Source organism: Halichoeres trimaculatus, unplaced genomic scaffold (assembly GCF_033239565.1).
Source record: "Halichoeres trimaculatus isolate MK-OKI-2021-1 unplaced genomic scaffold, fHalTri1.1 fHalTri1_scaffold_19, whole genome shotgun sequence".
NCBI classification, from domain to species: Eukaryota; Metazoa; Chordata; class Actinopteri; order Labriformes; family Labridae; genus Halichoeres; species Halichoeres trimaculatus.
This window is the reverse complement of record NW_027437197.1, coordinates 2,070,792-2,192,932: the sequence shown is the minus strand read 5'-3', so window position 1 is coordinate 2,192,932 and position 122,141 is coordinate 2,070,792. Positions and strand designations below refer to the sequence as shown.

Below are 122,141 nucleotides of genomic sequence, written 5' to 3'. Positions count from 1 at the left end.
CTCTGAGAAAATCCCTGACAGCCTCGAACTATCAGGGAAAGTTTACATCCTGCAAACTTTGTATGTTTATAGCCTTTTTTTACTCTCATTATTGCAAAAGTTTGAATCCCTATCATAAGTTCTTTGCTTGTTTGTGTAAGTAAATGTGTGAAACTTGTTAAGCTTCCAACTTCTACTTTAATTTCGGTTTGTTTATATCAAAAGAAGGAATTTTCCATTTGCTAGTTGCTAAGTTTTGCTGTAAGCTTTGTGCTAGCTAACTTATAAAAGCTAGCACAGTAAAAGTAATTTATCTAACATTTCAAATCAAAATAAAAAACCACTCTCCTGTAGTTGGTAGTTCAATTTTTACCAAAGGTCATGGTTAAGCTAACTAACAGCTAGCATAATACCGTCCCCTAACCTGATACAGAATTTAAAACTTAGCTAGCACTAATGTTGAAATTTCATAATTATTTCAGAAAATTAAAACATTTCTTGCATAAAGTCCATTTATTTGAATAAATAAATAAATAAAAGCAGTGTTAGATTTTATCCGAGACTGTATGCTAGTGCAAGCCAGTTTCAGCTAGCTTGAGCTAGCTATCTCAAAAGTGAGATATTTGAAGTAAATTTTGTCAGAAATCTATCCATGTTTTTTTTAAAGCTGGATAACTTTTACTTTTCTTTCTAGGGGTCCAAATGCAGCAGCTTGTGTAGAGCTGGATCCTCCTCTCCCATTCATTCTAATAGGGGGAGCTGAAAGGGTTTCTTTGGGGTTCACCAACTTTGAGGGCTAGTCATTTTAGAACAATTTGAGAAACAACAAATTTACGCAGAGTTTTTGTAAAGCAGGGTCCACTCTGTCATCTGAGTGAATTTCAAGCTGATACCATTTACAGCCAAGGAGGAGATCATTTTTGAAAAAGGCCAAAAAATGTGGCGAGATTTTATTTTGAAAGGCAAATTGCCAGCTTCCTATTTGAGATTGGTCCATGGAGTCTCAATATAATTTGTGCGACTTAATGAGACAAACATTTTGACGTTAGTTTGATCTCTCTACAATATCCCTACTGTCTCCTAAATTTACATGCTAAGCTAGCTAAATCATATCAGTTTTGGTCCATTTATATTTGAAGCCTCACAAAGAAGAGTTCACCGACTTTGAGGGCTTGTCATTCGATAACCATTTGAGAAACAACAAATTCATGCAGAGATTCTGTAAAGCAGGGTCCACTCTGTCATCTGAGCGAATTTTAAGCTGATACCATTAATGGTGAAGGAGTAGATCATTTTTGAAAAAGGCCCAAAATGTGGCAAGTTTTTATTTTGAAAGGTAAATTGCTGCTTTCCTGTTTGAGATTGGTCCATGGTGACTTTATATAATTTTTGCGACTCAATGAGACAAACATTTTGACGTTAGTGTGATTTCTCTACGACATCCCTACTGCCTCCCAAACCTTGCATGCTAAGCTAGCTAAATCATATCAGTTTTTGTCTATTTAGATTTGAAGCCTCACAAAGACGAGGAACACACACACACACACACACATACACACACAGACGAGGAGCAGTAAGATGCTGAATCGTGATTCCTCCTCAGCAGATTATTAAATAAACACCCAACCATCTGGGCAACTAAGCATTATCCACAACACAGTCTCCTATATTTGAGCGCTCTGCTGTTCTATAATTGGTTCAGCCCAGAGAACCTTCCAGAAACAGTCATGAGCTGTAACTTTCCACTCAAAGGGAATAACACCAAAGATTTTACTGAACCTTTCTGCAGAGAGACGTCAGAGCGTGTGCAGCTGAACAGTGAGATAACATAAATCATTTATCGACGTCTTGTGACCAGATGCTGTACAGCCAGGAGCTTATTAATCCTTTATTAATATTTCTTCTGGTGCGGCTCACAGTGGAGGGAGACTCGATGTGTGTGATGAATAAAAGAACCAAATCGCCCACTGCGCTGCTCTCGGACAGGTGGATGTTTCTCTGCTGCTGGTTCCTGGTGTTCTGGGTTGTTTCAGGCTGCCAAACTCGATCCAGCTCCTGCCAGCTTCAGGAGGAGGCAGCGTGATTAGTTTTGACTCTGTCTGCCTGAGTCCCGGTCAGCGGGGAGAGCGTTTGCCCGCTTGTCTCCTGAGCGCAGTTTTTCCTCAGCTGTCTTTTTCTGCAGGAACTACCAGTGGCTTAGTCTGCAGAGGTCAAAGGTCAAGAGTCTGGACTCTGGTGGGTCGGAGAGGAGGGGTGTGTGTAAGTCCTCGCTGTACGTGTCCAGATAGATGAAGTCATTACTGTGAGTGTGTGTCTTTAGCTTATCTGCTGCTTACAGCCACTCAGGAGGTCAAACACACATTAGCCCGCTATCAGCGCCCATCTCTGCCCGCCTGTCAGTCTCTGCATCCCACTCACTCCACCTCAGCGGCTCCACACACACTCAGGTGTGTGTGTGCTTTAACATATTCAGGAAACAGGACGGACCAAGCTGTAAACAGGTTTCTGAAATGTCATGTGTAAAAAAAACGCTGCACGGATTAGTCGACATAATCGATAGCAACGACTTAAGACATTTGTTGATGCAGGAATTGAAGTGTTATTGCGCAGTATTGTTGTTTTTGTCGTCAGTTAATTCAAATATCCGAGGGTAAAAACTCATCTGTTGTTGCACTTCACTACAGGAAGTGGTGAGGGCAGTATCACTCCCTGTGTTTGCGTTTTTCATAGAAACAGAGAAGAAATAGTTCACATGAATTATGGCGATCCAGGATTTCCAAAGTTTGGGAACATTTCATCAAAAAACAAATTGGCAAAAAACGTTAATGTGCTAACGCTTTCCACCAATCAGATCAGTTTGTCTCCGTACAGCAAGTATTTTGTGGTGTTTTTCTTTTGACTTAATCTGGGACAGGTCCCCAGATTATCGACCCTTGCCATCCCACTTTTTGGTTTCTTTCTGTTGGGGTGCCAGACATACCCATCTGACGCCAGAAGGTGGAGCTAGAAACACTGCAGCCTGTTGATTGGTGGATAGAATGGTCACTTCCTGTGTGACAGAGGTGATAAAGAACACATAACCCTGCCATGTTAAAATCTCTAGTCATCTTCCTAAAGAGAACTTTCCATTTATAAATTGGCGTCACGAATAGGATGCTCTCTCAAGCCGCGTTTCCACCAAGCAGTCCGGTTTGGTTCAGTACAGTTTGGTACAATTAAGCCTAATCCCGTTTGCATTTCCACAGCAAGCTGTGCCCTCTCGTAAGCAGGATGCAAAAAGCCACAGCTGTTAAACAATAGTGTGACGCCGTAGCAGCCTGACACAGTTTACCCCGCTAATAAATCCAACGAAGAAGAAAAACGCGACACAGTAAACAAAGAGCAACAATGAAGACCTCTCTGTGATTGTCATGTAGCTCTTTGATACAAAGATCAATCAAGCTTTGTTTCAGAGAAGTCTGTGAGCCGCCAGGAGAAGTACAGCCACTGTCACACAGGAAGTGGTGATTCTTCTGACCAATCAACGGTCTGCAGTGTTGTAGCTCCACCTTCAGAGAGTGGATCGGTTCAGTCAGGCACCCATACGAAAGGGTCCCAAAAAGTGGGACGGCTCGTCTCGGTTATTTGGGGATCTGTCCCAGGATAAGTCAGTGGAAACACCACAAACTGCACGCCGTACTGAGATGAACCGAACCAGTCTGCTTGGTGGAAATGCGGCTTAAATGAGAAATTTCACAAAAAACTCATGTTATCTTTAAATCCTTGAAACTCCCAAACTGGTGTGCGAAGTTTTCTGGATGTCTCGCTTTTATTCCTCATCTTCTCGAAATTCAGAGTCAGAGCTGAAACAACAGTCCGAACAACGTAAACTGTCCTCTCAGCATTTGTTGTTTGGATTATTGCTAACTAATAATTTGAGGCGTAACTTCTGGAGGACAAAATTCAGTACTAATACAGCTCAGCATAATACCGATGCTACGTTCTGCATATTAAGTTTTTATTGACAATAGATTCAAAACCAGATAAGATGCATCAAAAATTATTTTTGCAAATAAAATCTAGAGAATTAAACTTTCATATTGTGTTTCCAGAGCGCTGTTTGCAGAAACCAGCATAAAACCTAAACAAAACATTACGATCCAGGCCACAGTCTTCCTTTTTTTTATTGGCCGCACTTTTTAGTAATTTATTCAGTCAAACTGGACATAAGTATGTATATTTTATTAAAGTTTGGGATATAGGGGTTGTATGGATGTGTAGCAAAAGTTTTATGCAGAAAATGAGACCACAGCATGTTAGGATGTAAAGATATGCTCTGGCAGGTTTGGTTCGGATGGTCATAAATGGTTAAAATGAGCTAAATTCGCAGTAAATTCGACCTCATCCAAAGCCCGGCCTCCATGTTTCGCCACTCAATCCTCAGCTAACGGGTCAGGCTGACCGGATTCCCCCTGGGGGTAAAACGCTTTCTAATGTCAAGCACCTCATTTCCACACTTAGAGTAAGAAAAGCATCTATTTGAGCTCCTTACAGGCAGTAAGTGTGTAAAAGTGTCCTCATAAGGACACCGTCTTCACAGGAGGCCTCAGACACACGCCGTACGTGCTCGCAGCAGCGTCCGCCTCCCCCTGAATGATGGAGGAGCAGGGAGGTGTAATCAGGTAACATTACAGCTTTTTCCCCGACGGTTATCAGGTAAATTATCCCCTTTGTGCAGACGATGAGCGCTGCGTGTTCCTCTTATCACACTGAGTCGAGTATCGAGCAGCCATGTTTCTTCCCTTGTCTCAGTCAGAGCTTCTGCTGTTGGGTTGGCTTTATCACCGGCTCTACTGTAAAGCTGTAAATTATTCAGAGCATGCTCAGAGGGAGTGGGGGAGACATTATCTTTGACAGCAGCCTCCATCCCCTCCTCTTCCATCTCACTGCACATCAGGTCAGACAGTGTTTACCAGAATAAACCGGGTCCTCTCGCGGCTCTCTGCGGCTCTCTGCGGCTCTGTGCCGTCCTGTGGATCGTCACTCACGCTGCTGTTTACTCTGCTGCTACATTACAGGACTGAAGTGCTGAGTTCACTCTGAAGCCGAGGGTTAGGTAACACTCAGGCTGTGTGTGCAGAGAGACGCTGACACCAGGGAACACGATGTGACCGACGAGGAACCAACGAGAGGCCGGTGTTATCCTAACGGGAGCTGATTTAAATAATCTTTAAGCGCAGTGGAAGCACAGGGAGTCTGAGGACAACAGGTAAATAACTTTGTGAAAACCAAAAACAACAGCACACACAGTCCCCTAACGTGACAGAGCCTCACTCACCTGGTAAACATCAGCTCGTCATGTTTTCATCGTCTGATTCTCTGAATCATTTTTAGCTCAGACGTTTGAGGTCATGAGACTCCATCGGTCACCGCAGAATCTGAAAACAACCATTTAGTTCCCATCAGTGAAGTGTGTCTGCTTTTTATCTTTCCAGGAAGTAGAATAAGTTCACTGTAACAGTCAGATTTCTTCTGCTTCATGTGAAGTTATTATGCTTTTCTCTAAACTTTACCTTAATGTCATGAAGCTATTAAAGAGTTTCTGTGATGTTCAAGCTGAAAAATGTCCCATAATGTGTCTCCAGTCGTCAGCATGCTGCAGGAACTTTCCCCAGGAACTAGGAACTCTTTGAGGAACTACATTTCTGGTGGTGCAGCCTCAGTGTTTTTATGTCCATGATCAGCTGTGATGGACTCAGTTTAGTACCTCCTAATCCAGGGTCTGCAAACTTTACTTTCATAGGAGCCATTTAGCCTCAACTCACCTGGATTAAAGTCATTCAGGAGCCACAAAATCTAAGTTATGTTCATAATAAAAACAATTAAGTGGATGAAATTGTATACATATTTAAAATATAGTGAATATTTATCTAAACAAGGAGTGTTTTGAATTTATTGAATTACACGTTTTATTTTTTTTATCATTTTATAAATTTACCAAGAATAAAATATATTCAAAAATGTAATCTAAAAAAAATTAAATTGAATTGCAAAAATTTGCATAAAAATTTTCAAAAGTTGTTTAGATTTTGAAAAAATTGAACTTTAATTAATTTGCAAAAAAATCATCAAAGATTGAAATAAATATTTTTAAAAAAATGAAATTTCAAAAATTAGCATAAAGATCTAAAAAGTTGCATAAAATAAACCTGCCTTTAGAAATGTTAAAAGTTTGCAAAGATTTTGAAAAAAATTTAATCAATTTGCAAAAATTTCACAAAAAATTGAAATATAAAAAAAAAAAATAAAAACGGAAATTTCAAAAATTTGCATCAAAAATCCAAAAAAATGCATTAAAAAATCCAAAATTTACAAAGATTTTAAAAAATGAAATTCAACAAATTTGGGGAAAAAAATATACATTTAAAAAATTGCAAAAATTTTCAGAATATTGATTTTTTTTTTTTTTTAATCCTGCTGAAAGTCTCTGTTTAACAGGTTTTTACTTTAAAGCTGAGACAACAGTCAATCTCTCGCATTTTGTGCATTAGACTGCAGAGATAGGACAGTGTTTTGGTGGTCTTAGCCTCTTCCAATGCTGGTTTACAGGTCTAAGTAGCTGTGTCTAAACTACTAAAATCAGACTAACCAAATTAACTGCCTCAAATCAAGACATCAGCTTCTCTCTAATCAGAGAATGAACTGGTTTTATAGATCAGTCTGAGAGATGCTCTTTTTTTGACCGTGTCTGGTTGTAGATGAGACTGTTTGGTCTGCATGTGTCATTAAATCTCACCCTCAGGCGTCCAATGAACAGAGAGTGTCCTGAAGGTGTCATCATTTAGAAGATGGAGCTGGAAAAACGATGGTTGATGTTTCAGCTAAAAGGTAAATATTCCTCATTTGATCATTTGATGCCAGATGATGTGATCTCTCTTAGTAAATTTCTAGAACTGTATGTTACTATAACTTAGCTTCTGTGTCCAACCTTCATTTCTCTATGTGAGCTCCAACAGACGGGGAAACTGAGAGCGTTTATCCTGTGTTTGCTGCACCTGGTGCATCCTGAGGCGGCCCATTGTGTAAGAGGAAAAGGAAGAGGAAGCCTGTTACACACACACACACACACACACACACACACACACACACACACACACACACACACAGGCACAAGCTTTTCACACGCATACGCAATCCGTCCCCACTGAGTCAAGGTCTCAGGTCATTGTTTGTGGATCTGCTCTGATGGATCTGGAACAAAGAGCACGACAACAAACACAACAACAACACAACGTGGTGAGCCACAGAGCGAGGACAGGACTTCATGTGTGAGCGGGAACATATATGAGCTTTAAGATGCTTAAATATTTAAAGTAGGAGCAGAAAATCCAGTTTTTGAGGTTAAATTATTCATGTTTGACTTTCTGAACTTGTAGGTCTCCTCTCCTCCCGTTCTGTAGCTCCTTACATCACTGCCCCAGAACGAGTCCAAATATACCTCTGAACTCAGATTTCAGAGATGGTGTGTTTTTAAAGCACAGTTTAGAGTAAAGTTTGGAGATACGGGGTCAGATGTAGTCCAAACGGGGACAGAAGCAGGTCGGTTTGTGCTGCTGGAGCACTCACAGTCACACACCCTACACACACAGTAGGGTGTATAAACTTCTATACCTAGTAAAAATCTAGTGAATAATTTTTTTAAAGGGTGTTTTGAATTCATAAAATTGTACAAGTGATGTCCCAGTTAAATATTTCTTTGAAATTTACAGAAATTAAAATAAAAAAAAAATCCCCACCAATATTTATAATTTAAAATGTAAAATATTTGCAACATTCCCATGAAAAAATGTAATTCAAGCTAATGGCTTAAGTTTATTTTTATTTCTTTTTTTTTTTTTTTTCAAAAATAGAAAAATGATTTTAAGAAAATAAATTCCAAGAATTTACCAAAATCTAAATTTTAAAGTGACTTACTAAATTGCCAAACTTTCAAAAAGAAATTAAATGTAAAAAATTCCACAACTTTCAAAAAATATGAAATTCTAAAAATTTGCTAAAAATGTTTGAAAATAAATTATAAAAAAGCAAACTTTAAAAATTGCAAAAAAAAATATTTGCAGAAATGAATTAAAATAACCCCAAAAAATTTAAAATTTCAAAAAATGTGCAATAATTGAAAAAATAATAAGAATGTAAGATATCGGCTTTAGCTCCTTTTTTTATTACAAAAATAGAAAAATAAGTCAAAAATTATCAAATTCCAAGAATTTGGAAAAGTGTAAATTTTTAAGGTTTTTTTCCAAACTTTTAAGAAAAAAAACTGTAACTGTAAAAAATTCCACATTGTTCAAAAAATATAAAATTCTAAAAAACAAATGACTTAAAAAAATTTTTAAAAAAATTATAAGCAAACTTCCAAAAATTGCAAAAAAAAAGCAAAATTTTATAAAACATGCAAAAGCGTCAAAAATTTGAAAGAATAGTTGAATGCATGCATTGATTACGTTGCTCATCTTTTCTCTCTCTCTTTTTTTTTTTTTTTTTTTTTGCTTGTATCTACCTGAAAAAAAATCTTATTTTAATGACATTTTTTTTTAGTTTCAAGCCATGGCAAAGGAGTCACAGAGCCACAGGTTGCAGACCCTTAATCTAGATGCAGATTTTCTGTATTTTGCAGCCAGACTAATTTAATTAACTGAGCTTACAGTTTACCTCAGACCTGGTCTTGGACTTAAAGTGCCACGTTGAAACTTTTGACTCAGTTTTTGTGTCAGTTACGTCCGTTAAAGCAGCCTTATCATTCAGAATAATTATAGATATGTATTCTTCAGTGTGTGTGTTTGTGTGTGTGTGTGTGTGTGTGTGTGTGTGTGTGTGTGTGTGTGTGTGTGTGTGTGTGTGTGTGTGTGTGTGTGTGTGTGTGTGTGTCAGCCCGTCCTCTGTGTGTCCAGCGGTGACAGCAGAAGCTTTGGTCCTGTCACTGCTCATCGCTGCTTCCCATCCACAGCACTCACAACGTGTCAGTGTTTCCGATCCACGCGGGGGCCAGTGGGGCATCATTACCATCTGGCTATAAGGCTATACGCATGTCAAATATAGGCCAGTGAACACACACACACACACAGGGACGCATGCACACACTCTGACACACTGATCAGCCTCACTGTGCTGTTAGCACTTGGAGAGCAACAGGGGGAAGGAGGCGACGTGGACATGAGGAGAACCGCTGTGACAGTCCGTCCAATTTGACCGCCAGCGCTCTGGTGGCAGTTGGCCTGGTTCCTTCTCATTGCTCTGTGACATTCCCTCAATCAGTGCTGTAACACACACACACACACACATGCTCACACACATGCTCACACACACGCAGGGCGATATCCTCCAGCAGCCCTCATTGTCTCACTAGACGATCCATATGAGTCATTCTTCCCCTAACTACTGCTTCCCGTAAAAATACACTCACACACTCTCACACACACACACGTGCACACACTAATTTGTCCCTTTTCATTCAGCAGCAATAAGGATCAAGTTGTGTGGGCCGCTGGGAGAAAAAAAAGGTCAGCCATTCAGGAAAAGGGGTTTCCCTTTCAGTTTCAGATCTGATTCTGTGTGGACGAGGAGGAAGAGTCCAACGCTGCGACGTTACGTCATCGTCAGAGTTTTCATCAGTCTGGTTAAATATTCAGTTTCATGGTCAGGGGAAAGAAGTCGGACACAATGCTGACATTAATACTGACATTTCTGACTTCTTTTTTGCTCTGTTTTGGTCTCTCCCAGCTCCTGAAGCAGAAATCTGTCTCTGTAGTCATTGTTTGTTTACAAATGTGAAACTCGTGCAGCGTGACAGTTCGATGTCTGGGACTTGGATTACTACCTTGAAAAGAAACCAGCCTGATGGAGAAGGAAAACTTTTGAGTCTCACAGCTTCATAAATCAACACTTCCTTGTTTCACAGCGTCACGTGATCCCAATCAGCCAATCAGCCAATCAGAGGTGAGGATTACCACAATAAACACTGCCGTCAAAATATTCACCAGGGACTTACTTTGTGAAGAATTTAGATCAAGGGTCTTCAACCTGTGGCTCTTTGACTCCTTTACAGTGGCTCCTTGTAGCTTAAAAATAATAAAGAAAGAGAAATTTTTAATTTTCTTACAGAGGGAATTGACATTATATACTAGTTTACTTCCATTTTATTGTCCCCTGAGGGGAAATTTGATTTTTTTAAAAGGAGAGCACACACACTCACATACACCCACCTGCGGGTCACTACACCAGCACCACACTCCAATATTCAATATATGTATTCAAATTTCAAAAAAATTGCAAAAAATTAAATGTTTTCTATTTTTGAAATTTCAAAAAAGTTTGAAATGTAATAAAACTTCAGTTTTAAAAAAATGCAATTTTTTTTTTAATTTCTTATTTTTTAAAAAAAATTCTTGCAAAATTTTAAAATTCCAAAAAAATGCAATTTTTTCATTTTTTAACTAAATTTTTTCAGATAATTGCAATTTTTTTTAAATTTTTCTAGGTTTTTAATTTTTTTTTATTTTGACCTTTCAATTTTTTTTATTAAAAAAAATGTTGACATTTTTTGAATTTGAAAGTTTTTGAAATGTCTGCATATTTATTTAAAGTATTAAGCTGAAACACCAAATGTACAATTGCATTTATTGTAAAAAAAAAAAAAAAAAAAAAAAAATCTTGTCAAGATTATTTTTCCTAATTTTTCTAGGATTTAACTATATATAGAGTTGTATACACTTATTTGTCTTTATTGTGGAGATAAAGCAGTTATTTTGCTCTTGAATGACTTCAATAAAGCTGAGCTGAGGCAAAATGTCTCCTTTGAAAGTAAAGATTGCAGACCCCTGACTCTATAAGTCTTGATTTCTGTCATAAGATTTTTTTTTACTTCTGTTTGTCTTTGATTTCCTGTTTTATTTTGACGTTCCTGCTCCCCGTGTGTCTCCTGTCCCTCCACATTGATTGCCTTCATTGGTTTCACCTGTGTCCTGTCTCACACCTGTGTCTGATTACCTGCTGTGTATTTTCAGTCTCTGTGTTTCCTCTCTTCTCTGAGTTTTCCAGGGTTTTCTGTTGAACATGTTTGGATTTTAAAGGAGGTTCAGGTAAGTTTTGTTTGTTTACTTGTTTTTTGTGTTCACTCTTACTCCTGCTGTCCTGCAAGAGCTGCTGTTGAAAGACAAAGTAGGTTTTGGAGATTTTTTTCTCTACTGATTCGTCCCTCTGCCATAAAATATCCATCTTTGCTTGGATTGTATGTGAAGTTTATCAAAAGTATCTTTAATATCATCTTTAATATCAACTTAAAGAGGGGTAATAATACTTGAGAGGTTTATGAGATGATGGATCTCCTAACTGGTTTATGATAGGTTTGAAAGGCAGGCCTCAAATACCAAAAGCTCCGCCCCTAACAGGCCTTTAAAGGGCTGGCCAATCAGAGTGAAGGGGGCTTGTGGAGCAGGGAGCCTTAAAGAGACAGTGCTTAAAGAAAGTGTTCCAGACAGAGGCTGAAACAAAAGTTTTTGAAACACCAGGGAGGGAAAAATAAGGATGGAAAGAAACTAGAAGGACTCAGAAAAGGAAAGTACCCTCTCTTTAAACACAAATGTTTCGAGCGACAGATCCAGCGTTGACAGGAATCGTCTGACTCCTGAAAACAAACAGGAGCTGCTTCGGTTATGAAACGTTTTTGCAAAACAGATGAATCTCAGGCACTTATCCCCGGTGAGTTTCACCTTGCCCGGCAGTCCTCTGAGAGCTGTTGGTCTCATTAATCTCTTGTTTTCTCTCCCCTCTCTGCTCTCCTCTCTTTTTTCCCTCCTCTCATCCCTCGCTCCTCCTCTCTCCTTTCCAGACAATGATCCAATTAGCTGCTAGCTGCTGTGGCACCAGTTGCCTACAGATGACAGATGCCTGTGTGTGTGTGTGTGATTGTGTAACTGCCTCAGTAATTACCAGCCTGATCCTCCTGCAGCTCAGTAACCTTGTTGTGAGCTCTGACTCTGTGACTCACTCTGCTGCTGTGTTTAAAGCTACTCGGCGACGTGAGACACCTCTTCGTCTTTAATCAGCTGCTCTGCTGCACGAGCCGGGGATGAACTCACACTCTGGGTTCAGACTCCAGCAACCACAGCAGAGTCAGGGTTAGAGTCGCACATGAGAACAGGAGCGGCGACCTGAGCCTGGGCCGTCACACCTGTGGGAATCTGATGATGACGACTCTGCGTGTTCGGTGTGTGTGTGCTCTGTTTGTGCTCGCTGAGATTCGACCATGGGAGCATTGATCAGTTTTAAAAAGCTCTGTTCGCTCCACATTGAAAAGCAAGGCCATCCTCTTCAGCGCTGCTTTGGCTCGTCTGAAAAGCTCGGGGGTGGATTCTGCAGGCTGAGCGAGGACTGAAGGCCAAATCTAACAGAGACAGACTCTTTCAGATCCCTCTCATTCTCTGCTCGGTCATAACGTGCACGCAGGGAGTTAAAGATTCCTTTCCTCCTTTCCTTTCCTTTCCTCCATCCTTTGTCCCTCTCTCCTCTCCATCCCGTTCTTTCATCGAGGTCCTGGGGTCAGAGGGAGCAGCAGCTGCTTCGGGCTCTTTAGGATCCTGAGGGGGTTTGACCTCTGACCTTTCATGTTACAGCACAGCGCCGTCCGTTTAGACTCAATTGAACACGGTGATATGAGCGAAAGCAGAGCAGACAGGATCAATGAGGGAGCATGCCTGGAATTCAGCAGCTTCATGTTGGTTCAGAGAGGAGGAGGAGGAGGAGGAGGAGTCAGGACGAGGGAGGATTTACAGTCCCATAACAATTTCACGTTCAGGGACAAACGCTCCAAATATCAACGGATTTTATTAAATGTTTTATTCAGCCTTTTTATAAAGTCATGTGTCGCACAGAAAGAGCAGCACGGGAAACAGAAGTTGTAGAAAATAAAGAAATCATGTCTCGTTTATGAGAAATGTGGGATCATTTTTCATAATTTTAATAATATTTATAATATTTATAATATTTAGAAATCCACGTAGTGATAGCAACAATTGACTTTTTGTTGAATAATTTTATGAATTTATTTTTAACAAGTTGACTTGTTTTTTTCAAAGCCAAGTTCAAAACAGCATCATCTCTTGAGGTTTGAAGTAGTCGTTTTTCTCTTTAATAATAATGTAAATAAATTATATTCAGGTTTGAGCCGTTGTTTTGAGAAATGTGCCAAAAATTAAAGCAGGAAATTCACATTATTGTTCTTTTTCAACAATTTCTAAACTTAAAAAAATGCTGACACTGAATTGCACACAAAATAAACTGGCCGAAGAGCGTACAGTGTATACTGCATGAAATAATAGACAACCCACAAGCTCCCCAAAAGTGAGGCCAAGACTACTGCACTGCAAAAACTGAAATTTAATCAAGTATTTATTTATTTATTTATTTATTTATTTATTTATTTATTTATTTATTTATTTATATTTATTTTATTTTATTTTATTTTATTTTATTTTATTTTATTTTATTTTATTCTATTTTATTTTATTTTATTTTTGTTTTTGTTTTTTTCAAACTTAAAATTAGCTGCATTCATCCAACAGGTGCAGAAAATATTTTTATCCAGATATTAAAAAAGAAACACTGATGCTGAATGGCTTATAAAGAGATGATCAACTCTGCTTGTATCAAACAAAATAATAGGAGTACAAAAAACAAAACAAGTTAATATTTTTACCCCATTGGCAGATCTTTTTACTCTTTTCAAGAAATTCAAGCACCATTTTTGCCTTTAGTATCTTGAAATACAACATTTTTTCTGGACATGTCAGCTGAATGTGGCTCATTAAATCTTACAAGACAATTTGTACACAAAAATAGGAGATAAAGAGATGTATTTATGACAGTTTTTGAGGTATAATAGTTTTGGCCTCACTCTTGAGGAGCTGGTGGGTCGTGTACGTTTTTCTAGAGTGCAGGTTTTTGGCTGTTTGAGTTTCTTTTTTCACTCGACAGTTAATTTTAAGCATTTCTGGAGTTTATAAATTGTTGTAAAAGAAAAAAATCTAAATTGCGACTTCAGATTTCTGTTTTTTTCCTCAAATAAATAAAAAGTGTCCTCATTCAAGAAACAAAGCAAGTTAATTTTTCTCACCACATTGGCAGATATTTTTCCTTTTCGCAAATTTTCTGTTTAAATTTCTTTTTTTCCTTAAAGAAATGAATAATGTTGTCATACAAGAAACAAAACAAGTTAATTTTTCTTAAACCATTGGCGGGGTTTTTTCTGTTCACAAGAAATTCAAGCATTTTTTTGTCTTTAATACCTTTGAAATACATTTTTTCAGGACTTGTTGTTTCTGAAGTGTAATGGTTTTGGCTTCACTCTTAAGAAGCTAGTGGGTCGTGTATGTTTTTAGACAGTGCAGCTTTTGGGCTGTTCTAGTTCATTTTTTCACTCTACAGTTAAATTTTATGCATTTTTTTTTCATTTCAGAAATTATAGTAAAAGAAAAAAATGTTAATTTTTTTGTTTAAATATTTGCTCTTTTTTTTTTTATCAAAATTTAGACTTTTTATGTGAATGTTGCTGGTATTAAGTCTAATAAGACGATTTTACTGAAAATTTGATGTAAACGCTGTCATCTCTTCAGTGTTGTATGTCTGCAGAGCCAGAAGCTGCAGTTTCAGTCTCGGTTAAAGTGAGACTCTATGATCCAGCTTACAAACTGACAAATTGACGTCAATTTCATCTTCTAAAATCTTTAAATGACAATTTTTTTTGCACTATCCAGGTGTGTGTGGCTCAAATTAAGCCCAAAAAGACATTTTTGTGTGAAATATAAAATATAAACACTTGCTTTGAGTTCAGTTTTTGCCGTGCAGAGCTGAGAGATCCCACTCTCACCCTAAGCGATGGACTATCCGTGATATTCCAGCCTCGGTAGATTTCCCTCCGCTCTCCTAATCCGCTCACATCCCCCCATCTCTGATCTGATCTGAGGTCTGCAATAAAAGATGATTGTTCCCTTCAAAGATTCATCTTATTAGTTTCTGCCGTCCTGAAGCTAAATCTCTTGAATATTTGAGCAGAAAAAAGCGTTTTGTAGAATTACCCTCGCTTTTCTTTCCACCTGTCACGCTCTGGCATCAGATCCATCTCATCGGGCCTCCGGGGGTCCCGACCCCCACACCGGGAACCCCTGCTTTAAGTGTGTAGGTACGCCTCAGGCTGTAGTTTATATTTGGCGACACTGCACACCTTATCAGCGCCGGGGCCTCCATCATTGATTTATTTAGAGTAAATCTCCTCGTGCTGCCTGCAGATGTGGATGTTAAAGCAGTTGCTTGAGAAACATTTCTAAAGCGGAAAAAAGGAGCTCTTTAACATTTCGACGAATCTGAGCAGATAGGGATGAAATCTGTGAATGAGGGTGAAAAGAGAGGAAACACGGAGCAGTCTGGAGTTTCGATGATGAACGTCAGGCCTTTTTCTCCTCCTCCTCTTCACGTCCGTCCAGCTGAAACTGTGGGGGTGTGTGGGTGGTTACCAGGTGTGCATCATGCAAAACACGCGAGAAACACACAAACACGCACAGATGGCCCAAATCTCCAGAGTCGTTCATATGCACATGTGTAAACAGACAGCATGCAGCAGGAACACAGCCGGAGAAATATTAGAAATCTGGAGAGTTTGTCTTAAAGTGGGGAGGCTCAGATCCTTGTATTTCTGCACGAATAAGAGCAGAGATGAGAAAATAGCTTAAAGTGTGGGCGCTAACGTCAGCTGTTATTGGACGCCATCGATGTGGACAGCAACGTGCATGCTGACACGCTGATTTTCCTCCTATTGCATGTAAAAAAAAAAGTTGTAATTAAACAAGGATTAAAAATAAAAATCAATAAATGTAAAAACTGGAATGAACGCCGTCACCACGTCACAGAATCAACAGTTCATCTCAAACGCTGAGCTCTGATTGGCTCGTTCTGCTGGGGTCTCAAGTCTTTAATTAACATATCTGTGTCAGGATGGTGCATGTGTGTGTACGTGTGTGTGTGTGTGTGTGTGTGTGTGTGTGTGTGTGTGTGTGTGTGTGTGTGCTGGCAGAGGAGTGTGAAATTGGCTAATTAACGTGACCTCCCTTTGATCCGGTGAGAATACACATATGACATCTGAATTGGGCTGAGCCGGAGGGATGGGAGGATTCCTGGAAATTTATAAAGTGTGTGTGTGTGTGTGTGTGTGTGAGTGTGTGTGTTTCCATGCTTACTGCAGCTTTGAAAACTTAATTTAACCCTTTCTTGACCCTTAAGCCTCAAAATGCCAAACTCATACATGAAGATCTACTTCTGTCTACATGCGGCTAACGCTAACAGAGATTTATGCCGAGTCACCGTACACACAGACAACATAAAACTTGCATTTATCAAAGTTTTAAGTCATAAAAATGAAGTTTGACTCAGAAAAATCATCAAATAATGTCCAGAGAGCACAGAAAAGGGAAATCCAGGAATAACAGATTAAAGCTCATGATGCATGTGGACGCTAGTGGAACACACATTAGCTACTTCTTCGCTGCTCAGCTTCCCCAAAAATGTCTCTATAAAAAGTGTTGATTTGTTCTGCTGTGTGAACATGTCATTGATAAAATCTGAGCTAGAATTCCTTCATCTTTTGTTCAGAATCAGCTCCTATCACAGGTAACTGGCTCCACCTCCTTCTCATTCATCCCGGCAGCGTCTCAGCCCTTTAACACAGTCGGACGCTGAGCGTCTTCTGACTTCAGCGGGGAAGCGTAGAGTGGGTTGTTCCACTGTGGAAACTGGACGGTCATTGGATAAACGCTGGGCTTTGTCCCGCCCATCGGACGCTCAGCGTCTCTGGGGGTCTATGAGGCAGTGGGCTGGCCTGGACGCTGGGCTTCTGCATGATGATTGGATGATCTGTCTGAGGCTGAATCCCTTTTTGATTGACAGTGAAATGAGCCAGTCAGGGATCTTGAAGTATAACCCTCCACCAGAGCATCTTCTCAGTTCTACATTAACTTGTTCTGGACTGATCCGGAGGTTTTATTGATCTCCAGAGAGTTTACCTTTCTTTAAAACGACGAGCGTTGTGTTTAAAGATTCTCTCTCTTTTCACCAATAAGCAGCTACAGCTACAGCTAAGGAGCTTCTCCCCCTGTCACTCACACTTACAGCCTGCCGTAGTCTCACGTAGCAGCTCCAGCTGCTAACAAGCTGACACGGAGGGTAGAATTTACCTTTAAATAAATAAACAAATTTATGATGTAGGCTGAAAAAAATGAGCTTCCCCTCCTTCACTGACCAGCAGCCGCACATAGCCTGTTGTTCACCTCCTTCCTCCAAAACAAAGTCCCTGTTCAGCATTAGGTGCTCAAAATAAGGGTAGAAAAACAACTAGAGACTGTAAAAGGAGTGGGACACTGCCCTCAGGTGTTTTGGAGGAGTACTGCAGATGCTTTTTTTTTTGTTTTGTTTTGTTTTTTTTTAAATCCTTCAAATCATTATTTTTGTGAGCATTTGTTGCATATGGTGTTTTACAAAATATAAAGTAAAGTAAAGTAATATATTTTCCTGATAATTATCCAGCTACTGATGAAAGTCATCTATAAACTGACTCTAAATTTTATTTACAACAAAAAATGCAGACAAAAAGTTTATTTCTTGACAGGAATGTTCCTTGAGATGAATTATCTTGTTTACAAAAGGATCACAAAGAAAGATACATACAAGACAGGCACATTACAGGACAAAAAAATAAAGGAAAAATAAAAAAATTACAGAATATTATGAGAAAAATATGATACAAAACTGAAAAGAGAAGAAAAAAATTAATAAAACAACAAAAAAGGAAACTTTACAGACATTCTTTATTTAAAAAGAAAATTTGTAAGAAGATGAACCCAAACATTTCAGTCATTGTCCAAGTAAAAAACATTAGCATGCTAATTATATCATCGGTTATGTTAGCATCTGCATTAAAAGTTATGTTAGAAAAGATCTGCAGGAATATTTCTAGCTCTCTTATTTTAATTAATCTTATTAAAGTGAATATTTTTGTTTTCTGCCTTTGAGATTAAAAAAAAAGTCACAACTTTGAATTGCTGGGTTGTTGTTTTCTGCAACACCAAATCTGCTGTCTTTGCCCGGATTGCAGGACAGGATCTGAAATAAATAAAAAGAAACAAAGTTAATCTTAAGATAACTGTACCTAAAGCCCAAAGTAAATCATTTCAGAGTCAGAACGAGTGATGAAATGATTCATCCTCTTTGTTTTGAGTCGATCTTGAAGCGAAGCAGCGCTGGACCAGAGGAAACAACAAATTATCTGCTCAGTAAGCGCATAGCTGCACCAGATGGAGCGAGTTAAACACAAAACAGATGGACAATGAACTGCTTCATCGCCCCAATATGTACAGACCATATTCACTTCTGCGATGTGTTTCTCCCACCCAAGATCTGCCGCTCGACAGCAATAACTCGCAGAGAAAACACTGCTATCAGTGTCATCATCAGCATCTCATTTCTCCCAGCCATAATGTGTTTTTATCTCCTGCTCCGAGTCCACGCAGCCGGCTGTAAAAGGAAGTGATGTGCTTGTTATGTCAGAGAGAAATATGGCGGCAGATCTGTCGCTTCTGTAAACAGAGGGATCAGACGCCGGTGACGGATGGCGTCAGATTCAGATTCAGTGTTTCATTTGACGTCTCCTCATCCTGGACTGGCTGCGTCCCTCCTCCGTCAGCTCCTCACGTCCACAGACGACCGGCCGGGCCTCTTCATCTATTTTAGGACTGCTCGTCTCCACTTTAACCTCCCCTCGTCTTTCCTCTCCGTCCGCAGCTCAGGCCGTCCGTCCTCATCCCGTCTCCTCGTCTCTGTCACGTCACGTCTTCTCTGCAGTCCTTCAACGTCTCCTCCTGCTTTCTCCACCTGCAACTCTGTCACACAGAGGTCTCTGCTCTTTCTGCCTCTTTCTGTCTCTCTCTACACACACACACACACACACACACACACACACACACACACACACACACACACACACACACACACACACACACCCTCCCTCCTCCACTTCATCCTCCCCTCATCTCTCTGTTCCCCTCCATCGCCTCCTGGGTAATGACAGGGGGATAGGTGGAGACCAGAGCATCACTACCACCAGTCTGTGTCACACACACACACACACACACACACACACACACACACACACACACACACACACAGATGGTGGACAGGGGTCCCTGCCGGCCGGCCTGTCGTCTGGTGATGGGGTGTTGTTGTTGTTGAGTGCACTCAGACACACATGATTAGCTAGACAAACACACACACACACACACACACAAACACACACGCGTGTATTCCTTTGTACGCTGCACATATGGGGCTCAGCACCAAAACAAGTCACCTGCTATTCCAGTCACACACACACACACACACTGTGGCTGTGAGTCTGTCAGAGCTCTCCTCTCTGCTGTGTGTAACTCTATCGGCTCATTGATCGTCACATTCTGCAGCAAGAAAATCAAAGTCCTGTTTTCTCGACTGCATCGAACATAAAAATCACACAGTTTTAAAGTCTGACACCAGAAAACTCACTTTTTCCTTTTATTTATTAGGATTGGAAAGTGGTTTGCTGCGTTTTCCCAGCGTCACAGATAAAACCCTTATCAGCGTGTCCGTGGCGTCCACTGATGTGTCACCTTCACGTCAAAAATCGGTGACACGTGTCAGACGTTTCTAACAAGGTGGAAATCTTGAGGTTGGAGCGGCAGAAGTGGCTTTGGTGTCTGATCTTTCATCCTCTGGTTTTTAGAGGCTCAGCAGAAATAACAGGAGAAGAATCCTGATGGTTCTTGATTTTTTTTACCAGAAACATGAAGAAATTTTCTGATGACACCACACAGGAAACACTGATTCAGTTTTACATTCAAGGGCTGTCTGAAAAGTGCTATGCGAGTATTAAATGGGGTGTTACTTGCATCATAGAGTAAAGATCAGGGTCTGCATCCTTTACTTCCAAAGGAGACGTTTATCCTCAGCTCACCTGGATTAAAGTCATTCAGAAGCAACAAAATCTACTTTATCTTGACAATAAAGACAAAAAATGAATAAAGTTCTATTCATATTTAAAATCTAGTGAATAATTAAATATCAAAACAGGCAGTTTTTTAAACGTATGCAATTGTACATGTGATGTCTCAGTTTATATTTTTTTTATAAATCTGCAGAATTACCAAAAAGTTTTGAAGTTACGAGAATTTTAAAAAAGCGAAAAATTTCAAAAAGATCCATCAATTTTCCAATGTCAAATATTTGCGAAGTTTTCGAAACAAACACTTTAAAAAAAAAAAAAAAAAAAAATAATAATAATAATAATAATAATAATAATAATAATAATAATAAAGAAATTGTAAAAAAAAAAAAAAAAAAAAAAAAAAAAAAAGCAAAAAATGCATTTTTGGGGAATCTAAATACTTTGTAAAACTTTGAAAAAATGTTAAAATTTCAAAAATAAAAGAGTCAAATAGTTGCAAAAATTTCAAACAATTTTGAAATTTCAAAAGTTTGCAAAATTTGACAAACAAATACATTTAAACATTGAAAAAAACTTTTTAAAAATAATTTTAAAAAATAGCAAAATTTGTATGCTTTTTGACATCTAAAAAGCCGGCAAAAATTTGAAAAAATAATAAAATTTTATAAATTAAAAAAAAAAAAATTAAATTCTTCAAAATATTTCAAACAATTTTGAAGTATCAAAATTTTGCAAAAATTTGACAAACAAATACATTCTCAAATTTTGCAAAAAACTAAAAAATAATTTAAAAAAACTGAAATTTGCATGCTTTTGGAAATCTAAAAATGTGTAAAAAATATTATTGAAATTCAAAATTTCAATCAATTTTTTTAATTTTGATGAATTTTAGAAGTTTAAAAAAATGAAATTTTTGGAAAATTCTAATATTCATGTTGAATATTGGTGGCAGTCTTAGCATAGGTACCAGCAGGAGGGTAAACGTGAGTGTGTGCGTTTTTTTTTTTACTATTTTTTTTGCCAATTTCCCTTCAGGAGGCAATAAAGTTGAAGTTTTTGAGTATATCATGTCAATACCCGCTGTAAGAAATTAAAAAATATATATTTAAATTTTTTTATAGCTGCAAAGGAGTCAAAGGGCTGCAGGTTGAAGACTCTTGGTGAAGATTAACCACGGCTGAAGAAAACACCAAACATCCCAAAAATCCTGGACTGACTTTAGGAAGTGGGGAAGCTGCAACAAGACAAAAATAATGGTAAGTGCTTCCAGAGTGTGTGTCAGTGTGTGTGTGTGTGTGTGTGTGTGTGTGTGTGAGTGCAGCTCGTATCTCTCCCTCCACAGTACATCAGCAGGAGCTGTCAGATCGGCATCAGGCCTTGCCAGTCAGATTAAGGATGTTACAGCAGCAGCATCCTGGCCGGCAGCCGAGAGGCGGCAGATAGATTTCACAGACTCTCTGTTTATCTCCCCCCTGACTCTGCCTCCGACTCTCCGTCTTCTGTGTCTCTGCAGGACTCTGCCGCTCCGCCGGGGTCCCGGGGTCGAAGGGAGGTGAGGGGAGCTAAGTGGAGGGGTGACGGGACAGGTGGAGCTGCAGTTTCCCCACAGCCGGTCGTGAATCACAGAGCATCATGGTAAAATAAAAAGCTCATCACTCTGAGGGAGGAGGGAGACGCTGAGCAGGTGGAAAGGTAAAATTTAAAGGCACACATCAGCGGTGGAATAAATCATGTTAATACCTCATTAAGAGGAAAAACAGGATTACCCAATCTCTGACTGCCAGACGCTGCCACACACACACACACACACACACACACACACACGCTCGGCTTTTTCTCATTGATAAGTCAGAGAAATGCTCCTCGAATGATGCAAAGAGAAACTTCCATCAGATGAAATGATGCAACCTTAAAGCACGAGCAGAGGTCTGAACATTTCACTCTTTTTTTTTTAAAGCTCCATGACTCGACCAACCATGGGAGTCTGAATTTGACTCATTCTGGAGGTTTGTCTTCTAATATCTTAAAATGAGACATATTCTGGTCTTGTAGCGTAAAATTTAGTCTAATAAAACACTTTTTCCTAAAAATAAGACCTAAAACTTGCTTAGTTTTCACTTTTTGCAGCCTGCTGCTCCGTATAACCTGGGTAACGCCTCCCTCTTCCCCTCCTTGAATATTTCCCTGACACCCTGGAGTAAACAAACACATCCCAGGAGCTGACACAGGTTATTTATTCCACAAACTCCTCCTCGCTCCTCGTCCCCGTCCTGTGAGTTTGTCAGACTTCAAAGTGTAACACGGAGCCGCTGTGATCCTCCAGCTCCTCCGTCAGGGAGCAGCACGTCCACGCCAGCCTGAAAACTGTGCACAGCCACGGCGCAGACGGCTTTACCGAGCGTGACACGACCCTGTGAAGGTCACTCATCCATGTAAATAATATGGCACCGTGAACAAACACACACTGGGAAACACACACTCACACACACACACGCAGGCAGGGCGGGACAGTGATACAGAGACTCGTGAGGGTATCAGAGGATCAGATGTGAACATGAATAAATCCATAAAGTTAAACGTGAAATATGAGATGGTGAGTTCCCCAGGAGGAAAAGCTCACGGTCAAAAACACACGCTGAAATCGCTGGTTGTTAGTCTGAGTGTTTCAGAAACTGCTGATCTACTGGGATTTTAACCCACAACCATCTCTAGGGTTTACAGAGAATGGTCCCAGAAAGAGAAAATATCCAGTGAGCAGCAGGTCTGTGGACAAAATGCCTTGTTGATGCCAGAGGTCAGAGGAGAATGGACAGACTGGTTGGAGCTGATAGAAAGGCAACAGTAACTCAAATAACCACTGGTTACAACCGAGGTCTGCAGAAGAGCATCTCTGAACACACAACACGTCCAACCTTGAGGCAGATGGGCTACAGCAGCAGAAGACCACACCGGGTGACCCTCCTGTCAGCTAAGAACAGGAAACTGAGGCTACAATTCACACAGCAACACCAAAACTGGACAATAGAAGATTGGAGAAACGTTGCCTGGTCTGATGAGTCTGGATTTCTGCTCCACATTCAGATGGTAGGGTCAGAATTTGGCCTCAACAACATGAAAGCATGGATCCATCCTGCCTTGTATCAACGGTTCAGGCTGCTGCTGCTGGTGTGATGGTGTGGGGGAGATTTTCTTGGCTCACTTTGGGCCCCTTAGTACCAACTGAGCATGGTTTAAAGTCCACAGAAAAAAAAAAAGAAAAAAAAAAAGGAAAAAAAAGAAAAAAAGAAAAAAAAGAAAGAAAAAAGAAAAAAGAAAATAGAAAAAATGAGAAAAAAGAAGAAAAAAGAAAAAAAGAAAAAAAAAGAAGAAAAAAAAGAGAAAAAAAAGAAAAAAAAGAAAAAAGAGAAAAAATAAAAAAGAGAAAAAAGGTTGTTTAAAATATATATTTTAGCATAGCTTTGACCACTGACAGCTTGATTAAACAAATATATCCACAGCCCAATGAAGAACAATCAACACCACTACAGCAGAAGTCCCTAACAGATGGACTGCCATCTTTGTAGACCCAGATGCAGATGTTTTTTTGAGTTTTAGTCCAATAACCCTGCCACTCCAGGCTTAATCCCCTCTATATCTGTCTCCTTATGCTGCCATGTTTGCTAAATGGCCTTTATCATTGTCCCACTGCCCCCTGCTGGTCTGGTGGTGTGTTGCAACTCCTTTTATTTTTTTCCTGAGGTCAAGAGCCTGATTTGGGTAGTTTTTGTTTTTGTTTGTTTTTCCGTTGCTAGGCGCTGCCCAAGTAGCTGCTTGTTGCAGCAGCTCTCTTGTCTTTGTCCGTTTCTTGTAATTTTTTTCGTCTCTTTTTTACCATCTTTGTATTTGGAGTGGATCGTTACTTTGTATGGCTCGTTTGTTGGTCATGGACACCAAACTTTTTGTGTCTTCAGTGATATTTTTTCTACTTCTTCTCCTGTGTTTGTCTGGAGATCCTACATGTAACCATGGCTGCACTGTTTACATGTGAACTCAGCTGTTAGCAGCCTGTAGCATGTCAATGCTAACTGGTGCAAGGCCAGATGTTTCCCATAAGCTGGGGAGAAGGAGGTGTTCTTACTTTTGTTTTCTTCGATTGCTGCTGGGACCCCTGAATTTCCCGTAGGAGATAAAGTATTTTCTATTCTACCCAGGTCTTCGTCAGACAACAGTAGGTCAAAGTAACCATTTAGTTCCTGGTGTTGTTTGTTCCTGGTTGAATGACACCTATAGGGAACTCATTAAAGGTTCCTGGTCTCAGGGGCTGAGGTGGGAACTTGGATTGAGTCATCCATCTGGGACAGGGTGATTTTCTCAGTTTGTCTCTGAATGATTTCTCAGACGTTAGATAAAAACTCCTCTTTAGCTAACAGGCTAACATGCTAACGCAGCATCCATGCTAGCCTGGTCCTGGTGTGTTTGTGTGCAGGCTGTGAGAGATGTCCCAGCGCTGTCCATGCTCCTCCACCGACTCCATGAATAATGCAGAGCTCACATCTTCATACCACTTCCTCTCTCCTCCCTCCGCTCCATTTTCTCCTCCTCCTCCTCCTCCACCGCCTCCCCCCTGTGCCGTAGTAAAAATAGAACCGCAGACCTGCAAGCTTTCGCTCTGGTGTTTACACCATCATGACCCTCCTCCCCGCTGCTCTCTGTCTCCGCTGACAGTCGGGTTATTACTCTCATTCATCTCGGCCTGTTCTCTCTATCCTCCACGGGCGGAAACAAGAGGAGAGGTTGTTGGGCCAGACTGGGAGGGAGGAGAGGTCCTCAGGTAGCACATAGACGCTTCATCTCCATATCTTTATTATGTGTCTCGTAAAAATAGCCGAGCTGAGGCCTCTGCCGCTCGCCTCCTCTCGCCTCCCACTCCTCCTCTGCATGCACTCAGGCTGCGCTCAGGGGAGATGAGACGCTGCTCTCCCAGACATTAAATGCAGAAATGAGGATGCACAGACGGAGAAATAAGAAGCCTGCTCCGTTCTTTGGATGCAAAGCAGAGATAAAGTTCATTGTCAGTTCATGAATGTTCTCATCAGGGATGAGGGATGCGGAAAACCAAGTCAGACTCAGGCGTAGAGTCGAGCTGAGACGGTCTGAGCTGCTTTTTGGATCAGGATCCAAGGAGACGAGAGAGGATCTCAAGCAGCTCCTGAAAACCTTCAACTTATTTTTCTCTTGTTGGATGTTTTCTTTGTGTACAGGACAAACTAAAGTCTGAAATCATAAATCTGGAGCTTTCTCACAGCAGCAGCCTAGTTAACACTTTTCTAAAGAGGCAAAGTGGAAAATTACACAATGAGGATCCACTTCATCCGTAAAGGTCTCCACTTCCTCCTTCTCCGGTCTCCTCCGCCTCCTGCTGCACTCTCTAAAGGTCACAGCGGAAACAAGGAGAAGATAGATGGAGCCGACAAAACCCCAGTATTTTAATATCAGCGCATGTCTGATATGAAAAGGTGTTTGAAGACGATCTGCCCACGCACCGTTCCCTCTTCACACACACACACTAACACACACACTCTTCACACAACAGAGGAACAATGAGTGTCAGACTGAGACTTCAGGTGTGTTAGTGCGCGTGGAGTAGAGTAACAGCGCAGGTGTGTGTGGGCTGAGCAAACAGTAAATCTCTGACAGACGCTGTTTGAATGAAGGAGTCACTTCAGAAAGAGAGGAAAAAGGGGGATGCTGAAGACGGAGAGAGGGTAATGGTTATTTATGGGCTGCAGGCCTGAATTTCATGGTTTGGTGGCTTCAAGGTGACAACATGCTCAAAGATGTAGAGTTTGTCAGATATTATGGAGCACGCTGTTCACATGAATGCTGAGTCGATATTTTGCTCATGGAGTCAACCCCACCTCCTTTTTATCCAGCTTACAAAAATATATAATATAATATAATATAATATAATATAATATAATATGATAAAATATAAAATAATATAATATAATATAATATAATATAATATAATATAATATAATATAATATAATATAATATAATAAAATAAAATATAAAATAAAATAAAATAATATAATATAATATAATATAATATGATAAAATATAATATAATAAAATATTATATAATCAAATGATATAAAATGATATAATATAATATAATATAATATAATACAATAAAATAAAGTGAAATAATATAATATGATAAAAAAAAGATATAAAATGATATAATATGATATAAGATATATTATCTAAAAATACAAGATAAAATATTTAGAAATTAATATAAGCAAATGATATAAAATGACATAATATAATATAATATGATATTAAATAAAATAGAATTAAATTAAATTAAATTAAATTAAATTAAATTAAATCAGATAAAATAAATTAAATTAAAATAAAATAAAATAAAATAAAATAATATAATATGCGTCATCAATACTACAATTTAACCTTTGTTTGGGCACAGTTTTAGGACAATTTAACAGGAACCCTCTGCTCTTTAAACGTCCACTTTTCACATTTTCACAGATTGATTTATTGGCCTGACAACAAATTTGAATATCATAACAACACTCAGCTGTGAGGGTTTATGTGTCATAAGTTTATTTAAACATATTTAATGAACATGCCTGTAAGCGCGCTTCAGGGCGGTCAAAACAAGTCATAACAGTTATTCTCACTGCAAGAAACTTTGATAAGTACATTTTATCAACATTAGCAGATTGTTTTCCTCTATAAGAGCCACTTTTGTCTCAACTTTCTGGAAATAAGCAATTTTATATATTTCTTAGGTGAATGTGGCTCATGTTGTGTCCAAGAAGACAATTTTTACTTAAAATTAAACACAAACACTTGCTTAGGTTTAATTTTTTTTGCAGTGCTGTGGAAAAAATTAAGATCAAAAACTTACCATCCTCTTCTGCTCCTTGCACACTTTTTGGTCTTTTTTCTTAAGTTATATTTTTTGTGCATTTTGTCTTTTTTTGGATGTAACGCCTGAAGAGGGCAGGTATGGAAGCCCATTTTGGCCAGTAAAAAAAAAAAAAAGATAATAAAAAAGTTTAAAATTATGAAATAATCAAATTAGAATTATGACATAAAAATTCATAAATATGCAAAAAAAAAAGTCAAAATAATGAGATTAAAGCCATAATAACGTGACTTTTAATTTTTATTTTTTTCCTACAATTTTGACTTTTTTATCTCAATTATTCATTTAACCCTTATTTAACCAGGTTGGTCCCATTGAGATTAAAAACCTCTTTTTCAGGGAGACTTGGCCGAGACATGCAGCAGCAAAACACAAAGTTACAGACAGGAAACACAAAAAAAAAAAAGACAACGCAAGGTCAAGGTTTTTGTGGTTGGCTGTAGCTAGCATAAGGAACCAACACTGCCCCCTATGGACCTGTTAGTTACATGATATAATTACATCCTTTTTATTACAGTTATTAAAATACATCAGCTCCCATTGTTTAAGGTTTACCAGTGACTAACTGTGATTTTCTGGTTAGTTTTAATCTCGTCTCCTGTGATAGAAATGGAAGAATATGAACTTTCATCCCCTCAACACTTAACCCTGAAACTGTTCAGGGGCATATGTGAGAGCCCCGGTTGAAAAAAGACACAAAGAGATTGAGAAACGTGGTCTGCGTGCGTCTGTGGAGAAGATTTGAAGCAGCAAACAATCACTGGGTGCAGAGCCTGGAGCACGTCTTTATTTGAAGGACAACAGAACAAAACGGGGTTTTCTGAGCGAGCAGAGTCTGTGACGCCGTGAAACATGCTGATAGAAGTGCTGTGGAGGAATCAAAGCGCTGCTTTCGGACCCTTTGTGAATATGAAACATATTGCAGACAGACTGTCACACCTTCTCTTCGACCGTCTCCCCCTGGCAGCTTCTTTTCAAATTACCCCCCGGACATCCAGAAGCTTCCAAAGCCTTTCAAAGAGCTTTAGTTTGGCATTTGATTGCCTGCTCCCCCTTTTCTTTAGACGTCTCTGTGTTCCCTCTTTTCTTCCTCTCTTTCATGCAAAACACCTTGGCTGCTGAGAGCGACTGTTGGAGGAGTCTGCAGAGAGTCAGCGGGGAGAGGAGGAGAGAGGAGATGAAACGAGGGAAGAAAGGAGACAAGAAAGGATCCCAGAGACGGGAGAGGAGAGGTGACGCAATATGGGAGAAAAAGAAAGAATGAGAGGAAAGGAAGGGATGAAAGGAGAGAAGAGAGGAGAGGTAGGAAAGGAAACAAGGAGACTCAGACCTCTTATGACTTCTTTTTTTGTTTATGTCCAACTTTCATAGATCTGTGTTCAGATCCAAACAGAATCTGAGTTTCTGTTTCCAGATAAATCTTCAAATGAAAACAGTAAAATCTTTGTTCATTACAACCCGGGATAAGAGCCACCCAAAGGTCTCAGTTTCACTGTAAACAGCAAGTCACAAAGAGGCTCCTCCTTTTTATGAACCCCATGGATTACAACCGAATATAAAAGTCACGCTTGCATTAGTGCTACCAATGTGTTAGATCATAACGGGACGATTTAAACCACCAAACATGACTATTTACAGTGTGTAACTCTAACCCTAACTGTCATATCAACACATGAGATGTGGTCCCAGAACTGCAGCTTCTGGCTCTGCAGGCACACAGCACTGGAGAAGAGACAGCAGGAAATAATGATAAGACACAGCAAAAAGTGAAATCTAAGAAAGTGTTTACATCTTATATTTTAGGAAAGTGTTTTATTACACTTAATCTTAGCCCGTTTACCTGACAAGTCCAGAAAAATGTCTTATTTTAAGATATTTAATGACAAAATGATGTTTGGATGGCTTGTAAAGAGTATCACAATATCAGGAAAAAAATGTTTCTTGTTTTTAGAAATTATTCTTATTTCAAGAAACTTGTTAGGCACATTTTTCTTCCCCCACTTGGATGTCATTTTGATTTTTATGGGGCCCCTAAAAGGATGTGAAAAATGTAAAATCCCGACCTAAAACGAGCTGTTTGGATTTTGGGGATTTGCCGACGTCAGTGATTCCCTTTTTTTGACCAATCAGGAGCAAGTCTGACCTGATTGGTCCACCGGAGCAGATACCCTTGAACCCCCTCCCCGCCCACTCCTCTCCCCGGGAGGAGAATGCCAAAGTTGAAGAGCCATCACTGCTCTGTTTTTGGCTGTAAACAGCCACATAGTTCCATGTACAAGCTTCCCATCTCAGAAGAAGACAGACTAAGTGTCTAGAGTTCATTTATCAAGGAAATGTTCCAGCTACACTCAGTAAAACTGTGCATGTGTGTGCTAGTCACTTCACGGCCGACTGCTTTTCCAACTTTGGACAGTCCAACAGAGGGCTAGCCAATAGACTGGTCCTGAATCCAGGCGCATTACCAACCATCCTCCAACAAACCTGGGACCCTGAAATGTGAGTATTTTAAATGCTGTGTGCTGTGGAGCAGATGGAAGAGCTTTTCCTCAGTGTCCCCCCTGTCTCTGTGTTAGCTTCAGGATGCTAACTTTAGCTGCTGTTAGCCTGTTGTTTTAGCCTGTAATGTTACAGTAAACGAGCTTCTCTGTTTTCTAAACATTGTGCACTCGGAGCTCGTGGCGCCGCTCTCAGTGACGCTGAAGAGCGGGGCGGTATCAGCGGTGGCTCATTTACATATGAAGGCCACGCCCACTAAATCAGAGCGTTCTGAACAGAGGGGCTATGAGAGCCTGGAAACAATGCTGCTGTGCTTGATTTATTGGCTTTTTGGACCAAAACATGTTACAACCATTTCATGAAGACATCAATGATCCAGATTAAACTGCAGGAAAGGAGCAGGGTATGGGACGGGACAAAACATTTAGAGCTCCCCCTACAGGCTGGCTGCAGAGGTCTTATTCTGAAACAGGCTTAATGTTGTTAAAGTTTGTTCTTATCTTGCTGATTAATGTCTGATTATTAACTTTTCAGAGAAGTTTGGTTGAATTTGTTGTTTGATACAAAAACGAGGACTGACTCTGATTGACGGCTCTGTTTTCAATCCAGGACTAGACCAGCAGAGGAGAGGAGGAAGAGTCTCTAAAACTGTGACTTTCTGCTCCACCGACTCCAGAATCCATTAAAATGTAGAACAAGTCCTCCTTAAAGGATCTCTGACGATTTACTGGTGAGTTAAACGTGTGTTTGGGTTAGACGAGGGGTCGGGACGTCAATACTGAAGATCAATAACACACCTCTAAGATCTGATCCCTACCACTGGAGTCTGACACACAGGAAGTCAGGGCCCAGGGGGAGGGGCTAGATTGGCATCACTTTTGAACAATGAGAGTAGGTAGGGTCCACGCAGTCACAAAGGGAAGCAAATAAGGGGCCAAGGAAAGCAAACACAGACAGATGAGAGGAGAGGAGACAAGGTGTGAGGATGAAAGGGGTGAAGGAGCAAAGAGAGGAAGGAAGGGGGTGAGGAAAAAGGAAGCCAGCGTGTTTAAAGAAGAGACGATGAAAGAATGAAAGAGAAGGAGAGATGGACAGGAGGAGGGGGGGGGGGCACAGCAGGAGGTGGGGGAGGTGGAGGAGGTGGGGGGGCCTCCTCATCCCTCTCTCCTCCGACTGAGCCTCCTTCCTCAAGGTCAGTCAAACACACACTCACACACACTTCTACATGTGCACTTGCACACACAGGCAGGCAGGTTGGCAGACATGGTACACACACACACACACACACACACACACACACACACACACACACACACACACACACACACACACACACACACACACACACATTTCGTCGGGCTCAAGTAGAAAAGACGCCTTCTGCCTGCTTTTCTCTCCGACTCTCTGTACCAAGCAGCCAAGTCTCAGTCAACCATCTGGAGATAAAACACACCATTCTTCCCACACAAACACACACACAACACACACACTCACACACACACACACACACACACACTGTGTGTTTATGATAATAGACCAAATGCCTCTATTGATTCTTTCTCTTTCTGTGTCTGCTGTCTCTGTCTTTTTGTGCATGTGTGTCGTTTTTTTTTCCTCCATGAAGATCACACCTCTCCCTCCTCTTCCCAGATCCCCCTCTCATTTCTCTGTTGGTCCCCGGCCCGTTATCCCCTCATTTACGTCTGTTTTTAACCATTAGATGCACTCCTGCACTTAAAGTGTGTTATCTTTTTGGAAGATGGGTTGATTTTGATGCAGAGCACATTTTCAGAGGGATTCAAAATGTCAAACACAGACATGTTGTGGAGCAGTAAACCGTTGGTTAACCACAGAGGAAACGATAAACATGGAGGAAGCGTTAATGAGTCATTTGATTATAAGGTGAAATATCCAGTGAGTGTTTTCTGACAGATTCAGACCCATTGATTGTTTAAAATACACAGTGTCCCTTCATATCTGCTCCATGTTCCCACAAGCGACCTGAGCTGCATGCATCGAGGCGTCAAAGCTTGTTAAGATTTCTCCAGCTCTTTCTAGTCTGACCTGCAAATCAATCAATCAATCTTTATTTGTATAGCGCCAAATCATAACAAACATTATCTCAAGTCACTTTCCAAAAACCTTAACAGATTTAGACCCATTAATGTTCATAAAATCTGGCACAGAATGCTTAGAAAAGCCGTCATTAGTCATCAGAGCTGTCAATCATGATGTCACATCCTCGCTTTTTAAAATCAAATAACTTATTAAAAGTATTTTTTTAGAAAAATGAGCGTGACAAAACCTAACTGTCATGACAAAAAACCTATTCGACGTGTATTTTAATTTCATAGTTTGAGTGGCGCTCCATCTGGACTAATAGCGGGGGCGGGGTTTATGGCCTATAATGCAACTTGTGCCATACATCATTAAAAAAAATGAATAAATTATCAAATATACTCTTTTTTTTGTTCATATCATCCCAGTACTCACCATTACTTACTGTCCTTGTTTATTTTTATGTAAATATGTTAAAATATTAATATTTTTCTTCTATTTTTGTATTTCTTCAAATTTCTAATTTTGTATACTTATTCTATTATTATTCTATTTTTTTATTGTTATTGCATATATTGCACTTTTTATGTGAGCTGCAGTGGCTAAAAATAAAAAAATAAATCTCCTACGTGGAATCAATAAAACAATATTCTATTCTTTTCTATTATATTATATTAATTTTCTATTATATTATATTATATTATATTAAATTATATTATATTATATTTAGTTTATCATATTATATTACATCATATTAAATTTTATATAATATATTATATTATATTATATTATATTATATTATATTATATTATATTATATTATATTATATTGTATAGTATTATATTATATTATATTATTTTATATTACATTATATTATTTTATATTATATTATATTGTAATATAATCAGCAGGGGGTGCTGTAAATCTCTTGGCTTCATCTAATCCAGAATAACAACACTAATGTTATAACTTGACAGAGTTCTTGATTTCTTTCCACGAATCAGAACCTGACATAAAACAGCCTGTAGTTCCAGATACTTCCTGCTGGGGGCGCTGTTGACTGGTGGTGTTATTTCAACAACTGCATTTTGGGGCAGTTTACACGACAACGATTGTTGCCAACTACCGTGTTGAGCTTGTGCTGCTCAATCTGCTGAATCTGCTGACTGTCTTTAAACAAAATTAGCATCTGTTGCTCCACTTTTGTACTTAGTATTCCCCAATACACCAGATGATCGGTTCAACTCTACTTCTAAAAAGCTGGACAAGACAGTTACAGCACCAACTACAGGCCTGGCATGCTTACTACAGTGTTTTCAGTTCCTCTTTGTTTCCATGTATACGCAGATTTTTTTCACTACGTTTCAGCGTTTTCAGAACGACTCTTAAACGTTGTCATGTAAACAGGGCCTTTGCATGTGTTTTATTATTTTTTATATCTGATAAGCACTTGGTGTGATTATTCTTATCTGATGTATCTTTTCCCTGATCCGCTTGAGTACTCTAAAATGCTCCAATTTGGTTCCAGGAAGTAATTCAGAGGTAATGATGTAGGGTAAAGCAATAACGAAAGCTTCAATCTTTTGACTTTTTCTTATTTTACTCTCCTGCTCTTGTTATAAACATCAGTCAATTCCCTCCTGTACAGTTTTATTTACCTGAGACCTCAATATTCAGTCCAGGTCGTTTCTAATATCACACTAAGCTCCCGTCAGTCTGTATTGATCTGTCTGTACGTCTCTGCTTCATGTCCTCTCTGTCTCTTTCAGCTCTGAACCTGCTGCTGTTGATTTCTTTTACATTTCTATAATTAGTTAACTACTGTGCAGTGGACAGTTCCTGTTCAGAGCCATAAACAACCAAACCCAGCCATCTGAAGCCTCTAATGGGATGTGGAGAGGAGGCATCCTCCCCCCTCCTCTAAAATATTCCTCCCCTCCTCTTAGGGTCAAAATTGTCTCCCCCCTCTCAGCCCTTCCACCCGCCTCTCCCACTGTTTTCCTTTTTTTCTTTTTACAACTGGCTGCAAATTCACTGCTGTTCATTACCCAGGCAGGGTCAATTCCCCAAACAATGTGTTTGGTGTCACAATAAAAAGGGTGTTTTTTATGGCGTGTAGCCGTAAAATGCTATTAAACAGATAAAACACAGGCAACGAGCATCAGGAGGATTATAAAAAGAATTGCCTTGATAAACTCCACATATCTGCGTGATGACACACCAGCAGCTCTCCTCTCTCTGTCACCAGGGAGGAGGAGGAGGAGGAGGGGGAGGAAGAGGAGGAGGAGGGGAGGCGCAGGCTGAGGAGCACATGGTCGGAGAGTTTATGCAGCTCTACAGCGCCACCAGCAGGGGAGGTCTCAAACAACAGGCTGTGCTGTGATGGGTTATCGTTCCTGGAAAGAAAACAGGAAAATGTCAAATTATACGTCAAATTAGATTTCTCAATCTTGTGATAAAAAGGAGAAAAGAGAAGTTAAATCACGTTAATTCACAGGATGATGTTTGTCTCCACAGCTGTAAAAGAAACTGAAAAATCAAGACTTACATAACCCATTGATTTTTCAGCCTCAGTGTGAGCTGGTTGTAGGTTTTCTTCCAGCACTGAGTCGGTAGCTGTAATTTTTAATATGTGGTAAAATAAAAAATAAAATATGGCTTTAAAGATGCTTAAATAGTAAGAATAAAATGTCTTCTTTCCTAAATTCTTATGATTTGGTTTAAACTGATCTGTGCCGTGCTCTCGCTGTTGCGTAACCTTTAAAAATATATATGCAAAGTGGGCAGGTAGCTGGAAGTGTGATGGGAAGGGACAGAAGGGACAAGGATGTGTGACAAACAAGTTAAGCCCATAAATGTAAAACAGAAAGCATAAATTATCATTAACTGAGCCTCCAGCACAGGAAACACATGTAAGTTTACAGAATCTGAGGTGACATCTGATCAAATAATGATGTTTTTTTTCTAGATCACCATGATGCATGAGAGGAAAACAGAATTTTATATCTGTTATGCTTTTAAGCTGCAACAAATGAGCCAATTTTCCAAACTCTTCCCATGAGACTATTTATTTTTGTACATTATGTAAGGTGGAATATATTCTGGAGTAACAAGAGCTCTGATTGGTGAGCTTCAAAATGATCATTTGTCTCCCTCTAGAGGGCTCAGGGAGGACTGCTTCACCAAAATGTGCTTTTTTCAATCAAATACTTAGGTTATCAGTTCATGTTGAATAAAGCCTGCCACCGCTCTACTTCACCTCCTACAACATCAACAGCCCACCAACTTTCCATGCACCTGTGGCTAACCTCAAGTTTTACAGCCCTGGGAAGATAACTACATCTACAAAAAGACTAATCTGGAAGAAAAGACAGATTTTAATTCTGTGTGGAATGGATGGGTTCATTTAACTAACAATGTGCCAGATTAAGACACATGCTTGATATGTGGCAAAACATTGGCAAACCACAAAAAATGAGACATTGTCGAGCAATGTTATCATAATATGTTTTCGTAAATTCAAATATTCTTTCAAAAATTTTAAAACTTTTGCAAATTGATTATAATTACAAATTCCATGAACTTTTCAACATTTTTTAAATTCCTGTAAAACTGTAAAAAAAAAAAAAAAAAAAAAAAAAAAAAAATTGCAAATGTTTTTTGAATCTTTTTTTTTTTTTTTTTTAATTTTTTTTACATTTTGGATTATTTTTATTTTATTTTTAATTTTAATTTTTATTTACTCATTTATTTTTATTTTGGAATTTTGTTAATTTTTTGAGTTTTAGAAATTTTATGAATTTTTTGCAACTGCTTCATGATGCAGTGGTTAGTTTTAAAAAAGTTTTTTTATTTTGCCATTTTTTTTTATTTTGGATTTTTTTTAAATGTTATATTTATTTATTTATTTATTTTGGACTTTTGTTAATTTGTTGAGTTTCAGAAATTTTTTGAAATGTTTGCAACTGCCTGATGAGGCAGTGGTTAGTCAGTAGTAGATAGTTGAAAAATAAGTTTGGGGTTATCTTTTGCAAAAACTATAACTTTAACAGTGTTATTTGGCCCACAAACACTGGGTTTGTAGGATCGATAAAACTGGAAAAAAAATTAATATAAAATATGTATTTACTTTCAAGATACATTTTCAGGGTTGAAGATTATTTCTTTTATGTCACAGTTAACTGGGATTTATTAATTATTGCTTGGGTCATATCAGTTTAGTTTAGTTTAGTTTAGTTTAGTTTAGTTTAGTTTAGTTTAGTTTAGTTTAGTTTAGTTTAAAAAGTCGATTTGCCTTTTTCATTTGCTTATAAACCTAAGAAACCCTTTTTATTTTATAAACTAACTGTTAGAGCTCCCAAGAGTAGTTTTTGGATTGATAAAACATGTGGTTTTTGTTTTAGAGTCATTGTTCAGCCGCTAAAAAACCGCTTCCAGTAAAATGTAGTTATTCTGCCAAAAGCTTCACCAGGCGAGGAGCGTCGTTTTGATCCGCCACACTTCGGCTTTTTCCGCCCCACTTCGTTCACACCTCGGGTATTTCCGCCTTGTGTCGCCATCTGCTTTCTCGTCCTTCTCCAATCTCCGTGTTGTTGTTCCCGGTGACGCGGCGGAGGTGTAGCCTGACGCGGGCTCTTACGTGTCGGCCAGAATAAAAGTGGAGCTCCGGAGGCCCGGGAGTGACGAAAGGAGCCTGTATCGGTAAGGACCGCGCGGTGTCCGGGGCTCAGGGAAACGGCGCGAAGCCGTAGAACGTGTCGGTCTGGTCGGGTTCGGCCCGAAGGAAACAAAGAGATCATGGCGCCGCTGTGTGTTTGTAGCAGGATGGAGGGAGGGGAGTCTGCGGCTGGAGGGGAGAAACACTGGAAATGTGAGGCTTTGGGGTGACAGATGAGGAGCTGTTTGCTCATCAGAAAGTGACAGGATCTGACTGATGTGGAGACTCTCGGCTGTTTCTTTACGGAGGGTTGTTCACACAGAATACCGCGTTTTTCCCTCAATGGTTAAAAAGCGCAAACCATGAAATGCTGAGTTGTGTTTCTACACTGTCACAGCTGAATCACATTTTTATATTTCTCCATGTTTTTCATTTTTAACATCTGTTTATGTAACCACAGCTGAATGAAAACCTTGTTGGTGTTTTTTTTATTGGTGTAGATAGGGTCAGCCTGTGCAGGCCGTCGCGTTGAAAATGTGAAATAAGCAGGCCTACAGGTTTAACACACACCTTGTTTTTACATTAATGTAAGTTATAATCGCTCCCTATCTCCCGGGATGTGACCGTAGCCGCGTTGAGGGGGCGTTGCCCGGCCATGTGGCTGTGCTGTCACACACGGAGCATCCGAGTGATTTTTGAAAAGCAGAGGGAGAAATGTGTAAAGCCAATCATGCAGCGGAGAGAAGCTACGCACAGTGTGAGATCACTGAGCTCCGTGAACAACACGGCCCAGATCAGCCCTGTCTGACAGACAGCGCCTGCAGACAGAGAGCAAAACCAAAGCTCCTCTTCCTTTTCCTACAATCATCAAATGTTGAGGAGAGGAGGTGCAGTTTGTTTGGCACCAGGTTAACTCTTCTTGCGCAATGCAACGAGAGACCGAGTTGAAGTAATTACTGTACATTTAACGACAGGAAATAACACGAACTTTTCTCTAAGTTACTGTAAACCTCAATGCATTTCACTTTAACACTTTTCACTCTATAAAACTCATCTGCTCAGGAACTGCTGGAGTTAAAGCACTGCAAAAGTTAACAACATGCAAAGAAAAGTCAGTAGAATATGACGTCACAATCCACAAAGCAGGAAACAAAAGGAGGAGGAAGATCCAAATGCAGATTCAGAGATATTAATTTAACAAAAACTCAAAGTCCAAAGTAAAGAAATCCATAAAACTAAACACTTAAAAAAAAAAAACACTCTAGGAAAACCAGCAGACATGGGACACGTGACAGGATACACACCCGGGATAGTGACAAGATAAATCCAAAACACAGAAACACTAAGAATAAACATAAGAGCCACATACCAGAAGAACCAAACCAAAAACACAAGGAGCAAAAACTAGACCAAATTAGGAAACAGAAAAAAAAACAAATATACAAGAATTATGAAGAAATAATCACAAATAAAACTCAGGAAACACAAAAACACAAGTGAAAAAAGAAACAAACAAACCCAAAACCAAATCATAACAAAAAAATCATTAGGCTATTTATATCTAATATATTTGTATTTTATTGCAATAAATATGAAATATAATAAACACACCACAGAGAGCTGTGTTCGTTATCTCCTTTTCCTTTGTTAGATTTGGAAAAAAGCAATGACTAAATGCAAATGTTGTCAGAAACTAAAGACACTCAACTTCAACACTTTTTCACCATCAGTGACTTTATTCAACTTTTTTTAAACCAGTTTACTGCATGTGTCAGAAAACCAATGTCTAATTTTTTTTTTCTCTCATGTGAAATCCTAGAGTTAGATCAAACAGATTCAGTAACAGGTGTAACTTATTTTTAGAATAGATCTGTTAGGGATTGGTTCCAAATCAGGTGCTTTTATAGGTACCAACCAAATTCTATAGTAGTACAGATTCACATAAAATCAAACGGTACCATGTTTTGGTTCCTAAACACATCCTTGTGGCTGTGAGGGAGTGGAAGGGTAGGCGAATTTCCATGCTGGACTTGAACACAGCATTGCAAGTTTATATATTAGATATGTTAAATTAAAAAACGGTGAGATTTTTAATTAAAAAAAACTATTCATCACCACATACAGACAAAAATGGTACTTAAAATTTGTACCGTTGATACTGGTTGGTACTGATACTGATTTTCAGGTACCAGGCATCGTTTTAAATGTGAACAGTACCCATCCCTAAGACCTGCTCTGTAGATCCAACCCTTGTCACTGATATCCAGTCAAACTGTGTGAGTTGAAATTGTACCAATAACAGATACCAGTAAATCCTCTTTTAAATGTTCATTCCAACTAACATCCCTACCTCGTCTGTAAGCTGTAGGAGCAGAGAGAGGAGGGTGGCTCGCCACAAAGAGTCATGGCTGGAAACTGAACCACAATGAGGGCCACAGCCCCCAAACCACCTAACTGACATCATAATGTGCTTTTTTCATCTAGCTTAAGTGTTAAGCTAACTTAACTATCAGCTTTTTCACTGTTTAATACTGTTTGCCAGTTTGTTTTATGCGTCCCAATCTAACAGCCTGTCTCTGTCTCTCCAGCCTCAGCTTAACAAATGAAGATGGAGTCGGCAGCAGAGGCTCAGCAGGGAGCGGAGACTGCTGTGACTGAGACGGAGAACCAGCAGATCACCTCAGCTCAGATCGCTACCTTAGCACAGGTAACGGTTAAGAAATGACACTGTGAAGGTGTATGTTAACCAGCACGCTGAGGCCTGACCACTCCCTGAATTGCAGGTATCCATGGCGACGGGTCACGCCTCAGCTACAGGTCCCACTGTGACGCTGGTTCAGCTCCCCAACGGACAGACGGTTCAGGTCCATGGAGTCATCCAGGCTGCACAACCCTCGGTTATCCAGTCCCCACAGGTCCAGGCCGTACAGGTAAACACACACACACACACACACACACACACACACACAGAGGTCAAAGTCTTACAGTGTTTATTAAAGTTTTTGTTCCTCTGCTTCAGATCTCCACCATAGCAGAAAGCGAGGACTCACAGGAGTCCGTGGACAGCGTGACCGACTCTCAGAAACGCAGAGAGATTCTGTCACGGCGCCCTTCGTACAGGTGATCTCTTTAAGCCCTGCTAAGACCAACATCCGTGTCTATAAGCCACAAAAAAATCATTTTATGAGGAAGACAAATAGGTTGATGAGTTTAACCTAACTGGTTATTCGGTACCGTGACATCACTCTAACCCTGCCCCCTCTGATTTTATAAGTAAACATTATTTCTTGTGTTTTTCCAACAGGAAAATCCTGAACGACCTCTCGTCCGACGCGCCGGCTGTCCCTCGCATAGAGGAGGAAAAGGCGGAGGAGGATTCGTCTGTCGCAGCGGCCACGCCCTCAATCACCACCGTCACCGTCCCCACGCCGATCTACCAGACCAGCAGCGGACAGTACAGTAAGTGAAGAGGGATCTGTGGAGCCAAAGTACAAAATTAAAACCAAGATATGAGTAAAATAAACTTATTTTCATGGATATTTTATCCTCCTTTGATTTTGTATTTCCTAATCTTCCAGTTTTTTCTGTCTCTCAGTCGCCATCACACAGGGCGGGGCCATCCAACTGGCCAATAACGGCACAGACGGCGTTCAGGGCCTTCAGACTCTGACCATGACCAACGCAGCTGCAGCTCAGCCTGGAGCCACCATCCTCCAGTACGCACAGACCAGTGACGGCCAGCAGATACTGGTTCCCAGTAACCAGGTGGTGGTTCAAGGTGAGACTCAGCTCTGCTCACATCCTGAATGTGAAGTCGTGTTTCCATATTTAACATCAGTAAATGAACCAACGATGATTTAATGATTGTTCAGAAGTGGTTTTTGTCATGAAACAAAGTGTAACACCCACTTCCTGCCGATCAAACCTCTCAGCTGCCTCAGGAGACGTCCAGGCGTATCAGATCAGAGCAGCCCCGACCAGCACCATCGCCCCAGGGGTGGTGATGGCCTCCTCTCCAGCCCTCCCTGTCCAGGGCGCCACTGAAGAGGTCACACGCAAACGGGAAGTCCGCCTCATGAAGAACAGGTGTGGAAAGACACGTTGACATTTCTCGTGTCATCAGTCGCTTTGACACTGATCCAAAAAACTCTGGTTATAGAAATTTTCTATGACTGAAATATCTTTTATTGAACGGCCAGCCAATGGCTCCAGAGGTGAGTCAGAGAGAAACATGGAGAAAAGTGGGAAGTTTTTTCCAATCCAGCTTATAAACAGGGGATGTTTTCCAAACCACGTACTACACCAGCAGTGCCTACTATTTTGGCTGAAATTCAGTGTATAGTATTCAGTATGCCAAAACTTGCAAAATTAAATTACTAAAAATCCCCAGATGTCAAATTTCTCAGTATGCAACGGACCAGTCTACGTGGCATACTGTTTTCCCACAATGCACGGCGCTAATGCTGTTTGTCTAACGCTGGTGGCAGGTTTTGGTGAATTACTGCCATCTACTGGAAATGAGTCGACATTACAACTACAATACAACAACACTAACGTTAGTTGGTCCGTCAGATTGAAGTGAAGTGATGAGAAAGAAACACCCCATACTTAAACCCCATATAAACCACTAATTCACATTTTTAAACCATACATGGATTAAACGGGAGTGGTTTTTCCATCGGCTCTTAAAATAATGACTCGATCACAGTTTTTTTTAAATAAACATAACTTTTGGTGTAAGATTAAAAATCAAATATGATGTTTCTGCTGTGGTGTGATAAGTAAAATAAAATGTCTAGATATATTTATAGTTTGTTTTGTACTTTTATAATAAAGGAAAAAAAATCATAAGCTGTAGCTTCCAAAACCAGAGTAGTTTACTGCAAAACAAACCCAACAGAGCAGTCATACTACATACTACAAGCAAAAGCAGTAGGCAGTATGCAGTGACTACTACACACTACATTCACAAAAATTCAAAAAAATAACTAAAAAAACGTTTTTTTTTACAAAAAGAATTCCAATTTTATTTCATTGTTTTTTAATTATTTTATTTTTTTCAATCAGAGACAAAACTCAATATTAATCAAATTGAATTGTCTCAACAATAGGGAAAACAGCGCAAACAAAAATAAATAAATTAGGAAAGAAATCCCAATTTTGATATTTTCAGACAAAAATTCAAAAATATCATAGAGCATTTTTTTTCTCCCACCCCTTGTGTGTACAATGTGAAAGATGAAGAAGCAGCTTCGATCTTTAAAATGTAGTTTAAAAAAAATCTTTATTGTTTCTTTATTTTCCAGAGAGGCAGCCCGTGAATGTCGCAGGAAGAAGAAGGAGTACGTCAAGTGTCTGGAGAACCGAGTGGCCGTTCTGGAGAACCAAAACAAGACACTAATCGAAGAACTGAAAGCCCTTAAAGACCTTTACTGCCATAAATCGGAGTAGTTCCTGTCTCCAGAGCAGAGCGCCGGGCTAAGTAGCACTTCTAATTCTTCAAATCCTTCGACTGTTTGATTCTGCCTGCCCGTCCTTCCAGTTCACACACGGCAGAATCCCCCCGATCAAGATTCTGCTCACGCTTTCCTCTCTTATGATCATGGTTATTATTATGGTTTAAAAAAAAAAAAAAATCCAGTCAATTCTCTGGAAAGTCAGTCAACAATCTGGTGTTTGGAAAGTGCTACCTGAAAAATCTATGCGACGCATGTTGGTGCCGCATCACGTTCTGTTCACTCGTCTTCCTCTATTTCAACTCTGATGCTTTTCACAGACGCTCATGATTTTCAGCGATTAGGAGGGCAGGGCTGAGCTTTAAAGAAAGATAATTAAGACTTATTACTTTATGACCTGGAGGCACATTTCTTTTTATTTCTGTCAAACGACAGCATTTTAGTGGAAGTGAAAACAAACCCTGGCAAGAGTAGTTTTCAAGGCAAAGCACAGATTTCCTGATTGTTCAGGTGTTGTCATGTTAAAACAGCCAGAGCACATGAGTGTTGCCAAAAAGGTTAAAAAAGAAAATCCAGGTCGTACAGAAACGCAAACTGAATGAGCATTTCTTACACTACGGAGCACACAGCGCCCAAACTGGAGGTCAAGCATCGTCTCATTGTGCCACGCGAAAGTCTCCGGACGTTTCATTTTCTGAGTGTTTTACATGGTCGTGTCTGTTTACTGTTAGAATATGAGACATGAGATCGCAGGGCTGTTTGATAAAATGTAGCAGGTTGGATTCTTTGTGAAATCTTAAAAAAAAAAAAAAAAACACAAGGTGAACTCTAAAGATCCATGAGGACGTGTCGAAACAGAGTGTTTGTGTCGGACTCGATGGAAAGATACCTGTACGTATTTGTGTGTTTATTTTTTATATTATGTACATAGGATCTACAGCATGTGTAGACACCGTTGTTTTCTGTTTGTTTGATAGAAAAAAAAAGTATTCTTATGACTTTTCATATTTGTAAAATACATCCGTGTACAATAGATGACGGTGTAAGTGTGTATTCATGTAATCTACCAGGCCTACAAAACCGTCATGGCAGCTAAGTGTATGAGAAGAGGCCTTTGTTGGAGACGTGATGTTGTGGAGTGCCGTGCTGTTCAGGGTTCGACGGTGTTTGTGTTTAGAGGAGTGAGTCTGTGAGAGCAGCTGGGGTCCAGGAAATCCAAGAGTTTTTATAATTCACAAAAACCTGCTTCAAAATTCTGCTGGTGTTTTATATTAACGTCCTCTTTGTCACTGAATCTAATGAAAGCACAAATTTTCCTCCCACCAGAGCCCTTATGTTTATACCCCTGTATTCCGACTCTTTGATTTTTACTACAGTGTGACATTTTTACTTTTTCATGCTGTTTTCACTGTTGAAATACAAACCTTTTACTTTAAAAAAACAGGTACCTGCATCTGCTGATTGGATGTCCTTAAAAACATGGTTTGTTACACTTTTGTTTTTTAAAAATATCATGTTTTCATGGTAGCTCTGCCATATTTCCCTCCCACGTTTTAAACGTTTTGATATTGTACAGTTTGTATTTGTAATAAAGAGTTTAAAAGAGTGAAAACAGTAGTGGAAATCACACAGCACCTCAAAGACTTTGGATAAAATCATCTCATATTGAACCTGAACTCTTTAATGTAAGCTTTAGTTGATCATCTTTGCACTGTTTGCAGAGGAATCCTAATGCAGTGTGTTTATTATAAGGCGTTAAAAAGGGGTAGTACCAAGTCTGGATAGCACTCTTTTTAAGATACTGGTGCCATTGTGATGAATGTTTACTGGATTCAAATCTTTTCCTCCACTTGTAACCCTCTCATCCAGTGCTGGTGCTGAAAAAAACTTATAATAACCTTTTTTTGTTGATTTGGTATAGTGAGATCAACTTTGTGATGTGTTCTACAATAATCTTACAACGAAACCAAAAGTGTTTTCATTTCTGTGCCACGATAGTTTAAACCCAAAGGGCCTCATTTGTGCATGAAACAGATTGTTATCCATGTGTGTAAAAGTATATATAAATATATATAAATATATCATTTCTAGAACAGTAATAACTTTTTTCTAACTTTTAATGTGATCTGTTTGTATATTGCCACTTTTACAGGCTGTCATCTGAAGATGCCATGTATAGTACAGTACGTTATAGAGAAAAGGACACCAGATGATGTCGTTTGTTTGAACATTTTCACGTCATAAAACTCTACCAGCTCATTACTTTCAAGTGCTGTTACTCAGACATTCATCACTCTTTTGTAAACACTTGCTATGTTGCAATAAAATGCTCTTGAAGACTGTTACACATTTGTTGTTAGCTTTTTTTATTGTGTTGGGGTTATGTTGATTTTTGTGCTTTTCTGTGGTCAGGGGGTCTTTGTGGATCATGTCTCAACATGTCCAAAAAAGAGTATTCTGATAGAAAATAGGCTTTTTATGGATATGAGCATGATTTTTAGTTGTTTCTTAACCAGCTCAAACGTCTCACAGGAGGCTCCAAATGTGTAATGACACATGGCTCATTAAATCAACTATAAAGTTTATACAAGTATCCTTGAATGAGATGGAAAGCTGTGATTGACAGGTAGATCGTGCAATAGAGGACGGCCTTTAGATTTCACTGTCAAAAAAGGGTGTGGATCAGTGACGATACCAAAATAGCAGAGTTGTAAATACAGTTCATCTGTTTAAATCGTCTCCAACAGACAGCTCCATCAACCAATGAGAAGCTTCAAATCGGCTTGTTTTGATGGCTCCGCCAATAGGAGTGAATGGAATTCTTGGGTAGGCGGGGCTACAACAGATCCCTTCCAAGTGGTACCATTTGTGAGCTCCGGCAACAGATGGCGGCGGTGGCTGGGAGGACCTCCAGCACAAATCTGACGGGGTGGAGGCACTGTTCGGGGAGCCCGGACCAGCTTTAAGCGATGTTTGTCTCTTAAAGAACCGGATCGAAACATTGCCAAACTATTCTTTTTGTATTCCAGCCCTCAGTTTGGGATTTTCTCCTTTTTGAACCTTGGGATTTTCCTGGAGGCCGCAGAAGCCTCGGACTAGATTTGCCAGTACACCGACCCGAGTGCTGGGAGATATCTGGGGGACCGTTTGGAAAGTCATCTGAAACGTATTTTATTACAATTTCTCGAATTACAATCTTGGTATTGTTTGTTTTAGAGCTAGATGTGGTATCTGCATTGCCAAAAATTAATTATTGTTGAGCAGAAAATAAATTAAATAGACGAGCTAACTCAGAGCTAGCCAGCTTGCTATGATGCTAGTTAGCTACTTAGCACAGAAACTTTAGCATTGTGAATGAATGAATGAACTGGCAGCCGCTGGCTTTTAACTAAAAACTGCTTATAATTTTGGAAACAACACACCAGGAATAAAGTAGATTTATTTTCAGAGGAGGTTAAGCCTATTTGGCTAACTCTTGCTGGGCTGCTTGCTGAGACACACCAACAAATGGACAGGAATGCGGCTCCAGGGAGGAGGTGGACAGCGGCGATTTAGCATTAGTGTTGTGCTAACACTGACTATAGCCTGGTAATGTTAATGAGGTTAGAGGAAGCTAACTTTAGCTAGCTAGGAATTTTTGCACTACTTGGACTTGGCTGCGACTGTGTGAAGATTACACCCGGTTTGGAATGGGGAACACGGTATCATGCTGCGTCTCCCCCGAGTCGAGCCCCAAGCTACCGTCGAGGCAACCAGCAGAGCGGCTGGAGGAGTTCCAGACCAGCACCGAAGTGAGCGATGACAACACCGTGCCCTACCTGCAGCACATCAGCGACAGGGAGGTCCCCGATGGTAGGTGTAGCCCCACTCAGCTCTGATTGCCTTAACTTGTTTTCCATACTGTGTTTGAGCCTTTTGTTTGTTTATAGGGAGTTCCATCTTGATTCAGTCACTGCCATTGTGAAAATCCTCCCATTGTCTTAAGCACACAAGTGAACTTTCAGGGAAGGATCCGCTTATTCAAAATATAACACACCAGTATATACCCCCTTTAAACATAATTTTATTACATTTTCAGCTTTACAAGACTGACTCTAATATCTGAAGCCGTCCAGCAGCTGATACAGAGCACTGTGCAAGTTTGTGAGTCTTGCAGAACAATGGGTGTGACACAGCTGCTCCTGTTTGGAAATGATTGTTGATGTTTTGTGGCAGGCAGTGATAACTGGGAATAAAAACAAATCGTGGATCAGGAAGCCTGCACCATGTACCCAGAAGCTGTCACGGTTGGATTATGAAAGATAATGAAGGCTTTCAGTAGTATTACCACCAATTGATATTAGTTGTGCAAACACATTTTGTTAAATGGGACATATCATGCTTATTCTTGATTTAATACTTACATGTAATATAATAAATTTGAAAACAAGACCTTACACCCCCTGAATTTTCAAAAAATGAGATATAGTATTTTTTCTGATATCCTAGAACGAGATTTGATGCCTCTGAAAATAGGTCATTGCCAGTTGGCTACGAGATTACGACCGTTGTGACGACACAAGGATTCTTTCTTTTTATTGAAGTAATCTGATAAAGCAGCTCCTCCTCTGTGATGTCAGTTAGTCACACAACCGCCACCGAGGGATACACCCACCAAGAGCCGAGTATCCCCCCTCAGATGCTGGATGCAGGGACTCTGCTCTGCTGAGCAGCTCGGCTTTACATGGTGAATTAGCAGTTAAAACACTGTAGTTTTAGCAGACGTCATAATACTTGTGAGACTGTGATATTTGCATGCTTGTTCTGACATGCACTGTGAACCTGGACCACAATAATGCTGCGGTAATAACATAGTGAGGAACTGACGGTAGAGGCGATCTTTAGACGACACTTTCAGCATGATGGATAAAACAGACAGAGAAAAGTGAAGGAGCAGGATGGAGCCCTGTTAGAGAAATAGTTTATTGGTGAAGTCTGCCTATATTTCCACGTATAAACTCTACATGTTACAGTACCGCTTTGACTCACCACACTGAAGCGTCCTGAGATGATCTGTGTCCAGGTGGATTTTCTTCCTCCTGAGCTCCGAGATCTTCAGAATGGCCTAAAATGAGGATATTGAGAACGCTATTGTGGGGCAATGAAGGAACTAAATGACTTGTACTGAGGGCAGAAATGCTTTACAGGCATCCTAGTCTGGCATAGTGAAAAGGAGAAACAAGCATGATATGTCCCCTTTAAGACTTCTTATAGAGGACCAACAAATGACATTGAATCATCATTAGAGACAACAAAGTGAAATCCAAAACATCTTTCTTTACTGCTACACCAACAGCTTGAGCTTTATCTGACTGCAACATGTGTTTTGACCAGATCCTGTATTTTCAGTAGTATTGCCACCAGAACAACAACAACCCCTCTGTATAGAAACACAAACTGGTTCAGTATTTAATGTAACCGTAGATAAAACAACTCAGTGACAGGTTGTCAGTTGTGTTTATAGCCGTCCCATCCTTCTGCCAGCAGTGTGCCTGGTCAGACTGAGGATGATGATGACATTCTTGGCTCTCTTTAGCCGGGCATCGCTTCATTTTGATCACAGGGGTGTCATGTTACAGAGTCTGACATTAGCATTGAAAACAAACCCCTTATCTCCTTGGCGCCATATTAACCCCGGGATATTAGCAATGAAAATAGGCTCTATATCCATTATTAGTCCTGTAAGGGGAAGACATTAGAGGTTTTATCCCAGCTCGTATGTGCCCTTGAACAAACTGCATCCTGTGATGTGTTACATGGTGAAACTCCCTGAGCATCAGCAGAGAAACAGTGTGAAATAACTTTGCTATCTTGGGATGACCTTCTTCAAAGTTTGTCTTCTCGTGCTGGGAAGCAGACCCCTGATTGGGAAGGCATCTCAGATATTTCTTTGTGATGAAAGTCCAAACTCAGTCTCGTACAAGCAGACACAAGTGTTGCCACTTCTCATTGACTCCCAGACGTGCACAGTCAGCGTTCTTTCTGTGTGTGTGTGTGTGTGTGTGTGTGTGTGTGTGTTGTTAGGTGTGACCAGCTGTTCAGCAGGGGGTCCAGAATCAGTCCAGCAGTCCTCTCCACATTCCTCGTGTCTCCTCTTGCTGTCTTCACTTCACAAATGCAGCCATCGCCTAATCCTCAGTCCTTTATGTAATGTGCTGTCTGCGCGGATTTAGATAAAGAACACATTTCTCTGAGCCGTGCTCGGATGTAAACCAGGGCTGTTTAAATTTCACCTTCAGGCCTTTTCATGTAAATATTACTGAAGCTTAAAGTCTGGTCTATAAATACCTCCACATCCACTTTCCCTGACTGCAAGGAAAGTCTATAAAACAGAGTTCCCGCGGATCCTTGGAGAGTGTTAAAAGTACGGAAGCGTATTGCATTCACTTGAAGAAAAAAGAAAAACAACTCAGGTTTTTCAGAGTAATTTATTCTTCGGTTTGTTTTTGTGGTAATTAATTTTGTTTTTCTGATTATTATTTTTTTTATTGTTTTTTTTTTTTTGTTATAATTATTTCTGTTTTTATGAGTAATTTTCTTTCTGTTTTCAGATCACTTTTTTCCTGTTTTTAGGAGTAATTTTTTTTCCTGAAGTATCGAGCTACTTCGAAATCCTGTGAGAACCTCCAACCTGCAGACAACTCCCATGGAGGGAGGTTCTCGTGGGATTTCCAAGTAGCTCGATACTTCAGGAAAAAAATTACTCCAAACAGGAAAGAAATAATCTGAAAACAAAAAAAAAATTACTCATAAAAACAGAAATAATTATACCAAAAAAAAAAACAATAAAAAAATATTAATCAGAAAAACAAAACTAAAAACCACAAAAAAAATACTCATAAAACAAAAATAATTATAACAAAAAACAAACCAATGAAAAAAATATGCTTCCGTATAAAAGGCATTGAATTCATAATTCTAAAAATAAGGCCTGAATTGGCATTAAAAAGTCTTCAATCCAAATTTCAAAAGTCTTTAAAAATTGAACACATTGGTGAGATTTATGTTAGTTTGAAGTAAAAAAAAAAAATTAAGTAACATTTATCTATTTTTCTAAATAATTTCCTGATTTATTCTTGTGACAACATGGCGTAATCACAATAGCGGGACTAACAAAACGGTGATGTGGTTGCACCAGGAACTTTTAAAGCAGACGCATGTCTTGGTTCTACCTAGGGTGCCTGGAGAGAGAAAAAAAATGAGGAAAAATTGGCAAAAAAATCCAAAAGTGGCTTAGGAAAACTGATTATGGCAGCAAAATTGAGAATTAGATTACAAAAACCATGAAAAAGTTTAAAAATGGTTGTGACAGTGGCCAAAAAAGATGAATGGGGCAAAATAGGCATGAAGTTGTAAAAATGGGGTTAAAAAAAGGTAAAAAGTGATGATTTGGCGTTTTTGTTTGTTGGTTTTGTTTGTTTCAATTGTGGTTCTTTGTCGACTTCTTTTTAAATTTGATTTCTTAAAAAGTCTTAGATTTAACTTGCCTTGAGCTGTAGGAACCCTGTAAAATCACTGATCAGACTTTACGTTTTAGACTTTAGGAAGGCGTTAGTGATACAGAAATTATCACGCCATGATGCTTTCAATCGCAAATTTGTTCCTGCAGAAATCGATATTAAAACGATGTGTCTGCTAATGGTTTCCTGTGGTTTGTGTCTCCTCACAAATGTCGTTAATTGCTTTCATGAACGACTCGTGTCAACTTTTTGTTTCCTCAGAGCTGGCCTTGGAGTCCAACCCGTCAGACCACGCCCGGGGAAGTACCATCTTCCTCAGCAAGTCCCAGACAGACGGTGAGCAATCCTGACACTCAAAACAGTGATTCACAAAACACCACGCGTGTCACCTGATTCACCGCTGAACATCTCTTCTCCTTTTTCAGTTCGAGACAAGAGGAAAAGCAACCACATAAATCATATCAGTCATGTAAGTGGATCATAAATCTGATAAATGAATGTTCAGCTCTTCTGCAAATCCAGAGTGTCAGAAATGCTTTGAGTGTTTTATTCCTGACAGTATGGAAAGCTTTTAAAACAATATGAGAGCTCTGAGCGCTTAAGCTTTGTGTTAAAACAGGAGGATGAAAGTTTCACCGAGTAAAGAAGCTTTTTATGAGGCTTAACAATCACAATCAAGCATTATCACCATCATTTTGTCACTTAAGATTGGGTTGAAGACACTTTTCTGACTAATTTAAGGTCTAATAAGATCATTTTAGACATAAATAAGGTGTAAACACTTGCTTAGATTTCAGACGTTGCACGGTTTGCATCACTTTTTGCTGCTTCAGTCTCTTTGTTGATCGACTTGACTGCTTCTCACGATGCGTATCATCCTCGTTATGCAAGACCCGCAGAAGTTAAAGGAAGGCATCGATAAGGGACTGTTGATCTGGTTCTCAGCGAGAGTCACTTCCTGATCCCCATCCCTCTTTAAAGTTTCTTTTCTGTAAAAACCCTCCAAGTCATAACCTCAGGACACACCCTCCTCCGCTGCACCTGTGGTTTGGTGCCAGTTTTATAGTTTTCCCAATTTTTGACTAAATCTAATCCTGTCTGAAACGTCAGATTGCCTCAGCTTGATGTCTGGAAACAGGTGATATGAAGCTATCGATGCTAAAATCTGCTCTCAGATCATTGATTCTGTGATTTCACCGTCTCCAGGTATCTCCCGGACCACTGTCGAAGAAATACAGCTCCTGCTCCACAATCTTCATCGACGACAACACGGTCAGCCAGCCAAACCTCAAAAGCACAATCAAATGGTGAGAATTATTAACACATAACGCAGAGGCGCCCCTAAAAGTCCGTCATTTCTCTGAGAAAATCCTGTTACGTCACAGGGTGGTAATCCCGAATAATGCTCAATGGATGCGTGACTAAACCAGATGTCCTCCTGATTCAGGACTCTCCTCTGTAATGACATTATTTCAGAGAATCTGGACACATTTCAACAGGATTATGACGGCGTGTTCAGACGGGGATTCCTGCTGAATGCCTCAGTCACAGTGTGTGGTCATAGATAGAAAAACCCACTAATCTGCTGCTGCGAGTGTTTCAAAACTAATCATTGATGTTTGTTTTTCCTCCTCTGTCCTCAGTGTCACGTTAGCCATATACTACCACATCAAAAACAGGTCAGTGCACAAACAGATCTGAATCTGCTCAGGTTAATGTTGCTGACGTTGTGTTGATTAATGTGTTGTGTTTTCCTCAGGGACTCTGACAGGTCACTGGACATCTTTGATGAGAAGTTGCACCCTTTATCAGTGAGTATAGCCAGCTGTTTACCTGGATGATGGAGATACTCATCCACTGATGAACCCTCTTTAACCGACTGAAAACCTGACGTTTGTGTGTGTGTTTGTGTGTGTGTTTCTCCCTCACAGAGAGAGCCAGTGCCAGACGAGTACTCGCGTGTAGACCCAGAACACAAACTGATCTACCGCTTTGTCAGGACGCTCTTCAGCGCCGCACAGCTCACTGCGGAGTGTGCCATCGTCACTCTAGTGAGTCTGAGTTAAAGCTTGCACTTACTCGTTTTATTTACTTTTTAGATGTTCTAATAGATAATCAAGTGTGCTAAAGATGTTTTCATGAATGTTTAAAAGTCCAAATCAAGGGTTACTTTTAAAAATGCCTCAATCTTTGGTGTTTTCTGAAAACAGGGTTCCTGCAGATCCTTAAAAAGTCTTAAAAGCATTGAATTCATGAATGTAAAAACAAGGTCCAGATGGCTTAAAATATTTTAAATTAATCTTTAAAAGTCTTAAAAATGTTAACACACATTATTATCGTTGTAAATGGTCACACATCTCAAAAAATATTTATATTTATTAAGTAATTTACCATGTGACTCTTGTGATATCACGTCATAATCGTGGAGCGTCAGTTGGTTTGGCTTTCTTGTCTGCCGAAACATGATTCTGTCAAACTGGAAAATTCAAAAACCAAAATATTTCTCTTTAGAAACATGGATATCTGAGTTTTTTTTTTTTTATCTTTTAGGTATGTAGCAAAGAACAGATGCATTAAATAACACTTAGCTTAGGTCTGACAACATCTGGAAGCAGGTGTGAGGGCACACATCATCATCACCTGTTTCGATTTGATTGAGTTTGATTAAATGTTGTGTGTCCAGTTTACAGGACAACGTTGCATCAAAAAACGCTAAAACGCAGCGAAAAAAAATCTGCATTTACACGGAAACCCTGAGGGACTGAAAATGCTGTAGTAAGCATGCCAGGCCTGTAGGAGGCACTATAACTGTCGGGTCCAGAAGCAGCTTTTGGTAGATCTCCACTGAAGTAGAGTTGGGCCGATCATCTGGTGTGTTGGTGAATGCTGAGAGCAGAAATGAAGCAACAGATGCTCATTTTGTTAAAGACAGTCACAGATTCAACAGATTGAGCAGCACAAGAAGAGATCACCACGATTGAAACAATGCTACTGTTGCAGGAAATGCCGGCTTACTGTTTACATGGCAACGGTGTCAGCAGCGCTTCAGAAAAATCCCACTCTGGAGGCCGTTTTCTAAAGTTTGCCTTTCAGGTTGGCTAAACTTCTGTTTCCATGTAAACGCGAGGCCGAAACACAACAAAACTTTTACGTTTCACCCTAAAACCGTTGTCATATAAACAGCCTCTAAACCCTTTTGACAATAAATTGAGTATTAGAGTACAAGTATGCACTAATCTCCCTTAGATGTTTTGTTTTTGTAAATCTGTTAATGAATTTTGTTTGTGTCCGTTTTATTCCTGAGGAATATGTATTTTTATATACAATAGATATTAATGATATGAATAAAAGTAAATAAATGATAGCAGAACCAGCAAACATTAATGTGGTTGCAGCTGGGACTCTATTAATTGTTCCAAACCCTGTGTAATTAATGCAGCGTGTTTTCCGTCTGTGGTTTTTGTGAAGTAAGTCTTAAATCTAGTTTCAAATGGCATCAAAAAGTCTTAAAACATTAACTTTAACTTTCCTTAAGCTGTAGTAACTCTGGAAAATGTTACTGTTGAGAAAGCAAAAAAAAAAAAAAAGAGTTAATGCACTGATGTGAAGAGGTGTTACCTCAAAACGGCCACCAGGGGGCAGTAAACTCCAACAAACAGACATCTTCAGATGACAGTAAACAGAAGAGTCTCCTCTGTAAGGATCACACACAAGCTGCATCCACATGTTTCTGTTCAATAACTAATGGAAACAAAATAAATCTCTACCCGACACCTCAGGCATGTTTCCAAAAGAGGAAACCAGTTTTTATTCGTCACTTTCAGGATCTCCTGACCTCTGTTTCCTCCTCTTTTCTGAAGGTATACCTGGAACGCCTGCTGACCTACGCTGAACTTGATATCTGCCCCGCTAACTGGAAGCGCATCGTCCTGGGAGCCATCCTGCTGGCCTCCAAAGTGTGGGACGACCAGGCCGTGTGGAACGTAGACTACTGCCAGATCCTCAAAGACATCACCGTGGAGGACATGTGAGTTACCTGAGGGGAGGAGGTGGAGCTCTGAGGGCCTTCAGGGGAAGTTTATGGCTTATGGCAGGGGTCTTCAACCTGTGGCCCTGGAGCCTCATGGGGCTCCTTGTAGCTTTAGAAATATTATTAAAATAAAGGGTGTTTCAATTTTTCTTACAGAGGGTATTTATGATACACCTCTTGAAATAAAGCTTTAGATTTTTTTGCAATTTTTTGGATTTTTTTTTATTTCAATTTTCTGACATTTTTGCAAATTAAGAAAAAAAATCCATATTTTTAATATTAAGCTAATTTTTGAATTCTTCATATAAATCCCCATTTTTGCAATTTTAGAAAGTTTTTCATATTTGGAAGTTAAGCAAAATTTTGAAGTTGCATTATTTATTTATTTATTTTTTTTCAAAATTACATTTCAGCAAATGTTTTGAAATATCACAATTTTGCCCATTTTTTAATCCTTTTTTATTTAACATATTTTTGAATTTTTTGTTAAAATTATTTTCAACTTATTGAAACTTCTCAAATTTGCAGATTTATTAAAAATAAAAAACTAAGAAATCACAAAACACTCACAAAAACTTCTCATTTAGGTAATTATTCAGCAGATTATGCACTTTTTTGTCTCAATGTGAAGATAAAGTTGATTTTGTGGCTCCAGGTGAGCTGAGGCTAAACGGCTCTTTGAGAAGTAAAGGTTACAGATTCCTGGATTATGGAGTCCATGACACCGTTCACTTTTCTAAATCATCCAAAAGCAGAAAATTTAGCTTCAGTAACTTTTAGATCCAGGTATTGAGAAGATGATGCTCTTCATCAACACAATAATCCATACACCTGTGGCCTTGACATAACATCCCTGCTCCCCGTCTCAGAAACCTGAGATACAGAAAAACGAATTCGAATATGAATCAGACGCAGCGAGCGCCGTCGCTGTGTGCTGCTCGTTCAATAAAGGAGATGAAACAACAAAGATGCACTTAAAGCAGAGAGAGGAAGCTGCAGGAGAGGCCACGGGCTGGAGCACCACGGCTTTATTTCCTACAATTGCTTTTCCTCTTTGTGTGTGTGTGTGTGTGTGTGTGTGTGAGGTTGAAAGTGCCTCCTTGTTTTTTGTGATTTGGAAAGGTGCGTTCACCGCCTGCATCCGTCCTCTCCCTCCATCATCCTCCATCCTTCCTCCCTCTCTCGTCTGTCTCTGACCCGCGCTCTCGGCGCTCTAATTTCGTGGCCATCATTGAAGTGTCTTTGTAAGCTGAGCCGGTCTGCGTGGAGCGATGGAGGAAGGGAGCAGAGAGGAGACGCACAGACGAACAGGGAGGGAGGGAGAAATGCAGGGGAGGGTCTCAAGTGCTCTCACTGCTTCTACATAATGGCCCCCAGCTCTCGCCCACTCCATTAGTTGCCCTGGGAGACCAGACACACACTCACACACTCAGGCACACACTCAGGCTCACTCTCAGCACCTTTGCTGACCAACAAAGCATCTGAGATGCTGTCTCTGTGGCGACCACCTCCCTGAGCTGAGATGATGAGGATGATGGAGGTTGTTGTCTCCAAAGATGAAATGTGAAGTCTGATTACCTGCATGTGTGTGTGAGCGTGTGTGTGTTTGGAGTCCAGCTCATCACAAATTTAAAGTCTGACCTTTGATCCAGCTTCACTTTTGTTTTAAACCTGAGCGTCTCATCGAGCAGGCAAACGTTAACATTTAATAGCTTCATTTGACTCTCCGGAATTAACATTATAGATATCAACAGCATAATTAAAACTAGTGACAATTCAATTTTGACTAGTCAAAAATACAGTTGGAGATATCTATAATTCAGTTTTAACTAGTCACAATGACAGTTAGAGATATCTGTAGCTCAGTTTCCACTAGTTAAAACTGAGTTACAGATATCTGCAATGACTCCCCGAAAGCTGCCCTTCGCCTCGTCACGCATCCTAAATGTCACTTCCAGATATCTCTAATTCAGTTTGGACTATCCAGACAGTTAAAGATATCTTAAAGTGATACTCCGGGATGGAACAAGTTGGGTCCTATCACAAGGTTTAGGGCAGAAATTACCCCTACAGCAGTGTTTTTGTGCAGCAGAAGCCCAGAGTGCTCGCACCAAACACCCCCTCCCTGCTCCTCTGCTGGTTTCCTCTGCACTCAGACGGGGCCATATTTTACTTGACCAAAAACACAAATAAACGGACTCCCACTGAAAAAATCTGATATCAGTCTGCATTCACGCTTTATTTAGAGAATTTTCAGCGCTTTACTTTCACACAAAAACACCGCTAAATAAGGCTCTAGTTCTCATCGTGTCTCTTCGTCCTGGCAGACTACCTGCGTTTGTTTATATCACCACACTGAAGCGTCCTGAGATGATCTGTGTCCAGGGGGATTTTCTTCCTCCTGAGCTGCAGAACCGTCCGGGTCTGACTCGGGGTCCAATACAAAAGGACATATCCTACACTCTGCCATTTTATTAGTGCTATCAATGCCTTACGGTGAAGTTTTGGCAAACAGCAAACTCGCTCGGTCTGCTCCATTCAGTGTGGCGATTTTGTAAATATTGCCATGCTGTAAAAACCGCCCCCTGGCTCCACCCCCTCCGCCCCTCTGATAGAACTGACCAATCAGAGCACAAAGGGCTGTGATGTTGCGAGGTTACTGGAGGTCATTCTGCAAACGGAGCGTTTCAACGAGATCTTCAGAATGGCCTAAAATGAGGATATTGAGAACGCTATTGTGGGGCAATGAAGGAACTAAATGACTTGTACTGAGGGCAGAAATGCTTTACAGACATCCTAGTCTGGCATAGTGAAAAGGAGAAACAAGCAGGATATGTCCCCTTTAAGTTGTGGGTATCTGTTTTACATATCCAGACTAGATATTAAATGTTCAAAGGGCTTGCCGTAGTCAGAGAAATGTTTTTCCTTTGGATCGACTCTGACTCCTCTTTCCTGTCTCCAGGAACGAGATGGAGCGCCACTTCCTGGAACTTCTGCAGTTCAATATCAACGTGCCAGCCAGCGTGTACGCCAAGTACTACTTCGACCTGCGGCAGCTGGCCGACGACAACAACCTCAGTTTCCCTCTGGAGCCTCTGAACAACCAGCGAGCCCAGAAACTGGAGGTGAGTGTTTGTCATAGACTTCCTCCTGTCGCTTCAGTTCGTCTCAGCGACTCCAACGCCATAAACACCTTCTCCTTACGTTTCATCTTCAGGCCATTTCAAGACTCTGTGAGGACAAGTACAAGGACCTGAGCCGAGCCGCCATGAGACGATCCTTCAGCGCAGACAACCTGATAGGTATACGACACTCCAACGCTGTGCTGTCATAGGTCAGTCCTGGACAAACAGAGCCGCCACCGCCGACACAGCCCTGACGTGGGAGGAGGACTTCCTGTTTGACCTGCTCGAGCTGTGATTGTCAAATTTAACTTGAAATTCAGGTGTTAACCCAAAACGTCACTACACGGTTCTTCTTCTTTTACGTATCTCATATTTATTTCTTAATTATCCCGCACTCCCAGGAGAAACATCGAGCGTTTTCCTGCAGGATGAGGATGAGGTGTGTTCACTTATTAAGGCGTTAACAAACTTCATGGAAAGACAAAAAACAAAACAAGCAGCAAAACAGTCTGAAAATCCACTGAGGGAAAAGAAAATGAAACTTCAGGAAGGCTCAGAGTTCTGTTAAGTTTGCGTGAGCAAAGCTGGATGAGGTGTTGTTGCTTTTGTCTTTTCATGGAGTTTTTGAGGCTGAAGAAAACACTTTCCAGCAGATTTAACATCAGATGAAGTCGTTCCTTGTAAATTAGAGTTAAATCCAAACGTTATGTCTGAGCGGGGGTGTCATGATTCTTAAAAACAGAGAGATTCAGTTTCAGCTGAAACGTGTCTCTCTTTGAGATATCCTCAGAATGGCGACGCCTCCTCCTCCTCAGACGTTTGACGTGTTTACGGTGAAGTCCAACAGTTTGATTCTACTTTTAGTACATTATCCACAGTTTTGTATTTGTTTTTTTTTATTCGGAGCATGTTTCAGAGAAAGTATTGATCTCTAATTATTCCACGACGTAAACAAACCTGCAGTCAGCTGTTCATCAGGAGTGCCAACCTGGAGTCAGACATAGAAACAGTTTACAGAGTCTGGATCAGTGTTTCAGCAGTTAGGTCGCCATATTGTTAAGACCAGGGTTGAGTCTGAGTCCTGTCCCCCCAAAAATCCTGCCAATCCTGACCTCAAAGAGCCCAACGCCCCCAAACTGGTTCACAGAGTCCGTGCTCGTCCCGAGCAGAGCTTTGAACAAACTCCAGCGACCCTGAGGGCCAGACTGACGGACACTCCCTCCTTTTTGCTTACTATGTAGGCTACTAGCTGTGAAATTTGTCTTGTTTTTAATTGAAAAAAAAACATTTGCAGATGGAGTATTTTAAATAAACACTAATCATGTAACAAAGAAACGCTGTCTGAGGTGGTTTGTGTGATGTGTGGCGTGTCGTCAAACATCAAATGTAGCTTCTGCTGTATTTCCTTTGAGCAGGGGATTATGGGAGCTGTAGTCTTTGTTTTTCAATAACGCCTATCAATTGTGATTCTAGCCTAATGTCTGATAATTGATCTAGTTGAAAATTTGAGATCAAGGATCTTCAACCTGTGGCTCTGGAGCCTCATGTGGCCCTTTGACTCCTTTGCAGTGGCTCCTTGTAGCTTTAAAAAATATTGAAATTAAAAATTTTTATTTTTCTTACAGAGGGTTTTGAAGATTGAAGACACTGATACTAAATGAAATCATGCATTAATATTTTGTTGAACTAATGATAAAAGACAACAAAAAGATATTTATTAGAAATTAGTTTGGAAAGAAAAAAGAAAAAATGATATGGGTCAAAAATAATCATCAGTTTCTTACTGCTGAAATTTAATTTCACCACATTTTTGAACCTGGCCAAATCGGCATTAGCATCAAAGTAGAATCACATCTGTCACACTTTTAATTTTCTGAGGATTTTGCAAATTTTTTACAAACTTTCAAAACTTTATTTTTTATTTAAATTTTTGGGACATTTTTTCAATCAAGAAAAAAATCTAAATATTTTTGCAAATTTTTGCAAATTTCTTTTTTAGGGGGAATTTTCTGCAAATTATTAAATTCTTTTTTTTTTGCTTTTTATATAAAAAGGAAATTTTTGAATTTTGTACTTTTTTTTGAATTTTTTTTTTGTATTACTATAATTTCTTGTTTTGTTTTGTTTTTGTTCTCTTTTTCAAAATTAAGAAAGTTTGGCAAATTTGTTAAGAGATTTATATGATGCAGCTTACAGGAGGAGAATCCATCAACGCACCTGAGACAGAGATGAGGTGAGTCAGACTTTGAATAATATAATGACTTTAAGTTATTTTATGAACCTGATTTTATGACATAAATTTAACTTGAGTCTGTGAACAGATTTTCCTGTCTCTTTAAATTTTATTCCGCAGGTTAACAAAATGATCCAAAAACCCTCGGTCCCGCAGAGCTGAAGCATGAAAAACTTTGACAGAAAAAAGTTCTGGAAACTTCAGATTTATTACAGAAACACTTCAGATGAACATGAGACACGTTTATCTCCACATTATAACAAACTCTGTGTTTTATCCTTTGAGGAAATCTATCGACAGGATTCACTCAGACACAAACCTGAGCGTCAGTTTGACCGACACTCAGTCATTCACTCATTAATCAGGCTGATAAATTAGAATAATCCAACACACAGGAGCTGTTACAGCAGTTGACCAACAACAGAAAGAGAACATCTCTAAACATGAGCAGGGAAAGAAACTGTTCAAATCTCAGACATTAGGTGTAATTTTTACCCATCAGACCACAGATCCCTGATAATATCAGTTCATTTGAAATAAAAATTAGATTGTTATATTTAAAAGAAGAAGAAGTCCTGAATTGGAGCCCCTTTTAAAAGGAAAATGCTCCTTTAGTCCAACAAGCGACATCTGAAATAATCGTTTGAAATAATTTTTTATCAAATATTTTTTTTAAACCAGATCCATTCAAACTGGTATTTTTTATTATCATCACTGGAAACAATAGTTCTGCAAACCTTCAAACTTTAAAGAGGAAAAACAAACAAAAAAGATATTTATTAGAAATAAGTTTGGAAAGAAAAAAAAAAAAATGATATGGGTCAAAAATAATCACCAGTTTCCCACTGCTGAAATTTAACTTTGCCACATTTTTAGAATCTGGCAAAAATGCTTATTACCATCAAAAACTGTTTTTCCACTGGTCAGGAGTCCAAAAGATGCAAAAATACAAAGATTTTATATAACACTGGCATTGATATTTTGTCAAACCTTCAAACTTTAGAGGGAAAAACAAACAAAAAGACAACAAAAAAGATATTTATAAGAAATTAAATATCGTTTGAAATTATTTGTTAGAAATTGGTAAGAAAAAATAAAAAATGATATGGGTAAAAAATAATCACCAGTTTCTCACTGCTGAAATTTAATTTCACCACATTTTTAGAATCTGGCCAAAATGCTCATTAGCATTTTAAAAATGTTTTCCACAGATAAGGGGTCCAAAAGATGCAAAAATACAAAATCAAACATTATAAATGATGTTTTTAAATGTTTAATTTTAGCATCATCATTCTTATGAATTTTAAACTTAGTGAGTTATTTTTAAGTTTTATAATTTTATCTTTTTTGCGAAGGATAGAGGGGCATCAACTGTAAAATTAGTTTTAAATAAAGGGATAAACTGCAAATTAAGAAAAGCTTAAAACCTCTGTTTAAGTTGTTTTAGTTATGAATTAAAAAAAACTCTTACTGACTGATTATTTAACAATGTATGTCTGTTAGCAGTGTTTTTATGACATTAAGTAAAAGAAAAACTAAAGTAATGGTGTTAAAGTCTGGACCTGTGGGTTAATGGGCTGCTGCAGTTCCGCTGTGAACCACCAGATGGAGCTAAATCACACTTTCATTCCCCTCCTGAGCTGATCACCTCTGATGTTCACAGATCAGACGCGTTAAAAACAGAGTTTAGTGTCTTTAAATGTGACCTCAGAGCCTCTAACGCTGCTCCTGTCAAACTGAAACTCCTCTTCGCTCAGCGGAGCTTCAACAAAGCTCGTCTCCCTCTCTGTGATCACACAAAACACACCTGATATCAAAGTCAAACACGGACATTACACTGCACATTTTTCTACAGGTTTGTACAATCAGGAGACGAGTTCCTCTCGGGGTCGCTCCGGTTTGTGGCAGTGACGGTGGTTGTTTGAGAAGTATCACACTGTACAGAGATTTTTCCATTTTTACACAACATTTTTACACTATTTACAAAAATAAATATGTTGTTTTTTTCTCTCGTTTCTCAGGATTAAATCACAGAAAAGGTGTTTCCTGTTTGGATCCAGGACTCTCTGAGGTTTGAGGAATGTTTTCACACAAAATGTTCGTCGAATATTTCTGAGTTTAAAGAATCAGTGAGTCAGTGAATCTTCTGCTCCTGATTTTATAAAGTTTAAACTCCGATCGTTCAGTCGTTTCATGGACAAATTCCCTTTTTAGACTCTGAATCTTTTGGTACATTTTCATCCTCAGTCGTCAGAGCGATACACAAGCTCATGATGTTTGTCCAAACTCCCTCTGAATGTTCCTGAGGATCCAGAGTTCACTTCAGACCTGGTCCTCCAAAAAGCTGGCCCCAGTCCGCTCATATATGCGAGGGAGCTGCTTTATGGTACATCCCTGACGTCAGCCCAGTCCCTGTGTGTCCGGTCAAAGCAGTACTGACCTCGCTGTACATGGAGGGGGGAGCTGTCGCCTTCTGCTGCCAGCAGGGGCAGCATCGAGCCACAAACCTCCTCCAGGACTCCACAGTCTTCCCAGACCAAATCCAGACCCCCGAGGTGATTCCCACCACAAGGCACATGAAGTACTTGAGCATGAAGACGGCGTAGTCCGGGCCAATGCCCAGGCGCTGGCGCTCGGAGAGGCACATGCACGCCAGCGCCCGCTCCCAGCCGGGTCGGTAGTGCTGCTCGTAGACCAGGCAGGCCACCACGATGGTCGCAGGGACCGTGTAGAGAACCGTGAAGAGCCCGATGCGGATCATCAGCCGCTCCAGTTTGTCCGTCTTGGTGCCGCCTTGCTTGATGATGCTCCGGATGCGGAAGAGCGAAACGAATCCGGCGAGCAGGAAGAGCGAGCCGGTGAAGAGGTAGACCACAAGAGGGGCCAGGACAAAACCCCTCAGGTTCTCCAGACTTTGGTTCCCCACGTAGCAAATCCCAGCCACGGGGTCCCCGTCCACGGAGCTGAGAGCCAGGACCACGATGGTCTTCACGCTGGGGATGAGCCAGGCGGCGAGGTGGAAGTACTGGGAGTATCCTGCGATGGCCTCGCTGCCCCACTTCATCCCCGCCGCCAGGAACCAGGTGAAGGACAGAACCACCCACCAGATGGAGCTCGCCATGCCGAAGAAGTACACCAGGAGGAAGACCAGGGTGCAGAGCGCCGGGCCGGTGGTGTCGTACAGGACGTGCAACTGGTCTCCACCAAGGCTGCTGCTGGAGCCGCACGCCACTCGCTCGTGACCGGCCACCAGGCGGATGATGTAGCCCAGAGACACGAAGAGGTAGCACGCCGCCAGGAAGATGATGGGCCTCTCGGGGTACTTGAAGCGCTCCATGTCGATGAGGAACGTGGCGACCGTGGTCAACGTGGAGATGAAGCACAGCACCGACCACAGCCCGATCCAGAAGCTGGTGAAGGCGCGTTCGTCCGGTGAGAAGTACGGCTGGTGGCAGGGCTGGGCACAGTTAGGAAGGGGGCCGGTTTGGACTTGGCCGTACAGGGTGTGGGACTCCCTCTTGATGGGAACAAGAGGGTCCCTGCAGCGACACTCCCTGTCACACTGAGGTGGACTCGGGGGTCTGGTCCGGCCTTTGGAGGTAGGCTTGGGGAAGAGAGGAGCCAGGGTGGTGGTCTCGCTGCTGTTCTGGTCCATGCACAGGACGTCGTCGCCCTGCTGGGGCAGCTGCTCGCAGCTCATCCTCTCGGGCCACTCGAAGCCGTACTGACTCATGAGCGGGGAGCAGCCGCGCTTGGCTCGCTCGCACACGGAGCGGCATGGGGGAAGGGGTTTACGGTAGTCCGGCAGGCAGATGGGGGTGTACATGCTGCAGAGGAAGAACAGCAGGTCTGGGGAGCAGCGGATCCGGACTAGGGGCCAGAACTGGTGGACCTCCAGCCCCACCTCCTCCTGGGTGTCGTGGTTGAACTGATTGGGCATGTAGGTCAGGTTGTAGCCGATGCCCCTGCACATGGGGACGGTGATGGGCTCACACACCAGGTCCTTGGAGGCTCCTGAAGTGAGACCAGGACCCCAGACCAGCAGCAGAAAGAGGCGCTGCAGGAGCGTGGAGCTGCACCTCGATGACTCCATCATGGGTGATCAGAATGTTTCTTTAACAGTCATTAAAACGTGAAAAGTGAAGGAGGAGCTTCTTCAGAAACAGACTCTGTGTCCTGGGGGTAAATCCAAACAGGTCTGCTGTCAATCATTCACCTGAGCTCGGAGAAAGTTCATCTCCTCTGGTCACGTTCCAATAAATTTAACGACCCTGTAACATTTTCACCAGCTCTGCGTCTCCTCCACAGCTCCTGAAGGAGAGGAAAAGTCTCATGTTGGAGGAAAAGTGGAGGAAAAAGTGTCAAACGGAGCTGAAGCGTCCGATCCCACAGCGTGAAATCCACCTGAAGTCTCCTCCCGGGCTGTTTACTCCCTCTGCGCAGGAAAAAGAAACTTCCAGGTAGCTGTTACCGTTCCTCAGGGTTTTAAACCTGCCGTGTTTCCTGTTTCTGCACGGGGAGCGGGAAAATAATCCTCCACGTTCGAAACTTCTCTGTGACGAACTCCAGCAGCGCGTGCCTGTCCGAACCCTCAGAGAGCGCGAGGACGGAATGAAGTCCGTCTGAAGCTGCAGCTCCTCATCACACGGGGGGTGGTGCGTTCAGGGGCTGTGGGACATGTCACTCTGAGTCACATGCGACATGTGTGATGAAGAAAAATGAGCAGAAAACGTTTTTTAAAGTCTGATCAGCGAAAGATCAGAAGTTAACACGTGAAAAAAATTTTTTTTTGACTTTACAGTACATTTTAGATACAACAAAAAACAGAAAATTAAATTTGTATACAAATTACAAAACAAAACGAATGAAACTAAGAAAGTATTAGAGGTGGGAGAGAAAAAATTACTGTATTGTAACATCAGGATCTTTTGTTTAATGATTTTAAATTCAGTGTTTCGTTGTTTCTTTTTCAAATTTTTTTTTCTTTTTTCTTTTTTTAAATTTAAGTCGTTTATTTTAGTCTTTGTTTTATAAATTGGGTTGGTAAAAAATTGAGCTGTCAGATCCTTGAATAAATCTTAAAAACTGACTCACATGTACGGAGGAAGATTTGGGGCCACTAAACATTTAAGAAAAAATAACACCCAAAGTTGGAATTCTGACTTTTTCTCAGGAATAAAAAATAAATGATAATAATAATAATAATAATAATAATAATAATAATAATAATAATAATAATAATAATAAAATAAATACATAAATAAATACATACAATAAAATAAAATATTGAGTTTTTTTCAGTGGCTCTTTTCTCTTCCATACACATTATTTGATTTTTGGGGGGAAATATGGCTCCTGATATAGTCTGTGGACATCATAATCATTCAACTTTTTTACTTGGTCTGGTTTTAAAAAAGCAAACTTTAAATCGCAAAAAAATAAATAAATATCAAAGAATCACTACTGAATCGTTGCCCCAAAAACTGTACAAGAATTGAATAATGAGAAAAGCAGATTTCCCCAGCCTTGGAAAGTATCCGCTAATAAAGTCAGATAAATTTTAAACAATCAAAAAAATGAACTATGTAAAGAAATAAAATGTAAATACAGACAAAAACATTCAAGGAGCACAGCTCAATAAGTGATGAGTTATACAAAAGTATATTTTTGTGCTGCGTAAATGTTTTTATCGATGTTACTATGTCTTTTCACGTTAAAAAGATTATTTTTCTATGGAGGAATTAATTTTCTTGATGATTATAGTTAGTTATATGATTTTGTTTCTTGTATCAGTGCATTTTTTTATTTATCTGTTTTTGTTTGTAGTTGTATTTATATATGTGTTACACTAACCACAGGAAAAAAAAATAGAAAAAAATGTTGAAAACAAATTTTCCACATGTTCTGATGTAATAATCAAAACAATGTCGTGAATTTTTTGCATTTCTTGGTTTCTTGGTGGAAAGCGGTTTCTCCCAGCGGCCCCTGAACGCATCTCTGAGTTGTATTTATGACTTCCTGCATTAAGAGGTGAGTTCACCAGGAGAGCTTTAAGGTCTCACACATGATGGATCAGGTCTCCTCACACACACACACCCTGATGACCACACACACACATTTCCTCTGTACACACACTCACATAACAGAATAATGTTTCTATTGGTGTATTGGTATGATTTCAAAATCACAACACACCTTTAACTCTTTCATAGTCACGTAAACTCAACCAGGAGATAAATCCAGTTTTTAATAAACCAGAGTTCATGAACACACCGTTTTATCTTCACTGGATCAAAGTGTGAAAATAAGAGTGTGTGAGTGAACGAAGCACACAGCTCAGGTAAAGGTGTTTGTGTTTAAAGAGACACATTAAAAGAGTATCTGTGATCACACACACACACACACACACACACACACACACACACACTGAGCCATAGCCCACATAGGACAAAGGTCACAACGCTCTCCAGGGGACAAAGGTCTCACAGGGTGTGTTTGTATGTGTGTGTGTGTGTGTGTGTGAGTGTGTGTGTGTGCTCAACAAATCAGCCATGTCGAGTCATTCTGCGCTGATTTACCTTCTCTCAGGTTACTCTGATAAATAAAGGAAACAGGGAGGAGGAGGAGTTCATGTGTAAAGCCTGCACCACATCAATCTTTGCAGTGTACACACACACACACACACACACACACACAGTCTTACCTGATTGCTTGTGGTGTGTTTTCCAGGTGCTGTTTGATTAAGACTTAGAGGAGAACACGAGGAGACGTGACCTGCATCCTTTCCTGATCAGGTAACCACGACAAACACACGCGTGTTTGTTCTTCTGTACCGCAGAGGACAGGAGAACAAGAACACACACACACACACACACTCACACGCTGTGTGCTAACGGCTAAAGTCGCTAACCCGTCTGTCCAATCCACCATACCTTTAATCACACAAACTTCACCACCTTATCACGTTGATTTCTCCTGTAAAGATGCTGTTTTATAATTGTGTGTGTCTCTTCCAGGCGTTTTGGTCAACCCCTAGTGGACGCTCAGGGAACTGCAGATTTGAGCACTTCTCCACTGGCTTAATGTTTTAAAACCAGAGTTTTCTGATTGGTTGTTGCACACTGGCTCTTCCTGCATCGTCTGAATGTTTGTGATTAAGAGTAAAGTGAAATGAAGGCTGAAAACAGCGGATGTTTCCTTTAACAGTGACAAAAACAGCCGACACTCTGCTCGGCTCAGACCTGCTGAAAGCTCGGACGTGGCCAAAGAGCCTCTGAACAACCAGGTCACTGGGAACACTGGGGCCCTGCCAGCTTTTGTGCAGCAGCTCGCTACACAGCATGTCAGGGGGGACTGTGTGTGTGTGTGAGTGTGTGTGTGTGTGTGTGTGTGTGTGTGTGTGTCAGAGCCCTCCTCTCATGTTGTGAGAGCAGAGGCCCACTGCTCCACTCCTCTGTGACCGTTGTCCACCTCCCCCCTCCTCCTGTCTCCCCTCCCTCCCTCCTCCGTCCTCCTTTTTCTCCTTAAACTGTCTTTTGTTTTCATTTTCGTTGGCATTTCTGCTCCGTCGTTGTTCGGGGCCCTAAATGAGTCTTGACGAGCCCGCGGGCCATTGGAGAAGCACAAAGGACTTCGTTCTACTCGCTACAGTTGATCCATTGTGGGCGTCCCACAATGCACTAATTGGCGATGACAATTAAGCGCGGTCGACACTCAGCTTCAATTTGCCCGCTGCTCCACGCTCATCGCGAGCAAACGCTGCAGCCTGTGAGTGCTGACACGATGCAGATTCACTCGTCAGGTTTACGTGCACCTTCGATTCACACGTTTCTCCACTCGCTCAGTTTGAGGCCGGACAGCGTCATGAAAACGGACACATGATGGATCGCCAGCCCAGCCTGGGAACCTTTGAGAGAAAACTGATAAAACACGAGTCTTTGAGCTTCTGTAGAGAAATATCTTCAGGATTTTATGTCAACATTTGATTTAATTACAATTTATTAACTTTTACCTTTTTTTTTCAAAAATGCTAGAGAAAAACAACCTTCAACATGTCTTAATGAACTGTTCATGAAAATAACATTTGGAAACAGAAATATCCAAGAACTGATGAAAAATGAAACAGTATGTATGTATGTGTGTCATACTGATTATGATAAAAACGATTGTTATTTCCGTTTTGTTGTGTTTATATTGATTTATGTGTTTATAAAGATTGTACTGGACAAAAAATGTTTGGGAAATAAATATCTAAGATTTGACGAATACAGAATCAAACCAAAGAATGAAAAAAGTAAGGGGTTAGCCTTTGTTTTTTGTGTCAAATTTTGCAACTTTTTTTTCCCCCAAAGATAAAAAAAATTCTACATTTTTTGTGCTGGTGAGGTTCATGAAAAGAAAGTTTGTGACCAAATTATCTATAATGTCATGACTATAGAATCTTACCAAAAATTGGAAAAAAAAAAAAAAAAAAAACGTAAGGGGTTAGCCTTAGTTTTTTTTTTTTTTTAATTTTTGCATCATTTTTTAGTGATAGTTTTTCCAAAAAGAAACGATGTCCTACATGTTTTGTTTTGGTTAGGCTCATTAAAAAGTTTGGGGACATGAATATCTAAGAAATAATATAAAAAAAAAAACAGAACAAACCCAAAATTGAGAAAACCTAAGGGGTTAGCCTTTGGTTTTTACAATTTTTGGTCAATTTTTTTTTTCTTAAAGTTACAGGGTTTAACATGTTCTGTGCAGCTCAGATACGTGAAAATAATGTTTGGGAAAAGACTAATCTAACATTTAATGAATACAGCATCTAACCAAAAATTGAAAAAACCTAAGGGGTTAGCCTTTGGTTATGGTTTTTGTTGTTGTTGTTGTTTTTCAAGTTTTTGCAGAAATTTTTTTAGTTGTACCTTTCCTCAAAAATAACAATGTTCTATGGCGGTAATGTACCGAAGGAAAAGTTGCCAACCGCCCTATAACAAGAAGTAGAAGAAGAAGAAGAAGAAGAAGAAGAAGAAGAAGAATGTTCTGAATGTTCATGAAAAAAAGTCTGGGGACATGAATATCTCGGAAATGTTGACAAAACAGAACCCACCCAAAATTTGAAAAAGTAAGGGGTTAGCCTTTGGTTGGTATCAAATTTTGGGGAGATAGATTTTTTTTCTTAAGGATATAAGGTTTTACATGATCTGTTCAGCTGAGGTACATAAATAAAGTTTGGGAAAAGAATTATCAAAGAAGTCAAGACAGTAACCAAAAATTGAAAGAAATTGACTTAAGGGGTTAGCCTTTGTTTTTTTCAAGTTTTGCAAAAAAAAACATTTTCCCAATTTTTCCAAAGGAAATACAAGGTTTTCTATGATCTGTACAGCTCAGGTACTGAAAATAGGGTTTTGGAACATAAATCTATAAGAAATAATCAAAAACATGACCCACCCAAAAATTGAAAAAATCGTAAGGGGTTAGCCTTTGTGTTTTTTTCAAGTTTTGCAAAAAAATGTTTTCCCAATTTTTCAAAAGAAAATACAAGGTTTCGTGTGATCTGTACAGCTCTAGAAAATTTAAAAAGGGGTTTAGGAACATAAATGTATCAGAAACAATCAAAAACATGACCCACCCAAAAATTGAAAAAAACGTAAGGGGTAAGCCTTTGGTTTCGTTCAAGTTTTGCAAAATAATGTTTTCCCAATTTTTCCAAAGGAAATACAAGGTTTCGTGTGATCTGTACAGCTCAGGTACTGAAAATAGGGTTTAGGAACATGAATGTATCAGAAACTAGCAAAAACATGACCCACCCAAAAATTGAAAAAAACCTAAGGGGTTAGCCTTTGTGTTTTTTTCAAGTTTTGCAAAAAAATGTTTTCCCAATTTTTCCAAAGAAAATACAAGGTTTTGTGTGATCTGTACAGCTCTAGAACATTAAAAAGGGGTTTAGGAACATAAATGTATCAGAAACAATCAAAAACATGACCCACCCAAAAATTGAAAAAAAGGTAAGGGGTAAGCCTTTGGTTTCGTTCACGTTTTGCAAAAAAATGTTTTCCCAATTTTTCCAAAGGAAATACAAGGTTTTGTATGATCTGTACAGCTCAGGTACTGAAAATAGGGTTTGGGAACATAAATGTATAAGAACTATCAAAAACATGACCCACCCAAAAATTGAAAAAAAACCTAAGGGGTTAGCCTTTGTTTTTGTTCAAGTTTTGCAAAAAAATGTTTTCCCAATTTTCCAAAAGAAATACAAGGTTTCGTGTGATCTGTACAGCTCAGGTACTGAAAATAGGGTTTGGGAACATGAATGTATCAGAAATAATCAAAAACATGACCCAACCAAATATTGAAAAAATCGTAAGGGGTTAGCCTTTGTGTTTTTCAAGTTTTGTAAAAACATGTTTTCCCAATTTTTCCAAAGGAAATACAAGGTTTCGTGTGATCTGTACAGCTCTAGAACATTAAAAAGGCGTTAAGTAACATAAATGTATAAGAAATAGTCACAAACATTACCCACCCAAAAATTGAAAAAAAAACACCTAAGCGGTTAGCCTTTGTGATTTTCAAGTTTTGCAAAAAAATGTTTTCCCAATTTTTCCAAAGAAAATACAAGGTTTCGTGTGATCTGTACAGCTCAGGTACTGAAAATAGGGTTTAGGAACATGAATGTATCAGAAACTATCAAAAACATGATCCACCCAAAAATTGGAAAAAAACCTAAGGGGTTAGCCTTTGGTTTCGTTCAAGTTTTGCAAAAAAATGTTTTCCCAATTTTTCCAAAGGATATACAAGGTTTTGTATGATCTGTACAGCTCAGGTACTGAAAATAGGGTTTGGGAAGATTGATGTATCAGAAACTATCAAAAACATGACCCACCCAAAAATTGAAAAAAACCTAAGGGGTTAGCCTTTGTGTTTTTTTCAAGTTTTGCAAAAAAATGTTTTCCCAATTTTTCCAAAGAAAATACAAGGTTTAGTGTGATCTGTACAGCTCTAGAACATTAAAAAGTGGTTTAGTAACATAAATGTATCAGAAACAATCAAAAACATGATCCACCCAAAAATTGAAAAAATCGTAAGGGGTTAGCCTTTGTGTTTTTCAAGTTTTGCAAAAAAATGTTTTCCCAATTTTTCCAAAGGATATACAAGGTTTCGTGTGATCTGTACAGCTCTAGAACATTAAAAAGTGGTTTAGTAACATAAATGTATCAGAAACTATCAAAAACATGACCCACCCAAAAATTGAAAAAAATCGTAAGGGGTTAGCCTTTGTGTTTTTCAAGTTTTGCAAAAAAAAAATTTCCCAATTTTTCCAAAGAAAATACAAGGTTTTGTGTGACCTGTACAGCTCTAGAACATTAAAAAGTGGTTTAGTAACATAAATGTATCAGAAACTATCAAAAACATGACCCACCCAAAAATTGAAAAAAACGTAAGGGGTTAGCCTTTGTGTTTTTCAAGTTTTGCAAAAAAATGTTTTCCCAATTTTTCCAAAGGATATACAAGGTTTCGTGTGATCTGTACAGCTCTAGAACATTAAAAAGTGGTTTAGTAACATAAATGTATCAGAAACTATCAAAAACATGACCCACCCAAAAATTGAAAAAAATCGTAAGGGGTTAGCCTTTGTGTTTTTCAAGTTTTGCAAAAAAAAAATTTCCCAATTTTTCCAAAGAAAATACAAGGTTTTGTGTGACCTGTACAGCTCTAGAACATTAAAAAGTGGTTTAGTAACATGAATGTATCAGAAACTATCAAAAACATGACCCACCCAAAAATTGAAAAAAACGTAAGGGGTTAGCCTTTGTGTTTTTCAAGTTTTGCAAAAAAATGTTTTCCCAATTTTTCCAAAGGAAATACAAGGTTTTGTATGATCTCTACAGCTCAGGTACTGAAAATAGGGTTAGGTAACATAAATGTATCAGAAACAATCAAAAACATGATCCACCCAAAAATTGAAAAAAACCTAAGGGGTTAGCCTTTGTGTTTTTTTCAAGTTTTGCAAAAAAATGTTTTCCCAATTTTTCCAAAGGATATACAAGGTTTCGTGTGATCTGTACAGCTCTAGAACATTAAAAAGGGGTTTAGGAACATAAATGTATAAGAATTAGTCACGAACATTGCCCACCCAAAAATTGAAAAAATCGTAAGGGGTTAGCCTTTGTGTTTTTTTCAAGTTTTGCAAAAAAATGTTTTCCCAATTTTTCCAAAGGATATACAAGGTTTTGTGTGATCTGTACAGCTCTAGAACATTAAAAAGGGGTTTAGGAACATAAATGTATAAGAATTAGTCACGAACATTGCCCACCCAAAAATTGAAAAAATCGTAAGGGGTTAGCCTTTGTGTTTTTCAAGTTTTGCAAAAAAATGTTTTCCCAATTTTTCCAAAGAAAATACAAGGTTTCGTGTGATCTGAACAGCTCTAGAACATTAAAAAGGGGTTTAGTAACATAAATGTATCAGAAACTATCAAAAACATGACCCACCCAAAAATTGAAAAAAACGTAAGGGGTTAGCCTTTGTGTTTTTCAAGTTTTGCAAAAAAATGTTTTCCCAATTTTTCAAAAGGAAATACAAGGTTTTGTATGATCTCTACAGCTCCGGTACTGAAAATAGGGTTAGGTAACATAAATGTATCAGAAACAATCAAAAACATGACCCACCCAAAAATTGAAAAAAACGTAAGGGGTTAGCCTTTGTGTTTTTCAAGTTTTGCAAAAAAAATGTTTTCCCAATTTTTCCAAAGGATATACAAGGTTTCGTGTGATCTGTACAGCTCTAGAACATTAAAAAGGGGTTTAGGAACATAAATGTATCAGAAACAATCAAAAACATGACCCACCCAAAAATTGAAAAAAACCTAAGGGGTTAGCCTTTGTGTTTTTCAAGTTTTGCAAAAAAATGTTTTCCCAATTTTTCCAAAGGATATACAAGGTTTCTTGTGATCTGTACAGCTCTAGAACATTAAAAAGGGGTTTAGGAACATAAATGTATCAGAAACTATCAAAAACATGACCCACCCAAAAATTGAAAAAAACCTAAGGGGTTAGCCTTTGTGTTTTTCAAGTTTTGCAAAAAAATGTTTTCCCAATTTTTCCAAAGGATATACAAGGTTTCTTGTGATCTGTACAGCTTTAGAACATTAAAAAGGGGTTTAGGAACATAAATCTATAAGAAAAATCTAAAACATGACCAACCCAAAAATTGAAAAAATCGTAAGGGGTTAGCCTTTGTGTTTTTCAAGTTTTGCAAAAAAATGTTTTCCCAATTTTTCCAAAGGAAATACAAGGTTTTGTATGATCTCTACAGCTCAGGTACTGAAAATAGGGTTAGGTAACATAAATGTATCAGAAACAATCAAAAACATGATCCACCCAAAAATTGAAAAAAACCTAAGGGGTTAGCCTTTGTGTTTTTTTCAAGTTTTGCAAAAAAATGTTTTCCCAATTTTTCCAAAGGATATACAAGGTTTCGTGTGATCTGTACAGCTCTAGAACATTAAAAAGGGGTTTAGGAACATAAATGTATAAGAATTAGTCACGAACATTGCCCACCCAAAAATTGAAAAAATCGTAAGGGGTTAGCCTTTGTGTTTTTTTCAAGTTTTGCAAAAAAATGTTTTCCCAATTTTTCCAAAGAAAATACAAGGTTTCGTGTGATCTGTACAGCTCTAGAACATTAAAAAGGGGTTTAGGAACATAAATGTATAAGAATTAGTCACAAACATGACCCACCCAAAAATTGAAAAAATCGTAAGGGGTTAGCCTTTGTGTTTTTCAAGTTTTGCAAAAAAATGTTTTCCCAATTTTTCCAAAGAAAATACAAGGTTTCGTGTGATCTGAACAGCTCTAGAACATTAAAAAGGGGTTTAGTAACATAAATGTATCAGAAACTATCAAAAACATGACCCACCCAAAAATTGAAAAAAACGTAAGGGGTTAGCCTTTGTGTTTTTCAAGTTTTGCAAAAAAATGTTTTCCCAATTTTTCAAAAGGAAATACAAGGTTTTGTATGATCTCTACAGCTCCGGTACTGAAAATGGGGTTAGGTAACATAAATGTATCAGAAACAATCAAAAACATGATCCATCCAAAAATTGAAAAAAACGTAAGGGGTTAGCCTTTGTGTTTTTTTCAAGTTTTGCAAAAAAAATGTTTTCCCAATTTTTCCAAAGAAAATACAAGGTTTCGTGTGATCTGTACAGCTTTAGAACATTAAAAAGGGGTTTAGGAACATAAATCTATAAGAAAAATCAAAAACATGACCCACCCAAAAATTGAAAAAATCGTAAGGGGTTAGCCTTTGTGTATTTCAAGTTTTGCAAAAAAATGTTTTCCCAATTTTTCCAAAGGATATACAAGGTTTTGTATGATCTCTACAGCTCCGGTACTGAAAATAGGGTTAGGTAACATAAATGTATCAGAAACAATCAAAAACATGATTCACCCAAAAATTTGAAAAAAACCTAAGGGGTTAGCCTTTGTTTTTTTCAAGTTTTGCAAAAAAATGTTTTCCCAATTTTTCCAAAGGATATACAAGGTTTCGTGTGATCTGTACAGCTCTAGAATATTAAAAAGGGGTTTAGGAACATAAATGTATCAGAAACTATCAAAAACATGACCCACCCAAAAATTGAAAAAATCGTAAAGGGTTAGCCTTTGTGTTTTTCAAGTTTTGCAAAAAAATGTTTTCCCAATTTTTCCAAAGGAAATACAAGGTTTTGTATGATCTCTACAGTTCAGGTACTGAAAATAGGGTTAGGTAACATAAATGTATCAGAAACAATCAAAAACATGATCCACCCAAAAATTGAAAAAAACCTAAGGGGTTAGCCTTTGTGTTTTTTTCAAGTTTTGCAAAAAAATGTTTTCCCAGTTTTTCCAAAGGATATACAAGGTTTCGTGTGATCTGTACAGCTCTAGAACATTAAAAAGGGGTTTAGGAACATAAATCTATAAGAAATAGTCACAAACATTGCCCACCCAAATTTGAAAAAAACAAGGGGTTAGCCTTTGTGTTTTTTTCAAGTTTTGCAAAAAAATGTTTTCCCAATTTTTCCAAAGAAAATACAAGGTTTCGTGTGATCTGTACAGCTCTAGAACATTAAAAAGGGGTTTAGGAACATAAATGTATAAGAATTAGTCACAAACATGACCCACCCAAAAATTGAAAAAATCGTAAGGGGTTAGCCTTTGTGTTTTTCAAGTTTTGCAAAAAAATGTTTTCCCAATTTTTCCAAAGAAAATACAAGGTTTCGTGTGATCTGAACAGCTCTAGAACATTAAAAAGGGGTTTAGTAACATAAATGTATCAGAAACTATCAAAAACATGACCCACCCAAAAATTGAAAAAAACCTAAGGGGTAAGCCTTTGTGTTTTTCAAGTTTTGCAAAAAAATGTTTTCCCAATTTTTCCAAAGGATATACAAGGTTTCTTGTGATCTGTACAGCTTTAGAACATTAAAAAGGGGTTTAGGAACATAAATCTATAAGAAAAATCTAAAACATGACCAACCCAAAAATTGAAAAAATCGTAAGGGGTTAGCCTTTGTGTTTTTCAAGTTTTGCAAAAAAATGTTTTCCCAATTTTTCCAAAGGAAATACAAGGTTTTGTATGATCTCTACAGCTCAGGTACTGAAAATAGGGTTAGGTAACATAAATGTATCAGAAACAATCAAAAACATGATCCACCCAAAAATTGAAAAAAACCTAAGGGGTTAGCCTTTGTGTTTTTTTCAAGTTTTGCAAAAAAATGTTTTCCCAATTTTTCCAAAGGATATACAAGGTTTCGTGTGATCTGTACAGCTCTAGAACATTAAAAAGGGGTTTAGGAACATAAATGTATAAGAATTAGTCACGAACATTGCCCACCCAAAAATTGAAAAAATCGTAAGGGGTTAGCCTTTGTGTTTTTTTCAAGTTTTGCAAAAAAATGTTTTCCCAATTTTTCCAAAGAAAATACAAGGTTTCGTGTGATCTGTACAGCTCTAGAACATTAAAAAGGGGTTTAGGAACATAAATGTATAAGAATTAGTCACAAACATGACCCACCCAAAAATTGAAAAAATCGTAAGGGGTTAGCCTTTGTGTTTTTCAAGTTTAGGAAAAAAATGTTTTCCCAATTTTTCCAAAGAAAATACAAGGTTTCGTGTGATCTGAACAGCTCTAGAACATTAAAAAGGGGTTTAGTAACATAAATGTATCAGAAACTATCAAAAACATGACCCACCCAAAAATTGAAAAAAACGTAAGGGGTTAGCCTTTGTGTTTTTCAAGTTTTGCAAAAAAATGTTTTCCCAATTTTTCAAAAGGAAATACAAGGTTTTGTATGATCTCTACAGCTCCGGTACTGAAAATGGGGTTAGGTAACATAAATGTATCAGAAACAATCAAAAACATGATCCATCCAAAAATTGAAAAAAACGTAAGGGGTTAGCCTTTGTGTTTTTTTCAAGTTTTGCAAAAAAAATGTTTTCCCAATTTTTCCAAAGAAAATACAAGGTTTCGTGTGATCTGTACAGCTTTAGAACATTAAAAAGGGGTTTAGGAACATAAATCTATAAGAAAAATCAAAAACATGACCCACCCAAAAATTGAAAAAATCGTAAGGGGTTAGCCTTTGTGTATTTCAAGTTTTGCAAAAAAATGTTTTCCCAATTTTTCCAAAGGATATACAAGGTTTTGTATGATCTCTACAGCTCCGGTACTGAAAATAGGGTTAGGTAACATAAATGTATCAGAAACAATCAAAAACATGATTCACCCAAAAATTTGAAAAAAACCTAAGGGGTTAGCCTTTGTTTTTTTCAAGTTTTGCAAAAAAATGTTTTCCCAATTTTTCCAAAGGATATACAAGGTTTCGTGTGATCTGTACAGCTCTAGAATATTAAAAAGGGGTTTAGGAACATAAATGTATCAGAAACTATCAAAAACATGACCCACCCAAAAATTGAAAAAATCGTAAAGGGTTAGCCTTTGTGTTTTTCAAGTTTTGCAAAAAAATGTTTTCCCAATTTTTCCAAAGGAAATACAAGGTTTTGTATGATCTCTACAGTTCAGGTACTGAAAATAGGGTTAGGTAACATAAATGTATCAGAAACAATCAAAAACATGATCCACCCAAAAATTGAAAAAAACCTAAGGGGTTAGCCTTTGTGTTTTTTTCAAGTTTTGCAAAAAAATGTTTTCCCAGTTTTTCCAAAGGATATACAAGGTTTCGTGTGATCTGTACAGCTCTAGAACATTAAAAAGGGGTTTAGGAACATAAATCTATAAGAAATAGTCACAAACATTGCCCACCCAAATTTGAAAAAAACAAGGGGTTAGCCTTTGTGTTTTTTTCAAGTTTTGCAAAAAAATGTTTTCCCAATTTTTCCAAAGAAAATACACGGTTTCGTGTGATCTGTACAGCTCTAGAACATTAAAAAGGGGTTTAGGAACATAAATCTATAAGAAATAGTCACAAACATTGCCCACCCAAATTTGAAAAAAACGTAAGGGGTTAGCCTTTGTGTTTTTTTCAAGTTTTGCAAAAAAATGTTTTCCCAATTTTTCCAAAGAAAATACAAGGTTCCGTGTGATCTGTACAGCTCTAGAACATTAAAAGGTGGTTTAGTAACATAAATGTATCAGAAACAATCAAAAACATGATCCACCCAAAAATTGAAAAAAACCTAAGGGGTTAGCCTTTGTGTTTTTTTCAAGTTTTGCAAAAAAATGTTTTCCCAATTTTTCCAAAGGATAAACAAGGTTTCGTGTGATCTGTACAGCTCTAGAACATTAAAAAGGGGTTTAGTAACATAAATGTATCAGAAACTATCAAAAACATGACCCACCCAAAAATTGAAAAAATTGTAAGGGGTTAGCCTTTGTGTTTTCCTTCAAGTTTTGCAAAAAAAATGTTTTCCCAATTTTCCAAAGAAAATACAAGGTTTCGTGTGATCTGTACAGCTTTAGAACATTAAAAAGGGGTTTAGGACCATAAATCTATAAGAAAAATCAAAAACATGACCCACCCAAAAATTGAAAAAATCGTAAGGGGTTAGCCTTTGTGTTTTTCAAGTTTTAAAAAAAATGTTTTCCCAATTTTTCCAAAGGAAATACAAGGTTTTGTATGATCTCTACAGCTCAGGTACTGAAAAAAGGGTTAGGTAACATAAATGTATCAGAAACAATCAAAAACATGATCCACCCAAAAATTGAAAAAAAAGTAAGGGGTTAGCCTTTTTGTTTTTTTCAAGTTTTGCAAAAAAATGTTTCCCAATTTTCCCAAAGGATATACAAGGTTTCGTGTGATCTGTACAGCTCAGGTACTGAAAATAGGGTTTGGGAACATAAATGTATAAGAACTATCAAAAACATGACCCACCCAAAAATTGAAAAAAAACCTAAGGGGTTAGCCTTTGTTTTTGTTCAAGTTTTGCAAAAAAATGTTTTCCCAATTTTCCAAAAGAAATACAAGGTTTTGTATGATCTGTACAGCTCAGGTACTGAAAATAGGGTTTGGGAACATGAATGTATCAGAAATAATCAAAAACATGACCCAACCAAATATTGAAAAAAAACCTAAGGGGTTAGCCTTTGTGTTTTTCAAGTTTTGCAAAAAAATGTTTTCCCAATTTTTCCAAAGGAAATACAAGGTTTCGTGTGATCTGTACAGCTCTAGAACATTAAAAAGGCGTTAAGTAACATTTATGTATAAGAAATAGTCACAAACATTACCCACCCAAAAATTGAAAAAAAAAACACCTAAGCAGTTAGCCTTTGTGATTTTCAAGTTTTGCAAAAAAATGTTTTCCCAATTTTTCCAAAGAAAATACAAGGTTTCGTGTGATCTGTACAGCTCTAGAACATTAAAAGGGGTTTAGTAACATAAATGTATCAGAAACTATCAAAAACATGACCCACCCAAAAATTGAAAAAAAACCTAAGGGGTTAGCCTTTGTTTTCCTTCAAGTTTTGCAAAAAAATGTTTTCCCAATTTTTCCAAAGAAAATACAAGGTTTCGTTTGATCTGTACAGCTCTAGAACATTAAAAAGTGGTTTAGTAACATAAATGTATAAGAAATGGTCACAAACATTACCCATCGAAAAATTGAAAAAAACCTAAGGGGTTAGCCTTTGTTTTCCTTCAAGTTTTGCAAAAAAATGTTTTCCCAATTTTTCCAAAGAAAATACAAGGTTTCGTGTGATCTGTACAGCTCTAGAACATTAAAAAGGGGTTTAGTAACATAAATGTATCAGAAACTATCAAAAACATGACCCACCCAAAAATTGAAAAAAACGTAAGGGGTTAGCCTTTGTGTTTTTCAAGTTTTGCAAAAAATGTTTTCCCAATTTTTCCAAAAGGAAATACAAGGTTCGTTTTTTAGTTTTTCGCAACATTTTTTATGTGGTTATTTTACTGAAATAAACAATGTTCTACATGTTCTGTGCTGGTGAAGTTGATGAAAAAAAAGTTTGGGGACATGAATATCTATGAAATGTGAAGAAAACTGAAACCACCTAAAATTTGAAAAATTAAGGGGTTAGTCTTTGGGTGTTATCAAATTGTGGGAAATAGATTTTAATTCTGAAAGATGAAAGGTTTCACATGTTCTGTGCAGCTCAGGAACATGAAAATAAAGTTTGGGAACAGAATTATCTAAGACGTTATGAATACAGAAAGTAACCAACAATTGAAAGAAATTCATGTAAGGTGTTTTTTTTTTTTTGTTTGTTTTTTTTTGTTTTGTTTTTCTCAGATTTTCAAAAAATACAAGGTTTCATATATTCTGTACAGCTCAGGCACATTCAAAAAAGGGTTTGGAGAAATAAATGTAAAAGAAATATAAAAAAACATAACCTACCCAAAAACCTAAAAAAAAATGTAAGGGGTTAGCCTTTGGTTTTTACAGATTTTCGCTGTTTTTTTTTCTTGAAGTAACAATGTTCCGTGCTGGTTGGGTTCATGAAAAAAAACTTGAATATTTCCTAAATGTTGATAAAACAGAACCCACCCAAAATTTGAAAAGTAAGGGGTTAGCCTTTGGTTGGTATCATGTTTTGGGGGAAACAGATTTTTTCCCTAAAAGAAAAAGGTTTCACATAATGTGTAGCTCAGGAACATAGAAACAAAGCTTGGGAACATAATTGTCTAAGAAGTCAAGAATACAGGAAGTAACCAATAATTGAAAAAATGAACGTAAGGGGTTAGCCTTGTGTTTTTTCAAGTTTTGCAAAAAAAAAAAAATCTCAATTTTTTAAAAAAAACAACAACAAGGTTTCATATGATCTGTTCAGCTCAGGTGCATTAAAATAAAGTTTGGGAACATAAATGTAAAAGAAATAATGAAAAACATAACCCACCCCAAAAATTGAAAAAAAAAACCCTGAGGGGTTAGTCTTTGGTTTTTACTGATTTTTGACCGATTTTTTTTTTCTGAGTTACAAGGTTCAACATGCTCTGTGCAGCTCAGATACATGAAAATAATGTTTGGAAAAATAAATATCAAAGATTTTATGATAACAGAATCTTACCAAAAATTGAAAACAAAGTAAGGGGTTAGCCTTTTTTGTTTTTGATTTTTTTTTTTTTTTCAAATTTTGCAACTCTTTTCCCCCTCAAAGATTCAGGGTTCTATGTTTTCTTTTCTGCTAAGATTCATGAAAATAAATTTTGGGAACAGAATCATCCGAGAAGTCGTGAATACAGAATCTTACCAATAATTTTTTTTTTAAATGTAAGGGGTTAGCCTTTTTTTTTTGTTTTTCAAGTTTTTTCAAGTTTCATCTCAGCAATAAGAACAATAAAAATCCTACCAAAAATTGACAGTAAAGGAACAAATTAGCCTCTTGCTTTTTCTGATTTTCTACAATTTTTCTTTTTCTCCTCAAAGATTTTAAGAAAGCTGAAGAAAGTCAAACCTGAGGATGGAGCAGTTCCACTTTTAATAAGATGATCTTTATTGGCATCAGTGACGAGCGGACAAACATGAACAAATAAAACAGACAAAAAAAAAACATCTTCCTGTGCTTTGCATAAAGTTTTTGCTGCCATGAGAAACAAAGTTAATAAAACTTAAAAAGTGCAAACAGAAGAATCTCAGTCCAATAAATCTCTTTAAATACTGAACAATAAATGCTCCAAACATGAAAAACGTACCGCCATGAACATCATGTGCCTGCGTCATAAACCGTTTCAGCAGCGGAGGTTAAATTATAATCAAACAGAAAACAGCGCCCCCTTGGACGAAGCTGAACTTACATAATGGGACATATGTTCTTGTTTAATTTCTGTGCAAAAAAAGCCGTAACGTACCACAGCAGACCGTAAAAATAAATAAATAACATAACTAACAAAAAAGCATCAGAATAAATGTCATTGTTTATGCAGCAGGCACAAAGAGACGATAACTTAAACATCAGAAACAACAAAATAAAAACACATCAGTGCACGTTCCCTGTCACGTTTTTAACACTGACATATTTCGCTTCAGTCTTTTTTTCCACATGCTTTTTTAACTTAAATAACTAAAAACACACACGTCGTGTATTCCCTAATTAATCCATCACTGAGGTTTGATTCAGTCGGATGCTGAGAGCAGCAGCTTCATGAAAACACGTTTTTTTTATGGCTCAAATAAGCGGAAAGAGGAGGATGGAGGAAATAGAGGAGAGACGCTAAGAGAAGAGGAAAGGAAAGATTTAGCAGCTACATTTTGATCCAGTTATTCATCGAGACCACGACTCTTGAGACCCAGAAATGCATTTTTGTGGTCTGTAGGTGGACAAGGTTTTAAAGCTTTATTTAAAAAACAAAACAAGCTGGGATAATGAAACCTGTTGTGCTTTGAAGATGACATCCCGGGCTTTCAGGTGAGATCTGACGTACCCAACACAACAAACGAGTCTGATTTATCCACATGTTGTGCTTTAAAGGTAAATATCGAATCCTAAAAAAGCTTAAAAGCAAACTTTTAAATTTAAATTATATGTATTTTGTTGCAAAGAAAAGGTGATGAACGAGTGAATCGCTTGTTTTCTGGGTCTCAAGAAGATAAACAGGGTCAGCTCATCTCTAAAGCTGCTCTCTGCGATTTTATAAAGGAGCATCAAAAAGACAAAAATTTGTAGTAAAATTCTTTTTTCAGGGGCAGCACCGTTACTACTTTTGCTAATTTTCCTCCTCTAAAGCTAAACTAATCCCAAAAGTTTTCTTTGATTATTTGATCTATAAGGAAACAGATTCTTAGCGTCTATCAAGCGACGGTTACAAATCTTTCTGTAATTGTTGTAAAACTGGACGTAGAGAGCGTAGAAAGCTGCTTGTTGTTTGTAAAATGTAAAAACCAAAGCATGTCTGGACCTTTAAAGGTGAGAGCAGTGGGTAAGAAAGGCCATCCAGGTTGCATAGAAATACTAAAAGCTAAAGCTGCGATCACGCCCGATAGAGTCTGCATGAAGAAAGCACGACAGGAAGAAGATGGAGGAGGAAGAGGAAGAGGAGGAGGAGGAGGAGGAGGAAAAGGCAACAATGAGAGAATAAGAGTTTATTATTGCCTGTTATCTTACAGATCGAAGGATGAGCTGGAGAAAAGTCCCTTTAAAGTAAAGTTAAAAATGTAACGACACCGATAAATGACCAAACATCTTTCATTCACATCCACGACTTCATGAACTCTGAGGGAAAAAATCGTTATATTTTAATCACAGCTTTAAATTAAATCTGTTTTATCATCATTTGGTAAAACGTAACAGTTGAGTGAGTTCTCGATCTGTTCAGCCTCTCATGACGACCTGAATGTGACAGTGAAACATTTCTGATCCACTTCCTTACAAAGAGAAACAGCCATGCTCAGTTTAACCAACACTGGAAAAACAGAAAGCTAAGGTATCACGCGCCTTTAGCATGTTAGCTAACAGTTACAGTCAAAACGTCCAAATTAAATAACTTTGAAAGAAAAAATATATCTTTTTGTTGAATGGGTGTGTATGTGGTTTCTGGTGTTCCTACAGTCAGCCTCTAGTGGACACTTGAGGAACTGCAGTTTTGACTACTTCTGTTTTGGCGCCAAATTTTAAGACTGGAGGTTTCTGCTTATTCAAAACTTATTTTTTTTCTCAAAATAAAACTTTATAAGCTTCACTTTGACTACACTTAAAAATAAATAAAATAAAATAAAGTGCAGTTCCTCGAGCGTCCACTAGAGGCTTGTTACAAGAACAGGGAAAGCCACTGAACACTTTCCTGGTAGAAAGCTTGTTTGCAGCAGAGATGAGTCCCTTTAAAATAAAGTTATCCATCCATAATGAAAGGTGGATAAAGTCTCAATAACATCGTCCACATCCCAGAAGTCTTAGCTTTAAAATAATCATAACTAGTGAATTAAGATATGACACGTCTTTAGCATGTTAGCTTACAGCTAAAGTCAAGCCCTTATATGGGCAAAACTTCCAAATCAAATAACTTTGAAAGAAAAATTATATCTTTTTGTTGAATGGGTGTGTATGTGGTTCCTGGTGTTCCTACAGTCAGCCTCTAGTGGACACTTGAGGAACTGCAGTTTTGAACACTTCTGTTTTGGCGCCACAGGAGGTTGCTGCTTATCCAAAACTATTTTTCTTTAGAATTAAACATTATGCGCTTCACTTTGAGTACACTTTTTTAAAAATGTGCAGTTCTTTAAGTGTCCACTAGAGGCTGGTTACAAGAACAAGAAAAGCCAGTGAACACTTTCCTGGTAGAAAGCTTTTCTCGCAGCAGAGATAAACTCGTTCACAATCATCCATATTTGAGAGGATGAAGTCTCAATGATGCTACAATGCTACAAGTCTTAGCTTTAAAATAATCATAATTAGTGAATTATTAAATAAACGTCTACTGTAAAGATTTTATTCATACAGAAATTAAGTATAGCAACCAAAACGGTCTTTGTAACAGGTTTTAAACATGATTGATTCTGCTGTCTGAATAAGTTTTTTAATATAGCTTCTAATGGGGATTCCTTGGCTTTTGGAGCCAGCCTCAAGTGGACACTTGAGGTACTGCAGTTTGGTGCACTTTCAGATATGCTTTGTCATTTTGACACTAGAGATTTCCACTTAGATTAGACTCTAATAACAAACACTAATGGAGACTTTTATTAAATTCATCTATAAATGTTTGTTTTGATTCATTTAGCGTTAGCTATGATTGCTACAAAGCTCCTTAAATCAAGTCAGAGCCTTTAATTCTGTTCAAACATTTCTTCTTTCTCCCTGAATGTTGTCAAGATTTTAATCCAAGCACTCCTAAAGATGAAGTTAAACAAATTCATTTCCTGGTTAGTGTGTGAATAACTTATCTTTAACCGAAACCTGTGTCCAAGAGAAACCACACGACTGAGTTTCTTTGTGAAGAAGTCAACGAGAAATGTTTCACAGCTTCTTTCATGTGCGAGTTTTTTAAGATGTTTTTTTTTTACCTAAATTTCATCCCTAAACAAAAACAAAGAGGCTTCATATTTGTAGACACAGAGAAGAGATTCAAACAGATAATTTTAGTTCAGGGGATTGATAAATTCCCGATCCAGTGGTTGGTTATCGAGTTAAACTTTGTGTGACTTTAGAGGAAGGAGGGAAAAACTAGTGAGGATGAATTTCTGAGCTTTTTTAAACATGTATTTGTTGTCTGGCCGGTTTAAGCCCTGAAATCAAAAGGAGGTGCATTTAAAGAGGAGGTGAAAGGATGGAGATGGAGGTGAGTGATGTAAAGTGTGACACACACGTGGGTCAGTCCGTAAAGCCCGGTGCAGCAGCTCCTCAGGAGGTTTTGCTCTTTACAGTACGACAGAAGAGGAGGAGGAGGAGGAGGAGGATCCAGACCTGACGTAGCGCCACACGCTCCGATCCTCCGCTCGCTGAGTTCACCTGGAGACACACACCATCAGGCACTTCTGTCCCAAGTCACGGCCTGGTGGAGCGTCCCTGTGTGTGTGTGTGTGTGTGTTTCTGTGTGTGTGTGTGTGTGTCTCAGGTGTCCTGGTAGGGCAGGTGGAAGCACCCGGGGCTGTCGTCGTCAGGTGACCAGAAGGAGGACGGTCTCTTGTGGTGGAGCTCTCGGCGGACGCAGCGAGGACACGGCTGAGCTTTCTGTCGACACTCGGTGTGGAAGACGGCGCCGCAGCCGTCGCACCTGCAAACACAGGAAGATGATCTCTGCTGAACGCACGGCACAGGCTTTTAGCCAGCTCATTTATTCATTAGAAAGATTTAAGCAAAAGCTCATTACTTTTTGATTTAATGTTAAATAAAAACGGTTATTTCTCGTTTCAGGGGGTCGGCGTGTCAGCGAGTGAATTTTTATGGCTCCGTTCCAGTAAGACCAGCTCAAACACGCCGCTCTTATCAACGCTTCACACTTCCCCCACAAGTCATAAAGCACAACTCAACAAACAAGGTGTGAGTGACAGAGAGAAGTGAAGACTCCTGTATGTGTGTGTGTGTGTGTGTGTGTGTGTGTGTGTGTGTGTGTGTCCAGACTCTAACACAGCTCCAAGAATCGTCCTGATCGGCTCTTATCGTCCTGCTTCCTGTCACTCTGAGTTTCTGTGTCGATGAGGACGAGGATCTGGACTGTGTTAATGTTCATGTCCTGCACACACACACACACACACTCTCTCTCACACACACACACTCACACACACTCACAGGCCTCTCATGGTGTCCCTAACAGGAGCATACTTCCATCTCTGGTTTTTATTGGTGTAAGCGTCTGTAATCAGCTCAGCGACAGGTGACTGACCACGTGTACAACGACAACCAAAGACAGTTTGTCAGCTGATTTTTTAGCAACGAAGGTTGATTCATTTATGTTGAGATAATGTTAAAGGGTGTCTATTTTGATTTTTCATATTGTAAACATGAATTTAAAGTAACAACGTTGGATGTTCAAACTGAGCATGTGCAGAAATTTAAGCCTCTTCATGTTCATATGTTGCAGAAATCCCTGAATCTGTCTGAAAACTGTTCAAAATGCCTAAAATTGCACAAGATCTTAATGAGAGATCTACCCGTAGCTCCGCCTCCGACAGGGCTGGCCAATCAGAATGAAGGGGGTTTGTGGAGCAAGGAGCCTTAAAGAAACAGCAGCTACAACAAAGTGTTTCAGACAGAAGCTGAAATAAGATTTCACTAAAACACCAGGGAGAGAAATACAGATTGTTTTGAGCTGTAAAGATACTACGGGAGCACAAAAGGGACAAAATGAAGTTAATCCACTTTATTCATAATTTCAAAACGTTTATCTCTAATATTGTGACTTTATTTTCCTGATTCAGTGACATTTTTACTAATTTTTCTCCTGTGTTTGTCTGGAGATCCTACATGTAACCATGGCTGCATTGTTTACATGTGAAATCAGCTGTTAGCAGCCTGTAGCATGTCAATGCTAACTGGTGCAAGGCCGGATGTCTTCCCACAAGGAGGTGCTGGTTCTCAGGTGTGAGCTAAGAAGTGATGACATGGACCTGTCCTTCCATCCATCGTTATTCTGAACGTAAGATCTATCTCCAATAAGATGGACGAGCTAGCTGTGCTAACCCAGCAACAGACGGAATACCAAAGGGCAGAGTAGCATCATGCTATTCACAGACCAGGCTAACAGAGCTAACATCAGACACTGGCGCTGTGGGAAGCTTTGTCTGCTCTGAGCAGACGGGATGCAGGAGAAGGAGATGAAGCTGTCAGCATCTATTTTCATATGGAGCTTTTTGCACTTTCTATACACTTTCTTACTTTTGTTTTCTTGATTGCTGCTGTGACTTCAATTTTGTTGTACTTGTTACAATGAAAATAAAGTTACATTCTATTTAATTCTTGAAAAGTCATGAGTTCATTGTTCTCTTGAATTCTTTTGTTGGATTTTATTCTGAAAATCTCAGTGCTGTGGATCCTGTTTGTAACACTTGTTCACTATCACAGTTACATTACATCAATCTCACAGGTATTTATAAAATAAATGTTTGTTTAGTCTCTCTTTTTCTTTTTTTAAAATCATCTTTTTAATAAAATCAACGTGGAAACTGAATGTACTCAGATTCTTACTCAACATAAATAAGAGAAATATAAAAAACAACATCTTTCACTTTTGGCCAGATGGAAATAATTCTTGTTTGTTGAAATGAGGCTTGAGTTTCTCTGACGAGTTTGTTCAGGAACATGAAAAAGGACGTTCGGTGCTTTTTCAACAGGTGACTGACTCGCAGGTACTCGGAGAAACAGGAATGTATGTTCTTGATACAACTCACTGCTTTCTGAAAAAAACTTCACCAGTTTTTGCAGAACAAGATTAAACAGGGAGGAGAGGAGAAATCATGTATGAGGTGTACGGAAAGGGTGTTCACCTCTTGGTGGCGCTCTCCTGGAAGGGGTAGATGACCTGTCCGTTGTGGCAGAGCTCGCAGATGAAACCTTTCTCTCGACACAAACTGCAGCTGAAGACGTGAGAGCTGGCGAACTTGATCACCTTGGCGAGGAACGGGGCCAGTTTCCCATCGATGACCTGGTCCAGGAGCAGAGGAGGAGGAGGGTTTATGATTTCTGATCAAACAATCATGTAGCTGCTGGATGCTACATGAAAAAGCGTGAAGTTTTGGTAAAATAAAAACTAAAGCTGTAGAAGTCAAATTTATAACGAGAAAGCAGAAATGCTTTTGATTGGACGGGGGTGAAGCTGGAGGAAGAATGGAGACAGCAAATGAAGTGAAAGGCTTTTAATGGAAACACACACGGTCAGTTTCTTTAGGCGGGGGCTCAGCTCTGAGGGGCTGCAGTCGTGTTGTCATGAATAGAGTTTAAAACTCAGAAGAAGGACAGCAGCTAGAGAATAAAGAAAGTGTGGAGTCTCTGAGAGAAATGAAGACTCCATATGTCTGCGTGGCTTTGTCCCATCAGGTTAATAACCTTCATAATGAGACGGAGAATATGAGACAGAGCGGGAAAACAGAGCAGAGATACGACACGGGAGGGAGAGATCTTGAGAGAGCGCGAGAGCCGGTATTCAGATACAAGTGGTTCCACCTGGCAGAGCTCTGGACCTCCCAATTATAACCTCCTTCATGTTGTTTGTTACACGACGAGGACGAGAGGCGACGAGGAGGACGAAGCCGCTCACTGAGGAAACAACACTGTGATGTTTGGGGATCCTGTTTACGCTCAGTCAGGTCTTTGAGGGTTTACACTGAAGGATTTCACCAACACAGGAAGTCATCAAAATCAGAACACACCTCAGATTCAGCCAAAAATTTGATATAATACCAAAAATGACCCCCATCGTACCAATATGTGCTCTCTAGCGCCACCTAGGCAGAATAAAACAGCTCTAATGAGCAGTAGGAATGTCGTAAAGAGATCTAACTAACATCAAAATGTTCATCTTATTAAGAATTATAAATCATACAATGACACCCCTGGCCCATCTCAAACAGGAAGCCCAAAATTTGCCTTTCAAAATAAAATTTGGCCACAATTTTGGGCCTTTTTCAAAAATGACCTTCTCCTAGGCCGTACATGGTATCAGCTTGAAATTCGCTCAGATGACAGAGTGGGCCCTGCTTTACAAAATTGGTGCGAGAATTTGTTTTTTTTCAAACGGTTTTTGAATGACGAGCCCTCAAAGTCAGTGAACCTCAAAGAAGCCCTTTGAGCTCCCCTCATTAGAATGAATGGGAGAGGAGGATCCAGCTCCTCCCAAGCTGCAGCATTTGGGCATCTAGACAAAAAAGTAAAAGTGGTACAGCTTTTAGAATTACATGAATGGTTTGCTGATGGAATTTCCTACAAAAATATTTCATTTTTACAGCGATTTGGTCAAAATTGTGACATCTATGAGGAGAAGTTTCTAAACTTAAGTCAATTTCACTCCTGAGAGGGCAGCAGTTGCTGATGATGATGTCACTGATTGACAGTTCAGTGCAGCTGGTCATGTGTCTGAGCAGGGGAAATAAATCATCACCTAAAGTGATGAAATTCTGTTCTGTTGTGAGAGTGCCCCCAACATGGCCGATCTCAAGTTGATGACGTTATTCTGTCAACGATAACGTGGCTTGGTGAAATTGTCAACCAAACCACTTAGCCGACTGTTTTTGAAAGATTTTTCCTCAACAGCCTTGATCGTTTGTCAGTTTTAGAGCACGGGTTTACACGTGGTTGTTTAAGAGACGTTTCGTTCAGCGACAGTTCTTACTGAGACGTCTAAAAAGACGCCATAAAACACACATTTCATCTGACGATTTTATAATGAATAAAGTTAACAACCATCACAGAGAAGATCAACAAACATTTGTTCAGGATGCGCCTCAACAATCTGAGTCAGATAAAAGCCGATTTGGATTTTTGATGACGTTGGTTTTAGATTAATAACTCGTCATGAACGCTGTTTCTAATTCCTCGATCCGTGTTGGATAAAACGTTTGGAAGCAAACAGACGTGTAGACACTAAGAGTGACAAACAGATATATGTGTCCCCCTCTGCCCGCCCAGCCCGGTCCAGCCCGGTCCACATGACAAATGGCTCTCCTGATGGAGGCTGACAGGCTCAGTAATTAAGTCGCTCTATAATTGGACTGGGCAGAATCAAACACTGGCAGCACGGCTCTGGTGGTACTCTGGAGGGAGGCAGAAGAAGATGGATGGATGGATGGAGGAAGTAAATAGACGTATAGATTTTAAAGTATTTAAAGAAAACAACCTCTGTGGAGAGAAAAAGCTGTTTAAATCCATACCACCCCAACAAAAACATGAACCTGTCTGTTTTTATCACTGAGACTTCTGAATTTTTAACAGAATCCATATCCTGCTGCCACCGCGCGCTGTAAATATCCAGTGACTGTTTTATTAACTGCAGCAGCAGCAGGGTCACACCGGGACAGTTATTCAGACAGAAAGTCCCAGCTTCGACCTTTTTAATTTGTAGACTGTCCAAAATCCAAACAGGACAACAATGAGGCCAAATATTGATGGTCGCCTGGAGCGTCGGGGTGAACGGAGCCAAATATCTCTCTGATAGGCGCTCCGCTCCCACAACCCTCCAGGAAACAGTTTTTATTCACACCAGGAGATTTCAGGATGAGGAGGAGGAATGAGATTTAGCTTCTCCAACATCTCAAACTCCAGATCGATCTTTTCTGCAAGAATCTGAAATTTTTCCATCACAGAATGAGCTCACACACAAAACCCTGCAACTGTATTTAAATCTTTCGCCTCTTTCCCTCCAAACATGCCCTGTACACACACACACACACACACTCTCACACACTTCCTTCCCCTCCTCTCCTAAACTCCTCCCCCTCCAGTTGAACCTCTTTTTCTGCTCCACGCTGAGTCTTTGTGCTCAAAAACCTCCTAATCCTCTAAAACTGCTGTTTAACAGCCGCTCGCCTGCCCTCCTCTCCCCCTCACACACACACACACACACTCTCACACACACACACACACACACACACACACACACTGGAGAGCACCGCGGCTCTATTGAGAAACCAGTAAACCAGCTGGGATTGTGCTGCTGGAAGGAGCAGGGTGAGCTCTGTTTGGATAACACACTCTCCTCTCTGCGTCACACACACTCTGAAAACTCTGAAAACTCTGAAATCTCTGAAAAACTGATGAACGTTGTTGAACGCGTCACCGTCAAATCGTCTCATCAGGAGTTTCCCCAAACCTAAAGAGGATGAACTTAGGAGGAAATTAGTTTTTCCCCTGGTGTTGGACTCTTATTTAAAAAATCAACAAACCTTTAATATTTGATCCAACAAAAGAAAACAGATGAGTCGTCCAACAGGAGGGTAACTTCAGTTTTCTGTGACAAAGTTTTTGTTAAACGACTAATAGCACTGGTTGAGTTAAATCCTTGAATCTGATTGGTTAAAAACCCAACAGCATTGGTTGGTTGATTGGTTGATTCAGGCTGCTTTTGAGAGTCTTGACACTTGTCGGGAACACATTAGCTTCACTACTGGACCACACAAATCTCTGATAGAGAAAAGGGAGCAACATCCTGTCCTGCAATCCAGGCACAACCTCTACAAACCACACTGCCCACAATATCTATCTAAGACATTTTACCCAGTGCAATATAGGGATGGGCATTAGGTACTTTTTTAGATACTGACCAAATTCTGTCAAAAGTACAGGGTACAGATTCATGTAAAATTGAAAGGCACCATGTTTAGGTACCTAAACGCATCCTTGTGACTGTGAGGGAGTGGGAGAGAAGGAGATTTTACATGCTGGACATGAACACAGCATTGGAAGATAAATATGTTAAATTGAAAAAAAAGAGATTTTATTATTACTAAACAAATTGATTTCTTTTACCAAATAAACACAAAAAAGTACCAAAAATTGGTACCGTTAAGCACTGGTACCAATTGGTACCAGGTACCGGGAATTGGTACCATATCGTTTTGAATGTGGAAGGTACCCATCCCTAGTTGCAACATTTGTCTAGTACTTTAAGCTGTTTGATCAAGTAAATATAAAGTTAAGAGGTGGCTCTTCTAATTTAAAAACCATCCTCTCATCAAACATTATCTTACATCATTGATTTTTTATATTTAACAGCACAAAAAACAATATCAAGAAAAAGGTCAATCACAAAAGAGGACTGGATTGCAGCTGTGACAGAAATATAAAACATTGAAAAACTGACTTTCATCTTTAGTCTTTTTATGGATAAATTTAATGATCTGTGGTAAAAATGGAAAAAAAAAATTCAATAAAATCTTGATACAATGTCTGATTTATAAAAATGCATATGTACGTTAAAGTAAAACATCCCCATTAGGGGCTTTTAACGTTATTTTTTATTCATTTATTAATTTATTTCTATTTGGTGGGATGTGTATAAGTGGTGAAAATCTTCAATAAATACCCAAGTTAAAAAATGAACAACACTGGATGGAAAAAATTGTAAAGTGTTAAATGTAGTGTAGACCTCTCATTGTTAAATGTTTCTTTTTTTAGGGGATTTTTCTTAAAATTTAGTTTTTGAATGAATTAAAAAGGCTGTTATCATGACTTATTAAAATGAACTGTTTCCAAATTCAATCTACTTTTATTAAAAAAAATGTCATGAATTGTTTGTTTTGTCTTATTCAGCTTTGATGTGCTCTCTGTCCTTTGATCTTCTCTAAAAATATTGAATAAAAAGTTATTAAAAATCATTGTTTTTATCTCTTTTTTGTCTTGATGAGTCCAGTTTTTGTTTCCGTCTCAGGTTGTTGTATTTGTTTGTGGAGTTAAACTTGTCGTGGTGTATCAGTGAGTGAGAGCCCCATCGAAACTCGAAGCCCCGAAGCAGAAACTGGAAAAGTTTCTGAGAACTTTTAACATTTACTTAAGAGGCCTCGGTGTGTCTGGACAAGTGTGAGTGGAGAGGCATGCCTGGCATAGAGGGAATGCCAGGGTGTCACTGTGGGAAGCCTGCAGCACACACACACACTCAGGAGCACACACACACACACACACACCTAGTTTCCAATCCGTTCGTCCTGACACAATACAACAGAAACAATCTTAAAACCAGTGGAGGAAAAAGGGCAGAGTGCTCTTAGACAAACACATATGCTTTGGGCTCCTGATGGGAGGGATTGGGTGGAGGCTATTTGTCAGCGAGGTGAATAGAGTAGCGTGGTCCAGGGTTTAGTCAGGGGAGTTTAGCCTCTGCTGACCTCTGAGCTCCAACAAAAAAAGCCATGTTGATTAAGAGCGTCATTTTATTCAGGGGGAGAATCAAAAGAAACAAGCTTGTTAATATGGAAAACCAATTAAGAGGCAGAGTGCTCGAGAATCTCCAAGAGAGGAGGAGGGGGGAGGTGGGAGAGGAGGCGAGGAGGGGGAGGTTAGAGGGTGAGGAGAGGAGAAGAGGAGCGAGCAGTGGAGACTCTTACCAAAGACGCCTTTTGTTAAAATTAGAGCTAAATCACCGGTTTGGAGTTTTTATGAGTAAATCAGAGTTTAGCGAGGGAAGACACACACACACACACACACACACTCACACACACATGTGCACCAAGCGTGTGTGAGGCCAAGGGGATGTGGGGAAGAATGGAGGGATGTCACGCTTTGTTTTTCTGCCTGTTGATTCTGAATGTGACCAATTAGTGAAGCAGAGAGACGCAGAGTGTGGGAGTGGAGGAGGAGGAGGAGGAGGTGAAAGAGGAGGAGGAGGAGGAGGAGGAGGAGGGGGTCCAATCTCTTTCAGCGTGAGAGTCCGTCTGTGGTGGAGCTCTGACTCACAGAGAGCAGAAAGAGAAAAAACGGGGCAGGGTCCAACATAATGAACGTGAAGACAAACAAAAGGACTTTCAGTCATTGGTGGACGCTTTTCTCTGACCCCCAACCCGGCTCCACCAGAAACCGAACCACAGAGAGGCCACGAAGCGTTTCCTTTTCACCACCACTGCTCCAGAAAGAGCTTCTGGTTTCACATGTTCACTCTGAATCCCTCTGACTGAGTTTGATTTGTTCAAACGAGCAGAAATATCAGCTTCAAAATCACTGATTTGATCATTCTGATGATTTCCACGTCTCCACATGAGACAAAAACAGTTTTCTGGCACTTGGAGGAGCTGATCCTGTCTGTTACAGGGAGTTAAGACTCTCTTATCTTAAGTATGAGACAAAAACTTCCAAAACAAACAAAGAGGAGGTTGTTGGTGTGTTATTTTGTCCCTTTCTGCACACTGTAGCTAAGATGCTGTAGTGTCTTCCTGCTTCTTGCGGCTGTGATAAAAAATGTGAAGAAATTTAGGGTGAGGAATAATAAAAGATATTTTTTTCCACTGTTTTTAAAAGGTTAAGGTGAAGCCAAGGCTATAATTTCAATCTAGGAAGTTATTTAATGGTATGGCGTAGCTGGGAGGGGGAGGGCCATTAAACGCAGCGCAAACTAATAAACAACAACGTTTTGTCCAAAAACGCTAAAATCTACGTTTAAACGGAAATGCAGAGGGACTGAAAACGCTGTAGTAAGCATGCCAGGCCTGTAGGTGGCTCTACAACTGTCTTGTCCAGAAGCACATGGACGCATGGACGTCATCTTGCTCGGCTTGAAGTAAGGTCGCCACATAAACTGCTCCCCCTGGTGGCTGGCTGTAGTATAGGTCAAAAACTCCATCGCCCCAGTCATTCCAGATGGGCTGTGGTCAAACTTTAAAAAATTAATACACCTGGTGGAAATGTTTCTCACGTCTGATTGTTGTGGTGATTTGAAGATATCACTTGGCTGTCTTGTATTCAAGTCCTCTTTTTTCTGAGAAGTTTTCTTTTCATTAGTTATTCGAGGTTAAAAACGAGGTTTTACGTCACATTTAACGATGGCTGATAGCTGACAATCTTGTGTATTTTTTTCGGGGATTGTAAAATATGTCGGGAGGTAGAGTCAAGAAGTGATTAGACTCTTGAAAGAAAAAAAATAGTTATTATTTTTGTCACCCAGCTCCACTCAGATTCTCCCAGAATCCCTTACAGTCTCTACTGCACAGACTCTGGCTGCCAGTGGTGGCGCCTGTGACAGAGGAAAAAAGAAAATTCTTACCAAAGGAAGTAGAAAACTCAAAGGAAACTTAAAGTACTGTGCTAAAGTAAATATGCACGTGTTGAAAGTCGCTGTTTCGTGATCTCCGCCTCAAAGAAGCACGCCTGCCAGAACCTTGAGGATCAACAGAAGAATTACGTTGTTTGAGAATCTCTCTGTTTCGGGACGTGTTGGATTTTGTATTTTCTCTCAAGCTGGGCCAGAGGAGGAACGATAGGTAGCAGGATTTTGGATTTTTTTTTTTTTCCTTTCTGGGATTTACAGGACGTGGGCCTTAAGAACAATGGAGCACAGCCGTGGCGAGGAGCCTTAAAGCCGAGGGGACGGTTAAAAGGGAGAAAAGACAAATAAACAGTAAGGAAGGACATCCTTTCTTGTTTAACTTGTGTTAATTTTAGAGTGGAAAATATTTGGTTTGAATGAGAATTTTTTCTAATAAACGTTTTTTTTCCGTTTAAAGATGTTGAGTGCGTTTGAGACTTTAAGTTACACCTTTTGACTCCTCAGAACATCTGATTTTCTTAGGGAAGGCTAAGATTAGTTTCACGTACATTTTTTACATCGTGTACATTGTTGTTTTTATCATTGAAACTGGATTACAAATCGCAGAGACATCTTCAAAAAAAACCTCTATAACATTTTAAACAGTGACAGGGTGTGTTTACCTGCTGCAGGTCAGCCATGGAGTACAGGTGGATGTGCTGGAGCAGGTATTCCCTGGGGAAGATCCTGTAGAAACAAACAAAGGTCAGATATAAAATCCAGCTGTATGTTTTTAAGTCTTTAATTTGTCCCTCTGGTGCTCCCATAGTATCTTTTCATGGTTTACAGCTCAATTAGAAAACTCTCATTTCTGCTTTTGTCGTTTTGGCTGCTGTCTCTTTAAGGCTCCCTGCTCCACAAACCCCCTTCACTCTGATTGGCCAGCCCTCTGGAGGAGGAGCTGTGAGCAGACTAAACATCATTTTGGAAAGTCTGGTGAAGTTCACAGACAGATTCAGGGAATTTCTCCAACATATGAAGATGTAGAGGTTTGAAAATCTAAACACACACCACACACACACCACACACACTCTTTAATAAATAATCTTTTAAAGACATGAATGAAATAATGTTTGACCTCACTGAACAAAGGCGTGAAACTGTCAGCTGTAGCTTTCAGCGTTTGACAACACGACACAAACAAAGACAGGAGAGGACTGGCCAAGTGTGTGTGTGTGTGAGTGTGTGTGAGAGTGTGTGTGTTGTGGGAGGCCTCCTCTCAGACCACTAAGATGGATGGCACCACGTTAAACCCTGTCTAAGCTGTGATGAGTGTCACCAAAACACAAGTATGTGTATGCATTGGTACGTGTGTGTGTGTGAGAGTGTGTGTGTGTGTGTGTGTGTGAGAGTGTGTGTGTTCCAAACACCTAATGTTGATAGGCACCACTGATTAACTAAGCTGTTTGGTATGTTACCAATGGTTACCACATCAGCAATCATAAGACAATACACACCAAACACACACCCCGCTGGTCTGATAGAGCTGCACCGTTTCAGGATTAGACACACACTGAAGAAACGCAGATCAGTGCATACACACACACACACACACACACACTAAAAGAAATCACAGTATTTGTCTGATCATTATTCAGCGATCCTCTGATCTCTCCTCAGCCTTTCATTGTAATTCTGTTATCACAGTGATTATGATTATTTACTCAAGGTGAGGCTCACCTGAGCAAACCTGAGAGCCTGCAGGCTTCACAAGTCCCCTGTGTGTGTGTATATGTGTGTGTGTGTGTGTGTGTTAACCACAACAATATCTACACTCTACATCTTATCAAACCTCCAACATCAGAGACTCTGAGGGCTGTTTTTATGGTTTTATTGAATGTTTGGTGATTAAATGATAAGAACCAAAACCTTTGAGCAGAAATGACTGAAGTTTTAAAAATCCGCTGTGTGCAAATCCAGCGTCTACTAGAGCCAGCAGCTACGTGAAAGTCGAGGTCACGATGTCTTCCAAAACTTTCCACACCAACGCTCACCAAACTGACCTCTCTCAAATCTTTACCGATCAAAAACCAAACTTTTCTGGGACCTGAAACTTTGCTTGTGTGTGGATGAAAAGCCAAAACACACAGAAGTAAGCAAAGTCTTTAAATTACGTAATTGTGTGTGGAGTGTGTATCAGCCAAAGCAGAGGTTTGAAGCTACTTGTGTGGTTCACTTAAGCTATAATCTATCTGAGCGGTCTGCAACCTTTACAGGTGAGCCATTTTTCCTCAGCTCACCTGGATTAAAGTCATTCAAAGGCCACAAAAGTCTTCTTTGTCTTTACAATGAAGAAAAAACAGTGTATGGAATTCAATACAAAGTAAAAATCTAGTGAAAATTAAAAAAACGAGTGAAGATATATTTTTTTAATTTATAAAAATGAACATGTATCAGTTTTTTTTAATAAATTAGAAAATATCTAAAAAAAAAAGGAGGATAAAAAATTTTTAAATAGTTGAATTAAAAAAAAAATGTTTTTAAAAATGTTTTAGATGAATTTAGTTAATTTGCAAATAATAAAAAAAAGAAAAATAAAAGTATATAAAAACATGGAAATTAAAAAAAAGGCAAAAAAAGAAATATAGTAAATTTGCAAATAATTCAGAAAAAAGAAAAAGATGTAAAAAATGGAACTTAAAAAAGGCAAAAAAATATAGTTTATTTTCCAATAATATAAAAAAATGAATCATAAAAATATTTTAAAAATGGAATTCAAAAGAGGCAAAAATTATAGTTTATTTGCCAGTAATTAAAAAAAATTAATTATAAAAGATATCACAAAAATGGAATTAAAAAAGCCAAAAAAAAGAAATATAGTTTATTAGCCAATAATTCAAATAAATTGAAATATAAAATTTTTTTTTTTTTAAATGTAATTTAATAAAAGGCAAAAAATATAGTTTATTTGCCAATAATTTAAAAATTTAGTTTAGATGCAAATAAAAAAAAAAACCGAAACTTAAAGAATTTGCAAAAATTTGAAACATTTCAAAATGTAAAAAAATGCAAAAATTAAAAAATGAAATCAAATACATTTGCAAATATTTAAAATTAGGAAATATTTTAAAAGAAATTAGAATTCCAGAAAGCTACAAAAAAAAAAAAATTAAAAAATGTGCAAAAAAAATGTTTACAATTTTGAAATTTTATTACTTCAAATATTCAAAAAACAACTTTCTGTTTCTTTCTTGTCTAGCTACATATCAAGCATGTACGTCATCAAGCTGACAGGTTGCAGACACTTGATGTATGTAGTTATGTCAGTCGTTGTCTGACGTTGAACAGCCTCTGTCACAAAGACAGCAGGACAGCTAACTGTATTTGCAACAGAAAAAATCACTGCTGCTTTAAACCAAACAAATTTAATTCACAATGTCTCAGAATTCAACAATACTCGACAGACTTTACTGCACGTTTTAAACCTGTTCAAGCTTTCTCTGCAGCATCAAATCCTGAATGTTCCCTCCAGGGCTGAAGATACAGTGATCCCTACATTACAGCTTCCAGTGTTATTGAGTGTGTGTGTGTGTGTGTGACTCTCTGCCTGCATGCAGCAGACATCTCTCCTCAGATCACCCCTCCCCAGAGGAGACTGATGACAAGGGGAAGGTTTTAGCGCCACGGCCCTCATCAATCCTGCAGTGTTTGGAAGTGGCGGGGCACTCGCCGGCACTCGCTAATGGGACAGAAGTAAACACAGCACACCATGATGCTGCTCGTCTCCACGCTGCATCAGAGCAGCACAAATACGGGCTTTTTGAGCCTGATGGAAAACACCCCTCAGTCTGGTCTGAAGGTACCCTGCAGGGACTGGGAAGATCCTCATGAGACCTGAAGACAGCTCCGGCTTTGATAATAAGGAGCAGGATTTCATGTTGTTGTTCATAGAAAGATGGTTTTTGGGCTCTGAGCGGACTCTTCTCTCAGAGATGAGAGAGATAGGTGACCCGGGCCGGGGCGAGCAGCATCCATCAGCTTACAGACGAAGCTTTCAGTGAGGGACCCCACTCAGATAAACATTTACCCCCCACACCATCGCCCCCACCACACACATCCGTCATGTATATGAAACAAACGTGTGCAGGAATGCATGCAGATAAAAGTTACTGCATTTCACATCCATGCACTCAGACATGAACATGTAACACACACGGAGGCGTCACGCTCTGAGACGTAAACAGTGTCAGATAGAGGACCGCAGGCTCACCTCCGTCTGAGATCCTCGGCCACCGTGGCCCTGCAGCTGAACAGGTAGGCCCGCAGCGACTGCAGCTGCTGACGGAGCCGCAGCACCGTGCTCAGAGCCTCGCAGTGCTCGTACAGACACGGGTTGAGCTGCTGGACGTCGAGCAGAGGCTCCTCGTACACGAACTCCAGGAACTCCTTGGCCTGTTTGGACACCTGGAGGAGGACAGCAGAGTGTCATCCTGATCCTGACAGATAAATCTGGACTGAGAGGGCGCAGACGCTGTTGTGTCGTTAGCTTCCCACCTTGTGCTTGCTGGTGTCCCAGTTGTGCAGCAGCCGTGCTGGGATGAGGAAGGAGTTGTCCTGGTGGCAGCTCTGACAGTAGTACCAGCCGCTGTAGTAGCAGACCTTGGCTTTCCCTTTGGAGAGACCGACGGGACGCTGGCAGCCTGAGGAGAGAGTGGATGGATAAATGGATAAAAGTGTGTGTGCTTTGATCTGACAGATTTAATCAAACACCTCTCATTAACGTGTGTGTTATCGTCTGTTATTATGAAGGAAAAACAAACAAAACCGACTCCCAAACTGAAGTGTAAGTCCAGTATCTGAAGCTTCAATAAAGATAAACTGCCTGATCTCCGTCTATCCAATGTGTCCAAACTGATAACAAACCTGGAGGTGTTGCTAAAGTCTGCTCTAGGTGTTGACATCCCGCTGTAGAGGCAGCGAAAACAAGATAAGCAGAGCAATAAGGCGGATAAGCAGAGAGGATGATGTTAATATGTGTCGTTTTATTACGCTTCACTAAATACTCTGATGGAGCAGAGAGAGCAGGAGATAACACACGTGAAGGTCTGGGTTGGAAACCAGACTCTGACCCCACAGAGGTCAGATAATTCATGATGCTGTCTTTTTTGTGCCTGATCAAAAATTGCGTCATTTTATACAACGGTTCAAAAATCGGCTTTTTAAAAGCCAATGGCCAATAGAGACAAACCGATATATCGGCCGGCCGATATGTCGGTCTACCTCTAAACAAAACACAATCTAAAGTACAGAAATATAAATAAAAACATATTTTTGGCTCAACCGCTGAAATACATAAACGTGTGGATTGCACTTTTTAAATGAACTTTAAAACTTTTTTTTTTTACATTGCGATTTTTACTTTGCGATTTAAAAATTGTATTCTGTTACATCGTGGTGTGGGTTAAATCGATTAATTGTTCAGCCCTAACACAAAACATGTCAAAGATTGACCTAGACAGGAAGTTAGGCCCTTGAACGGCATGTAGCGTGTGCTAAATTTCAAAATAAAACACTGCACACAAACTCGAAACAGTATATCAGACTGTACTGAAAGGAAATGACTACTGATGATGGATACACATATTCTAAAAACATCTTCATATTAATCACATTTAAACAAGCAGTTAACTAAACTTCATAGTGATGTGGAGCGGAAAGGATGCGGACCACACATTTCCTGAATAAATAAAGCATTAAAATGGTTTCTCATGTCCATCCAACAGCCCAAAACTCAACGAGCCACTGATTTAATTCAATAAATGACGACAGAAACTGTCAGCTATGGCGTTTAGGAAGCTGCGATTCGCAATATCAAAGCTGTTATACTGTGTTTCCAGCTGATCTATTGAATAAAAATAAGGCATCAAAAGCTGAGTTTAATACCATTTCACCCATGAAGCTCACGTTTATTACCGTCACAAACGCTCCTCAGGTTTAGAAACTTTAAACCTTTAGACGCCTCCTCCATCCAGACTCTGACTTTCCATCCCACCTTTGAGTCTGACCTTCAGGAAATGCTAAAAACTCAGTCTGTTGCCAATTTAAGGTCCAGAAAAACACTTTCTGACCAAAACTATACGTCTGTCATGAAGTCTCCTCCATCCTGTGTTTTTGTGGTTGAAGTTAAATATGATGCATCTCTACGTCTCAGGTCAAAATCCACTAAACTGAGAATGACGTGTTTAAGAAGTTCATGGTGATGTGTTCGACGACAATTTGACAAAATTACATAAACGTCCAGGATGTCAGGATCAGAATAACACCATGTCTGCCAGTTTGCTCTGAAATAATCCCTGAAATAACAGAGTCCTGATCCTCCTGTAGTCACAACACGACAGACTTCAATAATAAAGTGTTTTGTGGACATAAAAGACAAACAGATCATCAGCTCTATTCAGCCTGATGCCTGCCCCTCTCTGCTTTGTCTCCTCCACTCTTTAAAGTTCCTCCTCCACCCAAACAACCAGAGCTGCTCTGTGATCACACAAACAGCCGAGAGACGCCGCTCTGCAACAGGTGTCCCCTATCCAGGGAAATCTGTGGGAGGACGGCGAACGCAGACAGGCACGAGAGAAAAGGCACCGAAGATTTTTATCTAGGCTTCAGAAAACACACGGCATGTAGAGCTGCAGGAGAGACGCACGAGAGGAGGAACCACAGAGCAAAACAAGGCAGAGGAAGAAAAGGTGATAAAGAGATCAGAGGGAAGAGGGACTTCAAATGAGGAGAGAGAGGCATCCAGACAGGAAAGAAAAGTCATCACAGCTCCTTTTTTACACATAAACAATGATCTGATAAACCAGGGGTCTGCAACCTTTACTGCCATAGGAGACATTTAGCCTCAGCTCAGCTGGATCAAAGTCATTCAGGAGCCTCAAAATCTACTTTATCCTCACAATAAAGACAAGAAAGTGCACATAATTCTATACATAGTTAAAATATACAGATAAGTTACCTGAGCAAGCATTTTTTTAATCAATAAAAATGAAATGCAATGTCGGTTTTCTTTTTCATAAATTTTCTAATGTTTCAAAAATGTTTAAAAAAAAATAAATGAAAAAAAATAATGGAAAAAAAGTCGGAAATTTAACAAAATGGTTAAAAGTAAAAAAAATTAAAAAATAAAATAATTGTATTTTTTAAAAAAACTAATAAACATATATACTGATATTTCAAAATTTAGAATTTGAATAAATAAAATTGTGGAATTTCAAAGATGGCAAATTTAAGAAATTACAAAAAAAATTTGGAAATGTAAAAAATTCAAAAAATTTGCTAATTTTCAAAATTGTAAAAATCTTTAAACGTTAAAATATGCAAACATTTTAATAACATGAAATATACAAATTTAATAAAAAATAAAAAAAATATTTTTTTAATTTAAAAAGTCCTGAAAATTTAGAAAATGACAAAAAATAAAAAATTTGAAAATGTAAGAAATTGGAAAAATTTAATAATTTTCAAAAACTTAAAAAATCTTTGAACTCAAAAATATGCAAACATTTTAAACAACTTAAATCATCCAAAATTAAACAAAATGTTTATATTTTTATTTTAAAAAATCCTGAAAAAAAAATCCAAAAACATAAAAATTTAAAAATTGGAAGATTTTAAGTATTTTTAAAAATTGTATAAAATTTTAAACTTAAAAATATGCAAACATTTTAAACAACTTGAAATATTCAAAAAAAAATAATAACAATGTAATTTATTTCTAAACGTAATAATGTCTTTGTCTTTAGTCATCAATACCCTTTGTAAGAAAAATAAAAAAATCTTTATCTTAGTAATATTTTTTTACAGCTACAAGGAGCCACCGCAAAGGAGTCAAAGAGCCGCAGGTTGAGGACTTAACCTAATAAAAACAGACAATGGTCTAATCAGGGTTAAGACTCGGAAAGCTCCTCTACTCTTCATACTGTATGTCATCCTGGCCCCACCCAGGATACATTTTAAGGCCTTTTCTTTGCCGTAGCACGGTTGAATGAACCTCTAAAAGAGCAGCTTTAGCTAGGAAGCCTTTCAACTTAAACATCGTCTCATGTGGTCAACCTACATTCACTTTCATACCCATCAAACATCTGATCACAGCGTGAGTCAGAAAAACCTCCAGATGTGGTCTGGCTGCTCTGATCACTCCCTGATTCCAAAACAAGTTTAACTCCTTTAAAAACGCAGAAATAATGCATTAATTATCAGAGAAATCAACCAATTTTTAAAGTTTGTACAATAAATATCCATTTTGTTTTGGTGAATTTGCTGCTTGTGAGTGAAATAGTGAGAAAAGAAAACACAGCCTTATCGTTTTAAATGACCCGTGATGAAACACACATGTGCAGCTGAGTTTTCGGTTAATTCCAGCAGTGAGCTCATGCTGTTGTTGGGGTGGATGCTCTTTGAATAAACCCACAGTCCACTGTTTGGGAGCCAGCAGGCAGAGAAACGTTGTGTCACTTCGAGGAAACAGCTGACCACCGCGCCGTCTTTGGGGCCAACTGTGGCTGCAGCTCGGTCGGCTTCTGTTGGGACCAGAGGGACAAAGACTCATACGGCCTCAAAACTTCTGCAACCTAAATGACAACCTTTAACCTTAACCTCAAATTCTATACCATGACCAGAGGAGAACACGCCCACACACTCACACACACACATACACTCACACACACACTGCAGGCTGCAGATAATGCATGTGGGAATATGGATGAAAAAGGACAAAACAACACCAAGTATACAAATCTGCTTCAGCCCAAAACCTCAACAAGCAGCAAAACAACCTCAGGACAGAGAGGGGTGTGCAGGAATCCTCACCAGAGAGCTGAGGAAACACTGACGTCTGACAGGGGTTTACTGTGAAGTCCTTTTAACGTATGCAAATCTGCGTTTGTTCCCAGTGTTTTCGTTTCCTGACTTCCTTGAATGCATCGTTGAAGGTTGATCTGACCTCCGTTCAGCAAACAGGTCTTCAACATGTTGTTTTCTTCTCCTGAAGCACAGACCTGATGAAGCCCGCATGTTTACTTTTGGAAATCAGGAGTGAATCCTCAGGACATGCAGGCGCTGATTAAAGTAAGTCCAAGAGAACTGAAAGGATTGCTAATTCAAGGTTTGATAAGGTTCTCGTTAAGATAAATGTGTTGAATGTGTAAGATATAACCGACAAGTTATCAGAAAAGTTCATTAGCATTGACTTTCACCCTTTTGGTGAGGAGGGGAGGGGTTATGATGTTGTAATTTGCATATGATTTGAATATTGAAGACAGAAGCACTCTGCTGTAACTTTCTGAAAAAAATCAAACATCAATAAAAGAAAGGGGAGACTTCTTTTTTTTTGCCCTTAAAAAAATATAAAGACACCAGATGTGGCACCGTATCAGAAGTCAATGTTTCAGCTCACACTAGATCTGCTCTGTTACAGTCCAGCTGCATCCCAGCTCCGGCAGGTCGAAGTCCTCTGCAGCAGATGGGTCTCAGGGCTGTGACACCAAGATTTACAAAAAGCAGCTCAAGTGAAACAGGAAGTGGTGAACCGAAACCACATACAAACACGTTGACTTTCAAAATAAAACAAACTGTCTGTACGTTTCTGTGAACACAGCGGTCTGACTAAGGTCCCGTTTACACGACAAGGTTTCATCTAAAAACGCGAAAACGCAGTGAAAAAATCTGGGTTTACACGGAAACGCCGAGAGACTGAAAACGCTGCAGTACGCATGCCAGGCCTCCAGGTGGTGCTCTAACTGTCTTGTCCAGAAGCAGCTTCGGGGAGAACTCCACCGGAGTAGAGTTGTGCTGATCATCTGGTGTGTTGGGGGATACTAAGTGCAAAATTGGTGGAATAGATGCTGATTTTGATAAAGACAGTCACAGAATCAGCAGACTGAGCAGCACAAGCACGGCAAGGTAGTTTGTGACTATCGTAACAACATGTGTTCAATGCGCTCGCGCGAGGCGGAGTGTGACGTCAGCACTCCACTGAAAACGCCGGCCTACTGTTTACACGGCAACGGTGTTGGCACCGTTTCAGAAAAATCCCACTCTGGAGGCCGTTTTCAAAAGTAATTTCAAAAGTGTAAACGCGAGGCTGAAACGCAACAAAACTTTCGCGTTTCACTCTAAAACCGCAGTTGTGTAAACGGCCCCTTAGGTCGATCGTACAGTCACAGCAGGGTGATTTACTAATGTACAGTTTTGAAGCCAGAGGGATTCTGGGAGAATCTGAGTGGAGCTGGGTGACAAAAATACTTTTTTTTTTTCTTTTAAGAGTCTCTTATAACCTCTTATAACAAATGAAAACAAAACTTTTCAGAAAAAAAAGAGAGCACTCCCCATCTGGAATGACTGGGGAGATGGATTTTTTGACCTATACTACAACCAGCCACCAGAGGGAGCAGTTTCTGTGGTGACCTCACTTTGAGCCGAGCAAGATGAAGTCAATTTTTTTTAACAGTCTATGATTTTGTTTGGTTTGTTAAAATTCTACAGATCCAAAAAAAAAAAAAGAAAAAAAAGAAGAAAAAAATAAAATAAAATAAATAAATAAATGAATAAAATTCTACAGATTTAATCACAAAAATTTCATCTTAATTTTTTTGATTCAGACCTAAAGTTTTCACGTATCGTTTGTGTATAATTACGTTTGAAAACTTCGTCTTAATCACATTTGGAGCTGAAACCAAAAATGAACAGCTATTTAGATATTTACCACCACCACTCCTCACCCTCCAGCTGTGAGAACTCTAATGTGTCGTGCTTTTCTCCTCTTAAGATGCAGCTATTAACACGCTGCAGCCAAACACATCCTCCATTATCAGCGGCGAGCAGCGCCCGCCGTCTCTGCGTCTCTGATCCTTTATGAGTCCTTCTGCCAGGAACAGAGAGAGGGACACAGGGGAAGATGAATGGGAATTCAAACGTTGCTCAAAGGTCCACCGATTGTACCGCCGCTCTCTGTAGTGAGAGAGGGTCACTTTGACCCACCCGGGGCGAGCGAACGCCGGATAGAGAGACACAGAGAGACAGAGGAGGAGAGAGAGAGATGACATCAGGGCTGAAAAGGGGCGACGCTTTCATCTGCCCGCCGCAGGTTTTTTCAACACACCTTTGAGAGGAGTGTGTGTGCAGAGTGTGTGTGTGTGTGTGTGTGTACATGTGTGTGAATTAAAACTGAAAAGATGGGAGAAGCCTGAGCTTTGATGTGTCTCATTCACGCCGACCAAACACTCCAATGAAAATGTGCACGAATGGAGAGTCCTATGAGTAAGATAGTGTGTGTGTGTGTGTGTGTGTGTGTGTGAGAGTGAGTGTGTGTGTGTGTGTGTGACAGAGAGGGGGAGACTGTTTATCTTTCGATGTGAGCCCACCTACTTCCTTGATTCCCTGATATCTCCCAATAACCACTTCACCCGAAGCGCCCCCGTCCCCACGGATCCAGGATTCACACGGCCCACCGGGGCCTGAGAACCAGGTCCAGTTCTACAACACGGGGTCACCAAACTCCAGGAACACGCTCAAATATGTGTGTGTCTGTGTGTGTATCTGTGTGTTTGAGGTAAGCCATGGTAGGGGCTTGCAGTCTTCAAACCGTTTCCTTCAAAGGAAACAATCCTGAGTGTAATTGGTTGAATACATTTTACATTTGATGTTAAATAATCAATCGCTGCATATGTATGGATCGGCGTGACACACGTATGCAAAGAGCGGACTTGAAACGAGTTCAAAGAGAAATCAGAGGGAACTTAAGGAGCAGACTGACCTCGGGGCAGCACGGTCGCTCCCATCAAGAGGTCTCGCTGAGCTGAGAGGCATCATATATGAATAATCAGGTTTTCATCCAGGCTCACGTCAGCTGATGAATGTTTGAGATGAATTATGGAGCTTTGAGGGCGAGTGTCAGAAGATGACACGGATGAAAAGGTCGACAGGTGTTAACGTTTCTGTTCTGTAAGACCTGAACTTCTCTCTGACGGCAACAACAGGTTAGAAAAGCATCAGATCTGGCTCTAACTGGTCTGTATTTACAGATCCCAGGTCGGCTCAGGTTTGTGTTTGTAGTCCACTTACAGTCCAGATAGTTTCGACCGTGTCTGCAAAAGCAAACTTTGGTTCATCTCTATCCTCTGGATCAGTAAGGGTCAAGGAGATACATCAATTCTTATAAGCATAATAATTTTTTGTTTTACAGTTCTCAAATTAAAATATTTTGTTCAAAAAACAAGGTTTTTTTTTAAATCTAAATCCTTCTTTTTAGTTTTTTATAAGCTGGGTTGGAAAAAAGTTACCACTATTCTCCAGCAGGGGGCAAAATGTTTTTCTGTTGGAGTGTCAGACATACCGATCCAACCCCTGAAGGTGGAGCTAAAACACTGCAGTCAATTGATTGGTTGAAAAAATCATCACTTCCTGTGTCACTTCCCTGCCATGTTTAAATTTCAAGTCGACTATCCAAAAACAAAACTGTGTCTCGACTGACGAGGCCATTATCTAGCTTACACACCGCCTACCAAGGAGGGCACAGTTGGCTGTGGAAACACAAACAGGATCAGGTTTTACTGATCCGACCCGTACCAAACTGTGCTGATCTATACCAGACCACTTGGTGCAAACAGGGCTATCAACTGAGCATGCTGAATTTAGCTGAATCCAGTCTGGTGGACAAATAAGGTCATACACACCTCACGATAAGAAACGATACAATACTACACGATACAATACGCTACAAAAAGATATGGTACAATGTGATATGATTTGATTTGATATGATTTGATTCTATAAAACCAGAAACAAAAAGATTCAGTTCTAAATGATATGATATGATAAGAAACGATTCAATATGATACGATATGATACGATACGATACGATACAATATGATATGATATGATAAGATACGATTCAATATGATATGATATGATACGATACGATACGATACAATATGATATGATATGATAAGATACGATGCGATGCGATGCGATGCGATACGATACGATACGATACGATACGATACGATACGATACGATACGATGCGATGCGATACAATACGGCACGATACGATACGATACGATACGATACGATACGATACGATGCGATGCGATACAATACGGCACGATACGATACGATACGATACGATATGAAATGATATGATGAGATACGATGCGATACGATACGACATGATAAGATACGATACAATATGATATGATATGATAAGATACGATGCAATACGATACGATACGATACGATACGATACGATACGATGCGATGCGATACAATACGGCACGATACGATACGATACGATACGATATGAAATGATATGATAAGATACGATGCGATACGATACGATATGATAAGATACGATACAATATGATATGATATGATAAGATACGATGCAATACGATACGATACGATACGATACGATACGATACGATACGATACGATATGATACGATAGGATAAGATATGATATGATACGATAATATACAATATGTTATGATACGATACGATACATTATGATTAGGGATGGGTACCGCATTAGGTACTTTTAAAGGTACCGACCGAAATCTGTCAAAAGTACCGGGTACCGATTCACTAAAAATCAAAAGGTACCATGTTTAGGTACCTAAATGCATCTTTGTGACTATGAGGGAGTGGAAGAGTTGGCAATTTTCCATGCTGGACATGAACACACATTACAAGGTAATATATTAAAGAATACATATGCCAAATTGAAAAACAAAAAAATTTATACTATGTAACAAATTGATATTTTTTTACCAAACGAGCACAAAAAAGAATCGAAAATTGGTACCGTTGAGTACCGGTACTGTTTGCCAGGTACCGGGCATCGGTACCGTATCGTTTTTTATGTGGAAGGTACCCATCCCTAAATATGATGAATAAAATACAATACGATTTGATTCAATCTGATACCATACAATAAGATCCTTTACAATATGATAAGATACGGTTCGATTTGATACTTTCTGATATGATGAGATACAATTCGAATAGACTGAAACAATAAGATACGGTACGATACGATAAGATACATCATGATATGATAAGAATCAATCTGATACGATACGATACAAAACGATAAGATAAGGTACTATCCAATAAGATAGGAAAAGATGGGATAAGATATGATACAGCATGATATGATTTGATTCGATTCGATAAGACGGAAACAATAAGATTTGGTACTATATGATATGATATGATACGATACGATATGGTACGACGATAGGATAAGATAAGATAAGGTATAATATGATACGATATGATAAGATATGACACAATATGATACAATACAATTTACTTATACTTCCCAAAATGCCTTTCCCAATCGCCCAGTTAGAGGAAAAGCGTTTTAAGTTCAGAATTGAAGAAAAAGAAAAGGAGCTGGAGCACTTTTAACAACATGCTCAAAAAGCTAAGCTAACTGAGTTAAGACTGCAGACAAAGAAATCCTGTAGTCTACTGAAATTCAGTTTCAGGGCTTTAAATTTAAATGGTCTCAGAGACTTTTAGGACCTGTTAAGTGTCCCTGCAGGAGCCCACGAAGGGATACAGTGAAATAAATAAAAGGAGACAAAGAGAGGGAAGGAGAAAAGCTGTGAGTCTTAATGTACGGCTGAAAGTAAAAAGAGGGAAGAGAAATAAATGGAGTGAGTGAGCGGAGGTGTGCTCGTGTATAGAAAAATGGACGTATCCAGCTGTCCCTCCCATGCAGCTCAACCCAGAAACCCTTCAATCAAACAACCTCGATCAAGCCTGACCACTGCAGCATCCCCAGGCTGCTTTCATTCGCCCTCATTCATTCATTCATCCATTTTTCCTCTCCTCCGGTGCTTTAAGCCCACCAATTATCATCAGTTGCCCCCAGACGGCCTCTGTCCATGTTCCTGTTTCAGCTGGCCTTTCAAACAGCCCTGCATTAATAAGCCAGTTGTTACAAATAAAAAGGGAGGTGAGCGGTGATTATTCAAAGCCCTCCGAGGAGAGAGGGGAGAGGAAGCCCACGTTTCACACCCAGGGAGAGTAAAAGCACCGCCTGCCATTTACGGACTGTCACAGAGCCGGGCAGGACGCTAATAAAGGAGGAGAGGGGCTGGGAGGGAGAGGGAGATGGAAAGGCCGAAGAAAAAATACAGAGAAACAGCATCACACATGTCTCTTTCACAACTTTAAAAACTTTCACAGGAAACTTTGGCCAGATAAGTCGATTTTAAGAGGAGAAAAGAAAAGAAAAGAAGCAGAAGATGATAAAACTAAAAGAAAACACTCCTGTCCTTAAAAGGCCTTTATGACCTGTGTGTGTGTGTGTGTGTTTTCGTGTGTGTGTGGCTCAGAGGGAGCGTTACCTGCACATCTGAAGCTCTGAGCAGTGAGCCCCTTCTCCACAGCCAGACAGGTGAGGATACTGAGGAAACTGGTGGTGACCGACTGCCTCTTGGCTCTCTGCGCCTCCCTCTGCCCCCTCCGTGATGGTTTTGCTCTCAGCAGCACCCCCTGGAGGCCTGGAGCTCCTTCGCCTCCCTCCTCCTCGGCAGGCCTCTGCGCTCCCACCGCCTCCTGCAGGGCCTCCACCCACTCCTGGGCTTTGAGCTGATCGTCCGCCCGGAGTCGCAGCACCTCTTTGGGGAACACGACCTGGAAGCAGTCTCCTCCCTCCGTCCACTCCTCGCCGTGCTCCGGCTCCTGCTCCTGCTCCTGCTGCACGGCGGAGCAGGAGGACAGAGAGTACTGAAGGACCGGCTGCGACACAGATCCACGGCCCTCTGTGGCGAAAGCCCGGAGCGCGGTTCTGGTCAGGACGAAGGTGAAGGCTCTCCAGTTGTTCTGGTCCACCAGCTGGTGGAGGAGGCCGGCTTTGAGGACGTCCGGGCAGCGCTGGGTGAAAAGCGGGAGCGTGGTGGGTCTGCTCAGGACTCCAGGTGTGGACTGATGAGAAAGTGAAGCTTCTGCTGAGGTGGGGGTGTCGCTGTCTCCATCAGGCCGGGTATCGAGCCCAGAGGGGGAGGGCGACGAGGAGGGAGACATGGGCGCGGGGAACTTTACAACCTGGTGCTCCGACGCGCTCTTCCGCTGGCGGTTCTCCTGCCTCACTGGTCTGACCGCCTGCACCTTCTCCCACATCAACCGCCTCCACTCCATCGCCTCCCATTGGCTGGCCGCCCTCAGCTGTAGGCGCGTGCTGTTGAAGAACAAAGCCTGCAGCGTGCGCTGATCGGCGGGCTGGGTGATCTGGCCCGGCTGGCTGCAAGGAGCCGGCGAGATGACGCTCTGGCAGTGTGACAGGGAGTAGGCGGTCCCCAGCTGGCGGTTGGCGCTGCTGTCCAGAGTGTACAGCCGGAGCTCGCAGGGTGTCAGCTCGACGTGGCAGGCTGTCCAACGGCCCCGGGGCCCCTCACGCTGCTCCATCGCACCGTGCTTCACCACAGAGCTGCTGCTGCTGCTTTTATCCGCTGAACAGACACAGAGAGAGAAAGACGGAGAGACGAGACGATTTAATACAGAGCGCTGAGTTATTCAAACGAGCTCCTACAGGTAAAGGTCACGTGATCAAACACAGGTCAGCTACAACACCTTAAAAAATATGATTTACACTCTAGTATGAATATAATCTCTGCACAAAACTCACTTTAATCTGACATAAACGACCAACTCTTCAGCTCAGTAAATCTGACGGGCTGCTTTAGCTTTGTTAGCAGTTGTAGTTTTTAGATGTGTGAGGAATGACTAATGCTTTTTCCTCCTACACACTTTGTATATTTGTAGTTCAGTCCTCGTGAAAAGAAAGAAAAATAGCTTTTCTCACATAGACTGTAAAAAAGCAGTAGGTGTAGCCTCCAGGGGTCTGGAAGTGTTGCTTGAGCAGGATTGCTTTAAACTATATCGAGGAGAGACTCCGGTAAAACAGAAAATAGACCAGGGGTGGATAAAATATCGATGAATTGATGCATCAAATTATTTCTCCCCCAATTCAATATCGTTTCAGCAAATCCTCTGAATCGATTCCGCTCCTAGCAATTGGGGGGAGTGTGTGTGTTATTCGTGTTGTATGGACGATGGCCACGAGAGACGAAACAACAAAAAAATGGCAGCCAAAGCAGCAGCATAAAGCCAGATCCTTCAGCTTTAAAGTCTGACGTTTGGGTTGTTTTATCGCTCAAAAAGATGAGGTGACAAACCACATATGTTCACATGGGGCATGAAAATCGATAATCGAGGCATTTAAAGGGCAACTCCGGTTTTTTGACACCTGGACCTTATTTATAGGTGTGTGCATGCTCATATACTCACTCAGACAAACATCGTGCAGCTCGGAGTCCTTCAGAAGTTATTTAGATCCAGCTGATTTTAGCCGCACTTTGGGGGGGCCACGGCAAGGGAGCTTCGCGCGGGACATAATCTCTGCAAAATCGCTCATTTCGGCTATATTTTTTCATCCATCGTCAGTGTTATCATAAAGTCCGCTCGTCTACCGTCTTCAGACTACGACTTCGAGTTTGACGTTGTCCTTACCGGTTTGAGCCTGAGTACACGGACGAGGAGCTCCATGAAAGAAGGATGCAGAGGGAGAGAGACGAAGAGCTGGCTCGAGAACAACAAACAGGAGCATGTTCACGACTCAATGCGAACTGGTGGTGCACTTGTGGACCGTGTTCACCTATGGCAACAGAAGAGGAGTGTGTTTGTGATAACGATGGATAGCGGTGGATGAAAAAATATAGCTGAAATGAGCGATTTTGCAGAGATTATGTTCCGCGCTGAAGCTCCCTTGCCGTGGCCCCCGCTAAGTGCGGCTAAAATCAGCTGGATCTAAATAACTTCTGAAGGACTCCGAGCTGCACCATGTTTTTCTGAGTGAGTATATGAGCATGCACACACCTATAAATAAGTTCCAGGTGTCAAAAAAACCGGAGTTGCCCTTTAAATCAATATCGAATCGAATTGGATCCTAAAGAATCGAATCGAATCGTGAGGTTCTTAGCAATACCCTAGACTGAACTACAAATTCCAACACATGATTATCATTTTTAGCTAAATAAATGAAGGAACCTGTTAACTTTATGTATTAAATGAAAGTGAAATATCACCCAAATGACCAACTGTAAAATTGGCCATTGCTTGAAATTAATATTGAGTAAAACTGATAAGTTTACCCCATGGAATTGAAATGTAGCCTTAATTACAGAATCACTGGTAAATTAGGCTAAAACACAAATTAACTCAGAGTTGACGGTTAATGAGTATGCTGTTTTTGTTAGCAAACTACACCGTTATGAAGGCTCTCAAATGATTTCTGAAAGTGTCTATCTCTCCAATTTCTTGGGATCGGATATCTGTGCTTGATTACATCCAGGTTGTAAAGGGATAAAGCATTCATCAGAGGGTGAGGACTTGAAACCCTTTAGTCTACTACATCTCTACTCCTCACTCATTTCTTTGCTTTCCTTTCCTCCTAACAGCTCCCGCTGATGTGACTCCAGAGAAACCAGTTTCCTACATCAGACCCCTTATCGCAGGCTCAGCAGAGGCTTCATAGCTTTGGTATTTTGGAAAGAGATAGCCATGCCGTGGGTGCCCCTCAGAGTATTTCTTGTTACCACAGCAGGAAGAAGCAGTATTGTTAAGGAGGCCACTGAGCAAACTGTTCCACTTTCTGTATCTGAAGGCTGGAGGCACACCCCGCTCCTTATATCAGCTTCTTCCTCTGACCTGCAGCTGCTGAAGAGGCTTTACCATCATTACGGGCTTTCCTTAGATTAAGGTGTTTCTGCTTGGATAGAGTTCAGACTGACAACAGGTGTGATTCTGGATAAGACTGAGAAATTGGTGCCAGTGTCATATGGAGCGACGTCAGAAATATGCACGATATATATCAGTATCAGTATCGGTATCAGCCAATATTTACTCATTAGCTGCCGGTACTTTCAGAGCATCTTGAACGATCTTTAAAGACCCAAATAATCTTGTTTTCTCTGTAAAAACCAAAACTACCTAAGAAGAGTGGACTCTCTTCTTTTATGTCTCTCTTCCTGTTTTTGATCCAAAAACAGACAAAACAAACTGTTTTTGATCACGCTCTATCCTTCGATCCTCTTCATGGTCGACTTTTTTTCCGGTTGCACCGCTCTTTCTCTCTGAACTACCTCAACACTTCATCTCTGATTGTTTTTTTTATTTTTTGTATTTATTTATTTAATTTTACCACTATTGTGATCGGTCAATATTGGTTGTCGGCCATAACAACAATATCAATAACAGGTATCGGCCAGATTTTTAATATCAGTGCAACTTTTTTCACAAATGCAAAATTTGTGTGTGTGTAAATGCATCCACAAATTTGTGGGTTAGACATGCACCGATCGATCGATCGATCGATCGATCGACCAATCGATCGATCGATTGGTCGATCAGTGCCAATTTCCTTAATCAGCCCATCCTAACACATGAAACTGATCTTATATTCCTCCAGGAAAGTCTGACAGCCAGCCTTTGTTGCTTTTTGCTCTGAGACCTAAAACTCAGGACACTTTATTGGTTGTTGAAGTTAAAACATAAAGATTTGATTGTTTCACAGGTATTGTTCAATGATTTTCAGTAAAATAAGATTGGAACTTTGAAGGTATATGCTGTCAGTTATAAAAAATAAAAAATAAAAAATGGTATCGGCAGGTTAGGCTTTTTGAAGATCGGTGATCGGCCAGAAAATGTGATGTCAATCCACAAATATGCAAACAGATTTTCAAATGTGTAGTTCTAAACCTCGCTGCATTTGTGCATTTTTTAGACTCCCCTGACGTGCTTAGATCCACAAATGCATTTTTTTTCATAAGGGGAAAGCCTGTAACCAATCAGATGTCTCCCTCCTTTTCAGCCAATGACAGTCGCATATATTCGAGGGGATGTTTTAATGTAAACACTGATTGTTTTTTTACATTTGTGAATCCTTCCTTGTACATTTGTGGATGCATTTAGACACACACCAATTTTGCATTTGTGAATTTTGAGACTGATTTGGCTGCACAGTTTCGATTGCGTTCACTACGGTCCTGATTTAGTCCCAATCTTGAAACAACTTCAACTTTATTTCTGCTAAAGAGGAAGAGAGAGAAGCACCTGGTTCACCCAGCAGAGGGTGAAACAGGTGATATATTATCAGGATTTAAGACTTTGAAAGTGCCTCTCTGGGTGTTTTTTAAGAGTAAACTAAGCTCAAGTTAAAAAAAAGCACACATTAGGTCACTAAAGTTATGTAAAAAAGTGATTTAACTGTGTTTTATCGTCGTTGTCTGTTAGCACCTGGGTCTTCCTGCCGAGATTAAAATTCAGGAGAAACACTTTCAGCCTGATTTATCCCAGTTTGAGGTCTTTTAACAACACAACACCACCTTTCCTCACCCCAAAAACCAATCACACGTACTGATTGAATTATAAGCCCCCACCAGGCGCAGCATAATGGACACGCACCACATTCTGATCCTTAAACGCACTAAATTACTCGAGGAGGGAAAGCTAAACCTCTCCGAGCTCCTGCTAACTGGACGGTGGCGAGTCAACAGCCTCATCAATCTTATCACAACAGCAGTGTCAGTCGAGGTCGCTGACTTTGCATGTTAACAAACCTTTCGCTAAAAGGAACAAATGAATATGCAAATTAGCCGAGCTGGAAATCAGTCGGGCTGATTGGTGCGCTTCACGCTCGGGAGGGCTGCGGCGAGAATTAGGCGTTGTGATGCAGGAAAACTGCTCTGTTCAATTAGCCTTCATCTCCACCAGGTAGGTTCTGACATCACACCCTCGTATCCATCTGATTTACACACACACACACACACACACACACACACACACACACCAGCCTTCAACCAGGATTAACAAACTGCAAACCAACCATCCGGTGCAGCTGCTCCAGAGTCAGACAGGACTTCACATCAGCCTGAAGAAAGCTGGCTCACTGATTGGGCAGCCAATCATAACGCTACGTTTACCACTTAGCAGACTCCCAACGGTTCACCTGCAGCTTAATAAAGCTACAGCACTCGTTAGAGTCAAGCTTTCCCAGCATGCACTGGGAGATGTATGCGTTGAAGACTCAGCCTGGAGTTTCTGCAGAGATGGACTCGTGAAATATAAGTCAAACATTTGGCGACTGTCTGAAATGAGACTTCGCTCTGATGTTTGCGCTCACACTGAACACACACAGACACACGCGGCCCGTGTGTGTGTCTGGAAACATGGCCGTCAGCTGTTTGCAGAAAACAAACATGAAGCAGAGAGACTCCAGTGGTTAGGAGGAGATGTTGTGCTGCAGGCTGAATCTGAATGCATCATTAGACGGAGTTTATTTATTCATGCCTCTGGGTTATGAAGACTGGGCTCAACCAACACCACATTTTTAAGGTTTCCATTAGCGCATCACTCCAGGAAACGATTACTGTACGGCTCTGTTATTTAAAGGCTGAATAACTGATGTAAAAACACCTGCAACGAAGACGCACCACAGGCCAGAGATGGAGCTTTCTTTTCTTTAAAGAAATCAAAAACTGTTTGGTTTGGTTTTTAAAGCTGCTGTAAGGAATTCTCCATTTGTGTCAAGCTTGGCGCCCTCTGTGGACAAAGTGGAAACTGCATCATACCACAATGTCACCTTGTGAAATGTGTCAAACTTCTGAGCGTTATCTTTGAAGACCTGCAATTCATAGTAGGGATAAACAGATTATCTGGGCTGATATTCAGAATTTTGAAGCATATCGGCATCCAACGGCTGAGACGAAATAAATCTGAAACTGGGTTTTTTTAGCGAAAAGAGAGTAGGTATGTTTCGAAGGTAACAAACATCCATCCTCTACAACTCATGTTATATCAATATATATGTTATACAAGCTCTATTGCTCACAGTCCCTCCAGACGTGTCTGTTAATCAGTTAAAACAAGGTTTCTGTGTAGAATGTTGAGGTGAAAGCTGATTAGCTGTAACGTTAGCCCACCGTCCTTTTTCTCCTCCTCCAGATGCTCAGCACTGCAGCAAAGGAGAAAATGATCCTGGAAACTTCCTGCACACTCTCTGTTTATCATTTAAAACAAAGATAAGTGAAAGATAAAGTAACATTTCAGTTATACTGAAATTTTGGAAACTTTATTTACTCAGAAAACTTTATGGAGCTATTTGTTTAAGTTTTCATTTAACTTTGTAAACTTTGTAACGTGTAAAAGAAAAAAAAAAAGTGCCGTTTTCCAAATACCTGGCTACTGGTGGACATGGCCTTAATATGAGCCACATTCAATTCACAAGTCCAAAAAAATACTAAAAGACAGTAATCTAGAAGACAAAAATGATGTCTGAGTTGGCCAAGGTTCCTTTCACATTTGAAACGATACAGTACCAACGCCCAGTACCTGGCAATCAGTTTCGGTACTCAACTGTATCAATTTTCAGTAGGTTTTTTGTATTTATGGGGTAAAAATATCATTCATTCATTCATTTTCGTAACCTCTTATCCTGTCGTGGGTGGCTGGAGCCTATCTCAGCTGCCATTGGGCGAGAGGCTGGGTACACCCTGGACTGGTCGCCAGCATAGATTGTATACAGAGTGGACAGCGTGGCTCCGCCATTTATTAATATGATTTTTAAGCCAAAATACCCCCGTCTCAGGCGCCACCATTGCAGTTTGGAGCCAGAGTCTGTGCAGTAGAGACTGAGAGAGATTCTGGGAGAATCTGAGTGGAGCTGGGTGACAAAAATATATATATTTTTTTTCTTTCAAGAGTCTAATCACTTCCTGACTCTACCTCCTGACATATTTTACAATCCCCGAAAAAAATACACAAGAATGTCAGCTGTCATTTATCGTTAAACCTGACATAAAACCTTGTTTTAATGAAAACGTAATCTTTGAGAAAAAAGAGGACTTGGATACAAGACAGCCAAATGATATCTTCAAATCACCACAACAATCAGACGTGAGAAACATTTCTACCAGGAGTATTAATTTTTTAAAGTTTGACCACAGCCCATCTGGAATGACTGGGGAGATGGATTTTTAAACCCATACTGCAGCCAGCCACCAGGGGGAGCTGTTTTTGGGGAGACCTCACTTAGAGCCGAGCAAGCGGACATCCATTTTTTTAAAGTCTATGGTCGCCAGTCAGTCACAAGGCAGTAAAAAAATGATCTTTATTTTCAAATCTCATTTTTTTCAATTTAACATATTTACTCTTCATATATAAACTTGCAATGCTGTGTTCATGTCCAGCATGGAAAATCTCCTACTTTTCCACTCCCCCACAGTCACAAGGATGCATTTATGAACCTAGTATCTTTTGATTGACCGTCCCTAGGTCTGAATTGCTGTTCTGCCAGTCACACAAGAGAAAAACTACTTGTATTAAGACATTATTCTGGTTTCAAACAATTTTTCGAGCAAAAACTTCTTGTTCCATGGGCAGATTTTTTTACTTGTTTCAAGCATGTCAGACCTCATTTTTATCTTTAAATAACTTGAAATTAAACATTTTTATGGTCTGATAAGTTAAATGTGGCTCAGATCGAGTATAATAGAAAAATTTTACTTAAAACAAGATAAAAACACTTGATAAGATTTCAGTTTTTTGCAGTGTGTTAAATAAAAATATGCTTAAAGTTATTCAAACAAAGTTAAGTGTTGGAGTTTGTATTATTCAAATTCTCATGCCAATATTTTCACTGTCACTGCAAATGAATACTTATACTAATGAAATAAAAAATACTTTATTTATCCCAAAGGGAAATTCAGGAAATAATAATAATAATAATAAGATTAATTAAATTTTATCATAATTTAATCAAATAAAAAAATAAATTTAAAATTTATTATTAATTTATATTCCATTATTTATTTATTTATTTATTTAATTAATTAATTATTGATAATTTATCTATTTATTATTATTGTTTTTAAAATAAATTTATTATAATTATTAATTAAATAATAATAAGACTACTTATGATCAGTATTGGCATCAGCCCTGAAAAAAACATATCAGTCCATCTCTGATTAAAAGCCATCCTTTGCATTGATTTTAGATTTAATAAGTATTCAGTAAAATATCTGATGGCAGAAACAGACTCATAAGAAGTAACCTCTGCAGAGAGCAGCATCATAAGACACAACAAAGCTCCCATCAAAGCTGCACACACAGCCTCTCCGTCACATACACTGTGCATGTAATAATGATCCCCACATCCATTCACCGTCTAAACATCCCCAGCTGTCACTAATGGAAAGCCAAACAGGCCATTTCTTTTTTTAATGTGAATGAAGAGACATAGCGCGGCCCAGCTCAATCACTCTGCATTCTGCTTATTACCGTCCCTTTCCTACTTCGCTCCTTTCAACACACACAGCCAAACTAAATAGCCTGATGCCTTTTCACACATATGCTAATACTAAATAATCCTGCCAGTATCAGGGGCCGGGTAATTGGGTTGCCTCTTCTCTCGCCTCATTTGAGTCCATTTGCTGACAGGATTACGGGCTATTATCCCTCAGGATCCCTCAGGATCTCCTTAAGCCTTCAGATGGCCAAAACACACAAACAAACGCACCGTGTGTGTGTGTCTGTGTGTGTGTGTGTGTGTGAGACAGAGTGCCCAGTCCCTGAAAACCGACTATCATAGCACAGCTGTGTCATTTCAAGTTATCATCATCTTCTGTCATTATTGCTTTCTCTGAGGAGGCTTCAGCGTAAGTAGACGCATACGCCCCGCTCGGACGGACAAACAGCCACAGACTCCTGTTCAGCCGCCGTCTCCGAGAGGCTGAGGAGGCTTTTTAATGAATGAGAGGTCAATCAGAGTGGATGGAGGAGGAGGAGCGAGCTGGACGTCATCCTGGTTAACACGGCTTAATTAAGCTCGTTTAAACGTGTACTTTCCCACTTAGCTGGAGTGATAACAGCTGATGTGAGCGGCTCTGATACTCCTGCCTCCACCTCCAGCTCCTCAAGTTGAGACAATTTGGGCTCTAATTTTGTAGACCAGGCGCACCTGCCCTGCGCCGGCCTTCGCCACACGGACAGGGTGTGACCAGCGCACTTTGCAAGTTCCCTGCAGTGCCAAGAGAGGCGCAGTCAAGGGGCAGCGAGGCGCAGAGGAGCGCGTCCACGCCTCCCTCTGCGCAAATGGCAGAGAGGGAGGAGACAAGCCGTGAGTGGGTTTAACACAGCCGAGCGCTGTTTTCACCAAGCAAATGAGCGCCTCTCCTCGCCTTTAAATGCCCTGCGGCTGAGGCGCAGCGTCTGATTGGTCTGATTGATCTCCAGCACCGCGGAAACAGTGCTGGAAAGACCTGGTAGCGGAGACGGTCAGAGCCGCTGTCCCTGCAGCAGGAGAATGGACAGCGGGGCGCATCGGAGGACACGAAGCGCGTCACCGTGTGGGCCAGCTCCTGGGACAGATTTAATCTGTTCCTTTGTCATTAATAGGAGAACAAAATGAAGAGACAGTTACACAGCTGGCTTATCCATTCAGAATACTTTTGATCCACCTGCACTCCTGGTTTGTCATCACCAAATAGCAGAACCTTTGGTGATATACTGTATACTCTCCCAGTGTCTCCACCTCATCCTCCTCACAATAATGTACTCCATCTTTTTAGATCACGTTAAAAATAAATTCTAAAACAGAGAAATATGAGAAATCACGGGTAAATCCTGAGTGACATACATTTATTTTGTCTCTTTTTTCTTCGTCTTTTCTCTCCCTCTTTTCTTTGAATCAAATGAAATGAGAGAACCAGATATATACTCAGTATCAGATGTTAAGGCTGTTTATTGTTTAATCGTAAGATGTGCATCAAACTTCCAGCTGCCGTCAGGTTAACTTTCCATTATGACAAACGGCTTTAATCTGACATCAGATGTGACGAGACAGTTAATATAGATATAAATGTATATGCTGGTTCAGACAGTTACATTAAATAGTGATTGCTGTGATTGTTTCTTGCATCAAAATGTGCCTGACACTCTGGAAACCTGCCTCTGAGGCTTTGATGACATGTGCGCACATGTGCGCCTGTCACCAAATTACAGCTGCGGAGGGTGCACTCCGCTTTGCGCCGAGAATAGACCAGGTTGGAGCTGGCGAGCTTTTTGCACGTAATTGTCACTGCGCCAACATGAATCTGCTGACACCTCCCCCTGGCGCCGTCACACCCATCTCTGCGCAGACGGTCTACCAAATTGTCAAATTGGTACGAAATTGACAGCGCACGGGGGTGCACCAGGCTTGCGCCCCCTGCACTGCGCCATGAAATTAGAGCCCATAGTGGCTACAGCAGTGGTATTGCTCTATGTGATGAAACTGTGTGTGTGTGAGCTCACCCTCCTGGTGGTTCAGGATCATGTTCTTCAGAGTGTTGCAGTCCACAGCAGGAAGCCCGTTGTCCGTGTACGCAGACGGTCTGTAGTTCACGTCCGACCTGGACCGGTTGTGTCCCTTCTTGAAGGCAGAGTTGGACGAGGAGTTGGCGGCGTTGTTGGTGCACTCCTTGGTGTGAGCCGCCAGGTCGTTGGTGGACCGCGCTCTGCTCCTCTTCCCGTGTCGTAACCCCATCCCCAGCCCCAGAACGCTGAAGTTGTCGGCCCAAGCCAGACCCAGAGGCCCCACCTCCGGCTGCTCCCCGGCCAGCAGGCCCCACACGCCGCTGGAGCTCAGCTTCCCCAGCGCCGCGTTGGACACCTCCTGCAGCTGCTTCGGCGGCCTGGAGGGCTGGAGGGTCCCCGTTTGAGCCTGGCTGGGACCTTGGCCTTGAATGCCATCCATGCAGTTGATAAAGTCCTCCGTGGCCTCGAGAGCTGGGCTGATATCCCCGACCATGTCGAGCTGTGCGAGACCCTCCATGGCTGGGCCGTCCCCTGAGCGAGCGAGAAGTCTCACAGCTGAACGTTCCTCCAAGGCGAGCGCGAGATCCCTGATAGCATCCACATGTCCCTGAAGGAATCAGCCTGTCACGTGTGAGTCTTTCTGTACGTCCGGAAACGACACAGCCTTCGTCCTGGGCTACAGGAAAACTTAAACTCTTCCTTGGAGCCTGGAAGCTCCTGGATTTGAGTCAATTTGGGCGGCAAACTCCGTCACCCTTCCAGAAACACAGTTTGTCCACACAGACTGAAATATTCAGGTGCTGGAGACAAAGTCTGAGAGGTGTGACGTCAGATCCGCTTTATTATTCATGTTCCTCCCCATCAGGTGGCTGTGAAGTCATCTGATGGACACTATTTGCGGCTTCACTGAAAGAGAGAAAGAGGAAACAGTAAAGAGGAAGCTTTCCGGAGAATTACAGCTGACAGAAAAAAAAACATCAAACCGACTTCTGTCCCAGACATGAAACCCTGAACAAAAGCTCCGCAAAGCGTCTTCATCATCATCACACTGAGGCCAGAGCGCGTCCTCCATCCTTGCTCCGTCCTGATGGAATGATACTCCACTTCCTCCTCAGCTGCTTATCAGCTGGACGGAGCAGCAGAGGGAGGAAGTGGGCCCTGGGTGGGGTTCCCATCTATCTGCCTGTCTGCCCGTCTCTCTGACTCCCTCTCTCCCTCCTCTCCCTCCTCTCCCTCATTGATTTTGTTCTCCTCCACAGCTCTGCCTCCTTCACTTTCCTCCACATATGAATTATTTAAAGACCATTACATCACTGCTGAACAATCCCAGCCAGGTGGGCCGCTCAAGTGAGAGTTTACGATTTAAGGTGGTAATTTATTTAAGATAGAAAGAATCACGTTATTCGGCATCACTTTTATTGATATACTGTTAATGGATGTCATAGGAGAGTTTGAATCCATTACTGCGCAACACATCAGCATCAATTGCTCAGTAAATAACGCATTAAGATAAAAGCTCATTATTTAATCTTTAACAACTTTTTATTTAATCTCTGTTCCTTGTAATCACTCAAAAGAAAAGAAGATGAAACAAAAAGTGAAACAAAGATGGAATAACTTTACCGGATACAAAGGAGCCAACAATTACTGAGACTAGAGTAAACTTTGGGACAAATGATCCATCCTTTCTGGTAAATACCGTCCCCAGCACCTGCTCTGCATCAGCTGTCACAGCGTCACCCCAACAGTCGCCATGATACAGCCGACAGATACAGTTACTCATCACATTATCCACTGAGCTCCTGTTGACTCACCTTCTGTTGGAGCGTTACAGCAAACATTACGGTGTTTCTGATCAGTGACTGGGCTCAGGATGACGATAGAGCAACGTATCGTCATCTCAACCTGTGACCAACTATCTGAGAAACACTGATACTCTGGGGGAGGGCTGCACTGATACCAATAGGGATGGGTACCTTTCAAATTTGAAACAATAGGGTACCAATACCCGGTACCTGGCAATCGTACCTATTTTTGGTATTTTTGTGTGCTGATGTGGTGTAAAATATCAATTTGTTTAATTATGAAATCCTTTTTTTTTCAATTTAACATATTTATCCTTCAATATATAACCTAATAATGCTGTGTTTAAGTCCAATTCGGAAAATCACCTACTCTTTACTCTCTCACAGTCAAAAGAAAGCGTTTAGGTACCTAAACATGGTACCTTTGATTTCTTGTGAATTGGTACCCTGTACTTTTGACAGAATTCGATCAGTGCCGGATCTAAAAGTACCAAATTCGGTACCCATCCCCAGGTACCGATCCTGGTATCGGGTACCAGTGTAGCAATGCTCTTCAAAGCTGGATCAGTATTGGTGGGAAGGGACGGATCCATGGTGCTGATCCAGGCAACCAGCTCAATTACTTATTTTATAAGTTACCTTGCATGCACTTTTTGAGTTTTTTTGTTGTATTTCCAGTCTACAGGGTATGAAAGTTTACAGTTAAGTAGAATTTCTGTATTCTGAAGCTTTGTTTTGCTGATAAACATTTAAATATTTTACAATTTAAATAAATATTAACTTCAGCAATTCCATATACTCATTTTTTGCCTTTTACCCCAAAACATCACCAGTCTCATCCCACAGTAGGGTATGCATGTAAT

General features: G+C 39.8%; 4 protein-coding genes and 1 long non-coding RNA gene across 5 annotated transcripts in view; 3 read left to right on the top strand and 2 right to left on the bottom strand.

The window, feature by feature from the left end:
• The first annotated feature begins 11,013 nt into the window (after positions 1-11,013).
• Positions 11,014-21,776, top strand: LOC141808362 (uncharacterized). Its single transcript, XR_012599900.1, has 3 exons — positions 11,014-11,096; positions 21,157-21,291; positions 21,549-21,776. It is a non-coding gene; the product is annotated as an uncharacterized LOC141808362 (long non-coding RNA).
• A 14,299-nt stretch (positions 21,777-36,075) lies between these two features.
• On the top strand, positions 36,076-43,973 carry creb1b (cAMP responsive element binding protein 1b). Its single transcript, XM_074694916.1, has 8 exons — positions 36,076-36,225; positions 38,770-38,888; positions 38,965-39,111; positions 39,201-39,301; positions 39,486-39,640; positions 39,777-39,959; positions 40,114-40,267; positions 41,488-43,973. Exons 2-8 carry the CDS (start codon positions 38,784-38,786, stop codon positions 41,630-41,632), a joined length of 990 nt encoding a protein of 329 aa, XP_074551017.1. The 5' UTR covers positions 36,076-36,225; positions 38,770-38,783; the 3' UTR covers positions 41,633-43,973.
• Positions 43,974-44,496: 523 nt separating this feature from the next.
• Positions 44,497-57,606, top strand: ccnyl1 (cyclin Y-like 1). The gene is made up of 10 exons (XM_074694377.1): positions 44,497-45,489; positions 49,398-49,472; positions 49,562-49,605; positions 50,343-50,443; positions 50,780-50,815; positions 50,896-50,947; positions 51,068-51,187; positions 52,997-53,163; positions 56,129-56,291; positions 56,384-57,606. Exons 1-10 carry the CDS (start codon positions 45,327-45,329, stop codon positions 56,498-56,500), a joined length of 1,038 nt encoding a protein of 345 aa, XP_074550478.1. The 5' UTR covers positions 44,497-45,326; the 3' UTR covers positions 56,501-57,606.
• Positions 57,607-58,772: 1,166 nt separating this feature from the next.
• Positions 58,773-63,117, bottom strand: fzd5 (frizzled class receptor 5). Its single transcript, XM_074694376.1, has one exon. It carries the CDS (start codon positions 62,618-62,620, stop codon positions 60,884-60,886), a length of 1,737 nt encoding a protein of 578 aa, XP_074550477.1. The 5' UTR covers positions 62,621-63,117; the 3' UTR covers positions 58,773-60,883.
• Positions 63,118-79,502: 16,385 nt separating this feature from the next.
• Positions 79,503-122,141, bottom strand: part of plekhm3 (pleckstrin homology domain containing, family M, member 3) — a 44,425-nt gene continuing 1,786 nt past the window's right edge. Inside the window, exons 2-8 of the mRNA XM_074695153.1 lie at positions 119,471-120,379; positions 108,466-109,569; positions 97,607-97,752; positions 97,323-97,516; positions 93,736-93,799; positions 85,875-86,032; positions 79,503-83,665 (exon numbers count right to left, since the gene is read on the bottom strand). Coding sequence (XP_074551254.1) covers positions 83,503-83,665; positions 85,875-86,032; positions 93,736-93,799; positions 97,323-97,516; positions 97,607-97,752; positions 108,466-109,569; positions 119,471-119,990 — 2,349 coding nt within the window. The 5' untranslated portion in view covers positions 119,991-120,379 and the 3' untranslated portion in view covers positions 79,503-83,502. The remainder of the gene's footprint in view (positions 83,666-85,874; positions 86,033-93,735; positions 93,800-97,322; positions 97,517-97,606; positions 97,753-108,465; positions 109,570-119,470; positions 120,380-122,141) is intronic.

What these genes read in the sequence shown, in the direction of transcription:
- creb1b (XM_074694916.1), top strand. Translation starts at nt 38,784, where the DNA reads ATGAAGATGGAGTCGGCAGCAGAGGCTCAGCAGGGAGCGGAGACTGCT. An exon ending in TCACGGCGCCCTTCGTACAG is followed by an intron (nt 39,302 to 39,485) that starts GTGATCTCTTTA and finishes TTTTTCCAACAG; the next exon opens with GAAAATCCTGAACGACCTCT. An exon ending in TAACCAGGTGGTGGTTCAAG is followed by an intron (nt 39,960 to 40,113) that starts GTGAGACTCAGC and finishes CAAACCTCTCAG; the next exon opens with CTGCCTCAGGAGACGTCCAG.
- ccnyl1 (XM_074694377.1), top strand. Translation starts at nt 45,327, where the DNA reads ATGGGGAACACGGTATCATGCTGCGTCTCCCCCGAGTCGAGCCCCAAG. An exon ending in CTCAAAAGCACAATCAAATG is followed by an intron (nt 50,444 to 50,779) that starts GTGAGAATTATT and finishes CTCTGTCCTCAG; the next exon opens with TGTCACGTTAGCCATATACT. An exon ending in TACTACCACATCAAAAACAG is followed by an intron (nt 50,816 to 50,895) that starts GTCAGTGCACAA and finishes TGTTTTCCTCAG; the next exon opens with GGACTCTGACAGGTCACTGG.
- fzd5 (XM_074694376.1), bottom strand. Translation starts at nt 62,620, where the DNA reads ATGATGGAGTCATCGAGGTGCAGCTCCACGCTCCTGCAGCGCCTCTTT.